This window comes from Ictidomys tridecemlineatus, chromosome 7, assembly GCF_052094955.1.
Source record: "Ictidomys tridecemlineatus isolate mIctTri1 chromosome 7, mIctTri1.hap1, whole genome shotgun sequence".
Taxonomy (NCBI): Eukaryota; Metazoa; Chordata; class Mammalia; order Rodentia; family Sciuridae; genus Ictidomys; species Ictidomys tridecemlineatus.
This window is the reverse complement of record NC_135483.1, coordinates 144,140,174-144,284,352: the sequence shown is the minus strand read 5'-3', so window position 1 is coordinate 144,284,352 and position 144,179 is coordinate 144,140,174. Positions and strand designations below refer to the sequence as shown.

The window sequence follows — 144,179 nt, the reverse complement described above, 5'->3', positions numbered from 1 at the left end:
CTTTCTAAGAGTCCTGACTGGCTACTGACCCAGAAGTTCAAGGGAAACTTGCCTTTCTGCCATGGCCACCTTCTCCAACATAAGAACCAGGTACCTACCCACAGGTCGCCAGGAGATGGAAATAGAATGCAAAATCATGGACCTGTAATTACGAGTGAGAGATAAGGCACGTTGACTCAAGGCAAATTGGCATATTGGCAGCACTTTCACTTTTAAGAAAACAGTCTGGAATGTGAACACATATTTCTAAAAACTCCCAAGTCCTTACCACTCAAGGTGTGCTCCTGAGCCAAGCAGCATCTGCACAACCAGGAGCTTCTGCAAAATGAGACTCTCTGGACCCACCTAGACCTGCCCAATCAGAATATGCATGTTTACCAAACCCCAGGTGGTTCCTGGGCTCTAAGTTTGGAGTAGTGTGACTCTAAGGAAAATGTAGCACATTTCTGTGAGTGGTGGCCCGGAGCTTCTGGCAAAGGAGTGACTATGAAGACAGTGACTGGGTCAGCTCCACAAACACTGCAAGACCTCACTGCAGAGGTAAGTCCAGGCCTCACCAATCAGGACAGTTGCTGAAACCTGTGCGCTTTTCCCTCATAAAGTGTTCATCAAGGCTAGAAAGTTCTAAGATAAATTCAGACCTCACATGCTCCCAGAGAAGCGCTAATTCAACCTCATTTATCATTTCCTAGTTGAATTTCTCACCTTCCAAATAACTGATAGCTTGGTAGTTTGCTGAGATTTATTGTTAGGGAAAGTTTAGAATAACTGAACAAATTACTAAGTCTAGTATTCTGGAAAAACTGAAAATTTATCAGAGAATCATTTTGATTGTTGCTTGTTCTTTCCTGGCTTTCAAACCTCTTGCTCTTAGTGATGAAACCATAGTACATTATTTATGCCTTTAGGTAAAAATAAAACTTTTGTACCAATCACAGTAATCAAAAATATTTTGGAGTAGCTAACATAATATGAATACTGAAATATATTTTGAATAACTAAATTTTAGGTGTTAGTTTCAGCATGTGGTTTAAAACATTATATTAATTGCACAAATATTTTTAAGTATACACCAAATGATATATTTTACATAATTGGGATAATCCTTCAATCTCTTTTTCTTTTGGAAAGTTATCTTTTGATAAGTAGATAAGTTATCAAGACGTATTTGCTTACAGCTGTGCAAGACAGGGTATTACATTCACACACACATGTACCCTGTCTTTCTAGCACTTACCATCAAGATGAGGAGGGATGCAGAACATAAGATATTTTAGAGGAAAAACTGAGAACTTTAAGTCAGAATATCAGAGGGCAGGTAAGAGAGTTACAGGCATCTGCCTTGGAGATTAGAAGTTATATCAACGAAAACTGGAATAAGTGAAGGAAAAAGAGATAGGTGGTAAATGGGCAGATGATGAACCTGGCTTTAGACCAGTGAGTTGGAGATGGCTATGAGACGTGGAATAATATGAGTCTGTGGAAAATTAAGTGTGAGATGGACAATTTGTACTAGAGGAATTGAAAGGCAGAAACTCAAACGGCTAGTCAGCACAGGAATGGATAATGAGTCAAAGCTTCATGAAGGTGTTGTGAATTGTACCAAACCTTAAAAGAAAGATGAATTTGTTCAAGGTGAAGCAAGCTCAGACAATGGAGGGTTTGGAAAGTTCAGTGGGCATTTTAGATTAGAATGGCTAGGAAATGGTCACTGAGGATTTTTTAGGAAAGAAGTGATGCAAACTGTGTGTAAGGAATTTTCGAGTTTTTGCTCAAGGCTTTCAGAGTTAAAATCCCTGTTGGGAGTGATTAGAACAAACATTAAAAGGATAGGAGAAGGCTGGGGATGTGGCTCAAGTGGTAGCACGCTTGCCTGGCATGCGTGAGGCACTGGGTTTGATCCTCAGCACCACATAAAAATAAAAGAAAGATGTTGTGTCCACCTAAAACTAAAAAATAAATATTCAAAAAAAGGATAGGAGAGATGAAAGGCATACTTTCAGGGAAAAATAGATAAAACTTTGAGCCAGAATATCAAGGAGCTGGAAAAAGTGAGAAATGAATCTGAAAGGAAAATTGGCAGTACTGTTGACAAGGACCAGAACTATAGGTGGGGAAAGAGAGAAGGACTGTGACAGAAAGATGGTCATCTTAGTTTGGGATGTTTTAAGTTAGAGGTGACACTGAGACAGCCCTGGTGACAAAGGGAAATGGATATATGCAGCAGGACTCTATACAGTGGGGGAGAGTAGGCAACTAGGGGGCCAAACTTAAGAAAGTACTGATGCTCAGGGTATCAGGTGGCACATCTGAGGAGGACTGCCTCCTGGAATTTTGCATTGTAGACCTTAATTACCTTTGGCTTCTCTCTGCCCTACGAAATATGGAATTTGAGTTTAGCTAAAAAAAAAAAACAAGATAAAGAGACACAGTCTTTGAGGTAAGAAGCATGAGAGCAATTTTTACATTCATGAAGTCTTCAAAGTAGACATCAAAGAGGAAGAAGAACATAGGGCTGAGCCTTAGGAACTCTCCTTAGAAAACCTGAGGAGAAAGAAGAGAAACCTAAGCTAAGGACAACCAGAGATAGAAATGTGGATATTTCCATCTAAATGTGTAGATCTAAAAGATCCTCTTACTCCCTTCCAAATTACCTCTTAAATAGAAATTAAATGGTTTTTGCAAAAGCATTCATAAACAAAAAGTAAGAAAACAGGTGAGGAGATGGTAGCAATAAAATTGTGGAAGCTGGGACACAGGTGGGCAAGTGATAACTGTCTAGGCAGTATCACAAAAGCAGAAACTGGAGTCAGCATAAGTGAAAGTTCAGGAGCAAATAGAGTTGGGCCATAGAACCCAAAAAGATATTCCCCAGCCAGCACAGTTAAGTGTTAACTATCCTGTGCCCAACCTAGGAGGGTTCTAGAAACATATTCTCTAGGAAGTTGAATTTGACTGGCTTTTGGACACAAGAATACAGGTCACAACCCAGAGTTTCCTTACTGGAAACAGAAGGCTAAAGTGAAAGTCTCCCCATGGGACATTACCCTTCCCCTACTGAATTCCAAGGATGCTGGGAGCCTGGCTTCTGGCTTCCAGGCAGCATTCCTCCCTCCGAAAGACCAACCACACTAAAGAAAAGACTAATAAATACAAACAGCTTTGAACTCCCTCAAATGAAATCATGCACTCAGGTCACCAAATAGGGAAGCCTTGTGGGGACTTGGGCATGCATGCATGTGTACACAGCTTCCAGATCACATGGTGGAGACTCACTCTTACAAATGGATAGTCAAGAGTTATAAATATAAAGAAAAAACAACAACATGAAAGATAGAAAAGGAAGGAAGCAGCTGGGTGCAGTGGGACATGCCTGTAATCCCAGCAGCTTTGGAGGCTGAGGAAGGAGAAGCACAAAAGCCAGCCTCAGCTACTCAGGGAGACACTTAGCAACTCAGTGAGAATCTGTCTCAAAATAAAAAATTAAAAAGGGTGCTGGGGATATGACTCAGTAGTTAAGTGTCTCTGGGTTCAATCCCCAGGACCAAAAAAAAAAAAAAAAGGAGGAAGGAAGAAAAGAATGAAGGGAGGATGAGTCAGTCACACATGGAAAAAATAAAAATAATGCATGAACAGAAAAAGCACATTAAAATGAACAAAATCTTCAAAAATATTTTTTTAAGAAAAGATGAAAACTTCAGAAAATCTGCATAGGATGTCCAAATATTTGACTAGGAGCAGCTGTACAAAGAAAGGGGCAAGAGGAGAGAGAAATCACCAAAGAAATAATGCCAATAAGAAATGAGCTCCCAGGCTGAGGTTGTAGCTCAATGGTAGAGTACTTGCCTCCCATGTGTGAAGCACTAGGTTCAATCCTCAGCACCACAAATAAATAAATAAAAGTATAAAAAATAAAAATATAAAAAAAATGTTTTAAAAAGAAAAAGAAATGAGATTCCATGTCAAGGGGACTCTTTAAAAACACAAGTATAATTGCTGGTGGGAATGCAAATTGGTGCAGCCAATTTGGAAAGCAGTATGGAAATTTCTTGGAAAGCTGGGAATGGAACCACCATTTGACCCAGCTATTCCCCTTCTCGGTCTATTCCCTAAAGACCTAAAAAGAGCATACTACAGGGACACTGCTACATCGATGTTCATAGCAGCACAATTCACAATAGCAAGTCTGTGGAACCAACCTAAATGCCCTTCAATAGACGAATGGATAAAAAAAATGTAGCATTTATACACAATGGAGTATTACTCTGCATTAAAAAATGACAAAATCAGAATTTGCAGGGAAATGGATGGCATTAGAGCAGATTATGTTAAGTGAAGCTAGCCAATCCCTAAAAAACAAATGCCAAATGTCTTCTTTGATATAAGGAGAGTAACTAAGAACAGAGTAGGGAGGAAGAGCATGAGAAGAAGATTAACATTAAACCGGGATGAGAGGTGGGAGGGAAAGGGAGAGAGAAGGGAAATTGCATGGAAATGGAAGGAGACCCTCAGGGGTATACAAAATTACATACAAGAGGAAGTGAGGGGAAAGGGAAAAAAATACAAGGGGGAGAAATGAATTACAGTACAGGGGGTAGAGAGAGAAGAGGGGAGGGGAGGGGGGATAGTAGAGGACAGGAAAGGCAGCAGAATACAACAGACACTAGTATGGCAATATGTAAATCAGTGGATGTGTAACCGATGTGATTCTGCAATCTGTATACGGGGTAAAAATGGGAGTTCATAACCTACTTGAATCAAAATGTGAAATATGATATATCAAGAACTATGTAATATTTTGAACAACCAACAATAAAAATTAAAAAAATAAATTAAATTTAAAAAAAAGAAAATGCAAAGGTTTAAAAAAAAAAAGCATCTCCTCTTCTTCTTTTATTAGAAAGCTGATTGAACAGAGGTTTCCTGTTGAGAGTCACAACCAAGTCAAGATGGCGCCTGGAACTTTGCCAGGGGGAGTGGTTTGTGAGATAACGCCAGCGAGCCATTAAGATGATGATAATTAAGTTAAGCTGTGCATAATTATTAAGATAATGATTGATTGCTGTAACTGGATGATGCTAAATTGAAACAAGCTGTGTATTCAGTTGTGTATATAAACCTCTGCTGTCCGGCAATAAGGCAGCTCCTGCTACCTCGCGTGCCCGCTACTTTTGAGTTCTCGCGGAGTTTCCGTTGAGTTCCGGTGGAGTTCTCTTTGGGTTCGGGCAATAAAGTAGTTCCTGTTTGAACCTACAAGTGGCTTGTGACCTCCTGGTTGTTTGTGCCCAGCCAGACTGCGGCAGTTTCCTACCCCAAAGGATTGTAAGACAAAAAAGAGGAAGATACAAGACCAAGAAAGCGAGGCTCCATGGAGAGAGGCAAAGGGGATCTTAGAGATGATGGTAAAGGGAGCTTCTAGGGTAGATCGAGCAGTCAGTCTAGAGCACAGCAGGTGCAAAAGGGCTCTGAGTGACATCACTGAGAAAAGGGGGGCTTGATGTGCTTGATTATAGTCCAAAGAAGATTTGCCCTTCTGTCCAAGATTTGGGAATAAACTAGAGAAAAACAGAAAAGGAAGCAAATGAAAAGAGTTATTACTTCCAGAGAAAAATGATGATGTGTGCAGTAAAGAAGTGGCATCATCCCATAGGGTTCAGCTTGTGAAAGCAGGAAGGGTGCAGAGGAACATTGACCATCACTAGAGGTAGGAAACCAATACAGGACACCTACAGCTATTTAATAGCATTGTGTGTGTGTTTTTCAGAAAAATGACCATGAGTACTGATGTTTTTGCCTTTGAAGTTCCAAGTTAAAAATAGTTGCCATTGAAGAGGACTCAGAGTAGGGGATAGGAAAGGTAGCAGAATACAACAGTTACTAATAGGGCATTATGTAAAAATGTGAATGTGTAACCGATGTGATTCTGCAATCTGCATTTGGGGTAAAAATTGGGAGTTCATAACCCACTTCAATCTAATGTATGAAATATGATATGTCAAGAGCTTTGTAATGTTGTGAACAACCAATAAAAAATAAATAAATAAATAAATAAATAAATTGCTCTCTAAAAAAAATAAAATTAAATTAAAAAAAAGAAGAGGACTCAGAAGAGAAGGAGGGATTATTTGTTTTTGGTGTTAAGTTTTTTGAGCTCTTCATATTTCTAGAGACTCATGCTTTATCAGAGGTGCATGTGGTAAAGATTTTCTCCCAATCTGTAGGCTCTCTCCTTGTTTCCTTTGCTGAAAAATTTTTTAATTTGAATCCATCCCATTTATTGTTTCTTGATTTTACTTCTTGCACTTTAGGAGTCTTGTTAAGTAAATCAGATCCTAGGCCAACGTGGTAAAGAATTGGGCCTACTTTTTCTTCTATAAGGCACAGGGTCTCTGTTCTAGTCTTTGATCCACTTTGAGTGGATTTTTGTACAGAATGAGAGAGAGAAGTTTAATTTCATTTTGCTACATATAGATTTCCAGTTTTTCCAGCACCATTTGTTAAATAGGCTATCTTTTCTCCAGTGAATGTTTTTGACACCTTTATCTAGTATGAAATAACCGTATTTATATGGGTTTGTCTCTGTATCCTCTATTCTGTACCATTGATTTACAAGTCTATTTTGGTGCCAATACCATGCCGTTTTTTGTTACTATTGCTCTGTAGTACAGTTTAAGGTCTGGTATTTTGATACCTCCTGCTCCACTTTTCTTGCTAAGGATTGCTTTAGTTATTCTGGATCTCTTATTTTTCCAAATAAATTTCATGATTTCACTGTGTATGTCGACACAGTGCTGAAAGTTCACTTTTTAAGATAGTTTCATCTGGGTGGGTGGCACACACCTGTAATCCCAGCAGCTCGGGGGGTTGAGGTAGGAAGATCATAAGTTCAAAGTCTGCCTCAGCAAAAAGCGAGATGCTAGGCAACTCAGTAAGACCCTGTCTCTAAATACAAAATAGGGCTGGAGATGTGACTCAGTGGTTGAGTGCCCCTGAATTCAATCCCTGGTGCCCCCCACAAAAAAAAAGACAGTTTCAACTGGGACTGGTACACTTTAAAGTCTTTAGTATTTTCTATCCTTTGTAACATATATCAAGCTCTTTCCTAAGTATGTGTTCATTCTTGTGTCCAAAACCAACAATGGGAAGGTGACATCTAAGTACAAGATCCCCAATGCTCAGAGGTTTAAAAAATTCATTTCTCATATTTTCCAGATGTCTATCTGGTAGAATCCTATAATGATTTTTTTTTCAATCCACAATTTGAATGGTTTTTCTCATGTGTAGTTGTATCTCCAAATAGTGGCTCCAAGCACATTTCAACTTAAACATAAACATTTTGGTGGGACAGGAAACTGCACTTTATTCAAACAATAGATTAGGGGTGAAAGAGTAGTTTTAAGGTTGTTTTTGACATTTAAAAAGGCTGGAGTATTTTTATCCTCTTGCTGCCTATTGTTTTGCTCATAGCTAATAACTTTGAAGAGACGATGTTAGCACATTATATGTGCTGAAACTCTGTCCGATGCACGGTGATATTTTCCTTTCTATTTTTCATTTCTGGATGCTGGCTCCAGTCAACAATATAATCATTTTCTTTTATTGATTTTCTTATAAAATGTATCCTTGTTAGATTCATTGATGACTATACATTACTGAGGCACCTGATAAAATTTCATTGTGCTATTACACTGCACAGGAAATACATTTTGCTGGATGAAAATAACTACTTCTCAAGGTGCTGGGTTTGAGGCAAAATATCAGAGAATGGCATTCTTATTTGAAAACTAATCATCAAGAACTTCCACCCTCCCCTCAAATCAATTCAATGTTATTCTCTGTTGAAGGGATGTAGTTTATCACCCCAGCATGACATCAATTTTCTCATTTAAAAACAAACAAAAAGAGTTTTCCCACTTTAGACATTTAACAATTAAAGCTTTAGGTCTTTAAAAAAAATTCAGATTCTCTCATGACAGCCCTGGGTAGTGCATCCCCTAAATCCCTCTAGATAGACTTTGGTGGTCTATCTTTGATAACTTGTATTAATTTGAGCCAAAAGTTTAATTTTAAGTCAAAGTTTTATTTTCTTAAACCACACAGAATAACTTACACAGTTACCAAGGCACTGCTAAACTTATTTAGGGATCTGGTTAACAAATAAACATGTCAAATTAGCATGTCAATTATACATGACTGGCTCCTTCCCCAGACTTATAATACACTTAACTTTTCTCCTTTGTGGATTACTAATTTGCTTGGCAAATTCTTTCTCCATTCGAGAGGCAAGAACCTGGTTCTTAGCTCACCTATCAAAGCTCTTTTCACTAAGAAGGTTTCACTATAGTTCATAGTCAGCACAGGATAGGTTTTTAAACGACCTGATATATTCCTAATAACCTGCTACCCTTGCCTTATACTGGAACAAGTTATTTATGTATCAGCAAGCCTTAATTTCTCCACCTGAAAACTGGGGTTGAAGGTTTATGCAAGTTCAAGTGAATCAATTGTTTTAAAAAGAACTTTAACCTAAAAAAGACAATCAAGCAGATAGGACTTTTCTTCATTCATCATTTTAAGGGATTTCTGACTGCCATAACATTCCCCTTGGCCATTGTAGTAAATGAGTGTAAACAAAGCTACTCTTTCAGCCATTCTAAGAAATATGCACTTAGGGACTTATAAACAGCATATTTTTACTCATTAAATCATTTTTAAAATAGGCTGTGAATGACAACTTAAAAGTGCTTAAGAAAATATTATTCATTCTGCAAAAGAGTTACTGTGGCCTAGAATGCAAACTGGTCATTTGGGACTATTTTAAAACTACAAGCAGGAAGAGGCAGGGTTCACTGCCCTCCTCCCTCTATGACAAGCCAAAGATCTGCAGACTTGGCCCGTCCATGCCTAAGTGGGATTGGGCTATCCACTGGGACTTCTGTAGCCAAGACATGAGTAAGAGTTTTGATTACAACAAGGCAGACAATCACAAAACGAAAAACAAATTTGCAGCAAGGAAAAAGAGCATACTTTGTATTCCAGCTTTTATTTTAAAACATTTATTCGGGTTTCTCTATGATTTCAAGCCCCACAGCCCAAAGGCATTAAACTGTATTGAAGCTTAATGGCCTGAAAAGTTTCCTTTTGAATTAAAGCACATTCAGTTACAAAAGTGGGGAGTTTGGGTGGGGGGTATCTGCAACTAATCTGAAAATTCCATTTCTGATCTTAGACTTTGAGGACATAAAAATTGCACGATACTTTCAAATCATATAGGAGAGAAATACATTTATGGGAGCTGTGTTTTTATATCAGCATTCAGTTAAGGAACTTTTCCATGGGTGAAGGATGGCCTACAGCACAGAGAGGTTTAAAGGGGTGTTGAGGAAGAAAAAAGATAACTTACATAAGTTCCTCCAGACCCTGTTATTCTCCACAAGTGCTTCACTTACTGTAGAGGTAAATTCTAGGTCATTTCATTTTATAGATAAAAAAGTTCTCCAGACCTGTGGATTTCAAAATAGGACTGATTCACATAAGTTCCTGTAGAAATTTCTAATTTTTTATTTACATGTACTGTTTTAGAACATCTTTAATTTCTGTTTGGCTTATGTAATATACATGTGACATAAAGCACATTAGCATAAGTGAATCCCCTAAATAAATATATGTACTTGTACTGGGGTTCTCAGTCATGAAAATCCAGAATAAACTTTTCTAAACTCTATACCTGAGGCACAGCCTAGACTGTTCATGAGCTGAAGGCAGACTGAAACTGGAAGTTGTTCTCTTGGTCCATAAAGGTGTCTCCTGAATACTGCAGGCACAGCCCTGCTGCCCGAGAACCTGAGCAGCAATAGGTCTACTCAGCTGGATTTTTCTGCTCTTACATCTTGTTCTTGTTCTTTCATTAAAAATTAAAAGTACTACTTTGCATTAGTAACAATAGGACTTTAACAAAAGTATAAACAGCTTGGACCTGCACAAATCTTTATTATCAATTCTCACTATAAAAGGTGTATTTGTGTTATTATGGAGGCAACCATTATCTCATGAAGAGAGATACAAAAGTTCTATCAATCAAAGTGGCCATTTGAAAAATCCACTTCAACCTGCTATTTTTAAACAGCTCTTTTTTGCCTCCAAGCAAACAGGATATCAAATACAAACTTTCTTTTGTTGATTAAGTGTCAGTATTTCCTCTCTTGATCTTTGTTGCCTGACTGGTGGTTTAGTAAAAGGAGGATGAGGCAGTCTCAGAAATACGGACTCTCTTCCTTCTTTTGAACCTCCCAAAATGTAGTAAGAGTAACACAAACTACTATTTAAGGATTTGGAAAATTCATTTTTAAATATCTGCATAACTTAACGTTTCAAAGCAAGGAAAATCTCCACCTTCCAAAAATATAACTTTGTGTTAAAGGATTCCAGTACTCATTGCCAACCCACATGGTATTTAAATAGTTTTTTTTTTCTCATAGGTTTAATGTATATTATTTTAAAGACAAAATGCCAGCAAAGCCCCTCAAGGCTCAAGGAAAACTAACACCAATATGATGAATTTGCATCATGGGTAACAATTCATGTACCTTTCTTCAGTCCCTGGCCTCCTTGCTCAGGTGGCCACATACTTGCAGGTTCCTGGATTGTAAACCCTCTTAGAATATCTTGTATAGACCCTTATCATATTGCCCTTATCTAGAAAATCATAATAAATGTTATATGAGTATATGATATGAAATATACTTAAATAATTGTACAAGTTTGAATTTATATGTGATGCATACTTAAATAACTAATCATCCTGATTTTGAATTATTAGACTGATTTGTTTTCCCCCAGTACTGTTTTTGAAAACCCTCCCATGAAACAACAGGAAAAACAAGAAATACAAGTTTCATTCTTGATGAAAGTGGGGTTATCTGACAGTCCCAGGCATGAATACAGAAAGCAGGCAGAAGGAGGAAGAGATTCAACTGAGTGGAAAGGGTAAAAATGAAGACCCTGCAGGAGTCATACTGAGGAGAAGCCAGCCAACAGAGTCCCCAAACCAGGAAAGCCTCAGAAATGGGATGCACCAGGTGCTCTGGAGGTGGGGAATAAATACCAGGTCAGCCTACACCTCCTCTCCAATCCTGGCTTGCCACCTCCAGCCTGCAATGCTAGGGATGGGAAGTATATTCCCTGAACAAACAGCAGCAGGCTCTGGGACACACGTCACAGCCAAGAGCAATGAAGAGATGGATGAACTGTTCAACTTCACATTAGACAATGGGATGCTCTTTTCTCACATTCTTTTTGAATGCAAAATTACAATTAACAAGAGATCATAGCCCCGTGTGCCCATCTGTTCTGTCCAGTGCACAGAACAGATACTTTTATCTAGAGGTTTGCCAGTGGAAAAGGCAGCTCACAGTCAGATTATTCTACGGTGACTCTCCATCAATTGACAGGCCCCTTACATACAAACAGCACCACCAATCATAAATTTGTACCTATTTTTCCTAACAATTTCCCTTTTAAGAATTTTTTCCTAAGGGAGCAATCAGACACATGGATAGAGATGTGTGTATACAATGATGCCTAGTGTGATAGTACTTTTTTGTCTCCTAGTACCAGGAATTGAATCCAGGGGTGTTTAAAAACTGTGCCACATTCCTAGCCCTTTTTGCTTTTTATTTTGAGATAGAGGTTCTCACTAAGTTGTTTAGGGCCTCACTTTTGCTGAAGTTGGCTTTGTTCTTGTGATCACTGTACTTGGGATTACAGGTGTGCAGCACCACACCCAGCTCCATATTGTTAGTTTTTTGGTTTTTGTTTTTCTGGTACAGGGAATTGAATCAGGGGCACTAGACCACTGAACCACATCCCTAAACCTATTTTGTATTTTTGTATTTTACTTAGAGACAGGGGTCTCACTGAGTTGCTTAGCGCCTCACTATTGCTGAGGCTGGCTTAGAGCTTGCAATCCTCCTACATCAGCCTCCAGAGCCACTGGGATTTACAGGTGTGCACCACCCCAAAAGGCATGTTGTTACTTTTAATAGTGACAAATCAGAAATGTGAATTTTCCAGAATTAGGTGATTGGTTAAATAAATATCACAGCGATTAAAAAGGATATGGCATATATAGTGACATGGAAAGATATTAATGCTGTAGTGATACAGGAAATGGAAGATGTCAAATAGTATATAATATATTCCAATTCCATTTATTTAAATGTACAAAAACTTTAGCACAAAAACGTTTTCTAGGATAAGAATTATTTTTTCTAAAAAAAAAATAATAGTGGTTATCATTAGGAAGTAGAATTCTGAAGGAACTTCAGTTCCTTCGTATTGTTTGAATATGTTATCAAACATCAAAACACTAAACAATTCCTGTTTAGAAAATAAAATCTTATAATGTATAATATGGCTCTTGCTCTTAATTGTAAACTTATAGCCAACAAGTACTAGACATATGAAGAAATTCTCAACATAAAGGACAGAAATCGAAACCAATAAATTTGATGGAAGAGGAAAGAATGTTAGCAGTAAGAGAAACAATGGAGAGAGAAGAAAACATCCAAACACTACAATTAATATCCTCAGGAGGATAAAAGAAAATATTACATCTGTGAAATTCAAAAGAAACTATAAAAAGGAAACAAGCCAAAGCTTGTAGAAAATGAAAAATAGAATAGCCAAAAGAAAAATTGCAATAGAAAAATATAAGAAAAATCTCTTAAGGAAATAAACAACCAAAGAATAATATAAGGAAATTAAGAGTATCAATCCAGAGTATTGATAGCTCATAAATAGAGCTGACAAAAAGGAAGAAAAGAGAAAATGGTTAGGAGAAAATTGTCAAATAAATAATATAAGAAAGATTCCCAGAACGGAAGTTTATAAATCTGAAGAATGAAAAGCCCCTCTGAGAGCCTAGCATAATTAATGAAAAATGTCCACATCAGGAAATTTTAGAATGCTGGAGATAAAGAAAAAATCCTAATAACTTTCAAACCAGAGGGTGGGAGACCAAGCGCATACAAATGATCAGGAATGAGAATGTGTTTGACTTCCCAAAAGCTACGTGTGAATCTAGAAGACAATAAAGCCATGAAGATCATCTACAGTTTAGGATCCCATAGCCAAGCTATCATTCCAATGTGAAGGTGAAATAAAGAGATTTTATGAGCTGCAGGATATTAAAATAACTACCCCCCACCCTTTTTTCTCAGAAATTCTTTTCTCTCCCCCTTACTAAACAAGATGGGAAAACAGGAAGGAGGAAAATAGGTGCTTCAAGAAAATGGGGATGGATAGAGGAAAGAGGCAAAGGAAAATTCCAGAACCATGGCCTTTAAAGCAACCCAGTCAGATTGGAACAAGAAAACACAGGATCCAAGACAGAGATTTTTCAGGGAGAAAATAACAGGGCAGGGGTAGGAGGGTGGGAAATTGGTGTAGGGAACCTAATGGAGTATCAGATAAGTGACCCTGAAAGAAATGGTACTGAAAGTGCATTAGAGTGTGGAAAGACATATTGGGTACAAAGGAAACAAATCCAATGAAAATGGAGGACAGTGAAAATTTCCACAATTAGAGGAAGGTGCTGTGGTGCACTGGTTGGCTCAGGCAACAATAAACTTTGAAATACTGACTTAAACAAAACCAGTGAGGAAAGGCTTGGGGAGAGGTAGAGGAGAACCACGTCCTTAGCCACAACAGACCTGTACTGGGCGGTGAGTAAAACTGATAACTCAAAATCTTGAGAGCAGTAAGCATTCATATAGAAAAATGGAAACCACATTAAGACACCGCCAACTAACAGAGCTAAGAGTAGCTGAAGGATAACGGCCAGAGCATTACCATGTAGTGAATGAGAGAACTCCTCTCCACGGAAGATTTTAGACAGCCTTTGCCAAAGATGAACAAGAGTTTTGATAATCTAACACCAAGGGCCTTAATTCTATACTTTTAAAGTAGATTACATCTTTGTTAAGCATGCAATCTCAAAAGGCAAAGAAATTCCTCCCACCCTACCCTGTTCATCTCAGGGCCTGAGAAGTCCTCTCTGCCAAGATGAATTGGATCTAATTAGACATTCTACTGGCCCAGATAAAATATGGACTGTCTCCAACTTGCAAGTAGATTTGTTTCAGAAATTTCTGAGCTAGTTGTTTGGAACATGGGCATGTTTTATCTTCCCCACCCCATCCCAAGAGAAGTGTCTTAGACGATTACTCAGCACAGGATTCTGGATGAAGCCTTCCTGGAGTAGTAGAGCCAGGGTCATGGGATGGGAGGAACCATAAGTGAGATATAGATGGTTCTTAAGTTCTGACCTTTTGTGTTGGATGGTGAGTTGGATACTGATTACTTCCTAAAATTATACTGGAGTAATAAGTAAACAATAAAAGCAGGACCTATTATAAGAATGCTTCATAAGCCAAACTAGGCACCTGAAGACCAATGGAGAAAAAAGTATCCTGTTGATCAGAAGATACAATAAATGAAAACATGCCCATATATTGGACAATTGCCTATGATAAGTTTTTATTAAGCCTCTCTTAAGGAAAAGACACTAAGCAGGTACTATGATTATGGTAATTAAGAGAAATAGAGCCCAAGGCCTGTGGATATTGGTCGTAGGTGAACACAATACCTTTATTTTCTTTTTATGTGGTGCTGAGGATCAAACCAGTGGCCCATGTATGCTAGGCGAGCCCTCTAATTCTGAGCCACAACCCCAGCCACCAGCCTCTGGTTATTGGGAGAATCATTTTGATATTTCAGAATTTGGAAATTATATGTACCACTTCAAAATATTTTTAAAACCCACACACACATAGTAGAATCAAATAAAAATGAAAGGCAACTATAAAATGAATACAAAAAAGTGTATTTTATCTCAAGTGTTGGGACTTATAAAAAGCAGATTTAGTTAGGAATATGGAGCATCCCAAGACATTCTGAGCAGATTCTGAAGGGCTGCTCAGAGCTCTATAGGGTTCATTGCTGGTCCTTGCCTCTCCCAGACACATACGTCCTTGAGGACTAGTTTACACCGGTTAGTTAAGATTAGGGACATTGTTAGATCACAAATACACTAACTGGGTGTTCTCAGTATGGAGAAAGGTGCTGAAGTCTGTAAATGTTCTCCAAAAACCAGTTTTTCCATTGTTTCTTGTCTTCCTCTCTTTCGCTGATGTTTTTCTAGAGTTTCTGTCCAGTTCTCAAATTGCTTTCTTTCTTTCTTTCTGAAAGTGTCTCTGATTGTCTATAATACAAAACACACTTTAACCCAGAGAGACTTGGATTTAACATTGTACCCCACACCTCACATACACGTTCATGTCATACACACCTGACAGCTCCCTTGGTCCGTTGGACCCTATGCTAGGAGGACCTGGACGTGTAGACATGAAGTTCATGGTCAGGCTTCAGAGCCAAGGTGGCGGAAACTTACTAATGCTGCAGTTGCACCTTTGCCAGGAGCTGGGAGCCACAGGCAGCTGATGTGTGGTTCCTGATGCCCAAACACACAGCTGCATCCCCCTTGCTTCCCAGAATAACAATGCCATGGCAAAAGGCAAGACACCTAGAGGGAAGGTTGAGGGGAAATAATTTCTCACTGACTAGCATTCACATAACACTTCTTCCCAGTCTGTTCTAAGTCCTATACAAATATTACCTGATTAAACCTCACTACAAACCTATGAGGTAGATACCATTATCCCCACTGAAAGACGAATAGGTGGAGGTCAGAGAGGTTAAGTAACTTATCTAACATCAAATGGCTAAAAGTGATGAAACTGGAATTGGATCCAAGCAGTCTTCTTCCAGAGTCTGTGTTCTTAATTATGAACAGGAAGCCCCTTAAAGCCTGAGCTAGAAAGCTACTCTCTACCCTTCTGATCTCTACAGTAATTAATAAGCTGCTTTTTCTATCCAAAGCTATGACGAACACAAGTAGGAAAAACTGCTTCAGATAAATCAGAAGCTTCTCTTCCAACCAAGCAGAAGGCAAAAATGAGAACTGAGGAGTCAGAGAGGAATGGGGTCCCCAGGAACAGGATCCTCAGACCCTGAGAATTATGAGAACTGGGCACTTCCTGGCAGGACATGAATAGGAATGGATACTGCTGGTAGCCATGGTAGGAACAGGTGACCCCAGGTCTGGAGGCCACTCAGAAACAGAAATGAGTCAGAGTGAGAGTTAGTGAGAGTCCACTCTGGTTATCTGTGGATAGAGTACATTGCAACATGATGCCAAACGACTCTAGTCAGAGAAGCACATAAATAGCATTTACATCTCCTTGATTTCTTTCCTATTCAACTCAGCAAACGTTCACAAAAGGCTTCCTTCAAGGAGAAATCAACATGCAGCCAAATGAAGTATGGAATATGGGAGAGGTGCTTGCGTCTCAGTGGATTCCTTCCATGTAACTGGGCTGTGGGCTTGGTCACAGGAAGTGTCTCATGGGGCCCACCAAGGAGCCCTGAAGAGACCTGATGGTACAGTCTTCAAGACCAACTGAGGGCAGCAAGGCTTCTCAGAAACACTACCGGTTGAAGCATAAATAAATAGGAAAAAAGCAGAGGAGCCAACATTAGCCTTGATAAAAGAAATCCACAAAACCAAGGTCAGCCACACTAAGAATAACTGTCCTGCAAAAACAAAACCAGGCCAAATATAACATCTTCCACCTCAGCCAAAATCATCTGCCTTTTGAAGTCAGTGTTATGATCCGGTATTTTTTTCTCCATTATTCCCTATAGGTTCTTCTAAGGTAGGTCATTCTCTGTGAGAAGATATATGTGAGAAAGCTTTTATTTGACATCTGTTTGGGGTCTATTAAATTTGAGGTGGTTATTTTTAGAACAAAATACAGTTTAAGACATAATTAGGTGCCATATGTGAGGTAAGCTAGACAGTAGCCAGTATTTTTATAATCATGTCTAAAATTTTCAAACTGAAAAGTAGGAAAAATCCTGTAGATTTGGAACTTATTTAAAAGATCAATTTTTAAAAATCAAGCAATATAATGTTTCTGTGCCTCGGTTTCCCAGTCTGCATATCACGCTATTGTTTGCATAAAGAGACTCCCTGTCTCCTTCTGTCCCTAGTCTGGGAGGCTGTCGTAATCAGTTGAGTTTCCAGTGCTGCTGATAGATTTGCTCTAATCCACCCTCACCCCTTCTCCTGTTTCCACCCATGATGAATGGACACCATTACAAAATGGCGACTGGGGTTAGGCAGGCAGCCTGGGGGAGCTCACCCCCACAGGGGAATCAAATGCTGGACCTTGGCCTCTCTTATGTGATGCTTTAACCTACTGAACTAATCAGACACAGAAAAATCAGGATGCTTGTCACCGACTTGCCAAATTGAAGTGCTGTTAGAATATATTAAAAAAAACGGAAGAGATAGAGATGTTAGAGGCTTTGTTCCACAGAAAAACAGCTATTTAAATACCAACTAATATTATTATAAGTCAGAAACAGAGGCAGTGGCAATAAAAGCTGTTTCTCTAAGTCAACAACTGGCTAGAGACTTCATGTGTCTACAAAATGAGTTTCTTAAGATTACACTTATTTTGGAAACATCAATACTAAAACAGCAGTAACAGTTTTTCCCCTTAGTTTAAGCATTGCCTATATATGCATTATATCCAACCAAGCAATAACAGAACAAATTCCTCTCTTAAATTTCCTGAAGTTCAAGTATATGGCTTTGAGCATGCCACAAGCTTTATAAAACAGCCTAGCTCTAAGTATACAATAATCGCTCATTTCCTGGCCATTAATTCAGACATCATGCAATCACTCAAAGGCATCCATTTTCCTTTGCTGCTATTTTGGGGACTGCTGCCCTATTGTCATCCCTGCCTTAGACCCCTGACTTAGTCGTCTTTTAATTAGAGCCAGCAAGAACGGCAGGCGGAGTCAGCCTGCTGTGGGTGATCCATCACATGGCTCACTTTGCTCCCTGGCCTCTTAGACGACTGTTTATAAACAGGACATCTTGGGTACCAAGATAGCTGCTTAAGGAAACAGAAGAACAAATGGTGACCAATTTGTAAACTGCTTCCCTGAAATTATAAACTCTGGTTCAGGCCTATGTTTACTGATACTATCAGGTTAAATATCCAAATAAGACTTTACCATGACCATTCTTTTATCTCAAAAACACTGATGCTATAATCTAAGAACTGCCCAACTTATTAACTAATAAACTTACAATTAAGGACTTAGGCCTATTCTTAAGGCATATGCTTTTTAGCTAAATCCTTTCCATATCATTCAATAGCAGCAGTCCCAATCTTAGAAATTATATATATATATATATATATATATTATATGCAATAATGGCTCATTTCCTGGCCATTAATTCAGACATCATGCAATCACTCAAAGACATCCATTTGCCTTTGCTGCTATTTTGGGGACTGCTGCCCTATTGTCATCCCTGCCTTAGACCCCTGACTTAGTCATCTTTTAATTAGAGCTAGCACTTAATACTGATTGGCTTTTTTCACTGTCATAACAGAAAGCACTACCAAGTATTAGTATTGAATAATATTTTCCTGGTAAAACTGATTTATGCCTGCTGAGATCTAAACCTATTATCCTGAGGAGAAGACACATAAGACCCAAAGTTATATAGACTGTAAGTCAAATCTACACCCACGTGGTAAACTGGTGCCCATGCTAGATGTTGCAGTTACAGATACTCAACCCTGTGTCACTGGAGAAGCTCTCCAAGCAGTGGCACTTCCGAGACTACTGAGGACAGCATGACACAGGCAGAAGCAGCAAGTATCATGCAGAAGGTGTTTCAGATAGAGCTCATCAGCCTAGACCCCACTCAGCTCCTCCACTGAGCAGCTGTGTGACCACGGGCAGTTTACTTAAACCATCTGCTTTTCAGTTTTGTTACTATTTTAATGTGTTTCATTCCAATTCCTCACAACAAAGTTGAAATCATATTTTTACATTTTTGTATTTTATTTTACATACTTATAAATATATCAGAAGCCTTTTCCCATGGTAATAGGCAACCCTCTGTATCATAAGTTACACATTAAAAATATTCAGGAAAAAAATAATGGTGTCTGTTCTGAACAAGCTAAGAATTTCCTTGTCATCATTCCCTAAACAATATAATATAACAACTATTTATACTGTGGTAGGTATCATAAGTAATCTAGAGATGATTTAAGTTATACGTGAGATGTACATAGGTTATAAGCAAATGCTACACTATTTAATGTAAGGGACCTGAGATCCCTGAATTTTGGTACCCAGGGAAAGTCCTGGAACCAATAACTAGGGAATATCAAGAGTTGACTATTTTTTTATGACTATTATTTTATGACTGTATAAGAATACAATGTATGGATATATAGTAACTTATTAAGCAACCCCTTATTGTTAGATATCTACATTGTTTCCACCTTTCATTATAAAAATGATATTTCCTAATCTTTTAAAATATTTTTATAGCACAATATTGAAATATTTCATGAAAGATTTTAAAAACTCAATACTAATCTGAAACTCAACAGTTTAGGAGGCAATGGTTCTGTAACATTTTTATTCTTATGTGGCTAAGTTCTATTCCATTATTTATAGTGATGTAGATTTTACAAATACGGAAGAATAGAAGTTTATTCATTATTGATCAATGAGTATTATTAATTGACCTTCTAGTCTGTTGCCAAACACTGGCCTAAGTGCTAAACACTGGCCTAAGTGCTAAAGCTACAGCAGGGAAAAAGACACAAGACTTCACCTTCATGGAGTTTACTTTCTGGCAGAGGAGACCGACAAAACACACAGATAAATGTAAAGAGCATCAGAAGGTGACCCGTGATGTCGAGAAAAATAAAGCCTGAGAGGGAGCCAAATAGTACCTGATAGAAAGAATATGGAGGTGATTAAAAAAAAAAAAAAAAAAAAAAACTAGGATAGCCAAGATGTAACTCACTAAGGTGATAAGTGAGCAGAGATTGAGGGAAAAGAGGTGGGAATGTGGATCAGGCTGAGTTAATAAGAAACTTCACAGAGGCCAGAACTGAATGAGTGAGGGGAGGAAGAAGGTTGGGGAGGAAGAAGTGAACAGAGAAATATCAGAGGTCAGACCAAATGGGCCCTATTTGTAAGGACTTTGAGTTAAGTTGGTAGACATGTGTTCTTATTTATTTTTCTTTTTAATGTAGTGCCTGGGATCGAACCCACTGCCTTACACATGCTAGGCAAGCACTCTACCACTGAGCCACACCACAGCCCCAACATGTGTTCTTAATAGATTCTTTCATGCACATTCTTAAAGTACTTTTCTTTCAAAGGTATGGTTCCTAAAATAATATAATCCCAGTCCTTACATTTCTATATTCTTTCTTCCCATTCCAACCTACCAAAATATATTCTATTGTAATCACTCATATCCAAATGCTATTATGAATTTAAGAACTCTGTTCTTAATAACATATTTGGTTTTTGTTTTGTTTTTATAATCAAGGAGGGAAACGTACAAAGGGTCAAAAATAAAAACCAATAGATTATTTTTCTGGGTCCAGAAATGGGTTTCCACAGAGATCAGAATTGGGACCATATAAGTTACCCATTGTGTAATGGCTCATAAGTGTCTTGCAAGAGAGCACAATAGCTGGACACAGTGGTGCATGCCAGTAATCCCAGTGGTTTGGGAGGCTGAGACAGGAAGATTAAGAGTTCAAAGCCAGCCTCAGCAATAACAAGGCACTTAAGTAACTCAGTGAGACTCTGTCTCCAAATAAAATATACTTGTCAAGTGCCCCTGAGTTTATTCCCCAGTACTACAGGAAAAAAAAAAAAAAAACAGAAAAGAGAGTACAAGGGAAAGCTCCCAAAGTATAGGTGAGGCCAAGAAATCCAGGATGTGAAATGCTGACAGGAACAGGATAGCAGAAGGATCTCTCATAATTGTGATTTGATATAAAGTTGAGATATGATTCTCAGCATTTAGGGGCAGTCATGCAAAGTGTACCTACAAGACTCCAGGATCTGGGCTTTCAGTTCTGTCAGAGTTCAAGGACTTTCTCTACAAGCTTGTCCCTGCAGTATTTCTGCAACCAAAGAAACACTTAAATGTTGGAAGACATTTAAAAATATGACAAAGAAACATTGTTTCTTTCAATAAATATACATAGAATACAGACCACAATGCCAAACACTGTGCTTGCTGTTGGAAATGCAAAGCTTATAATGTAACTAAATTCCATCCATAAATTGATGGAATTTAGTTACATATCTAATGAACTCTCTCCTATATATGAATTCCCTCTCCACATGATGCTTTTTGGAGAAAGAATACACACATTGGCTGGAAAGGCTCAAGTCTCTTTAAAAAAAAATGTTAGCTGGATATGATGGAATTAGAGGATTTGATGTCTAAAAAGGAAAAAAATAGAGGCTCAATAGGAGTCCATGGGTGTGAAGGAGGCCTTTGTGTGTGGTTAGAAAGCAAAGATGGAGACAGATAAAATCTGAAAGTGATAGGAGAGAAAGGTGAAGACATGGGCTTACACTCCTGTGCACAAAGATATCCATACCTGGAAAACAGCATTCTAATTCCAGTTCTGGTCCTCACACTCACTACCCACATACCAGAAGCTTAGACAGAAGGCAACTAAAATGATCACATAGGAGAATTCGTTTTCATAGGCAGAAAGACTAAAAAAGAGTTTGACTTCCTTGCCCAATCAGAGGTAAGAGGGAAAATGTACCAATGTCTACAAAATTAAGTAATAGAATAGAGAAACATGATATTCTTGTTCATCAAATTCTAGCAAATGGATTTTAGCTGAAATTCATCCAACTATAACGTTTATGCATTACCTCTTCTAAAGTAAAAGTATTTAAACTTGGCTAGCATAAGAATTTCCTGAGGTGCTTGTTATTAAATACATAGATCCCCAGCTCATCTACTTGATCACCATCCTGCCTCATTCTCCTATCAACCTCCTGAATCAGACTCTCTAAGAGACACCTGAGAATTTGTATTTTAACAAACATCTCCAATGTTTCTTATGCTTTGGTAAGTTTATGAAACACTAGTCTAAAAGCATAGACTGGAAGTTCCTAGGGCTGATAGTATTAATTGCTAAAGGGGTCTCACCTAGCCAGCAGTGTGTTTTGAGCATACCAAATAGCAGGACCCCAAAGGGCTTTGATCCCATTGAAGGGCAGCACTGATGTAAAGCACAGATGTTCACTGAAATGGGAGGTCCCATGGTAGCTGGGCTAATCCAGACCTCACAAGCTTCAATCAAGACTTGGGAGACCAAAAAAATTTAAGTAAGTTAACATTTGACTGTGGCCAGCTCCGCATTCCAAGGGTTTATGCAAAACCTTCATTCAAAGGTGTCCCCTGTTGTTTCCCCAGTCTCTTCTCCCAGGATCAAGTCCATTCAAGGTTTTCCTCTCAAAAATCATCAGGGAAGTTGTATAGCCATTCAAGGGAGTGACCACATGGTGATTACAGCTCCTGATGCCCTTGAATCTTCTTCCTGTCTCCTTCCAAATGCCTTCTCTACACTCTCTTCCTCTTCACCACCAGTAACAGCTGGAGGATGGACTTGGGACTGTGCTACACTCCCATTCCTGGCTTTAACTTATCCAGGACTTTACCGCTACAGGGGCACCCCCCAAAAAAGGCTTGGCTTTCACCTACTTATCAAATAATGAGTTTCACATCCAGGACTGTCATTATTTAGACAGCATTTTCAAGCACATAGAATAGAGAAAATTTTAAAACCTATCTAGAGTAGAAATTGTTTTGCCAAATTTTAGTTTGATCACATTTGAAATACTTAAAGTCAGAATCAATAAAATTATGGGACTTCAGCATCTTAGGAATCACTACAAGTTCTGGGAAGGAAAATGCCTTTTCCTGGGATTTACATAAGTCACCAGCATGTGGAAAACATATGCAGCTTAATGAATATGGTGCAGAGATGCCTCTAAAATGCTCTTGCATTTTAATAGTTTATAATAAGTGAATGTATTCTAAGTAAGAAACCAATTTACTCAAACCATAAACACCACTGTTTGACACACCCAATCCAAAACTCCAAAGGTTTAGGATGAGGATAAGATTTTTATTACTGTAAGTCAAATTATATCCCTTGCTTTTTGGTCATTTCACTGTTTGCTAAAACCTTCAGCAAAATACAGATCACAAATCAATGAATGACAGATGTTGATCACTGTATGGGGATATTTACAGTCTGAAATGTCGAGAAATGGAAGGACTCCTTTCTGGATGATACAGAAGACCAAAAGAAGTTTCTTTGACAGAAAAAACAATGTTTCATATACTAGACAAGGGCAACAATTATAGAAATCATGTTTACAACTTAGTAAAGGTTACCAGCAATTTGGTCAAAACCAAAATCAGCTAACTATACCCTTGTGACTTCTTAGAATAATTCTGTGACGTTCATACAGAGAAAGAAGCCATCACTAAATGAGAGACATTCCCACGAAAACACACATTGTCCTCATGTGATGGTGCACAGACTCCTATTCAGAGGCTTGTCCAGGGGTAGGCTATGTTCACTCCATCTCTTCTGTTTAGCCATGTGTTTAAGGGCTGGCCACTTGTAGATGGATCCCTCTTTAGAAAAGGGGGTAGTTCTTTAGAGAAGATGTCAGCCCAATTCATAGATATCAACCTCTTTTCGTTATTCAACATTTTGTATTACAAGACCCTTTTCAAAATAAATTATGAGACAACATATTTGTCCATCTGGCATATTTGTGGACCCTAGACACACATCAATGTTAGTTTTTTATTTCCCCTTCGATTTACTGAATAATAGATCTTAGTGCTGAAATGCTTCTTTCAATTAAACTTGCACTAGATCTAACAATTTGGATTGTATGCTCATTACAATGGGAGCAACATCGAACAATACCATTGCTGGTGGCCCTGACTACCCAGACCTAAGAGGGAGAACTCTTCATAACAAGTTTCAAATTGAATCTTTGTGTGAGTGGATTCAATTCCTATGAAGGAGACAGATGCAAACATCAAAATGCAATAAAAGAAACCTCTGAGCCTGAAAAATCAGGGGTTGTGAAATATTTAACAAAAGCCAAATATTAAACTTCAACTTGAATTTTTGTACTTATTGTAACCTGTTGGAGGTAAAATGGAATAACTAGTCTCATGTTGAGCCGACAATAGAAAGAAACCGTAAGATTAACTTCTTGTGACCTAGGGTGAAAGAAAGCAGGGAATCTGAGGGTGTATTCATTCCCTCAGAATATTTTGTCTTCTTTAATATTATAGATGTTCTAATGCTGAACAGGTAAGATGCACTAAGAACTCTAATCAAGACTTAGAGACTGAGAGCACATGGAATAGAGAAAATTTTAGCATTTGACTGTGGCCAGCTCAGCATTCCAAGGGCTTACACAAAACCTTCATTCAAAGCTGTCCTCTGTTGTTTCCCCAGTCTTTACTCCCAGGACCAAGTCCATTCAATTTCCTCTCAAAAATCATCAGGGAAGTTGCATAGCCATTCAAGGGAGTGAACATCCAGTGCATCTTAGAGACTGATGTCTGTAAAAAATAAATAAATAAACACATAGGTCTGGGCTTACTGTAGAAATACTTTTGTGCTAAATTTTATAGGTCTGTAAATATGAATAGTGTAAAAAAAGGTTCCATGAAGTCCAACAACTAGGGTTACCAGATCTAGCAAATAAAAATAAAGAACATCTTCAGTTAAACAGGAGGGATAAGCTTTTTTGAGACCTATTGCACAGCATGGTGATGCTTGTTAATAATAATGCATATTTCAAAATTGCAGTGAGAGAAAAGTTCAAGTGTTTTCAGCATATAAATAAGTATTTGAGGTTATAGTATATGTTAATTGCTTTGATCATTCTACTTTTTATATCATAACATCATTTCCTCCCATAAATTTATACAATAATAATTGGCCCATTCACTATAATAAAAATTTTTTTTAGTTGTAGATGGACACAATATTTTTATTTTATTTATTTTTATGTGGTGCTGAGGCTCAAACCCAGTGCCTCATGCGTGCAAGGCAAGTGCTCTACCACTGAGCCACAAATCTAGCCCCCATAATAAAATTTTTAAAAGAAAAAAATTATAATGAAACTGTACAGAACAACAGTAAAATTTGAATTTCAGATAAATGATAATTTTTTAATATTTACTTTTAGTTGTAGGTGGACACAATACCTTTATTTCATTTGTTTTTATTTTTTTAAATGTGATGCCGGGAATCGAACCCAGTACCTGACACATGCTAGGCAAGAGTTCTTACCACTGAGCCACAACCCCAGTCCCATGATAATTTTTTGATATCAGTACATCCCATGTAATAATATCTGGGACAAAAAAAATGTGAATTCTTTATTTGAAATTCAAATTTAACTAGGCATTTTATAATCTGGTAACTCTATTAGCTTACCACCACAAAAGAAGACTACACTTGAATTTACAGATCAGAACTAAATTTGAGCTAATTTTTCTGTTCACTGCCACTTTAGACCATGATTGCTTAGACTGAGAGGGACAGATCTGATACAAAGGAAAGGTCCCAGTTATAATCTTGTTCTTGCCTAAAGTAGGACACTGCATGTCCTGATTGTGCTTTTACCTTTGTTACATTCCCTGGAGTTACCAGAACAGGAAACCATAAGACTTAGCAATTTGTAGTAGCCTGTGTGAAACAGGAACAAAGTTACCTCTATTGCAATTCTAACAAGACTCCACTTACAGTGTAGCCTCCATTATTCTTAAAACAAGAGAAAAAGGAGATCACCAATGTGGCCCTTAGGCTTAGAAATGAGAAAATCTGGGTGGTCTTATTTGTTGTGTGGATTCTGGGGTTTGATGTATCTATTAAAATGCATTTGAGGGTTTCACTCCTTACCAAAGGGTAAATTTCAGAAAGGCGTTGAATATTGCCCTGATCTGAACAAATTATTTTTTAAAGTCAACAATAAAATTTTAACTATTTAGGGCTACTACAGAACACACACACACACACACACACACACACACACACATATGTGTATTTTCATAAATAGGTACCTGTAAAGGGCACAGAACATCAGTAAAATTTGAATTTCAGATAAATGATAACACCTCTGATTAAATATTCGTTTAAATTAAAAAATTAATTTATAGCAAAAAATATCAAGGTGACTCAAGATTAAAGATTCTCATGTATAATTCATTTCCAAATGTGTGGGATATCTGAAGATAAGGAAATTGTTTGATCAACTATAGTTCTTGAGTATGCTATGGGTTTTTAGTATATGCAAATTCTATTATTTCCCATTAGGCAAAAGGAAATCAAAAACTGATTCCAAATAAGAACTTGAAGCTTAATCTCTTTATTATACACATTAGACTCCCCATATTTATCTGGAAATCATAAAGCACAAGAACTTCACCTGCATTGCTTTTTATGTTTCTGCAGCCTGCCCGTGCTGACTTACAGTGAGTGCTCAGTAATAATCCCAATAGCGTTTGTTGTTTGGAAAAGGGGTCACATATGATCTATAGTAGTATAGTGTGTCAACTGTCTTTTATTTTGGGTTTCATCAGATCAGATTTGAAGGGGAAAAATTTTTTTTTAATCTCTATAATTTGAATCTGAGAAACTAAAGTCAATCTCTAGCTTGACTTTAGCCTTTAGCTCCAAGACCTCCAAAATTGTATACTGGTTTTCTCTGTACCCAGAAAGGATTCCAGTGCATCTGCAGGAGGAAAGCCACAGATATTCCTGAACCCATTCAAGGCTTTAAGGAGACTTACCCACAGAGGAGAAGACTGGGGGCTGTGTTTGTGGATGAGTGGTAGAACACTTGCCTAGCATGTGTGAGGCACTGGGTTTGATTCTCAGCACCGCATATAAATTAACAAAATAAAGATTCAAATAAAATAACACCAACTTTGTTTTTTAAAAAAACTCTACTTCCCCACATCTTGTTTCTAACACCATTCTATCAAAAATATAAACACATTCTTTTTTATATTCTATAATATTCTAACTCTAAGAAGAATGAGATATAAATTAGCAATGGAGTGATGATAAAGCCAGGATCACAGCAGTGACCCCTGGATATATTTGTTGGCATACTACAGAGAAAGACCAGAGAAAGATAACACTGATGTTTTCATAAGAGACGAGGCCAAGAAGGGAGAGAGTGCCATGCACTGCACTTTAACTATCTCAGCAACTATAATGTAAGCATTAGTATGCTCATTTTATAAATACGGAAATTGACTTCCCCAAGGGTCAAATGACTATGAAGCAATGACACTAAGACTTGAACCCAGATCCAATAAATCCCAAAGGTTGAACTTTTACTACAGTGTCATGATTCTCCCAGGGTCATCCCCCTCCTCCAGCTTCACCCTGAGCAGATGGCTACAGCAGGGCATCGCTGCTAGTGACTAGTCATTCAGTACACATACCTGACTAAGACCAGGCCAGGTGGGTCTTGTCTTGTATAAAAGGACAGAAGAAAATGTCGTTCTTTTATTTGACAAGAAATGCCAAAGTTAGGACAAATCAACTCTCACTAAAAATTGCAAGGGAGTACCTAAAATCAGATTACTACAAAAATAATAAGATTCATCGTTATTTCTTTGTTGTTGTTTTTGAATTTCCATTCTCTGCATTTTTCTTACTAGGTTGCTGAACCATCAAGGTTAATGTCTCAGTCAGGCTCCAACTTCCCAAATGACCTTTATCCCAATTACCCCTCCATGCAACACCTGCTTCAGAAAAATTAACCTTCAAAATGCTCCTGCAATGGGACTTTCTCTATAGATCTTTATCCTCTGAATAATAAATGCCTCCTACCCATTCTTCACTCATGTCTAGAGTTAAATAAGTTGATTATGAAGTTCATTTGAGAGAACACACAAACCAAAATAGCCAGAAAAACACAAAGCAATGTTAAGTGGCTAGTTCCACTAAATAACAAGCACTATAAAGCCTCAAATATCAAAACAGTGTAGTTGTAGTGCACAAACAAACAGGACAATTATCTAATATTAAAAATTCTGAAGTAGACTTAATTGCACATGTAAATTTAGTATAAAATGGAGGTAGTATTTCAAATCTGTGAGGGAAAAAATGAACCTCTTAATAAGGTAGTATTGAGATCACTGGACAGTTATATGTAAAAAATAAAACTGAATGTATTCTTCTTACCATACACCAGAATAAATTCTAAATACATAAAGAGATTTTATAATATCAAAAAAATGAAACTATACAAACACCAGAGGAAAACATGAATGTAATCCTCCATAATTTGGGTAGTGTGGTAAACTATATATATTTACCAAATCATATATATTTGAACAAGATTTCCCATGACAAACAATACCATCAGAAAATAAAGATACAAATAACAACATAGGGGAAAATTAGCAGCTTATCAATAAATTGTTAATAAAACTCGTTTTAAGCATATGTTTAAGCATGCAATGTGTGATTTTAAATTATAATCACGTGGGCTGGGGCAGTAGCTCAGTGGCAGAGTGCTTGCCTAGCATGCATGAGGCACTGGGTTCAATCTTCCACACCACATAAAAGTCAACAAAGGCATTCTGTCCATACATAACTACAAAAAATAAAATAAAAATAAATTATATACATGTGCATGTGAGTATAAATAGAGGGAGAGAAGTCCAACAACTTGATAGATGAATGGGCTACCAAAAGAAAAGCAAATTGCCCTGGTTATATGAAAAAGTATTCAAACTCACTCATACTAAGAGAAGTGAAAGTTAAAAGTAAATGAGAGAAGAACTTCCTGTTTCTGACCATAAGATGTAAACACTATAAATAACTAGAAAAGTGAATAAAATATATGAATCAACTGTTTTCAGATACTATCTCACTAGCAGCATGTGACTATGATCTTGGAGAGATGGGAAGCAGTGAGATTACCACTATCACCCATGTTTTGCTTGGAGGCACCTAGGGGACTGAATTACAGAGGAGACCCAAGTGCATCAGGTTTCACCAGGTTAAAAAGACAAAGACCAGAGGTCAGAGAAGTCAAAGAGGTAAGGTGGCAAAAATTGGTGGTACACAAGAGCTGTGCAGAAAAGGTTTCAAAAATTTCCCAGGAGTTCCCTTAAGTTTTTACTAAGTACACATGAGGAGAGTAGAAAAGGCAAAACCAAGCAAAGAACTAACAGGGAGTTGTAAGGATACTTTCAAAGCTTCTAGAGGACTAAGAGATTGAAATCTGACCATAGAATTTGAAACTGAATTAGGCTCTTAGGCAATTCAGTAAAAACCCCAAGGGTCACACTTTAATTTTTTTTTTTTTTTAGTTGTAGTTGAACACAATACCTTTATTTTTCACTTATTTATTTTTATGTTGTGCTGAGGATCGAACCCAGGGCCTTGCAAGTGCTAGGCAAGCACTCTACCACTGAGCCACAACCCCAGCCCATGGGTCACACTTTTTAGATCACACACAGCCCTAAGATTATCTCTAGAACTACCCTACACAACCTTAAAAATAAACCTCAAAAAAAATAAAAATATCAAACTGATCCTTTTTCACTTTCCTTCATGCCAAATCAAAATTTAAAACTCCTTAGAGGTAGGCAACAAAATCCAGACACTTAATAAAGCAACATTCAAAATGTTGAACATTCTGTCAAATTTTGCAAGAGATATAAAGAATCCAGAAAAAAATAGCCACTAGAGACAGACCACTAATGACAGAGATGATGAGATTATTAGAGAATAATTTTAAAGCAGGTCTTATAAAAATGTTCAAAAAAGATTTTTAAAACTATGAAAATGATGAGGAAGAATAGCAAAGCTATTTTTCAAAGGGACTAGGAAAACTTCTAGAACTTAATACCTATAATACCTGAAGTAAAAAAGTTAATTCACTGAATGAAATTAAAAGGGAAATAAGTGAAATCAAAGACACAGAAATAGAAGCTATGAAGGTATGAAAAGAAAACTGAGGAAAAAATTAACAGGATGTTGACATGTGGGACAATAAATATCAAAGAATCCAATCTACATGTATTTTGATTCTCAGGAAGAAAAAAGAAAAAACAGAAAACAGTATTGGAAAAACAACATATCTAACATTTTTTCCAAACTTGAGAAAATGATAAACCCAAAGATATTAGTTTAATAAACCCCAACAAAATTAAGAATGTGTGTGCATAACATACACACACCTTACAATTCATATCAACATGGGCCCTGACTGTCACACCTACACAAAAACAAGTGTAAAATCCAAGACTCAACAACTTCCAAAAGGAATCCATAGAAAAGTCTTTGTGAACTTAGGGTAGGAAAAGATTTTTAAATAAGACACAAAAAAACATGAACTTGGAAAAAATAAACTGAGTTTTATCAAAACATAATTTTTGCTATTCTGAAGACACTTTTTATAATATGAAAAGGTAAGCCATAGCCTTTCCATGTATTCAAAATACAGACAAAAACTTATGTCCATAATATCGACTTTAAAAAATAATCTCTTAGAATTCAACTGAACCTGAACAAAACATTTAAATAGATACTTCACAGAAGACATATAATTACCCAATAAGCCCATTAAAGATGCCCAGTATCACTGTCATCAGAAAATGCAAAATGAAAACACAGTGAGACTCCAAAACTCATGCACTAGAATAGCTACATTTTAAATGGCTGCCAAAATCATGTGATAGTATGGTGCAGCAATTGCAAAGTTCATATATTGTCCTAGGAATGTCATATGGTGCCACAACTTTGGATAATATTTTGTAGTTTAACCGATACATGAAACAAAATGGGTGGATCTCAAAACAATAATGTTAATTGAGAGAAGTCAGATAAAAAAGAGTTCATAAAGTATGATTCCATTTATATGAAATTCTACAAGAGGAGAATTAATCTATAATGATAGAAAGCAAATTAGTGGCTACTTGGAGTCAGAAGTGATGGGTAAGGACTGACTGCAAAGAGTCATGAAGGACTTTTTGGCATAATTGGAAGGCTGTGTTGATTTGGGTGATAGTCACAGTTATACACATTTTTGCAAATCTAAATACTATACACTTAAAATTTATATTTATATATCAATAAAGTTGATTTTAAAAACTAAAATGAGATACTATTTCTTACCTATTAAATTAGTAAAAATCAAAAAGTTAGAAAAAGTACTTTGTTGGTGAGACTTTGGGAGACAGGCAAAAACTCTCACATAATACTAGTAGCAATGCAGTATGGCACTATTCATAGGGAATTTGCTAGCAAAATGACATATGCATTTACCCTGCAACACATTTATCTTACTTCTAGGAACATAAGTCAAAGGTATGTATGCAAAAATATGGGGAAAATATGCATGCAGGTGCTGGGGGTGTAGCTTAGCACTTGCCTCGTGTGTGTAAGGTCCTGGGTTTGATTCTCATTGTTGAAATAAAAGCAAAGCTGGGCTCAGTGACACACAACTGTAGTCCCAAATTTCTTGGGAATCTGAGGCAGGAGAATTGCTTAAGCCCAGGAGTTCAAGAACAAATTTTTTTTTTTTTGCCTCCAAAATTTTACACACACACACACATGCACACATACACACAATTTTTCATTGAAGCACTGTATGTTCTGCAATGGGGTGCAGAAGAATGAGAAAATACCTAGACACCTAAGGAAATAGGGTATTCAAGATGGGAACACAAACTAGAGTTCTCTAAATGTGCCTGAATTTAACTTACATACACAAATACATTCGTGTGCCTAGAAACAATGATCAATTCTCAAACAATGAGAATCTGAACTGTGATCACTTTATAACATTTTCCAGAGCTTTTAAGAGCTTTTAAGATATATAGCTGATTCCAGTTCTAGGCAAATAGGTGTGTAAAACAGATCATAGTAAAAGCTACCAAATAGTACCCCAATGAAAAGCACTCAAAAGTCAAACTGAAGAAGCGCCCACTGGCCAAAGAGAGGACGATTTGGGCATCAACAAATATGATAAATACAAGGATCCAAATAACGTTTTTTAAAATCCATGCATTCATAACACTATTATGAAAAAATACACTCATAGTCACCTTTGAAGGGTGTCAAGGAACAAATTCATTTGAAAACTGGTAAATAAATGGAAAGAAGACACCATCGGTAAATTCAGATTGCAGAAGAGTCTACAAGACACACATCTGTTTTTTATCAATGACTAAATGCCGAGGGGGTGGGGGAAACAAATCTATCCAATAGTAGCATGTGGACCCTAATTTGGATCTTTATTTGAGCAAACATAATTTTAAAAAGACATTTTTATGAGACAACCTAGGAATCTTTTGACAGTTGACTGGTTATAAGAGGAGTAAAGTGTTTTGCTAAGTGTTATAATGATATTTAAAGTTTCTTATCACTTAGAAATACATATTATATTTGAAGTTGATGTATGTCATCCAGCATCTGATTCAAAACAATGAAGCACAGGGAAATGGGTGTTCAGATGAAATAAGACTGTCCACAGGTCGTGTTGGCTAAAGCAGGTAATGGGTACAGGGAGTTCAATATATATTTCCTCTATGTTTTTGTATGTTTAAATTTCTTCATAATAAAAAGTTTTTTAATTATTTAATATATGTAAATAGTTGGAGAGATAAGAGAAGTCTAGATCCGGACACATGAGCTAAAAATTGATGTCAAGTACACAAGACATCAGACAAGTTTATGAAAGCAACACCTCAACGTAAAGAATTACATCTTGGGTTGTAGCTCAGTGATAGAGTGCTTACCTCACATGTGGAAGACACTGGGTTCGATCTTCAGCACCACATAAAAATAAAAGTATTGTGTCCATCTATAGCTAAAAAAGAATTACATCTAAAATTCAATCAATCAAAAAGAAAAGCTCTACTGAGATTAGCAATATGATAATATTTAGTAAGTTATATTTAGTAATAAATAAATGAATAAGTAAATAGGAAAATATTTGAAGACCAGAAGTTCCCCAGAGTAGGAAAAAGAAAACAGCACATGAATCCAACTAGAGCAGAGGGCAGAAACAGGGACCTTTTATGGAAGGAATAGTTAACAATGAATAACAGAAGGAGGGTGAGAGTCTGAAACCAGGAAAAAGATAGGAAGAAAGATAAGGGAACACATTGTAGAGATGGCTCATAAGAATAATTATAGTACTTGATATTGAGATGCAGAAGGAAAGGGAACCAAAGATGATTCAATTCAATTCAACAAATATATATTGAGCATTTGAGTACCTGACATTATCTCAAAGACCCAGAACTCTAATTGTGTAGATAATAACTAAAATAATTTGTTACAATATATACATGTGCTTTATAACAAATTAGCATAAAAATTTGTAAGGAAACATCAACGAGCAGGGGACTACATGGTGATATAACTGAGTTGGGAGAAATGCTGTAAGAACAGCAGTTTTGAAAGGACATGCAGAATTTGAAGTATTTTGGGGACATATAATTGAACAGGCTCAATGGGAAGTTAATATGGAGATATAGTGCTCCTATCAGCATACAGGCAACAACCCTCCAAAATAGATAAAGTAGTTAAGTTTGTTGGAAGATAGTTTTAAAAAAAAAACCCATCTTTACAATGGTCCTATAAATATATTTTATTTTATTTGCATTTCCATAGTTTAAATTCCTATTTAATTTTTCCAGTTTTAAGTATATTCAAATTTAATGTTACTGTAAAGATCTTCTGAAGTCATCTGAACTGCATATCAAATCTCCTGCTGTACCTTTTAAGTGTATCATTTAAGATAGATTTAAACAACTTATTTGTAAATACTTGTTTCACTATTCTTATCATATAGATATAACATAATGATAATGGCTACCTTCAATAAGAACAAACACTATTTCAAAGATGGAACTGTAACAAATCTTTGTTTTAAGTGTCATATAATGAGAAGAGATAGATGCAGCTCTGCTGATATTACTGAATGAAAGTAACTTTTTCAAATGAAAACAAATCACACTTCTTTTCTGAAATTTTGTACTCAATTTATGAATGCCCTTTCTTAGAATTTACATTTTTCTTGGAAATGCTGGGAAATTGAGAAATGCTAAGGACCGTTTACCAATTGGTCCAAGTATATTTATTAGAGCAATGAGTTGTACAGATTTATAACATTTGCTACGTATGGTTAAACTGTAAAATACAGTTTTCAACATCAATTGGCATCAAGCACTTAATAAGTAAAACATGCCATATGGCATTAGGTTCATACAATAGAAACAGGGACAACACAGTTATTTAATCATAATTTACAGTCATTTTCTCATTCTGAGAAAGAAATTCAATAATACCATATATAAAATTTAAAGGTGGCTAAGATGTATCACTGAATATTTGCATACTAACTACAATTTATTAGAAAACATACTTAAGAAATATCCTCATGGTGGACCATTTTCAATCTTCTACACATTCTATATAGCACACTAGAAAGGAAAGTTAACATTTTCTGGAATAACCTCACTAACTTGAAAAATGAACTAAAGTTGACTGATGATATGGATGGAAAGTTTTATTTAACTACCGCCTCACAAAGATATGAAATGGAAGACTGCCTTGAGATCCCCATCCCATGGAACGCACGTTTTTATTTTTATCTAAGCAATGTGCATGATACAGTACATGACTAAACATAATCCAATATGATTTGTGTTGCAGTGGTTCTCCAAAGAACAAATCTGTAAAATTACAACATGTGAAAGCTTAACACAGTGATATAAAATGGCAGTGGCATGGTTCATATCTTAAACTGACAGACTGATGGTGATTATTGCAAGGACAATGCCCTGCATATGTCAAACGATTTGCAAATAATTTATGTCACCTTCCCCTCCATTATTGTTTTTGCAGAGGACATAAACTGTGTCACCAATATTAAACTGTCTGCAAAAAGAGCCGAGCTCAGCTTTCTCCTCTCTCAGAACGCAGAGCCATCTGCACCCAGACAAACATGCATATGGCCATCATTTGTCCAACATCTTACACAGTGTGAAGGTTTTTTACTTGAAATGCCAACCTGTGTGGCAGATGATGTATGTGTTTCCTCAGTCCTGTGATTACCAGGCCCGCGCCGCTGTGCTGCGCTCTCACCTCATCAGTTCCACAAGCCGCACTCCAAGGTGTGTGAAGCATTTGCAGCAATATGGCTTCTGACACACAGGGAGGTGGAGGCAATCCGGTGCGAATATCTGACTCCAGATTTTGTTCCAATCAGGGTCAAAGTCTGACCCACAGAAATTAGTGTGGGTAGAGATTTAGGACTCAAAAACAGCAATTTGAAAACTGGAATGAATATATTTTGATAAAGGGGGAAAGCAAAGGATACCCTTGTTGTCCCTGGTTAACTGGTGTACCAAATGCCTTAGAAATGACCTGTGTTTTGTTCCTTTGGAAGAGAACATACTGTAAGTTGTATTAGTTATCACCAGTTGTAAACAGAAAAGGTTACACCTGCAACTAGCAGGTGTAATTCATTTTAGGGATTGGCTATTACTATAGCAATAGGGAATGGTCATCCCTGCAAAATGACAAGACAGCCCTTCTACAGATCAATGTAAAGTTTTAGGAAGCCTTCAATAGGATTTTCTTTATACACACAACACACATAGAGAAGAGTGGAATAAACATGATCTCTCTAAATCCCCGAGATAGCAATATTTTGCTTTCCAGAGCTCCTCAAAATCCAGACATTCGATTCAGGTGGAGCACAATATTTTTCTTTTATATTGTGAGCCTATTTCACTGCAGAGGGAAAGTGAATGATAGAGGAGGATAACTATGAAGCTTGGAGTGTCTCAAAAGGATCTGTTTAGACATCAAATAGCTTTTACAAAAACCACAGATTGTTGATGAGTGAAGTGCAAATTCATCAGAAACATATGGATTCATTTTTCTATAAAATTTACACGAACACAAAAATATTCCTCCACCTTCCTTTTTCAGTGATAGAAGGATAGGATCTTTATTTTCCTATAAAATTACATAGACCAAAAATATCCCCTCACCTCCTTCATCAGGGATGGGAGGCTGTGAGGTTTAGTCCTTGTCCTTGACCTCAGATCATATTCAGACATAAACAAAAATGTTTCCAAACATGCACTTTGAACATTTGACCAAAAATATCTAACTTAATGAAAAAGTATAATTCCTTAAAATTAATTTATAATACAAAAAGCTATGTGTCCTAAAACAAAAACATATCCTACTCAGGACCAATCATGCTCACCGGAACAACAAAAAAACAAAGCCATGAAAGCCATCTTGGTAGTGACACATCATGACTTCTAGAAATTGAATACTTTCAATTGAAAATAATGGGCAGTTAAGTTTCCATCAATATTTGCCACTTCTGATTACCTGAAACTCTTTCAATTAATGACAAGATGGGAGAAAATGGAACATACATATGTTAATAATAAAATTAGAGAATAACAAGCATGATGGATTTTGTGAATTTACATTTGAGGAGTTTTTAAGATGTGGCTAGCAGCACCCCTGAGGATCTTATCCTGACAAGTTCAATTCATTTGTAGAATGTTGTAAAAACATTGGCAGAGTTTGCCCCTCCCCCATTTCCAAACTTTTTGTTTTTTTTTTTTAAACCTGAAAATACTAAGGACATGATTATTAAAAATCTCACATAACAGAAAATTCTTTGGGAGATTTATTGTTAGATTGTGAAAATTAATCCTGTTTTAAAACCGCCTACTGCACACCTGGCCTTCAAACTGTCAGCCTCTCATAAGTGTCCCTTTCTACCAACTATATCTTCTGCCATCGTGGCTCAAGATCTTGGACTCAACTTTTTCATTTAGCTGTCAGCCCTGTTTGCTTTTCTTTCCAAATTCTCAGATCTGCCCCTTTATTTCCTTTTTCTTGGTAACTTTCCTAATCCAGGTACTCATGACATGAATTTAATAAAATGCCCTTTCATTTTTGTCTCCTAGTTACAGATGCCTTGCTACACATCCCTTCTGGATCAATCTTGCTCAACGGCCAATTCAATCACACAGCATTCTTTTCCCCCACTAAAAATAACAGTTTGGATTTATGGAGTGCTTCATAATCTACAAAGCACTTTCCCATTAATTTGTTTGATTTTTCACACCAAGTCTGTGGGGTGGGCAGAAGAGGTACTAACATTTCATTTTGTAAATGAGGAAGCTGGAACTCATAGAGGGAATAAACCACTTGCACACAGTGGCCAACTGGAACTAGGAGTCTAAGCTCAGAGTGATTTACCATAACACCATTATATGGATGATGACTGTGTGTAGCCCAAATGTCAAAATTACTTAAATGCTCTCAAAGCCCTTTGTAATATAGTCCAAATTCATACTATAACTTCATCTTCTCCCGCCCACATCCCACACAGGTGGTGGAGATAGGGTTTCCCTGGTAGAAAGGAATGGCTGAGGAATAAAACCCAAGAAAAATAAAATGGAAGAAACTACAGAACACAGAAAGTAGTTTCAAAAGCAGGGGAAGGACGGGCAAGCTGATCAGACAAATGGAGCTTCTTGCAAAATGGCACGAGTGCTTGCTTTATTTATACCAGGAAACATCAAAGGCCTTCAACAGAATGTTCTCCAAAAAAGGTTGGGCTATTCAGTTCCTAACGTTAGGCCCATCTCCGAAGCTACTATGAAGAACTTTAGGAACCTTCCTAGCAGAGCAGAGGGATAGGTGATGTGCATTGGGCAATCTGTTGAGCCATGGAAGTTCCCAATGCTAGGCCTAACTCTCCCTGGCTACCATGCCAAAAGAAGGTCCTCCTGTATTTCCCATATAACTTCCTGTACTCTCCCATAGCTACTTTACAGAAACCTTCTGACATAAACACATTGATTTAATTACTGTCCAGGAATGTTCTAGACACTGTTTATTGTGACATTTTGAGTCTTTCCCTATTCAAAGTCAACCTGCTTTTTTTTTTTTTTTAAGAAGAGAAGAGAGAGAGGGAAAGAATTTTTTTGTAATATTTATTTTTTAGTTATTGGCAGACACAACATCTTTGTTTGTATGTGGTGCTGAGGATCGAGCCCAGGCCACACGTGTGCCAGGCGAGCGAGCTACCACTTGAGCCACATCCCCAGCCCTCAACCTGCTTTTTTAAGTATACCTTTATTTTATTTATTTATTATATGTGATGCTGAGGATCAAACCCAGGGCCTCACACATACTAGGTGAGCGCTTTCTCCCTGAGCCACAACCTCCACCCCAAAGTCAACCTACTTTTTAAAATGCAATTCAGTTTACTTTCTCCATGAACAAAGTACAGCCATTCATTCCATGAAATGTCAATCATTTCTCAGTTAAACTACATCTTTTAAATACTTAACTATGACCAAAGTCCCTTCTTAAACTGCTGCCTTTTGTAGTCTCCTTTAACTTTTTACACTTTGTTCTTATCTACCCATATAGATTGACACTTCTTGAAAGCAGGGGTTGCATCTATTTTCCTATGTCCTTCAACATCAAACAAATACAATCTAAGATGTCCAGTAAATATTTGTTTGCATTAGATTCTTTTTGACTTAGTTTTGTTAATGGATGGCTTATATAATTGGAATTTCCATTCTGGCCTTATAATAGGAGACCAAAACCAGATTTACCCTCTACTGAGTAATTTCAACCTAATTTGATATACTTTAAAATTTTTAGTTACTTTAAATACTATATATATTAACCAATCTCAAAGAAGGAGCTTAGAGTAACTTTTTTTCTTGAACTATTTCAGAGGTCATCTTTCATTTGACACATTATTTTCTGATTAGGTGCACAGAGATGGTGTTCATCAAATTCTATCAGAACAGAACACGACTTCAAGTAGAAATATGTCATTAACAATAATAATTATTAAATAGATTGTAAAGCTTTAATAACATACCAGATGAAAAGGACATATACCTATACTTCAATTTATACCCATATATATCACAAGATCACATGATGATGTCTACTATAACATAATATAAAGCTCAGCAGTAATTTGCCATTAAGGATAATTTTATTTTCCTATTATTTAAAGGTGCAAATGAAAATTTTTTTTGCAAGACCTTCTATACTTATTGAAATCGTCTTCTGAAAAACCAACCGTACTAGTCTTGGTTTAATTGTATTTATTCAGTCCTTTGGCATACTTTCAAAATCCTAATATCAATTGTACACTTAGAATAATCCTTGTTATTTTTGTTGTTGTTGTTATTGTTGTTTTTTAGTTAGAACTTTTTTAAATTTTAATTTGTTATGTATGACAGTGGAATGCACTACAATTCATATTACACATATAGAGCACAATTTTTCATATCTCAGGTTGTACACAAAGTAGAGTCAAATCATTCATGTCTTCATACATGTACTTAGGGTAATGATGTCCGTCTCATTCCATGGTCTTTCCTACCCCCATACCCTTCCTTCCCCTCCCTCCCCTTTGCCCTATCTAGAGTTAAGAATAATGCTTGTTTTAACTAGCATTCTCTTGTCTACTTTTCAAACAGATGGATTCATGATAACTTCTTTACATTCTTGTCTACTAGTTCTATCACATGCATCATTTCTGGGTCTACCAATTGATTTCTCCAAATTTCTCCTCATGATTCTTTGCACACCTGGCCATTTTGTTCTTTGATGCCAGACTTTGAGAATTTTATACTATTGGATGCCAGAGATTTTTGTGTTCTTTAATTTAGGGTTTGTTCTAGAATGTTGTTAAATTGCCCGGAATTAATCTGTTTGAGGCTTATTTAAGCTGGTATGTGGGTCCAGACAGCCACTATTTTAGTTCTAATTTGACCCTGATACTGAGGAATATCTTTCTAAAAACTCCATTTGATGCCATGTGTATTGACTAGGTGGTCTTTCCACTCTGACTAGTGAACAAACTATTTCCAGCCCTTGGTGAGCTCTAAAGATTGTTCTGCTAGCTTTTCCAACAATTCTTTCCTTAGTTCCTAGTAGCTTTTCCCTATGCATGTGGTGATCAATAATCAGCTGAAGACAAAAGTCTTCAACAGATTCCAGAATTCTTTCTATGCAGGTGTTTTCTCTCCAGGACTCTGGCTTTGGGAATTCGCAAATCAGGAAGACTGCTGAATTATCTCTTCCCTGGGCTGTAGCCTGGAAATGCTAAGCAGAAGCCCAGGTAGTTGGAGGGATCCATTTGTTTCCCTTCACACAGGGATCACTGTTCTGAACTGTTGTTCCATGTGTGAAATCATTGTTTCATATATATTGTCTGGTTTCTTTAGTTTAAAGCAAGTGGATCAATCCAGTCCTTGTTACTCCTATCATGACTGGAAATGAAAGTTCTTAGATAACACTATGAAAGACAAAACTTCTCTAGAAGTCAGAGTGAAAGTGAGCTTTTCTTTATTTGTTGTTGTCAAAGAATAAAAAGCAAACGAACAAACAAAAATAGACCCTTTCAAAAATAAGCCCTTCAGGGGCTGGTGCTGTGGCTCAGTGGTAGAGCACTTCCCTCGCATGTGTGACACTGGGTTTGATCCTCAGCACTACATAAAAATAAAGATATTTAAAAATACATATTATTTTTTTAAAAGCCCTTTAGCAATTATATTCAGTTCAAAGTAGAAAAAGTAAGATACACTGGCACTTTGGAGTAAAATATTACACACACACACGTAGGGGATTAAACTTTTTAAAGTAATTTACCTATCCTACTTCAAAAATCACTAAGGGTCACAAAAATCATTTTCTGTTGTAATACTAAAATACTTGGTTTCTTCATTTCTGTTCCTTGATAGCAACAGCAAAAAGTCTCCAAAATTATGTGATTAGCATAAATCTATACAGAGAATCAGAAAGGGAAGGACTGAAATAAACAGAAAAATTGGTCTGAGCAAGCTGTACTATTTTTTTCTTCCTTACATGCCCCACTTTGTATTGGTAAGACCAGATAATGAGTAGCACTTTTTCTTTGTAACAATTCATTAATCAGAGAAATGATCCTTGCTAGTGTTTAGATGTTTTACTTAATTTGGTACCTCTGGCCTGCTGCCCCACTCGTGCCAAAATTATTATTTCTCACCCAGCAGGTGATAAATAACAACTTCAGTCGTGATTAATACCATGAATCTTTCAACCTGACTAATGCAAAAAAACTTGAGACCTACAGAACAAGTGGGTGATAATTGTTGTGAGAACTGTTGAAGCTCTGCTCAGCTTGAGAGGGAAGAAATCCACAGGAAATGAGGCGTTAGCCAGCAGTCCAGCTGATCCTCCGAGGCTTCATTAAGCCCATCTCAGCGACATTCGCCATTTGAATACTAGTGCTAGGGTTTCTCACTCCCAACACTAAGTTTTAAGTATCTTCAGAGAAAAGAAACCACTAACTCACTTTTGCATACATTTAAATATTTATTAAATGGATGAATGAACAACTGAATAATAAATGAGAAAATAGACTTTTTGCCCAAGTACTAGACATTGTAATATGGGTCATTTGAGAGCTATATACAAGTTGTATCATCATTTCTCTAATAACACAATGGCACACAAATGTAGTTTTGCTAAAACCCAGCAAAATTAACATTTTCTGCTGGCAAAAAGAAAACTGTCAGCAATGGCCAGTAACTAACTTGATTATTATCATTTAGCACTAGATACAAAAGCAGAGTACCAGTGGTCCTCAATTAGGCAGATGGTAAAGGGACTGGGTATTGTTAAGAATTGCAGGATATTCCCCACCTCCTAACTGAAGAATGCTTTACATGGTACACAACACATTTTAAGTCAGAAGTCAATGGATTCATGTGGTCAACCAGTTGACTATGCCCCCAGTTTGTTTGGCAGGCAAGTTTTTTTGTTTGTTTTTGTTTTTATTTTAATGCCTTTAAATAGAGAAATACAATCTTCAGTAGGACACAGCCCCCACTAATTCCTTTGATACTTTGTCTCACTCTATTCACTGCATGCCTGGATTCTGCACTATTTGTGATTTGGGGCTAAATGTCATACTAAACAATAACAAAGAAGAAAAATGTATGAGAATAACTTGTATAGAGCATGTTTCTATATCCAGACATTTTCATAAATCACAAATGAAGCACCAATTTCTTCAGTTAAAAAATATTTACTTGTACCTTTATCTAAAGCAATGCCTGACATGGTGTCAAGATCACTTGAAAATTAAACAGAGACAGAAGCAATATGGAAACACAGAAGGGGGAGATGTAACCCAGCCTGAATTTCAGAACAATGCTTAAGAATTCTCTTAACCAAAATCCAAAGTGGGGGAGGGGGAGAATAAAACAGAACCATCTTTCCTTATTAACCAAATATCTCATAATTCTTAATAAAAAGTGAATAACCTTAAATCAAAATTCTAGGCTACTGATTTATCATTGATTTGCTCCTTAAATTAGGAGGAAATGGAGATTCTGAATAAATTCACAACCAAAAAATAAATAGAATTGGCAGTCAAAAACCTACTCCTCTCCCAAACTACTGCCTTTTGAAGGATAAGCCCTACCTTATATGTTTCAGAGACTAACAAAGAGGAGGTGTCACACAATTTATTTCTTTAAATTGACTTTATTAGGGTATAAGTCACACATAATAAAGTGTGGTTTGATGAGTTTGACAAATGTATACATTTAAAAAACAACATCAAAATCAAAATACAGAATGTTTTCATTATCCCAAAAAGTGCCCCTTTTTATTCAATCAAAAAAAAAAAAAAAAAAAAACCTGACCCCAGGCAACTATTGATTTGCTGTCACTATAGATTAACTTTGCCTGTTCTAAAATTTCACATACATGTAGAGTATATACTTTCATGTTTGGCCTCTTACCCTTACCATATGTAATGGTTTTGAGATTCACACAGCTTACTGCAAATAATAGTTCATTCTTTTTCCTCCTTCTTCTATTGTTTAAATTTACCATCACTTATCTATTCACTCATAGATTGACTTTTGAATTTGTTTTTTCAAATTTTGGGCTCTTATGAACTATGCTGCTACCAACATTCAGGTATAAATCTGTGCAGACACATGATTTCATTCCTTTAAGGCAAATACTTAAGAGTGGAATCTATTATGTAGTAAATGTGTACTTAAGAAACTGTCAGTTTTCCAATGTGCTTGCACCAATTTATGCTTCCACTAGCAGTATATGTGAACTTCAATTGTTCCATGTCCTTGTCAACACTTGATATTGCCAAACTTTTCAATTTTAGCCATTTTACCAAATGTGTGCTGGCATCTCATTGTGGTTCTATATTTCCCTGATAAATAATGACATTAATTTTCAAGTACTTATTGGCTATTCATATATTTTCTTTTGTATAATGTCTTGTCAGACTTTTGCTTACTTTTTAAACCTGGTTTGTCTTTTTATTAAGTTCTAAGACTTCTTTGTTGTTCTGTAGAAAGACCAATATATCAGATATACTACTGCAAAAATTTTATTCTTCTTTGTGGTCTCTTCATTTTATAGCATGTCTTTGGAAGAGCAGAAGTTTTTTAAGTTCAATTTTTCAATATTTTTTCATAAATGTTTTCTGTGTTCTAGCTAGAAAATCTTTGCCAACTCTAAGATCACAAAGTTTTAATCTTTATAATTAGATCTATAATATATTTTTAGTAAATTATTTTGTGTATGTTTGAGAAAAAGGTTGGAGTTTTTATTTTCTATAGTGCTAACAAGTTGTTCCAGAAACATCTTTATTTATCTCCCTCCTCTACAACTGCTCCTTGAATTGCATAGGTTATACTGATTCTCTCTAATGTGTGTTTTCTATGTTATTTGGGTTTCTCTATTGCTTGTACACTTACCATGTTTTTTATTTCCATTTTTTTACTACTTCCTTCATAGTACTTTAGAATTGTCCCTTTTCTAGATTCTAAAAATAGAAACTGAGATCTTGATGGTAGGCTTCTTGTTATTCTCTAATATGAACATGGAAAGCTATACTTTTCCCTCCAGGTACTCCCCTTTGGTTGAATTCCACAAACTTGAATATATATATTTTCATTATTACTAATATGAAATCCTTTGTCATCTCATCTTTGATCTTGGGCTATTTTTAAAGTGTGCTATTTAATTCTTGAATATTTAGGGATTTTCCATAACCTAAATCCACTTAGTAACCATTTATAGAATACCTACTGTATGCTCAGCAAGTAAGCTCCTAGAGATAAGAGACAGTGAATTAATCAGCATTACTTATCCAGAGTACTTACCTTGCACAATCCCTGACAAACTAACATTATTTATTGAATGAATGAATGAATGAATGAATGAATTAGAACTTTAAAAGATATAAACAGGAACTTGATTAGAATTTAACTCTCAAAAGTTATTAGTCTGGAGATGAAATAAGAAGGTGATATTGAGAAATAAAGATTACATGAATACTTGCGTTTGTTAAAGCAATTCTTCTTGTGCTGTCCAGTGAGAAATTCAGCATTTCTAATTCTTCAAAGGAACAGATAGGGAAGCATAATCAATTGGAAGTAACTTTTAATATTATAAAGTCTAATGATATAATGATAATGTATTGTTATGATTATACATGATAGTGTTATATCAAGGAATATTCCATAAACTAATTTCGTAAGACTAATTTTTTCAACTATTTATTATGATAAACACCTACACAGAGCATAAGCTTTCTCATTTAAAAGTCCAGACATTTTAGAAATTCACTAATTACCTTAATTTCATTATTAGCTTTTCCTTTTCACTTTGGGATTCCATGTACACTCAACAGATTCTTTTGTTTTTCTTTATAACATTTTCACCTTGCTTTCAGTTTCTCCATCTGTTGTACAGGTTTTTCAATAATATCTTAAATATCCTTATATAAATGTTTGTTCCAAAAGAAAAAAAAAAGTAAAGAAATCAAGAATTCAAATTAAATATGTAAAACAAACATCTAAAAATAGCAATATCCTTTAGTATTTTATTTTTAATTATCTTTGGTTTTACAGGGTCAAATCTTACACTTATGAAAGTGTACTGCACTAAACTTGGTAAGCCAACATTTCTGATTTAAAGAAAAAGATCATTACAATATTAGTAGTTTTTCTACTAATATTGTAATTAGCCTGAGTTATATATATATGCATATATATACATATATATATATATTTTTTTACATATTACTATTTTAAACTACTTATGTTAAATTTAATTTTAAACCCTAGACAGTAAAAAAGGAACCAATCCTCCAGAAACAACATTGTGCCTACCAGGAATGGTACTTATTTGAATATATGACTAAACCAAAATAAAATAATTACATGTTTAACATTAATAAAATACATTTTGGGGGGAACAGAGACTTAAGTATTCTACTGTCTTTCCTATGCCCGTACCTGCTCCCTTCCCTTCATTTCCCCTTGTATAATCCAATAAACTTCCATTCTTCTCTCCTCCTTCCTTCCTGTGTGTTAGCATCTACATATCAAAGAGAATATTTGGCCTTTGGTTTTTTTAGAATTGGCTTCTTTCACCAAGCATGATAGTCTCCAGTTCTATCCTTTTACTGGCACATGCCTCAGTTTCATTCTCTAGAATAGCTTTTGATTCACTGAGAAATTTTTTAAATTCTTGATGTAATTTCACTACTAATTATACTGTACTGCATTATAATGATTTGAAATGATAGTTCATATAACAAAAAATACTGTAACTTTGGGGAGTTGCTGGGAATTAAACCCAGAGGCACTTTATCCTGGGCTACATGCCTGATCTTTTAAGTTGCTTAAGGTCTCTCAACTTAGCAATTTAGTTAGGGTCTTGCTAAATTGCTGGCCTCAAATTTACATTCCTCCAGCCTCAGCCTCTTGAGTTACTGGGATTATAGTTGTGCATCTCCAGCTAAGAAGTATAAAAATTTTTCATAATATCTGAACTTACAGCAACATTTCTGAACAAAATTTCAACTTGGAATTTAGCATGACAAATATGTAATTTCTAACCAATGAATTCATAAAATAGTATTGGGATTAACTGGCAAATCACTACATATATAAGTAAACAAACATACAAATACAAATAATAAAGCAAAATCCTTAGCTTCCTCATTTTTTTTCCCTCAAAATAAGTGTCAGACCAAGACAAGCACACAAATCAGAAAGCCATATGGAAAAGACTGATTATGTTAGTCAGTTTTTCATCACTGTGACAAAATACCTGATATAATCAACTTAAATGAAGGAAAGATTTATTTTGACTTATGATTTCAGAGGATTTAGTCCATGGTCAGAAGGTTGTTGTTTTGGAAACTGTGGCAAGGAAGAACATTGTGTGTGTGGTGGGGGAGAAGAGGAGCACATGCTTACTTCATGGTGGCTGAGAAGGAAAAGAGAAGAGGAACTCAGGGTTTCCATATCCCCTTCAAGGGCATACTTCCAATGTTCCAACTTCCACTATGTCCCAAGTCCCAAAGGTTCCACCGCCCCCCCCCCTCAATAGTCCCATCAGCTATGGACCAAACCTTAACACAGATATAACTCAATTCATTAAAAACATTTATTTCTAGAAAAAATAAAGTGCATGTATGTGTATGAGGAGGGTGAGGCAGGGGAACACCTGAATGAATTAGAGAAAACAGTACTGATAGATCACACAGGGCAAGAAGAGTGTTCCCACCAGTGAGACTCAAAAACCTCATAATTGATAGAGTGTTAAAATATTTAGAAGGGTCTTGTCTTAGAAGATAATTAGCCCTAGACTAAACATGATTATATTACCACATGTAGATTTATTATTACAAATCTTAATAATAAGATACAAAAAGGTCAAAATAATTTCTAGAAATTTAACAATATCTGAAAACAAAGCTCAAGAATATTCTCAGAAATAGAAATATATATAGTCCATTAAAAGAAAAAAAATCACAGTATCTAGCATTAGATTTTTTTAAATACCAGATGTGCAAAGAAGCAGAAAAATACAACTTACAGTAAAGAAAAAAATCGTAAATAGAAACCAACTCCAAACCAACACAAATGTTACAAAATACAATCCAGAACAGACACAAAGAAATTATCATTGTAGTTCTAACTACATCTGAATATTTAAAACATAAGAGGAAAGATAAAGCAAGTTGGACTTAAGTTATTCGAAAAAAAAAAATCAAACTTCTGGATATAAAAAGTATAATAAATGAGATGAAGAATACAGTAAATGGGATCAATGACAGAAAGGTACTGCAGAAGATATGTGAATGTGGAGGCACAGAAAAGAAACTATGCAAAATGACAGAGAATCCTAAAAAAAAAAATTTAAAAGCTTATTCAAAATTTTACATGGAAGTACAAAAAGCCAACTTCAGTTTATACAGGTAAAGAATAAGATGGGGATTGTCTGATATCACAACTTGTTAGAAACTATAAGAATTAAGAGAATCTGATTTTGATGCAAAATAAGATAGCCAATGTGATAGGCCAAGGTAATCAGACAGCTAAGAAACAATCATCTAAATATGGCAACCTGACAAATACGAACTGGGATTGCACACCAGCAGAAAAAGGTCCAAACAGCTAATAAACAGTACTAGGGAAATTATCCATTTAAGAAAAGAATAAAATTAAGTAACTACCTCACATTAAATTAAAGAAAGGCATTCCATATCCAATAGACATGTGGATGAGCCCTTTGTCCCTCAACACATTTGCAATCTCCTTGAACATCCACTTCTCTGAGTTTGATCCTGTGGAATTACTTTTACATCTCAGTCTTTTAAGCTTACCCAGTGCTATTTCTTTATTATAAAAATTTTTCTAAGAATCAAAAATTTCAAATTTTTCTGTGACCAAGACTTTGTTAATAATCTCTCCCAGATTGTTTTCCAAGTACTCTAAGTTCACAACTTTTCAAAAACATGAATACATTACTCACATTGATAACTACTATACATGAAAGCAAAACTGCATTCAAAATGTACCTCTTAATGAGGTGAGTAAAGCTGTTTTTCCAACTAATTTGTTCTGTTATCTAACAATCAGGACTCTGCTCTAAGGATACAGGATTCAGCCTCAATTTCTATTTTTGTTTTTCTAGGCAAAAACATTATGAAATTTTGCATGAATATGTAGATAAAGAGGTACATTATAGCAAAGACCTTCAGTTATTTTTTAAACTTCTTCAAAGTAATATCTCCGAAATCAGGAGATCTGAAATAAAGATTGCAAAAATCTGGGCTGGGGGCTCAGTGGCAGAGTGCTTGCCTAGCATGGGTAGGGCACTGGGTTCGATCCTCAGCACGATAAAAAAACAAATAAATCAAAAATAAAGGTTAAATTATTAAAAAAAACAGCAAAAAATATTGCAAAATTTATTTTTAAAAACATATATTCCATGCAGATTAAGAACTTTAAGATGAAAGGCAAAACTTTCACAAAAAATATTGGGAGTAGCTTTATAACTCGGGGAGTGATGAATATAGTGGATTAAATGTCCAACATCCATTGTCTCAACATTTTAGGGCACCTTCTTCTCCTGCAAAAGCTGGAAAGTTAAAACCTGCATTTTTCAGACTTCTTTACAAAAAGGGTTCTGTACATTACTTAGGTTCAGTTCTCAATCAGATAAATGTGTAAAAGACGTGAAAAGCAAAAATGAAGTAGAGGGTATAATTCTACCACTTCTATGGAAAGCATTATCATACAGGCTTTGATGTTTGGTTTGGTGTTTTTCTCCTATAGCAGTATCAGCAGGATCACTAGCTTTGTTGCTGGTGATACGTTTCAGTGGTAAAGTTCCTGCCTGGTGTGCATGAGGTCTCAGACAGGACAATTAAAATAACGATGGGGGCGGGGAGATGAAGAGAGGAAGGAAGGAAGGAAGGAAGGAAGGGAAGGAAGGGAAGGAAGGGAAGGAAGGGAAGGAAGGGAAGGAAGGGAAGGAAGGGAAGGAAGGGAAGGAAGGGAAGGAAGGGAAGGAAGGGAAGGAAGGGAAGGAAGGGAAGGAAGGGAAGGAAGGGAAGGAAGGGAAGGAAGGGAAGGAAGGGAAGGAAGGGAAGGAAGGGAAGGAAGGAAGGAAGGAAGGAAGGAAGGAAGGAAGGAAGGAAGGAAGGAAGGAAGGAAGGAACGCACGCACGCACGCACATAGAAAGGCCTTTTCTAGTTCCACAAAAACCAAACTGGTTCCTAAGATTTTGTCTACCTGATAGGTTAAAGATGAATGAGCCATAGAGCTTTAGGGTCACTTCCAATGGAAGCCAATAAGGCCTTCTTCTTTAGAGTTCCATCAGTGACTTACACATGAGGATTGGGAAGAATGTCTTAAAACACAAAAAGCTCAAATCTTAAGGAAAAAGATCAATCACTACTTTGATTATATAAAAAATAAGAACTTCTGGACATCCAAAGACACCGTTAAAGGGAGTAAAAAGAGAAACCACAAACTAGGAGAAGATATCAATAACACTTACAACCAACTAGGAATATCTATAATACAAATGTGACTTCCAGAAACCACCAAGAATTGATAAATAATACAGCAGAAAAATAGGCAAGGCCATTATGAACAGCTACTGCCTCCATAACCTCCCCAACACACAGAAGGAAGGATGATATAGCCAATAAAAATATAATCATTTCAACAGTAGTATAGAAAACACAAATTAAAAACACATTCAAAAATTTTTATATCATTCCAAACGTTGGCAAAGGAGTGAATAAATTTAAGTATAGAAATTGGCAAACATACAAGAAAACAATTTGGAATTACCTACTAATGTGAAGTACACATACATTTTACAACCCAGTAATTACGTACAACCCTGGTACACTTGTACCAGGAGATGTGCACAGGATTATTCATAAGCAGCTATGTTTATATTAGCAAAACTCCAGACACAACCCAAAAGTTCACCAACAAAAGAACACAGAAACAAAGTATACATTTGCACATAAAAGATTACTAGATAACATGGAAAGTTAACCATCACTAAGTTCAGTAAAATGGATGAAATTCAAATCTCAAAACTGTGTGAAAAAATAAAAGCTAAACACAGAATATCTTTAGAGTAATCCCATTTACATAAAGATCAAACAAAAAAATTAAATCATGGGAATGATTAACAAAATTCAGGATAATATCAACTTCCAGGATGGAAGGTAGGAATTAGGTGAAATGATTAAGTATCAGATAAGTCTTGTAAGATACCAGTAATATTCTTTTTCCCCCCTTAGGTATGACTATGGTGTATGTAATAGCAAAATATTAGGGAAAAGGAACATGTTTGCATATTACATTTTCATAAGAAAACATATGAACTGACATGAAATACTTATTATTCAGTGAATAAAGAAGACAAAAGAGAATGGGGGTATAGATTGCCTTTGAGCTGGTAATTGCTGAAATAAGGTTGATAATGGAAGTTCTTTTGATTTCAACTTTTGTGCATGCTTAAAATTGGGCATAATAAAACCTATTTTAAAAATTTAGCACCTTTAATTCTAAGTGAGCCTTTTGTTAATCTCAAGAATAAAAAGCAATCTAGATTTCCAACTTCTCTTTAGACTTCAGAAAATCTAAAGAACATTGATTCTACCCTTAACAATGACCACAAACATCAGATGATATGCAAATTCATTCAGGTTCTTAAACCCATCAGAGAGCAGAAGTCACAGGGACAACTAATTAAAATCCAAGGGGAAAAGGGACACAAACACTTGTTTATGTGAAACAGATACTACAGGACAATGATAAGAAGAACAAAGCTAAAATTTTTAACTAAATACTAGAGGCTGACTGTGGGCTAACAAGAGACTATAAAAACTCTGGAGGCCCCAGACACCGAGAGAATCTATATTCATTCATAGGTTCTTCCAGGAACCTCACAAGAAGTTGACTCAAAAAAAGAAAAAAAATTAGAGACACAGTATGAAACCTGGGAAAGTATCCCTTGTGGTCCCTTGGATAATAGAACATTAATAGCTGCAGTTTTTCTCCTGTATCTTTCACATGGAATAAAAGGTGCCAAGGAAAATCAATGGGATAGCCATATGCAAGAAAAATACCTGAACTCTTACAACATACCATACATTGAAATTAACTCAAAATGAATCACAGATCTAAACATAAGAGCCAAAATAATAAATCTTCTAGTAGAACACATTTAAGAAAATCTTTGTGACACTGGATTAGGCAAAGATTTCTTAGATATGACAACAAAAACATAATCCAAAAAAGAAAAATTATAAACTGGACTTCATCAAAATGGAAAACCTCCGCTGCTCCCAAGACATCACTGAAAAAAATGTAAAATAAGAAAAAGAATAGGAATAAAGCAGTAGAGATACTCCTCAACTAACAATGGGTTACATCCTGATAAGCTCATTATAAACTGAAAACAGTATGAACTGAATATGTATTTATGCTCTACTATAGATTACAGTTTAACAACATAGCACAGCATAGAGTACTGGATTACCCTTATGACCACATGGCTAACTGAGAACTGCTACCGCCTAGTACCATAAGATTATCATACTATGTATCAACAGCCCAGGAAAAGATCAAAATTCAAAATTTGAAGTATGGTTTCTACTGAATGCATATCACTTTCTCAAACCATTATAAAGTCAAAAAAATCCTAAGCTGAGCCTATAAGTTGGGGACTTCTGTCTGTATATATTATTGGAACATAAGCTATAATTAAAAATACACATTGTAAATCTAGGCCACTATTAAAAAAATTTTTTTTTTAAAGATATAAATAGCCAGGTGTGGTGGTGGTATGCACCAATAGTACCAGTCATTCAAGAAGCTGGGGCAGGAAAACGGGAGTTTAAGATACACCTAAGCAATATAACAAGATCCTATCTCAAAAAAAAAAAAAAAAAAGGTTTTCAATAGCAAATAATGGAGACAAACTGGACAAAATGGCTCATCAAAAACACTCAATCCAAAATAAAAAAGGATTAAAAGAAACAAGGAATAAGAGAAACAAATAGGAAACATCTGGCAAGATGATGTATTTTAATCCCTCTAGATCAATAATTACATTAAATGTCAACACCCTTTGGATACAAATTAAAAGACAGATTGTCAGATAACCTAAGACTCAATTATAGGCTGTTTATAAAAAATATCCTTTTTAAATTAAAGAATTTAAGTAGGCTAAAAGGAAATTAGTAAAAATATATAAATCTTGCAACTATTAATCTAAAGAAACCTAAAGGAGCTATATCAAACAAATAACTAAATTAAGTGGTATAGATATTAGTATCAGAAAAATGACTCTAGAACAAGAAATACTGTAAGGTACAAAGAAGGACAGTACATATCAATAAAGGGATCAATTTTTCAAGAATAAAGAATAATCCTAATGTGTATGCATCTAACACAAGATTTTCAAAATGCATGAAACAAATTGATAGAAATGACAGGAGAAAAAGAAGGCACACACTAATACTCCCAGTAATGAAGAGCAGGAGAAAGAAAATCAATAAAAATATACAAGACCTACACAGCACTATCAACCAACTTGACCAACTTAACATTTATAATATATTCTACCTAACAATAGCAGAATGCACATTTCCTTTCAAATTGCACACGGAATATTCACCAAGAAATCACATTCTACACTATAATGAAAACCTTAACAAACTTAAAAGAAATGAAATTATAAAAACTTTATTTCCAGAACATAACAAAACTAAATTAGAAATCAATAACAGAACAATAAGTGGGAAATTCTTAAATATTTTCAAATTAAATACATTTAAAACTAATCCATGAATCAAAGAAGAAATTACGAGGAAAATTAGAAAACATTTTAATTGAATAAAGATAAAAGTACAATATATCAAGATTACCTACAAGTAGTTATTAGAGAGACAGTTACAATATTAAATGCCTATATTAGAAAAGAAAGTCTTAAATTAATCCACATTAATATACTACAAAACATAGTACAAGTTAAACCCAAAGCAGGTAGAAGGAAAGAAAGAATGAAACAAACCAAGAAGAAACTGAGAACAAGAAAACTACAGAGAAAAATTAATGAAACTAGAAACTGGGTTTTTGGAGCTAGACTGACAAAATTTACAAACATGAAGAAAGAAAGAAGGGACATCACCACAGATGACAGACACATTAAAAGGAATGCCAAGAACAACCATATGCCTATAAATCTGACAACTTCTCCGAAAGGCAAAAAGTCAAAGCTCACCCAAGAAGAAGTGATGATCTGAATAATCCTAAATCTATTAAAGAAATTAACATTTTAAGTTTAAAATCTTCCAACAAAGAAACCTCCAAGGCCAGATAGTTATATAGGTAAATTCTATCTAACATTTAAGAAAAAAATAATACTAAATCTGAATTCTTCCCAAGTATAGAAGCAACACTTCCCAATTTCATTCAAGAAGGTAATATTAATCTGGAAAAATGCATTATAACAGAACTAGAAACCAAGATCTCTCATACCCTAGGACATAAAAGTCCTTAACAGTAGGAAATCAAATCTAAGAATAGAAAATAGGATAATACATCATGATTAAATGGGATTTATCCTAGGAAACCAAAGCTGATTCAGCATTTGAAAAATCAACTAATTAACTTTTTACTTCAACAGACTAAATTTTTTTAAAAAATCTGAATAAATGAAGAAAAAGCCTTCATTAAAATATACCACCCATTCTTGACATTAAAAAACAAAGCAAAACTCTCAGCAAATCAGGAACAGAAGGAAATATTCTCAGCCTTATAAAGGGCATCTACCAAAACCTAACTTTGCACTTACATGGTGAAAGACTGAATATTTTCCCTCTAAGATCACTAAAAGAAGGATTTCCACTCTCATGAGTCTATTTAACCCAAGTAACAGTACAATAATGAAAAATAAAGATGAAATAATAAAAGTAATACAGATTGGAAAGGATGAAATAAATCTATTTTTATTCACAGAAAACAAAACTGTCCAAGTAAAAAATCCCAGAGAATTTATTCTAGTCATATCACAAATTCAATAACTAACTGGGCACTGTGGCACCTGCCTATAATCCCAGTGGCTCAAGAGGCTGAGGCTGGAGAATTGCAAGTTCAAAGCCTCAGCAACTTAGCGAGGTCCTAAGCAACTCAGTGAGACCTGTCTCTAAATAAAATATGTAAAAGGATAAAAGGGCTAGGGTGTAGATGAGTAGTTAAGCATACCTGGCTTCAATCGCTGGCACAATAAATAAATAAATAACTACCACACACAAAATAATTTTTTTAAAAGATACAAATTTTATCCCAATTCTTAGGAATTTAAAAATAGATTAGGAAAATATATAAGTCTACTTATAATCAAACGTTTTCATATTTTTCTTTTATTGAAGGGATTAATAAAATTTACAAATTACTTTACATTTGTAGACATCAATGGATATAACGTACCACAAAACAGTTGAACAAGAAGCAATGGTCAATACTTTTTTGTTTTTTGTTTTTGCCATACTGGAGATCAAACACAGGTCTTCATGAATGCTAGGCAAGGGCTCTACCACTAAGCTATACACTCTAGATCCATAATACTTCAAAACAAGAAATTATATTAAGTTCAAAAAATTTTTATTGTAAATTTTGTAGAATGTAGTATTTGATATGCCTTCCTAAAAAATAGTCACATCATTAAATGAGAATACATAAGAGTTAAAAAAAATACTTAGTATGTTCACCAAGAAAGCATTAACACAGTCAATTTCTCAGATTGACATCCTTTATCATTTACATTTTTATTGGATTTAGCATACCTAATGAAATAATATACAATAGCTACTCATCTAATAAACAATTAGAAAGTAACAAAGTAATAAGCTGACTTCCAAAGGATTTCATAGAAAATAAAATTATTTTCAGCTTAATAATACATACCATCATATAATCAAATGTGATACTGTACACCATCTGTATTAATTTCAAGTTTCTCATGTATAAAAGTATCATTCTGAAAAACTACTTATGATTTAAATTTTTATTTACATAGGATACATGCTACTTATTTTGAAATTTATAATATATATACAAGTACTGTGAGAGTAAAAAACATTTTAACTCTTGTCCCACAGTGGCTTTTCAATGATAATTTTTAGCTATTATGACTTGGCTTTATAGACTTAGATTTAAAAGATGAAGGATTTAAAGAATAAATGCAAGAAACCGAATTATCAAAATAGGACATAAAATTTTCTGCTTTCTAATGCATTTGATTTTGACAGTGATTCCTCAACACTAGGAAAAAATAAGCCCTCTCCGAGTGTGATCCACATATATTAAATATAAATACCTTATCTTAGAATAAGTAGCCAATGTTTACCAATGTTTCTCATATTACAATAAGAATACAGCCAAGTATAATCACTAAGATTAAAATATCACAACCCCTGGTGATGTGGTATCATTATGCAAAAAAACTCAAAAAGAAAAAAAATTAAACTCAGCAAACTAAGGTATAATATTTATCCAATTAAATAAATGTGATTGCAATAGTTAAAGAAATGTATTATATGCAAACCATCTAAACAAAGACCAGTTATAAAAATTGCAAAAACACAGGTAACAAGGGACTTTTTAATTTAATATTACACATTACAAAATTATTCCAGAAAAGCTAGTGATAGTACTATAGTTCACAGAGTACTCAAAGTTTAAGTGGGGTTTGGACGAGAAGAACCTAATATATCCTTTATATCATATAAATCTATAATCTTAAGAGGAAAAAAAAGGTAAAGGAAGCCAATTGATATCAGACTGCCTGGGTTTAAATTCCAACTCTACCATTTACAAACTATATCCTTGGGGCAAGATATTATCCTGTCTGTGTCTCTACTTCCTTATTTGTAAACTGGGGATAACCATGATAGCATTTTTGTAAGGATTAAATCAGACAAAAATCTCTGGTACATAAGGAAGAAAATATGAATGTACCACTATTTAGACATTTTAAACAAAATTTTTAAATCTTTATGGCATCACTGGTTTTATCAAAAACAAAATATTAGAAAAACTGAGACAAGCACAACATATAATTCTTAATGTCTAAATCCTCACCAATACTTCTGTGAAAACTATCCTTCCTTTTCCAAAAAAGAAATAAAAGAGCATTATTAAAATATTCTTGTCTCAAAAGAAATAAGGTCCTTCAACCCATTCTTTTATCAAATTAAGTCATAGCTGCTCTGATTAAATGTTCTTCAATTCAATTTAGATGTGAAGAACATTTTTCACATGACCAGTTTCATCATCATGTATCTAGTGAAGTAATCTCAAGAGTATGTAACACCAAATACTTGATGTAGAAAAGACACTGTTTATTCCATATATATAAAGCCTAGCGAACAACTTCAGAAAGATCAAAGGAAAGTAAATATAACAACCGTACAGTTGTTTAAGCTTTATTTTTATATGTTTATAAGGGAACAAAAACTTCAAGATGTAGAGTACAATATGTCAAATGAAATAGTTCAAAACTAATGTGCACACAAATAACAGTACAAAGAACATGTACAGGATACATTATATAATTTGTTTTGAGGTTTCAAAAAATTGGTTTTGGTTTAAAATTCTAATACCAATATCTATTATATCTATCAAGTAACACATATTTCAAAAATCAGATCTTTAAAGAAATAATAACTAACATATCTCTATGACAACCTGCCTTTACCACGATCTTCAAAATAATGCTGTTCAATTCTTCTACAGAAAGCCAGGAGGTTGCTATAGTTTTTGACCTTCTCAGACAGTTCATCATTGGTCAACTGTGTGGTTAGAATGGTATATAGATGACCAAATACCAGTGCATCGAGTTCAGTAGGCCTAAAACAAAGGTAAAAATGAGAGTAATATGAGTGACACTACCATATATTATTTCTAAAAACATTTTATTCATCAATTTAAAAGAAAAATGCAGTGGTGGTGCATGCCTATAATCCCAGTGGCTGGAGAGGCTGAGATAGGAGGATCACAAGTTCAAAGCCAGCTTCAGCAATTTGGCAATGCCCTAAGCAACTAAGCTAGACCCTGTCTCAAAATTAAAAAAAAATAATAAAAAGGATTGGGGATGTGGCTCAGTTGTTAAATACCCCTGGGTTCAATCCCTGATAACAAAAAAAAAAAAAAGAAGAAGAAATGTAAAGAATCCTATGAATTGATAGAATTTATTTCATTTTAACTTAAAGTTTCTATTAGACTTTAAACTATGATTTGTGAATTATATGATTTGCTTTTTCAAGTAGTATTACTTAAATGAGTTAAAAATATATAGATAATAGATCAATTTTATTCATTATGTTAGTCACCATATACATACAGTAGATCATATATTCAGAAAATGCCAGGTATTAATTGCTGGTGGAACTACAAATTGGTGCAACCAATCTGGAAAGCAGTATGGAGATTCCTTGAAACTAGGATGGAACCATCATTTGACCCAGTATCTTACTCTTAGGCTGATACCCAAGGGACTTAAACTCAGCATTTTACAGTGACACAGGCACATCAATGTTTATAGCAGCTCAAGTCACAATAGCTAAATTGAAGAACTAACCTAAATGCCCTTCTACAGATGAATGGATAAGAACAGTGGTATATATACACAATGGAATATTACTCAGCATTAAAAGAGAATAAAATTATGGCATTTTCAGGTAAATGGATGGAGTTGGAGAATATCATGCTAAGTGAAGTAAGCCAATCCCAAAAAACAAAAGGCTGAAAATTCTCTATGATATATGTATGGATGCTGATCCATAATGGGAGGATAGTAAAAATGGAAGAACTTTAGATAAGGCAAAGGGGAGGGAGAAGTGAGAAAGGGGTATAGGGGCAGGAAAGATGGTGGAATGAGATGGACATCGTTACCCTAGGTACATGTATGACTGCACATATGATGTGACACTACATCATGAACAACCAGAAAAATGAAAAGTTGTGCTGCAATTATGTACAATGAATCAAAATGCATTCTGTCATATATACCTAAGTAGAATAAATTTATTAATTAATTAAAAAAGAAAATGCAAGGTATTAGAGATTATTTTTAAAAGAGAGAGATACTCTAAAACATGGACAAAAAATATAAAATTATTACAACATAATTTTTAAATGTTTTAATAGATTTAAAGGCAAAAAGGCTATGGATATAGCTCAGTTAGTAGAGTGCTTGTCTTGCATGCACAAGGCCCTGAGTTCAATCCCAGCACTACCCCTCCCCCCCAAAAAAAAGGATTTATAAATATTTCCACTATGGTGATGAGGGAAAAAAATAGTGATACCTAATTACCCAACCAAGTATCAGCAACATGATATAACTTTAATTATACTGCTTTTAAAGCAATTTAGATTTTTGAAGGTAACAATCATAAGGTCTAAACATAAAATATTCTAGTTTTTTTCTCTTTAATCATACATTACAACAAAATAAAATTTACTCCAGAATAAATGCTATATAAATGGAGCATCACCAAGCTATACTATATTAAAATAATTACTAATGCAATATTATTAAAAGGAAAAAAATGCCATAATAAATATTCCATTTTTAATATACTTTCATTAAAATGGCAAACTACCTACTCTAAGTATACAAGGCTAGATGACCTGGCCCCTGCCACCTCTTTGGTGTCATCTACCATTATCAACAATGTAATCAAAACTGGCTTTTCCATTTTTATTTGATTATGAAACACTCATGCCAATCTTGGGGACTTGAAACAAACTATGCTTACTGCCTGGAATATTCTTCCTCTGACTTCACATTATTAGATCCTTGTTTTTCAGAATAACACTCAAATGTCCACTTCAAAGCCTCCCCTGACCACTCAAACTAAAGTAGATACACAGTTACTTGCTGTGATGTGATCATCTTCTAATTCTCCAAGTAGCATTTAATATACAATCCAATATTTATTGTGTATTGTACATCTCCTCTAACAGAATATAGGTTCTATGAGAGGAAGGACCTTGTCCACTTCTTTCCTGCTGTATTCCCAATACTCAGAACAATGCCTGGCACAAAGCAGGTTCTCAACATGGACTGATGAACTTCTCATACCACACTACAACTTCATTTGCTTAACTGCTTCCCTTACTACACTCCAAGTTCTTTAAAGAGAGACAACATTGCACATATTTTTATAGCCCAGCTTGTAGCACAATATCTAAGAATCTGAACCAGTATTTGTTAAGTAAAGAGACCATCCTACCTAAGGAGTGTGAGATAATTTATTTTTTGATAGTAGTCATTCACATCCTTTCAAAGCCTTCCCTCTTTTGATACATTCATGAAGAATTAATTAAAGATGTGCAGTATATGGTCATGCTGATGAGGCCAATCAATAGCAGAGCTTTTTAAAAATCACTAGTGTGCTTGGACTCAACAGCATCATAATATTTTCATCACAGATCAAGACTCAATAACAAAACAGATCCCTGCAAAGAACCAAGGATGGACAGTGAATAAATGTACAGCTGAGGCATGTTGTGAGAAGCAATATAAATACCAACTCTTCAACATCCCTAAACGTATTTCTTAAAATTTTTATCTATCTTACTAGTAGGGCATTTTTCCCCCAATAATGCCAAATACTCTTTGCTTCTTATACCAAAGGTTTAAAAAACATGAATGGATTCACTGATGCTACTTCCAGTGGTATAACTGCGCCTTCTTTATCAATAAATGAGTTCAAATATGAATGTTACGCTCAATTTGGACTGTTATCTCCCATTTTAGTTTCTATGATACACTAAATCAAGAGAAAATAAACTTTCCAACCTTATACTCACCAGTGGATTTGTTTGTTTTATAATCTGAATAGCAATAGCAATTTTCCTCCTAAGAGCGCTAAGATATTTCAAACACATCATCACATTTATCTATACAGGCTTTTTATTAGAAAGATAGTCTAAGATAACAAAAAAAAATTTTAAGTTCGAAGAAATTTGTTGCCTTCTTTTCTTACATTGTATCAGTTTTTCCACATTTCTTTTGGTTATCTACTGTCCTTTCATTTGAATATCAAAATAAAAACAGTACTATAAATGTGACCAATTTCCTGACCTTTTCCATTTTCAATTTTTTGTAGCATTCATATTTTTGTTTGCTTATTTGTTTATATTTCCTACTCTTGCTTTCTCTGATACCCTTTTTAGTATCATCTAGTCAAAAATATTTATTTTGAGTGTTTATTTTCATAATATACTATTAACTTCTCATCTCCTTACACTACTAGAAATAAGCTACATATCCTTTCTATATCTTTAAAATTATCACTTAAGTTTGTAAATCATGCCCATTGCTTCAATGTCCTCTTTTCCCAATTACTATTCTTGCTGTAAAATCTCCCTTAACAATCTAGTTTTTCTTTCTCTCATTAAGAAAGCCATTTGGTTTATTTCATGAGTCTTCTCTCAACATCCCCAGTAGGTAATCCAGGAAGAAACTTTATTTTAATTTTAGGGGGTAAAGGAAGAATAAATAAAGAAATTAAAAGAACCTGTCTAAACTCAACATATGTTAGAGCTAAGAATAAGAACTCAGGGCCTCTGAATTGGAGTGTAATTTTCATTTATATAATATATATATATATATTTTTTTAAATTTATATAATATATACTAACGTATAGCACTCCACCAACTAAGGTGGAGTACTCCATGACAAAGGAATGACTCCTGCTACAGATAAAGGGAAAGAGAAAAATTTTGCCACAGCAAATACAAGTTATAGCTTTCTCTTTTTAATAAATAAATTGATTTATTTTAATTAGGTATATATGATAGCAGAATGCATTTTGATTCATTGTACACAACTGTAGCACAACTTTTCATTTCTCTGATTGTACACGCACCATGTATGTATGTATGTAGCATGTATGTACATAGCATCACACTATATGTGTAGTCATACATGTACCTAGAGTAATGATGTCCATCTCATTCTACCATCTTTCCTGACCCCATGCCTTCTCCCCTTTGCCTCATCAAAGTTCCTCCATTTTTCTCATGCCTCTCCCCACTTTGTGGATCAGCATCCACTTATCAGAGAGAACATTCTGCCTTTTGTATTTTGGAATTGACTTACTTTGCTTAGCATGATATTCTCCAATTTTAAGATTGGTTAAATGATTGGGTAAAACTAAAATGTAAAATTTAAATTTATACTATTCTTCAGTCATTATTATTGGTTAGGGAAAAATGTTTATCTGTTCAAATATCATATAAGGTAAAATTTCAAACACCTACATCTTCAAACCCAGTGCCTCAACACATGCCAGGCAAGTGCACTACTGGGAGCCACAGCCCCAGTCCCTTGAATACCTATATCTTAACATCTATTAAACAGTTCCTAAATGCAAGGCTTTGGTTTATGTAACTGTTTTAAATTTGAATTTCTTAATATAAGTTTAAATATAATTATACTTTTATGAAGAAAAACAATATTTTGATAGTTCCTCTGAATCACATGCCAAATGATCTCTGGTAACAAACATTTTGACAGTGAATTTAATGAGAAGAAAAAGAGGTTAAATATATTCTCCAGGCTTCCTCTAAAGATAGCATGCATAACAAAACTAACTCATTACTAAAACAGAATAATGCACTTCAACAATAAAACACATCCCTTCTGAGCTTTTGAATACCTAAGATTTCTTTTTATCAGAAAGAAAAGGTACTACATAATATAAACATTTAAATACATATCTTTATTTTATGGATTAAATAAAGGAAATAGGAATATAGTTGAAGCTGGGCCTACCACAACTTCATGGTTTGAACTGTGTAACCTTTCTGCATCAGAAATCAAGAAGGCTTAGGTTTTATCTAAATATGTTATATATAAAATAAACATCACTTATATTATAAAATAATATAATTTAAATATTCACAAGCCGTCATTATAGTCATTTTTACAACAAATATAAATATCTTAACCAAAAGATATTTGACATGACTATAGATGAAACCCTATGAAGATATAAAGTAGCAAAAAAATGCCCTTAAAAAAATTAGTAATTGAAGGGGCTGAGGCTAGCGCTCTAGTGGTAGAGTGCTTGCCTAGTGTGAGGCACTGGGTTCAAACCTCAGTACCACATAAAAAAATAAATAAGGTATTGTGTCCATCTACATCTAAAAATATTTTTTAAAATTATCAATCTAAAAAGCAAGTCAATTAAAGGTCAGACTTTCTAAGCAAATCACTGGGATTAAAATGCTTGGTTAAGCTCATCTTACACTGAATCACTGAAGAGCCACCTTTGATATATTAAAACTATAATTTTTTTAATAAAGGAAAAGTCATTCTTTGCCTACATTAGTGATTTTTTTTCAAAATTACAAAAAAGTCAATAAACATGAATTACTCAATTTATGTGCATATATACATTTGATCTATATCCTTCAATATTAATATTTTATACTTTAAAATATTTTCATAGATTGTAAAAATAATTAATAGTGGTGTTTGTCTATCCAATAATATTCTTTATTGTTTAGTTTTGCCGACTCGTCTAGTCTCTGGGAACCCACATAGATAATGCTTGTGTGAAGAGCATCTTCATGTATTTTTTTTAGTAACAGAATTTTAAGATTTTACAGTTCTACACATAGCACTTGAATTCCCTCTATTAGAACCTTTATCATATCATACAATGACTGATTTACATGAGTACCCTTAAGAAAACTTCCTAATGAATAGGACCACCTTTAGAAATCTTAGTTCCCCAGAGCCTAGCAACTTACCAGAGTATTTTTATAATGAGTATAAAAAGTGAATTTTAAAAATAAGTCTTTTTACTAATATTTCTTGCAAAAGCAATTCCTTATGATACAAGAAATCTACAACCTAATAATATAAAAAAGAACCAATAGTAATAATAACAATAATGATAAATGTCTTACTGTTTATTGAAGAAATATGGTTGTGTTCCTAATCTTTGAGAAAGAGCCTGACAGCACTGGTCCACATCCTCTAAGACCTAACATACACAATGGAGCCCAAAGAAAAACATTTAAATTAACAAAACAGTTTGTATCACAGCTTATAATGAAAATATGCATTTAGTTTACTTTTTATACTTAAATAAGACAATAGACCACATATATCTTAGTAATGTTTTCTATATAAGAAATAGGAAAAAAAATTGGAGACTGAATTTTCTTTAAATACAAGTGCATTAAAGTTACTCAAAAGGATCACTATCAAGAAAGCTTTTTTCCCCCCTCAAAATTTTCTCCCTAAAAAAAGTTTTCCTGAATACATATATTCAAATTATTTTGCAAACATTAAAAAGTATGCCCCATAAAGATGATATCGCTGACCTACCATGAGTAAAACATTTTATTTTCCCACTAGTAGAGATGGATTTTATTTACTCCATCCCTATTCATTTGCTTAATCCCCTTTGTGAGATGGTTAGCTAGGACTGGGGGTACACTTGACAAAAAGAAACATTAATTAGCTTAAAATGATGCTCAAAATCACCATCTTGACAAGTTATTATATTTTTTAATTTTGCTACTTTAGTAAATTTAAGACCCCCCAAAACCAGATATATTGAGTACTGTATTTAAGAAGGTTTTTTTTTTAAAAAAAAAAGTCCTATTGCTGCAGATCTATATTTATTGACAGAAAGATGCCTACAATGTATTGTTCAACAACAATAACAAAAAATCATATTACAGAGTGGCAGGCAAAATATGATCCCATTGAAGGACAATATGACTAAAAGACATCAAGAAGAATGTTCTCCAAATAATTGTGTGTGACTATTTGTGGTGGTAGGATTTCAGATAATTTTTACTTCTCTTTTGCACTGTTCTGCATTACATAAATTTTTTGACAATAAACAAGTGTGATTTATAGAAAATAAACTACTTTGTGAGACAACTGTAGCAAATGTTTGCTAATATTTTATATTATTTTGCAATTCTCTTAAATGATTACCATTTTTAAAGCATAAGAGTTAAGCATTCTTTTCACCTTTAACTTGAACTGACCTGATCCAGAGTCTTGTTACCCCATCCAATTGCTTTCATCTTACGTTTGACTTCCCATTGTTTCTGATAGGCCAAAATATGATTCAGAGGCCAAGGGTAAGGAGATCCATACCTAGCATGAGTAATCTAAAGCAAAAAGATTTTGTAAGAAAGCATGATCCTTCCTAAAAACAATGCCTGTTTTTATAAACAGAATTCTTAAGAAATATATTTGAAAATATAAATAAAGCAATCTGAAAAAACCCCACATAGCTTGCAACTCAAAAAATTAAAATTTTAAACCATTCCCTTTAAAAATATATAAACTTTTATGTACTTTGCAACCAGTTATATCAAACAATGACACACAGCTTCCCTAAAATGTATGTGCAAGCAAAATTAAAGTAAGTGAAAAACTATATCACTAATGGTATAAACCACAATGTTTCATTTATGAGCAGGGACTTACGATTCTGAGCAAAAGTGTTTTCTCATTAAATTTTAATTAAGATAAATGCTGCAGAACCACTCACCTCCCCTACTGTAGCTTCATCACACCACTGAAGATACAACTAGGAACAAAAGAACAGTCACTAAAACTTCAGAATATCAAAGAGAAAAAAGATAAAGAAAGTTATTTCTTACTATAGTAAATTTTTATAAGCCAACTTTGTAAGTCACTTATTATGAGAGTTTTTTTTCCTTAGCTAATGCTGCTGTACAGAATTATTAAATTTAATGGTGGTACTTTATAAAAATATTTCTTATTCACATAATACATATCTAAGTACGATTAAAGTATTTTATAGGTAATTACTTAAATAAATTTAAATAAATTTTAAAAGGCCAAAATAAAATAATGAGTAAGCAAGAATCACCACTTCTTACATTTAGGAAAAACTAAAACTGAAAATATAAAGTAACTTATTCAAAAATAATGATCAAATAATTTAAGTACCCATCTTACCCCCAGAATCACTTGATTGTTTTCCCATTTCCTAACAACTTTAAAAGTAATACATAAAAGGTTTATATTTTATGAAAGAATAAAGATTATAAAATATTTTATTTCAAGTCCTATTATCTTATACCTCTGCAGTCAACAGCATATTGTTGACTAATTCCATGTAAGCTTTCATTTCTGCTTTTTGGACTTCATCCAACCCATCACTAAGAGAATGGCCCTAAAGGGAGTTTAAAAAAATTTGAAAGAGCATCATATTAAATATACAAAAACTTACAGTTATCATACTAACAAGTAATATAACATGCAAGTGTCCAACAGATTAATTTTAAGGGACCTCCTAAATAATTTTATATAAAAACATATCTTAAACTCTCTAAGTTGTATTTGTCATTATACAAATGTATCTTTCAATGAACAAAATTATATTATCAATTGTCACAAAAAAGGAAAACAGAATAGTTAGTAAATATTTTTTTAGGAGATTAACCATAATTTTTTTAAAATGCTAGATGATTGACATGTTGTTTATAAAGTGAGCAAGGACGAAAAAAATGTTAGAAAAGATATGGGGAAAAGACACTAATTTCAAAATTCTAATAAAGTACAGTAATAAATATATACTAAAATGATATAACCCTTAGTTCTATCTGGCAATGTCACAAAATTTTTAAAAAGCATACCCCAATTCCATCCAATATCGCTCGTAGGATTTATTCTAATAAGACAATTGTAAAAAAAATTGTATGTACAAGAACACCTATTCTGGCATTCGTAATAGCAAAAACCCTTGACTATAACCTAAATGCCAATCAATAAATACTTGGGTAAATAAAATTATAATACATTCAATTCAATAGAATACTATACAACAATTTAAAAGGATGATGTATATCTATATATCCACAGTCATTAACATGGAAGAATTTAAGAGAGATGTTGGTGATTTGAAAAGCTAGGTTGCAAACTATCATGATGCCCAAAATATTAATGGGTATCGTTTTTAGATAACTATTAAAATCTAAACTAAATAAATGAAAAGTACAATCATTAAAATGAATAAACTAATATTTTCAACTTATAAATACATCCTGCATCTACCTTCTCAAAGGTCAATGAGATACTTTATAATAACCTAAGTTTTCATTTATGACTAAAATTTTCACTAGCATATTAGAAAATTATATACCATTTTATTAAGATCAAATTACCTCTTTTGTCACTGATTTATACTACGAAAAAAATATCAATTTATACTTTAGAAATATTTTCTTGTAGTTTACTCATTTTATAAAACTAGTTTAAAATTAATGTAAATGTTAAGACATGCTGAAGAATGATGGATGATTTATTTAAAGTGGAACAAATATATTTAGTGTCTTATTTATTACCTTGGCTTTAACAAATTGGACTATTGGACCAAGTTCTGAGACTACTTGATTTCCCACATGAATAAAAGGTACTTTACCTGTCAAGGGAAAAAAAATGTGTAAAATACTTTCAATAAATTAAAGTTTGTGCTAATAAAAGAAACAATAAAAAATTCAAGCATGTTTTATGAACACGAAGATTTTATAGTTATACAAATATAACTTTTAAATATTATAGTCAGATACGTTTAAACTCTACAACTGTTTATACACTCATTACTAATCAATCTTAAAAACAAAAGAAAAAAGAACAAGTAGATTCATTTCTAGAGTTCTCACCTGGATATAATAACAGATCACAAAATTCTCTTTTCAGTAATCCTAACAAATCACTATATAGCAGTAAACACTAACCATCCAAATTAAGCCAGGACATAATTCATGAACATTTACAAAGTTCAAAGATATTTAACTTGGCTTTCTCTTTGGAGTACTGTACAATGAATCAATCTATATTGTGAACTACATATAAGAAGTCTTTTTACATTTTCGAAATTTAAATCTCTGGTATAAATTAAGGTCAATTTTGAGTACATAATGATGCATTACTAAATGTCTCTGACTTAAAATATCACGAATTAAAAGAATTAACAATCTTTGAAAGTATGCTAGTTTGTGAGCATACAAAGTATGTTCCTAATACACAAGGGCAAAAGGAATGGTATGCTTCTAAAAATTGACTACTTTTTTAAAAAAAGGCCACATTTAAAATGCAACAGTTCATTTTAATAAATACTAATATTTGATGATGTTATCAGAGATGAGGAGAACAAATAGTAAGGACTATTCCAAACACTAAAGGATGAAACCTGCTGTCAGATCTAGTTCAAATAGAGTTCACACTAACAGCAGGCTTCTTCCTGATCCCTTTCAATGGATTCACTTCTTGGCTCAGTCAGCCTGGGGGTAATGGATGAGGTGCACAGCACCAACAAAAGCTTCATCTGTATCCACAGGATAACATGCATTACAAAGGAAAGGCAGGCCTTTTGGAATACAACTCAATAGATGTATTTAGAAGACATTTCCCTGTTAACAACTGTGCATTCCTTTCTTCCAGAGAACATTTCCCTGTTACCAAGTGTACATTCCTTCCTTCTACTGCTTTATAAATCTTGTAAAAAAGTATTTCTTAGCAGGGCAAGTATTAGCCCGTCGTTTTTTAACTTGACTAAAATCTTTGTAACTACTGTACTATTACAAAGAGTACAGGTCATCTGAGATTAAAAAACAAAACAAAACAACAACAACTAAAAACTAGTGCCTAGACTAAAGGGTATTTGGGGTATGTCATTTTTAGATGAAAGTATATTTCTCCTTAATAAGTAGTTTCAAATTCTTGGAAAAAGTATATTTCTTTTCTTAAAAATATACTGAGCACTATAGATTCTGAAGGAGAAAAGAAGTCTGGATGCTCAAGTGAGTACTCATGTATCTAATCATAAAGAGATATATAAAAATCAAGGTGTAAGGAACAACTGCCATAGACAATGCCAGGACTCACTGAAGTTGCTGGCCATGAGGAAGAGCAGCCATTGAACTGTTTAGTCATGTCTGCTTGCTATTGATAATGACCTGTAACAGGCACTAGCCATAAGCATGCTTAGCAATAACTGGTTACAATTAATAGGGAGCAAATGTCCATGGACATGCGTGAAGAACATTCCCAGTTGCAATTACATCATTTTTTTAACTTGACTAAAATTTTGGTAAGATTTTAGTCATAACCAATGGACACTGACTTTTACTGGATGTAACCAATCACCAAGGTACACCACCAACTTCGAACTGTATTTAAAATGCTTGTCCTGCCACACTGAAGAGTTTTGCTTCAAGAACATTGGTGAGACTGGCTGCCTTGCTGTGCATCCCCGAACTGACCCATTCCCTGACGTCCAGCTATCAGCTGGAGAGAACCACCAGACAAGGACAATGTCTGCTCTTTAGCTAGGAGAAGTCACGTGGCATCAGAGGTATTTTGGGGCTTATGATTGCCCTAGGATTGTGCAATTTGCTTATAAAGTTTAATTAGTGTGCATGGAATGCCAGTTGAGGTGCTCCAGCACAGCCAACATTTGTTGTATTAATTGTTTATATATGATGATTGGTGTGATCGAATATACGCTTGCACTGAAAGACAATTTGCCTCCAAGTAATTATTAATAGCGCCACTCAACACACAAGGCAACAGATTACAAGTGAACAATGTTTTCTGTCACTACCTTGACTTAAAATAGAGCCAATGTTAAATGATTATTATTGCAGGTTATCAGGTAAAAGCACAGTGACAGTTATTCTCTGGCAGCAAAGGTCATAAAAGAAAACTGAGGGCTGTTTTTCATTTTAGGCAGAATAGTCACTTTTAGAACTTTATTTCTCTTTTTAATATTTATTTTTTAGTTGTGTTGGACACAATACCTTTATTTTTATTTATTTATTTTTATATGGTGCTGAGGGTCGAACGCAGGGTCTCGCACATGCGAGGCAAGCACTCTACCGCTGAGCCACATCCCCAGCCCTAGAACTTTATTTCTATGAAAAAGCAAGAACATATTGCCAAACAAGTTTGTAGATTCAGAGAGTGTCAGAAACAGAAAGAACCTTGGATGTCATCTAATTTGACCATCTCATATCACAGAGGAAGTTTACTGAAGAGAAGTTAAATTTCCCAAGGAATTGTTTTGTATTTGACAAAGTCATAAAGATTTAAGTCTTTAAGACAAATAGTCTTCTATTTTGCTCTCTGCTTTAAAAATCTATTACAACTCAATAAGAAAACAAATAATCATATTTTTTAAATGGGAAAAAATCTGAACAGTACTTTACCAAAGAAGATATATGAATGTCAAACATATGAAAAGATACTCAATATCATCAGTCACTAGGGAAAGACAAATTAAAACCACAATGGGAAATTACTATACACCTATCAGAATAGCTAAGATTTTTTTCCTTTTTTTTTAATTAGTGCATTATAGTTGTACATGATGGTGGGATTTGTTTTACATATTTGTACATGCATATAATATAACAGTATAATTTGGTCAGTATTATTCTTCAGTATTTCCCCTCTCTCTTTCCTTCTCCTTCCCCCTGGTCCATTTTCTCTACTCTACTGATCTCCCTTTGATTTTCATGTGATCACCCCTACCTTTCTTTTCCTTTTTCCTCTCTAGTTTCCACATATGAGAAAAAAAATAAAACCCTTGACATTCTGAGTTTGGCTTACTTATTTAAGTTCTTTCTGTTTTCCTGCAAATGACATAATTTCATTTTTCCATTATAGCTGAATAAAACTCCATTTTCTTGATCCATTCATCCATTGGTGGACACCTAGTATGGTTCCACAGTTCAGCTATTATAAATTTTAATATTGTATATGGTGTAATGTATTGATTGAAGTTCTTTTTTTCTCCTCTTTGCCTATGGGTAACTAATTGGGCCAACCCCATTTGTTGAAAAGACTATCCTTTCTCCAAGGACTTCCTAGGCAACTATCAAAGGTCAAACAAGCAAATAAACTTTTTAAACACTGCCCCTATCACCTCAACTCATGTGATGAAGGGGAATACTAATAAGAGATATGACTAAAAGTAAATATCTTAGTCGAAAGTGTCATTTTCAAATACTTACAAGAGACTCCACCTATGAATGAGAAATGTATCTTTCCCTGTTGTCTTTCATGGAGTATGAAAAGAAGACAAATTAACTAACTAAATGATACTAAACATAGTAACTTAAACATAGTAACTTATACATAGTAGAGGAACCATGACTTATTATTTACCAAAGTTTTTAATTTTGGTATTAGATTACTGATCTTTTCTTGTGTGTGTACATATATACAGATATATGTATACACTCTCAGTATGACTACAGAGGAAAAAAAGATGGAAAGAACACATATATTTCAACAGAATTCAGTAAAGTTTATAAAAAAAACTTTGCCCTATCACCTCAATTCATTTTTTATCTATAAAATCAGCTTAAAAATGAGTCAATGAATGACTTCCATGAATCTAAAATATATTTACATTCAGAAGTCTAAAAAATTATTTTGGAAATATTTTCTAAATGTATACTCATAAGTCTAATAAATGCATATGTATACATTCAGAATCTTCAGTGTGTATGGGATTGGTATCTTTATATCTTTTGACAATTACCACTACCCATAAAAACTTAAGGTGAAAAAAAAAAAAAGCTTAACAAGTCATTCCTAAGTTATCATCATATCACAATGAAAAGAACTAATATTTTCTCCCTAAAAAAGCAATATAGTTATATTCAACAATTTATCCATGAAGGAGTGGTCCCATGTGCTATTACTGCTCCAGTAAAACCACAATTAAAATAACTCATGTCAATTACATTTAACATTTATTTAATAGCTTTGTGATATATTTTTGTATTGAAAATAAATCATTTAAACACTACTTTAGTCAACTAGAATATGAAATACAGAAACAAAATACTGATCATAAAACATAGCAAAAGGTAACATTTTAATAAATAATATCTTAAAATCTGTTAAAATAAAACAGCCTTCCTTCCCTTCCCTTCCTCCCTCAATCCCTCCTGCCCCCTTCTCCCTTTCTTCTCCTCCCTCCCTCCCTCCTTCTTCCTCTCTCTCTCTCCTTCCCTCCTTCCTTCCCTCCCTCTTCCTGGCTACCACGTGAATGGTTCTGCTCTACAACATTCTTCCCACCACCATGTAAGTTTACAAAATAAATCTTAGGGTATCTCCTGCAAAAAAAATAATAAATAAATAATAAAGAGTTAGAAACTAAAAAATGTCGACAATGATTTTAACTAAGATCTAGTGACAAGTTAATTATTCCATGATATTCCTTCTTCTCCCTAATATTATACAACAAGATAATTTAGACAAGTGTGTTCAATAATAAAGGGATTCATTAATATTAGAATGTGTTTAATATTAGAATTTGTCCTGTGTAAAGTAAAACTAGGAAAATCTGAGATTATGTATTTTCTTAATATTTACTTATTTAAAATAATTTTCATAACATATCAGTAACCATCTCTGATCAGAGTTGAAATCTGTAGACAGACTGGCTCCAAGATTGTTAAGATTGCAATTACTACTTTACAAAACAATGTGACAATTCTTCAAAAGTAAACAACAAGAACAACAACAGCAAAAATTAAGCATTTTTAACATCGACACAAATTATAATTTTATCAATCCAGAATGTAAACAGAGAAGGAAAAAAATCATACTTACCAGATGGAGACATATATTCTGCATTTGCCCTATAAACCACTTTGACAGGCAGATTACACATCTGCAAAAAGGCCTATAAATAAGAAGAAATACAGTAAGTCTAGTGAAAGTTTATTTATATTTGAACAAAACTTTTTATTTATTTCATAAACTTAATAGTCCATACAGCAATACTCTACTGGAAAAGAATAAACCGTTTTAAAGTTAAGGATTTGTGGGCTGGGGATATGGCTCAAGCAGTAGCGCGCTCGCCTGGCGTGCAGCCCGGGTTCGATCCTCAGCACCACATACAAAGATGTTGTGTCCGCCCAAAAACTAAAAAATAAATATTAAAAAAAAATTCTCTCTCTCTCTCTCTTTAAAAAAAAAAAGTTAAGGATTTGTTTTCCAAACAAAAATAAGATATCATTTCACTAATAAAAAGTCAATATGACTTAGACATTAATAAACACATGAAACTGCTACATGTGGTGGTGCACACTTGTTATCCTAGGAGGCTTCAGCCAGCCTCAGCAACTAAGTGGAACCCTGTCTCAAAATAACAAATGTAAAAAGGACTGAGAATGTGGCTCAGTGGTAAAGCACCCATGGGTTCAATCACTGGTATAATAAATAGATAAAGTCTAACTAACTTAAAATATATATACTTAAGGAAGCACATAAATATCCCTACTTGTTTACTATATTAGTTTAGGTAAGTAAGCAATCTTAAACTTTGCTTTAATTTTAATAGATTATTGAAGTCCAAATTTTATAAGGTACTGATTGCTTAATTCCACTACTCTCTGCAGAATCATCATCTCTCTCATCTGCTACTTCAACATTCTCTCCAGTAATATTCAAAATCCTAACTAAGTAGTTCTGTGGTCACTAATTCACTTTTTAAAGGTTTAAACTGTTTATCTTCACTTGGTTTATAGGAACAAAAATTTTACAAGCAATTTAAATGTCTTTATAAAAGTATAGGTAAATCATTACAGTAATTCTAAACCACAGAGTATTGTACAGTCAATTTAAAAACTCATGCTTTTGAGAATATTTTATGATAAAGAATAAATGTACACATTATAATGTAATATAAAAAATACAAAATCACATTACTACAGAATACTGATTCATTTTTACCTGTTAAGACACCAGTGCACTCTACCAAATCCACTATTTTTTATAATAATCAAAGTTTACTCCCCTTGTTTTCTCTCCTGTGACTTTTTGGCTTCTTTATCTCCACACATAAAACTTATCTATGTTCTCTATGAAACAGTTTAATTATTCAACTGGAACATCATACATTATAATGGTTCTATTACCACATACAAGTTAAAAAACAAACCTTTCATCTTCTTTGAAACTGAGGAAACTATTATAAATAGCAGTCAAATGTAATTTAAGATAAATTAGGGCTGGGATGTGGCTCAAGTGGTAATGTGCTCGCCTAGCATGCGCAGGGCGCTGGGTTTGATCCTCAGCATCATATAAAAATAAAGATATTGTGTCCACTGAAAACTGAAAATAAATATTAAAAAAGATAAATTAATAAATTAACAAGGCTACTACTTATCACATATTAAGATTATGAACAGAACACCTTACTATCACCCAATAGAGATTTCTCATAAGAGTTAATATAATTCGTTAGTTCTGGATCAAAAATCAGTCTTTTTTGGAGGGGTTGGGGGTATGGGGGATTGAACTCAGGGGCATTAGACCATTGAGCCACATCCCCAATCCTATTTATTTAGAGACAGTGCCTCATTTTTGCTGAGACTGGCTTTGAACTCACAATCCTCCTGCCTCAGCCTCCCAAGCCACTGGGATTACAGGTGCGTGTTACCATGCTGGCAAAAATCAGTCTTAAGACTCAAAAAGTAGTTAAGAGTACTGAACAGTGATTACTGCCTTGTACAAAGAGCTCCATTTACCCCAAATTATGTCAATTCCCTTCTTCAAATACATCTTCCCAAAATTCTAGTCCTCTAAAGAATGTTTCCCTATAAAAATAAATCCTATTAGTCTCAATCTATTACCCTCACTACTTAGTTTGATTTGCTACATTTATCTATAACTTATATATGCATGTCTGATCTCCCTAAGTGTGTGACATTTCTTAGAAAGCCAAGTAGTAGGTTTTAATTTTTTGTATTTGTTACCCTCCCCACAGTCTCCACTTCCCACAACTAACCTAAGAGAGTGCAGTACTTGTAAATAAGCATTCAACACTGTTTACTGATGGGCCAAACATGCTCCCAAAAGTTTACTGTAGCCATCTGTCCATCAACCCCTCTACCCTTCACAGATGTTCTCCCCTTTCCCTATAGTGGATGAACCTGTGAATTATATCTGTACACAGATGGTGCCTGAAATTAAAAACCTGTATTCCCAGTCTACTTTATAATGAAATGTGGTCAATGTCTCAATTTTGGTCATTGGGACTAAAAGTTCTGCATAACCATTAGGAAGTTTCTTTAAAAGAAGGGGATATGTTTTCATTTTTCCCCCCTGCTGACTGAAATGTGAAAAGAATGATTATAGGTACCACAGTGAAACTGAACCATGAAATAGAAGCTGAGGATGAGGCAACAAGAGTAAAGGAGTCCCTAAACTTGGATTACCTGCTTTTATAAAAGAAAGACATAAGCTTCTTTTTACACTGCTACTATATTTTAGGTTTCTGTCACCTATAGTGTAATCCTAATTTATTCACCTACAATTACTAATCATAGGTTTAAACACCATCTCACCTGATCAAAAGTTTGATTCTTCTACCTCTAAGTGTAAACAAGTTGTCTTCTCAATCTATTACCTCTGATCCCAGATTACAGTAATAGCTTATTGTGACCCCTATTATAGGCTAGGACAATGATTCTCAAACCTCATCAAAATCATGTGGAAGGCGTACTAAAAAGGAAAGAATTAGAGTAAATGTGAACAATTCATTTTAAAAGCTAGATCAGCAGGAAGAGGGAGTAGAAAAATGGATTCCCTTCTATTACTTATGTATCTATACTGATGATGAAAAGCAGAGCTCTTCACTGAGAGGGGAAAAAAATGGCAGAGATGAGCTCAATGACAGAACACTTGCCTAGCATGTGCAAAGCCTGGGTTCAATCCCCAACACTACAAGAGGAGAAGACACACACACCCCACACACATACATACAAACACCAGTTGAGATAAGCCGAAATTATAAGAAACAAGATCCATTAGAAGATAAACAAGGATAGAATTAAGAACACAGCTAGAGTGATGAGTTTTTTTCAGGAAACAGATTTTTTTCCACTGCAATGCAAGGATGTTCAGAATCAATGATGTTGACTATATGTTGATAAGAGAGGACAAGAAAATGAGTACTTGCTCACATTCAGTGAAATGGGAAGAGGAATCATTTGCTGAGAACAAGAGGATAAGAGGGATTTAGGCCTTTTGGAGAGCAAAGGAATATGAAAGAACTGTTTAATATATCTTCTCAAATACTCAATTGCTAGTTGACAATTATAATGCTATATAAAATATTAAGTATGATATATTTTGCTAGACTATATGCACAGTGATAACTATACTAATCAATAATCTATAAATTTATATTTCACTAGAAAAAAGATTAAATAGTCAATCTACCCCTATATTTCTTAATCAGTCCCATAATTTTTCACTCCTGTATGAAATATAACTGACTTAATTTTGAACAATTTAACAACACTCAACTTACCACAGACCTCAAATGATGGTATAATTCTGGCCAGCCAGAAATTAATTTTAGAGCATTTACTTCAATTACTCTTCATCAAAAAATTTTCCACATTAATCTGTACATCACAAATAAGTTTGATGGCACAAAAACAGCATTTTTATACAAACATTAAAAATGCAAAACCAACACATCACCATGACTATTTTCAATAATATAAAAACTTTGAAACAAAGCAAACTTTGACTTAAATAGTATTTCTCTTTTCTCTCCAAGGATGGAAGATAAGTCTGAGAAGTTCCAAAACAGTACTTTCACCTTTCACTATTTTCTATTCTTTTATTTAATTTTTAAATATTCTTCACTGTTATTTGCAATCTTATCAACACACATTCTCTCTCACACACACACACACAAAAAAACTCCAAGTAATAGGCCTAATATACCAGCCTATAACACATTTTTTACTTTCAGTTTCAAGTAGCAACCTGCATATTTTTATTCTTATGTAAAGCCAAAGAAAAATGTCACTCTAATTATAACAAACTTAGGACAACTCACTTAACTCATTCTCTAGTTGGATAGTTTATTCCAAACCAATTCAAATGAATGACAACATAAAATAATTTGAATGAAAACAGCACATCCTATCAGAATAATGTTTTATAACTATGCTGCTCAATATGGTAACCACTAATTATATGTTGTTATTTAGATTAAATTTAAATTTATTAAAACTGAATAAAATTTTAAAGTCAGTTTCCCAAACTAGCCACATTTCAAGAGCTCAATGGAACCTTTGACAACTGGCTACTATATTAGCACACATACAAAACTCTTTCTTCATCACAGTGTGATGTGGTGATGACTTCTAGATGTCTATGGGACAGCATGGGTCTGTAACAATAATAATCAACACATAAAAGAGGTCCTGGTATGAAAGTCTGACATCACCTATAAGTAATTAAACTAAATATTATTTAAAACACAATCTTCATAACGGTACAGTGCATAAAAATAAGTAATCAACTTTAAAAAAAAATTTTTTTTAGTTGTAGATGGGTATAATATCTTTATTTATTTATTTATTTTTATGTGGTGCTGAGGATTGAACCCAGTACCTCACATGTGCAAGGCAGGTGCTCTACCACTGATCCACAACCCCAGCCCAGTAATCAACTTTTGATGCTGATGACACATTTAACATCATAATATTCCTAATTTCAGAGAGAATTAATATAGGGTTACTCATTTGTTGAATAACTGATAAAACGATCAAGCAAATTAAAATGTAAAAACTAAAACCTAAAAAATTAATTAAAATTCAGTCAATAAATATAGTTATATAGTTTGTATTTTTCAAATACAAATCTACTAAGTTCCTATGACACGGCAGGGAATGTTTTAAACACACACAAACACAAATAGACACATATGAATGTACACAGTATCTGACTTTTAAGACCCTGAAATTTAATAAGCTTTAACACATTTAATAAATTAATTAAATTCTTTTTTTAATTTTACTTTTTTTAGGTTTTTTTTTAAGGTGGACCCAATGTTATTTTTTTTTTTTTAATGTGGTGCTGAAGATCGAACCCAGTACCTCACACATGCCAGGAGAGCACACAACCACTTGAGCCACATCCCCAACCCCTAATTAAATTCTTTTTAAAAAAATATTTATTTTTTAGAAGTAGTTGGACACAATACTTAAGTCCATTGAGTGTCAGCCAAAGAGTGGGATATTATTTGTTTTTTATATGGTGCTAAGGATTGAACCCAGGGCCTCGCACCTGCTAGGAGAGTGCTCTACCACTGAGCCACAACCCCAGCCTATAGTTGAATTATATTAAGGAATCTTGGCAATCTTTAAAAAAAAAAAAAAAACTACTGAAATAACAGTGGAGGAGTAGAAATGGTATAAGTCCAGAAAGACACAAAGAATGGAAGAAAAAATCAAAGCAGACCAGACAAGTCAACCCATTTTTGTAAAATGGAAAGCTGATTTAGTGGAGCAAAGGAAACTGAAACCTAAGAGCTTACAGAGGAGAAAAATCAATACATTCACATAACAGAAACAAAGATTCCAAACTTGGAGGCACCAGGCAGCACAAAAAGCAAAGGAAAGGCATGGGACTACAAACATAAGGATGGATGAAGGTTTGTTTAAGTGACAGGTGATCAGCCCTCCCTTAATCTATGCAGGAGACAGAGGTTTATTCTTTGGAGAAATAATTAGAGATTCCTAATTCAAGGATCCAAGCACAGAATAAGGAACTGGGTAAGGTGTCACATGGAAAAGACAAAGGTTAAGCCTAAGTGTACATATTAACTGAAGAGATCCTAGTTACCAATCTCCCTTTTCAGCTCCCAAATACAGGATATCTCTCCGGAGGGGGAAAAAAAAGAAAGATACTCTAAATACTGACAATTTTAGTGCAGCTCAGGGTATGAGCAGACAATAAAAATGGCAGCTCAATATTTAAATAGAATAATTCTTGTAACCCAAGACACTAATACAATTATCAGGGGCATAGCTGGCACTCAAAGAACTGGAGATTAAAAGAAAAATTATTTTTCCCTAAGTTCTATAATGAATGTTTTAAAATTGTTCTTTATAGACTAAAACAATATTACCAACTAAGAAAAATGGCAGCAACAAAAAAATTTAATTCTTATGATAAGCTAAATAATAGATGGTAGGGACACAAAATTTAGTCATTTCATTTTGGTTAACAGAAACTCAATACTGAATCATTTATCAATAAGCAACACCAACTATCTTCTTTCCTCTCTTTTCTTTTCTTTTTGGTGCAGGGGAGGGAACCCAGGGCTTCAAGCATGCTAGGCAAGTGCTCTAATGAACTAAACACCCAGCCCCTTCTTTCTTCTTCTTTATTTCAAGAACAAATGAACAATTGTCTTACAAGTTAAATACAGAACAATTCTCTTCAATTGCATATAAGAAATAAAACCAGCACAATGTGCCAATAAAAGTGTTAAAATAATTCAACATGTTTGAAATTGTCCTTAATAAAATTTTAAAAGAGTGGAGGCTTTACTGACCAATCCTATGGAATTTAAGGTATGTAAGTCACATTAACAAAGTCACTCAAATTCTAGAAAGAACACAATCCATTTGCAGTCAACCAGGTAAAACTATACTTAAACTCGGGTTTTCTTCTTTTTGGAGAAAGCTTTTATTCATTTCATAATTTAATCTGAAATATTTTATGTAAAAATTCACTAAGGACAATTGTCAAGCATGCAATGCCATTCTTAGGGTAAAAAATGAAAACGATACTGAATTTTAATTCATGTCCTGTTTCACCAGACACAAAAGAAAATCTGTGACAACTGAAGAATTATTTTCCACCTTACTGAAGAAGCATGTTTTAAAATTAAAAACCATGAACAAATCTATCTACAAAATAATTCATTTTTATATCAAACAGCTGCAGACCCTATAATTGAAATAATGTATCTAAGGTTACAAATGAAAAGTGTTAGATATCATTCTTGAAGTGACAGATTAAGTTCCTAATCCAGTTACAGTAATAGCCATATTTGTAGTTTAACATAAATTAAAACCTTAATTATATTTGTGACTATTTTAAACAAAATAACAAATTCCTTTGTACCTGTGAATGTAATTTATAGCAAAGCCAGGTTCATTTTCCAAACCAATCTATTTCACACTGCAGAAGTACTCTGGTATAATGACATAATGTGATTCTTGTAGAATGTTGAAAGAGTAGATTCACTAAATGCACAGAAGAGGCTTGAAGATAAATGAAGATGCTATTCATTCAAGGGTAATTTCATCTTAGAACTATATGAAAGATGTTTCACTCACACAGGGTAGTGTATGGCCTCAAATTTAAGTATATTTTCAGCTCAAATATAATGCTGCTAGATGGATTATGTTCATACTATATATCTAATAATGAAGAATTCTAGGCTTTTTATGTTTAATAACAGAATTGTATTTTTTTCATCTTACCACTATGTCTTTATTGTTCTGTATAACAGCAACCAATTTTAAAATTCTGCTTGCTATTTACTTGTTAAAAAAGTATACAAGTTGTATACTAACTTATAATCTTTCAGAATTACAGGAATGTGTATTTTTGCTAAGTTAAATAAATATTTATATTAGCAGACTATTACCCTGTATAACTATTTTGCATTATTTCACTAATTAGTAAAATGACAACTCAACCACCTATTTCTTACATTATGATACTTACATTATTTTGAATACAAAATACTTCACTTCCTCAAATCCTATAAGACAAGTTTAAATGTTTTACATATACCATATTGTTAATGTGTTGAGAGACTAATACTGAGATTTTTTAACCTACTAAATTCTGATTTTAAGTTATTTTTTATAAACATCACTTTTCATATATTTAAATCATGCCAATTGCTAGAAGCATAACCATCAAAATGCTTTAATACTCCTGGTATAAAAACAATAATATAAAATAAGACAATTAATCAGATGAATTTAAATTGAGTGATAGCAGCCTCTACTTTGTTCATTTAGAATACTAAAAAGGATTTTAAAGTCCCCTATCTAAAAAATGTTCACTAAATTCTCTTTCCTTAGTTTCCCTTTCCTCCTCCCAACTCTGAACATAAACACAGATGTCTCATTTTACAGGATGATCAAAGTGAAAGAGTGAATAAACTTAAAAACCTAAAAATTTTACAGTTTATGAAATTTTAAGGAAGTTCTATCAATATTTTAAATAATTTCCACAAAACACTGTTCTGTTAATTCTCTATTAAAATATACCCATTGGCATCATCCTACCTGTATTTATATCAGGTTTAAACTGACCCTTCAAATGACATATAACCCTGAACAACTTTTTTTTTTAAAGAAAAATTGTACATAACTGAATTGAAAACTCAAAAATCTTTTCCTCTAAAATTTTCAGGTAGGCTGTCTATTGTGACCATCTGAATGACTTGACAAGTTGAGAGCAGCTTATTTTCATACTCAGTTATTTCTCCAATGCAACAACCGACCTGCAGGCCCAAAGGAAAGATACTCCTTCCTCTGCTCATCCCCAAACACTACATTAGAACACCATTTAACCACTAATTAACATGTCCACCTAAAAAGCATCACTTGCTAAAAGGGAAAAGCAAGGGTCAGCTAAATATTTATCAGCCAACCTGACATTTAAGTGTTATAGTACAGCATTAACGGTGCCTTCAAAAACGCTGACTTTTTAAAAATGATGTAACACATTCAACACCAAGTAGAGTTTTTCCCCCCTGTTGTCATGTTTCATTTTTAGAGATGGAGTATTTATTCAAAAAGGATAAGGGAAAATAAAAATATTAAATATAACAGGGATATTCACTTCATTCTGAGCTTAAATGTTATTCTTGAAGTAAAAATATTTTTCATGTAGCATTCTTATAATGATCATCAGTTTAAGACACTGTCTAAAAAATACACTGAAATTTTTATAATATTTGGATCAGCCAATCAAAAAGAAAAAGGTTTTAATTGGCTTCCTATACACTACATGATATTCTTTTTCAAATTTACTAGAAAGTAACATTTTATTAACGATGTTCACAAAATAAGTACATAAATCTTTAGTCAAAATAGGTACTAATTCACATCTTACATTGCTATAGCTTTCACTTCTTTCTACAGAATTTCTCCTTTATTACCCAACTTGAGCTTCATAATAACATAATATAGTTAAGACTACCTTTATCTCATTTCAAAAATATAAAAGCTAAGACATGTTATCTTTCATACTTTAATGTGATTAAATGTTCACTTATTATTGGGTAAAAATCCAAAGATCTTCACCACTGGACTAGTCTAATATGCATCAAAGTGTTCTGTGTGTGGGCTGTCAACTCAGACTCCCTAGCTTTGCATTTCAGTTCTGCCAAGTACAGCCCATATAACTTTGGGCAAATCATTTCACCTCTCCACCTTACTTTCCTAATGTGTGGGAAAATTGGAATAATAAAAATACCTAACTCATAAGATTGCTGTAAGAGAGGATTATCCATGATACTTATACTACATACCACCCTACTTCATACAGTTGTTGTAAGGATTAAATAAATTAACAAGAACTTTAGGTGCTCAACACAGTAATAAGTACATGTGGCATTCACCAATGCTGTTATTTTCTGTTTACCTCCACAATTTGTGGACTCTTCTGACCCTGGGCAGAGCACCTCTGAGTTTTAGTTTCCACATCTTTAAAATGAGATTAAGAATGCAACTCTACAGTAGGATGTTGGTAAGGATTAGATGCAATACTCTATATAAATGATCTCCATAGAGAGCATTTTACAATAAAAGCATTTAGTAAATATTAAATTTTAAAAACAAACCTTATTCAATATTATTAAAATAACATGCTATTTGAATTAAAGCATTCAATATTAACATCTTTAAGGTATGGCATAAAAAATTATTACAAAAATTTTAATGCTCATACAAATACAAATATGTCCCCCAGAAATCTTACATATGACATTTACTCTCAATTACTTTAGTGTTTTTTTAGGTATTACCAAGCCCACAAGTTCTATTCCTCTTGCTGAAATTCATTATGTGTTTTCTGTCGAAGAATCAGGAGAAAAGGAAATAATGACCTACATTCTTTTGTATTTACAATACACCAGGCATTTTTCTAAGTGTTTTACACATTACGTATTCAATCCTCATAACCCAATGGGACAGCATCTACTATATCTCCATTTTACAGATTAGGAAACTTCAAATAAACAGTCCTATTTAAGGTCTGCTGTATTTGGAAAAGAAATTAATTGCCTACATTCCATTTGTGGAATCTGCTATAAAAGCAAATACAGACTTCAAAAGTTCTTAAAAAGCCTTTTTTGTAGAAAACTTACAAAGTTCACCTGTATTTGCTCTTTACACTTGCACTCTTTAATACAAGAGTCATCGGCTACACAAGGCTACTAAGCACTTGCAATGTGCCTAAGGATGCACATGTGCCATAGCATAAAATAACATCAGATTTTGAACTTTATAAGAAAAAATGTAAAATATAAACATTGTATTGATTACATGATAAAATATTATTTTGATGAAATGGGTTAAATAAAATACATTATTAAAATTAATTATTTGATGTGTATAAAATAGTATTTTTAATGTTTATATTTTTGAAAAGCTTTTGGGAAGTGAATATTTTAGTTGAAGCACTGATTCTTAACCCTTTATCAGTTGTCATTTTGGGGATAACTCTTTCAGGATTTAACAAAAATTATAGAACATTTTCCCAGAAAACACCCCACTGCACACATAGAAATAAAAATACACCCAGGCTATTCTGCATGTGGTTTCACCTGTTTCTTTTATTTTTTTAAATAGGGATACTTTAAATATTTTTAAAATCTTCTGTTAAGAGACGGAGTAATAGAAAATTATTATCAAAGTTATTTTTCCAATCAATATAAACTTCAAAGTCAAATTATTATAGAAAACTTCTTGTTCTTTTTTTCTTGTATGCAATATTATACATACACATACATACACACATGCACATAGCTCACAGGAGCCATAGGAACATACTATATAATACTTCACTATATTCAGTATACAAGGTGACATGACCAAATAACATTTCAGATAAAATCAATACTTTGTAGATGAGGGAAGGAAAGCAAAACTAAGGGCAATAGTCACAGGGGAAGAGATTTTTTTTTCTTTTAGACTGAAAACATAAAGGTTCCTTTAACTAAAAAAAAGCTAAGCATTTAGCTTCAGGGATATAATAAATACCAAGTCTAGGAGGAAAATAAAATTTACATTCCCTGGCTTAACTTGCAGACTATTAAAATATCTGTTTGATATTTGGTATCTTATAGAAAATATTCAGTTTATGGATACCTGTCATATTGTGTTGATCAGCTTTATATATCAAGCAAGAAGCCTTTAAATGATTCTTCTAAACGGATGCTGATCCACTATATAGAAGAAAATTGCTCTATAAAGTTTACATCAGATATGTGGAAAAGTCACATTTATAGTCATGGCTACTATCAGCTGTCAAGCCAAAGAATATTGAAGAAAACTAAGAATTTTAATATATGCTGGTTAATTTATCATCTAAGTGACATATGTAGGATAAAAAAAAGAAATGGTTAAGCAAAATTCTGCATTTTAAAAGATCCTTTTTCTGTTTTATTTTTAATTCCAACAATTAGAGAAACTATAATAAGAAAACTAATTAATAAGAACTACAAAAATAGAATTGATGAAGTACATACTAGATGTCTTTTTTCCTCCCCTTCCCTAGATTATTAAAATGTTAATTTAAAAAAAATTTAATTGTACATAGCACACTTTATTTATTTATTTATTTATTTATTTGGTGCTAAGGATCAAACCCAGTATTGCACACATACAAGGCAAGCATTCTACTGCTGAGCCACAACCCCAGCCCCTAAAATGTTAATTTTTAAAAATGATAATATTTATATCTTGCTTTGTACTAGAAACTGGTTAAAATATCTATTCTAGGGCTCTTCAACCTTGACACTATTTACATTCGGGGTTGTGCACCGTAGGGCGGTTAGCAGCAACCTTTTGTGGGGGTTAAAAAGCTCCCCAGTTGAGAAACATTATTAGTCTATTCCTACCTAACATGCCTTCCTTTGGGTGAAAATTACTTTAGTTCTTCCTAAGTTACTATTAGTTTTAGGGCTCTTCATATAGACTCCCAGATAGCTTGAGGAGGGAGATCATAAACCTGTGAAACCACATGCAGAATAGCCTGGGTGTATTTTTATTTCTATGTGTGCAGTGGGGTGTTTTCTGGGAAAATGTTCTATAATTTTTGTTAAATCCTGAAAGAATTATCCCCAAAATGACAACTGATAAAGGGTTAAGAATCAGTGCTTCAACTAAAATATTCACTTCCCAAAAGCTTTTCAAAAATATAAATATTAAAAATACTATTTTATACACATCAAATAATTATTTGTGCTGTCACTTATTAAGCAAGACTGCTTTCACCACACTTAGAAACCATTCACACAACAAACATTCACTGAGTATATTTTATATGATAGGCAACTGTTATTGCACATGAGAGCTCAAATTGAAATTTCATCTCTCTTACAACAATAAAAAAGGGTGGGGGCAATAAGCAGCACTATAACATCTGTAATTCTGTAGATGAGGGAAGGAAAGCAAAACTAAGGGCAATAGTCACAGGGGAAAAGATTTTATCAAAATCAAAAGTTAACATAAGGGATGGGGCTGTAGCTCAGTGGCAGAGCATTTGCCTAGCATGCATGAGGCACTGGGTTCGATCCTTAGCACCTCTTTTCATCTACAACTACATTTTTTTTTAAAGTTAACATAAAAACTAGTTATAATATTAGTAACAAAAGACAATGCATATTCCTGGTAATATATATATAAAACAAATCAAAAAGAAAGTTAAAAGATACTTATACTGTCCAGCCACATTTCTCTCCATCTTTCCCTTCCTTCCCTGCCTTAAAATAAAGATGTACTGAATGCCATACTGTTATACTGTCATACTGAATGACATTGTTATTAAGCCTAAAGGATATAAAGTTGAATAAAAAATATAAAAGAGATAACCTAAAAATCAGTGCTTAGCATTATGTCTAGAACACAAGAAAAGCTTTGACAGTTACTTTCCTACCCTTTCTTTCTGTGCTCAAGGAGGCTCAGTCTCACTTCCAATAAATGTCACCTCTTAAGATTTTCCTTTGAGTTATCTTTTAGGTGTTACACAATAAAATTTTCTTTGTTATTCAAACTATATAAACCAAGTAGATAAAAGCTAAATGTGTAAAATGTTTTTACAACTATAATTCTATAATCTACACAGATAATTCTTTTTATTAAGTAAATAATCCCCCAAGTATCCTAATCTTCCTATAGTTCAAAGTTTACAGAGCCACTAATCTTTTTTGGATTACAAAACTGTGATTATACAACCTGAAGAGTTACTGAATTCAATAAGTGGTTTGGGGATAACAAACACACATGTAATCAAGAAATACATAAGGAGCAGCTACAAAAGAACATGTCTATTTTAAGATTACCAAACAGATTAAGGCTAGAATGAGTACAAAGAACAGAATGATGCTTAAAAATATGTAGTAAATAAATCTTTACAAATAAATTAGAAGATAATTCTGTTCCTAAATAAAATTTTATCCCCAAATAATCAATACAATCGTATCTAATCCAAAGCAAAACAACCGCTTAAGACACAGAATGTGACTAACACTTAACAATGACTTTGTGTAAAAGAACAAGTAATGAAGATTTTTATTTTATATCTGAACAACAATTAACTGATTAATATTATATAGTAAAATGACACTTCACAGGGAAGCAATGATATACTGATAAGAGTAAATAAACACAGAAAAATTTTAAGTATTTAATATTAGATTTTCTTGAGGAAAAAAAATAATTGCAACTCCAAATTACACAAATCATTTGGAGGGTAAAAAATACATATTATTTACATAATTACCTGCACAGCAAGAGAAGATGCATTGTCAGAAAGCAAAATTTGCTCCCCTGTGGAAATACAAGGAAAGACCTCATTCAAAATTAACTGCTAAACAAGCAAAGAATACTTATAATATTCTTATTTTTAAGAACTATTCCTATTTTAAAAAGAAAAGGTATAGTCTACATTGAAGTGAACATGAAATTCTACATCAATGTTGTGTAATCAAAATTTTGACTGTTATAATAAAATAGGACTATTTCCTCTGAAACTATATGATCACTTATCTCATTTTATCAGCAATATGTAATTAAAATAGCCCCTTTAAGAATAAATTCATTTCTAAGTATTCAAGAAATATCCCCCTTCTTTTCATTAAAATTAAATAAAATAGTATCTATTCAAATCTTTCTAGTTAAAAGTAAAAGCATTCACAATCATATAAAACCAGCTTGCAGTTAATATTGCACAGTGTGTCTAGGTCTGTCACACAAAAGAAAGATGACAAGTTCGCTGCAATAAAAATTCCATGCTTAGAAGACTAGGGCTGCTGCCTATTAGTCTTCATTACTTTGCAGTCTTCTGACAACTGTAGCAGGCTGCTGAGCCCCAAATGGGGTCCATAATGTGATCTGATGATATATGAAGAGCTGCTAAAGGGAGCCTGAACCATCCTAGCCTATACATTTTAACAGTTCCTTTTTACTGAGAGCCCACTTTACCACAGGACTTCAAAAAACTGCTGTCTCAGCTATTGGTGCAGTAAATCTGCCAACTGCTCCTGCAACCACATCATTTTACATTGCCTACAGCAGCCAATATAATGAGTCAATAATAAACCAAGGACCTTATAGGCCATGAATAGTTGGTTTACACTGGCAGATACAAGTTTAGGTAAAACCTCCTAGACAAATTATACAAGAGAATCCCTCCTTTACGTTTCATGTTCTCTTTGTATTGAATTACATTAGTGAGGATTTTTTTGGTAATAAATATATTTGGATTCAAAAATCACTCAATTGTGATTAAGAACCTACCTTTCAGTTGCTGATATAATGTAGCATTTTCTGGCCAAGGTTCTGTAGCTGAAGAAACAAAGCAATGATAATTAGACATATAGGGCAAACAAAATATCATTCATCTACCAAATTAGTAAGTATTTTCATTGGCCTATAGCATTAAAGTCAATTACTAAGACTACCTTATAATATGGCACCTAATCATATATCTTAGATTCTATGGTACCTGTCTAAGTAGGCGAGATCCTTTTAAATGCATGCTTACTTATTATTTGGTGATTGTTTGTTTGTTTGTTTTTATGGGGAGAAACAGACAGACATCATGCCCAATCAAAAATGAATCTGAAAAATAAATTCCTTTACCTTCCTTTAAACATTTACATCCAAAATGTTGCTCAAACATATAAAAAGATACTGATGTCTGACTCACTATAAAAAAAGATAGTGAAGGGGCTGGGGATGTGGCTCAAGCGGTAGCGCGCTCGCCTGGCATGCATGCGGCCCGGGTTCGATCCTCAGCACCACATACAAACAAAGATGTTGTGTCTGCCGAGAACTAAAAAATAAATAAATATTTTTTTTAAAAAAAAAAGATAGTGAAACAATATTTATGATAATTTACAAAGTGAATTTTCAAGCAACACTATATGAATCAAATACATCTGTATCAGGTTGTCTATCTCTTCCTTTAAGCTGGTAGATTTAAAAATACAAAGGAAGCCTATTATATCTAAAACATTTCACTGCTTTGACTCTGCCACCACTATCCCACAAAAACAATTAAAGGAGAGTTGTGTGATGAAGCAGGAAGCACCTACAATGTGAAATAAAGCCAATAAAGCTAATTTTAGGCCTGAAGTAAAGCCTGACCTTGACCCTTAGTCTCTCATTTAGAGAAGATTCCAAGATTCCAGCTACAAAGAAAATATCAGTAACCTACCAGTACTGGGGAAAAGCACTAGATTTGAATTTTATCTCATCAACTGCACTTAAGAAGCAGTGACTCCACTGATAGAATATACAAGATTATTACACAAGAACATCATTTGTTGAAATCTTCTTTGTAAAAAACACAAAATAACAAAACCATCGATTCTTTTTTCTTTTTTAATCACAGATTCTAATACAGTAACTACATTTGCCCTCAGCAAGAAAGTAAATTAAATATATGCAACTTGAGGTATCTTTTTATTGTATTTATATTAATCCAATCTGTGACATAGCAACAAATAATTTTTCATATATAATTATGGCTTTTTAAAAGAAATTTGTACATATAAAGCATTTTTTATTGTTCACTAAAGAGGAAACACAGGACAGAAATCCCTTAATTTGCTTTTATTATGTTTAAGAATAAAAAGAAAAACAGTAGTATTAGTAAATACTAAAAATCTAACTTTTGGCTTGATTTGAGCTATACAAAATTAAGTTCACACTTAACGACAATATCGTGAAATCGTCAAGCAAAAAATGGACCATACATAGTTCTATATGCTGTTACCTACAATATTACAAGTTACTGAACTTCAATACACAAACCAAAGGCAGTGAAACTAAATATTAATTTTACTGTAAACATTTTAACAAAGTAAAATTTAAATAAGAACCCAATTAACCTGTATAGCACAGTTTTTAAAATAAAAGTCACGGAAACAAAAACAAGCTGATATCAGCGAATTACTCAAAAGTAACCTTTTAGGATAAATTGTATGGTCAGCATACCTCTACCATTTACATCTATACTAGAAACAAAACAATGATATTAATTCTTTATAAGTTTCTAAATCATCAAAGATTCAATTATATGCATTATATTAATCTTATTAAATCAATAAAGCATAGAAATTTATAAAAATTTCAAAGAATAAATATTAAAACTAAGTTCCTAGATGCAATACATGTGTCTTATGTATCTGCGTAGGGCACAGTGTACCTGCTTTGCATACAGTTGGTATTCATTAATTGTGTGGGAAAAGAAAGAAAAGGAATATTTGACTATAGCTATCATTTCATTCCCTAAACATTTTGGCTATTCAAAGTTTTACCCAGTTTAATTTTATCATCTCTGTTAATAGGGCCAACTTTATATACTTTATATATTCTGGTAATTTTAACTTTTGTTTAGCTATTTTGTGTATATACAGAGAGGGATAAATATTTTCAAAACAATGGAATAAGATAAACTTAGCATCTTAGATATGATAAATAAGAAGCTACCCCACTACTTTGTAACAGAAGCTCTCATATGAACAGCAAAAAAAAAAAAGAAAATTCATCACTACCTCCATGAATTCTTCAAATCTAATCCAACAACATATATCAAAGTAATATAAATTTTGCAACATGAATGCAAATAAAACTAAAGAAGCTGCCTACAAATACCAAAAGCTATTTTCTAAGAACCTAAAGCTGGAAAATAGGGTAAAGGGGCTAAACATTTTGCTTGATCCAAGATATAAACATGTTTTCACCCATAAATAACTGAAAATAAATTTTCAGAAAGCAACTGTACCAAAAGTTTGGTGTTTTATTTATAAATGGAAACTATCATTTAAAGAGAGAAGGCAAGTAGACTGACACAAATCTATATAACCATGTTATTTTACTAGTTAGGAATTCTAGAGTATCATGGATCATAGATAATAAATGTTAAAGAACAAAATGGCCAGCTGCCCATCTCACCCATTAAGCTCTCAGAATATACAATATCACTGATTTTAGAGCACTGTCTATGTGTACAAGCTTAAATAATTACATTTAAAGCATGACATGGGAAAAGAAATCACTAGTAAGAGTGCCAAAAGTGAAAATCCCTAGTTGGGTGGCCTGGTAATGGATCTACAAATCACCTTATGAAGGTGTCATTCTAGAAAATAAACTTTATAACTGTCTTCAGAAGTATGAATCAAAAACATTTTATCCACACAAAACACAAAGCCTACTCTTGGTTTGGATAATACTAATTAAAGCCTTTTATTGTGAGCACCTATCAACAAAAGATAAAGTCTAAAATGACAACTTCTTTCCCTTCCTCTCTTTCCCAAGGTAAAGCAAGTAAATATCCCCACCCCTTGCTCTTGAGCATGTATAAAAGGGAGATTTAAACTTTTTAATCATGGTTCTGACAACAGATATTTAAAATATCTGTAGTATTTTTTAAAAGAAAAGTTGTTTTCAAACAATTAAAAAACATTTTCATCTTTTATTAATATTTCTTCAGTTGACCTAAAATGTTTTAGACTAAAAACTACTTTAATAGTAAATAAAATTTCATAATTCACCTACCCTATCCATTTTCAACTTCTACTACCAAAAGAACTCCCTGATGTGAAATGCTGTTTCAAATATGCCTTAGGGAAGTCACAGGCTTAGAATAATCACAGAAGATCAGGCTAAGAATTTCTAAAAAAGAGGTTGGTAAGAAGTAGAAGTGGGCTGGGCTGTGGCTCAGCAGTAGAGCACTTGCCTACCAAGCTTGAGGCACTAGGTTCAATCCCGGGCACCACATAAAAAAATAAACAAATAAAATAAAGGTACTGCGCCCATCTACAACTGAAAAATTATTTTAAAAAGAAAAGAAATGGAAGTTGGGGGAGAAAGTTGTCCAATACTATCAAGAATCAAGTTATTAGTATTATTAGGACACCACAAGTAAACTTTATGCTTAAGACCCACTGGTAATTATATGTGGTTCTTGAAATAAAGGCCAAAATCTTTGACACTGCCTATCAAGTTCTACTTGGCTTTACACATCACCCTTTCTAATTCACCTCACTCACACCCTCCTCAACCCTCCACTCCCTGCACTCCAGCCACACTGGCCTTCATCCAATATCTGAATACTCCACAATCCTTCCTGCCCTGAGACTCATTTATGTTATTTTCTTTGCCTAGAGCAATCTTCTTGTTTTATCATATCTCAGCTCAAACATTACTTCTTCAGGTAGAACCAGGTTCATGGATACATAACCTGCACAGTTCACAGAACCAACACTTAAAAGGGCCCCATGCTTGTAAAGTGTTCTGCTGTCCGCCTAGGAAGTCTTAATAATTTTTTTGAACAAGAGGTCTCAAATTTTCATCTTGCACTGGGCTCTAAAAATTATGTAGCTGGTCACATGCCCACAAAGTTTTCATTGACCTCCCTGAATGGTCCAAATACTCCCTTTACACAAACACATACACCATTTCATACCACTTATCTCAGTCAACATTTTTGCGATATGAGTGATGGTTTATCTCCACCACCAGAAAATAAGCACTGTGAATTCAGCTTTCATGTCTTGAGTTTTACTTACCATTTCATCCCCATAACCTAGCATTAGTAAATACTGACTGAATAAATGTTCATTTTTATTATTTTTCCCATTTAGGCTGGGAATGAAGAAGGGAAGAAAAAAATATTGCAAGGCAAAACATAAAAAGCAAAATAAACTTTAACCAGACAACTTTAATACTACAACCAACAATACAAGTTTAAAAATATTGAACAGCTGTCTAAAAACAGTTGGAACTTAAGATCTCAATTTATTTAACTTCCTATTTTATTTTTTGGTCTAATTTCTTGATATTATCTCTCTCTCTCTCTCTCTCTCTCTCTCTCTCTCACACACACACACACACACACACACACACACACACACACACACACATATATACTCAGGAATTAGCAATCATTTAATTTCTAAATGTATTTGGGCCCACAGGCGCAAATACTTTATTAATAGGGACATGAAATTTTTTAAAATGGTGAACCCTAGGTTAGAGTCATAGGATAAAGAAAAAAGTACATTGGGGTGGTTTGTCATGTTAAAAGGGTCTTAACATAAGGCTTAGGAGTGGTCCAACAAAAATATCTAATGAAAACTATACATTTGCTTCAAAACACCAGTTTTAGGGTTAGAAATGCATTACCAATTTATAGATAATTTCTTCCTGTACTTCAAAGGATTGTCTTGTATACTATAGGGTACACAAACTCCATACTAATTTGGAGAATACTGATCTAATTAAATAACGATTTATTCGGAGCAAGGAACCAGTCATTATATACTCAACAACAAGAAAAAAACTCCTCTCTCCTGATAAAACTTAGGGAAAAGTTGATCAAGGGAAAAACTGGGGGAAAAGAAAACACAAGAATTAGTGAGGAGGGGCTAGGGATCCCTGAGGACCTACCTCCCTAACAAAAAGATCTTTTTATCAACCAGAGTATAACAAATTTCACACACACACTTAATATTTTCTCAACTTTGTGATTTTGCTGAAATTATCCCCCCAGAATACTCCTTTACAGCCACATAACCAAATCCTACACCTTTTTAAGACCAAGTTTAAATGCCACTTCCATCCAGAAGTTTTTTATAATGAATCTAATTTCCCCTTTATCTATACTAGTCCATAGCAGTTTGTACTTGTCTTATGCCATATATTATTTTCTACTCCATCATATTGTTGTTGATTTCTTATCTCTTTTTCTAGGAGGTAAATTCCTAGAATGTGAAAATTTCTATACTCCTGAAGTTATTTATTAATATCTTTGCTTCTCAACTGCTCAAACTAAAGATGGAATTTAAATTATAATACATGCCAAAATGTGAAATCTGAATTAATCAACATTTAATGTTTTATCTAATCATCACTTAAGGCTAACATCTTTATTGCAAGAATTCCAAATTAAAATTGCTTACCTTTCAGAAATTAATTCATTTCGGATACAGAAAACTACCAATACTTTCTATGCCAAAACAGTAACTTACTCTAAGATACTTTCAGTGACCTATATTAATTCACTCTTTAAAAATCTTTTATCCAAGTAAGTAAATTCTTAAATTTTTCAAAGAAACTTGCTATATTCTTAAAAGTATTTATGTTAAGGAGACAAAGTAAAATTAAAAAGAGGGGACACATACTCTTTGACTTTTGAAAGTCATAAGACAAAATAAATAACACATAAATTATTGGAAATGCACACATGAAAAGGCAATACCCACAACCTAAAACACACATATTTCTCATTCCTTTTTTTTCCACATGAAAACATCTGCTTTATTTGAAAACTGTATCAGAAAAAAAGATTATCTTCAAAAATATGGGCAGATTCCCCAACACTAGCAATTACAAAACTGGGACTATGACTTACAAATGTTGTTTATTCCATGGTTTAAGTAATCTACAAGTAAGTACAAGTTGTTTTTATTACAAAAATAAGTTTAAATGTGTGCTAGTACAAATGCAAAGCAGTAAAAACTACATATTGATTTCAGGAAATACTGTCTCCTTCCTTTTAATTGTCTTTAGGCCTATTTTTTAAGCTTCAATAATAATACAATAAAGATATTACTACTATATTATTTTTAGTAAAATGACTGCTAGTTAATAAATTTATATATGTATACCCCCCAGCATGTCTGAAAGACTATATATATATTGCTTGCAATATACTCTTTTGTATCCAGTTAGAGGATAAGTCATTCTGATAGCAGATGATCAATCTATCCCATTCAATCCAGGGTATTCACAGTATGAAAGTGCTATGACCTAATATACAAGTCTAGATTCAAAGTCTATTTCTTGATGATCTAATCTAAGAGGATAAGAGAAGGGCCATGAAAAGAGGTGCCCTCTGTTGTTGGCTTTTTTTTAAGTTCTGCATTTTTAATGTACAACATGACTCCTCTGGCATATGAATGTAGGTGAAAACATAATTTGTAGAATAATAGGCACTAATATTACACGCTGCTTCAGTTCTGTCATTTTTCCAATCCATCAAATTGATTAATGCTATAATAACTCTACACAAACCTATCATTTGTGCACTAATGAAGTCAAACTCAGTTTATCCTTAGGCAACTAGATTCTAGAAGCTCATAGATGTCATCTCTTTAACCTAGCAAGACTATTTAGACATTGTTACATAAAAAGAATAAGAAACACGTGTAGCCTATCTCTAAATTTAGATGGCTTTCTGCCAAAGGTGTAAATGTAAATACTACTTTAATATAACAAAATGCTCAAAGAGCATTTGGCAGCTCTTAAACATGGAAAAGTTACTGCAAGACACATAAGAAAAGGAAATAAATTTGCTAATTTGACATAGTTACTATACTGATGATCTCGGGGATATCAACATAGACAATAACTCTAAAACCCATCAAGTTTTAGGCAATTATAATATGAAGGCACCATTTAAAATAAATTTTCAAGATGTTTAGGCTTAAAGTATGATATAGGACCATCAAAACTGGAATTTTAGGAACTATGTATTAGGTTCGACAATTCCACCTGCAAACTACAGTAGAAATCAAAGATAACATTATGTTCCAGATAATAATAATCATGAAATGATTAAATAATAATGCTAAAACTACTGTTTCGAAGCTACTGAGAGGTTTAAAGATATTATACAGGATGCTTAAGAAAAAGTGACTTTTCCCACAAAAGGAGTTCTCCCATCACCTCAACAATCAGAGATCAGTTTGTGTCAGAAATTGGTTCATGTTAAAGATTGGAGAAGTGCAAGGTCACACTTGTCATTTCCATAAACCTATAAAACAGGCAGGCAGTCTTAAGTAGCACAGTGGTAAGGCAACTTAATATACTGCAAGTAAGTGCAGATTCAAAGACAAAAAGATTATGACTACATTTGGTTAAAAGGCGGGTGGGGGGGGTGTTCCCCTCAAGCAAGAAGGTGACATTCTAAGACAGTCTAGAGAAGCGTAACTGAAAAGGATTCCTGCTTCTGAAAGAAGATTTTTCTGGAAGAAGATTTAGATTACACCTATTCCCTTGGCTACAAGTTATTCTAAGTCCTTAAGAAAAAGAAATTTGTTGGCTGACATCAGAGGCCACTGTAAAGCCATTATTGCTGGTTATATATAAATACATATATATAAATACATATAGTATATAATACATAGTTCTCATTTCAGAAAGTAAATTTAGCCATTCAATATATATTCACTGCATGCCATGTGCCACACACCATTCTGAGTGCCAAAGACACAATTTATAAAGAAAACCAACAACAACTGCCCTTAAGGAACTTACAATTTAGAGACCTATCTCCACATTACATTTATAAATGTAACATGGGGAGATAGGTTAAAAAGTCTTAACAGACACAGTAGTCTGTCTCATTAGGACAATAAATATTATCAGCATACCTATAAGAAGGCTTGATTCTGTTTGGAGTACACATTACATAAGAACAAAGAAAAATATATACAACAGAGCACAATCTCCAAAATATCAAATGAATGTCAATTTACTGGCAAGTAACTCAAATAATATTCCACAAATCACTCATCAATACCTCCAACCACCCATTCATTTAGAACAAATAATAAGCAAAAGATTAGAATGACCCAAAGCAAGTCACATTAACAAATGATGCAGCAGAATTAATAACCAGGAGAGGTGGGACCTAACACCCTGCCCCTCTGGAAGCAGAAGACACAAAGAATACAGACTGAAAATGTAGGAAACTATCAGAGGGCAGAACTTCCTCCTCACAATCCAAATTGGGGTCCAAATAAAACTAGATAAGAATGAGGATCCATCTCCTTATGATCAAACACTTCCTAGACTTCTACCTAGACAGGTCATAATGATGATGAGAAAAGCATTTAGGATTCCTCAAGACTCATTACAGCTTATTTACAGAATACATAAAGAACTATGACCCAATGAAAAAAAGACAATATAATCCAATTTTTTTAGTTGGGCAAAGAATATGAATAGACATTTCTCCAAAGAAGCTACCTGAATGCTAACAAGCACAGGAAAGATCTCCAACATCATTACTCATTAGGGAAATGGAAATGAAAATCAAAACCACAATGACATACCACTTCACACCCATAAGAAAGACTAAAATCAACCACACAAACAATAACAAATGTTTAGAGGATGTGGAGAAATCTGAACTCCATATTGCTGGTAGGACCATAAAAAGTTCTCAGAATGAAAAACAGAATTATTATACAACTCAGCAATTCCACTCTTGTGTGGAAACACATCCACACAAAGACATATATGAGTGTTCATAGCACTCTTAGCAACAATAGTCAAAAAGAAGAAGCAACCAAAATGTTAAGTCAACTGCTGAATGTATCAACAAAACATGACATCCATACAATGGAATACTACTTCACAAAGCAACTACATGCTACAAAAATGAACAAACTACAAGCATGATACATGTTACAACATAAAAGAAATTCAAAAACATTATGCCCATAAAAAAGCCAACAACAAAATATATATATATTGTATGATTTCATTTATATGACATATCCAGAATAGGCAAATTTACAGAAACAGAAAGGAAAGTACTAGTTGACCCAAGCTAGAAATGGAAATTGGGGGTGGTGGAGTTGGGTGATTATAAATGGCCAAGGGATTTCTTCTGGAGGTGTTGGAAATCTAAAATCAGATTGTGGAAACAGATAACAATGTAAATAAACTAAAAGAAAACATTAAATAATACAATGAAGGTTAAATAAATTACACCTGGATAAAGTCAAGATAAACAGAACATTCTGTAATTATAATAGTGAAGTGCTGGACACACAGGAACTACAACAACTTCATAATGTAGACCCTATTATTATCTCTATTTTATAATGAGAAAACTGAGATACAAGTTATTCAACAGAAGTCAGTGGTAACAAATGACAGGACTTAAATTTAAGTAGTCTACCTCCAGGATCAGTAAACATACACCTAATCCCAACAAACAGATTCTTGGGTCATCATTATTACAATTAAAGCAATTAAAATCACCTTCCAACAGTAGTTTTCAGTCCTCGCTGTATAAGAATCACCTGAGGAACTTAGTAAAGTTATATATTCCCACTAAACCCAAAACTCAGAGACTCTGATACTGTAGAGATCAGGACAGAGAATCATACTACAACAAGCACTCCTAGTAAATTTGATACAGATGGTCTTTGAACCACATACGTTGGTGCGGGTATGAGGGTTACAGATAGCACTTGAAATAAGATTTAACTTCTTTTCATTTCTTTCATTCATTTGGCTCAAAGAAAGTAGTAGTGAGTATCTGTATAGATTAATTTTATTCAAAAGGTTTTTGACTCTTATTTGTGAATATGGCTTAAAGGTGTGTTTAAAACATACTTCAGATATAGGTTGCAATTTTGTAATCTTCAAGATTAAACTTTTAAGATTAATGAACTGTGGCCACAAAGATTTTAGAACCAAAGTGGTTAAATGACAGTTTTTTAATATTAAATATAATCAATAAGCAAGGTAAAAATAATTAAATAATTATGAGATTTGAACATGAGCCATCTAAACCTATTTAAGTGTAACTAGAAATCAATTTCAACATGATATTCAAGGATCAATTTAATAATACTGACAAACTTTGGAGGTTAACAGGATCAGGAAAACAAATTCATAGTATTAATAAGCCAATAACTCAGGCCAAAGCTAAATTTAAAATCTTCCATTCTTTTTTTTTAAAAAAAAAAAAAAGTATGAATGTCATGTCCTCAAATGGTTATGTTTAGATTTTACTTCAGTATAAAAAGGACCTAGATTGGTCAGTGCAGTGGTACACACCCATAATCCCAGAGCCTTGGGACACTGAGGCAGAAATATCACAGGTGTAAGGTCAGCCTGATCAAATTATTGAAACCCTGTCTCAATCATGAAATTCATATGGAAGAATAAAAGACCCAGAATTGCAAAAACAATACTAAGCAGGAAAGGTGAATCAGGTGGTATAACGATTCCAGATTTCAAACTATACTACAGAGCAATAGTAACAAAAACAGCATGGTACTGGTACCAAAACAGGCGGGTGGACCAATGGTACAGAATAGAGGACACAGAAACCAACCCACAAAACTACAACTTTCTTATATTTGATAAAGGGGCTAAAAGCATGCAATGGAGGAAGGATAGCATCTTCAACAAATGGTGCTGGGAAAATTGGAAATCCATATGCAACAAAATGAAATTGAATCCCTTTCTCTCGCCATGCACAAAAGTTAACTCAAAATGGATCAAGGAGCTTGATATCAAATCAGAGACACGGCATCTGATAGAAGAGAAAGTTGGCTACGACCTACATGCTGTGGGGTCGGGCTCCAAATTCCTCAATAGGACACCCATAGCACAAGAGTTAACATCTAGAATCAACAAATGGGACTTACTCAAACTAAAAAGTTTTTTCTCAGCAAAAGAAACAATAAGAGAGGTAAATAGGGAGCCTACATCATGGGAACAAATCTTTACTCCTCACACTTCAGATAGAGCCCTAATATCCAGAGTATATAAAGAACTCAGAAAATTAGACAATAAGATAACAAATAATCCCATCAACAAATGGGCCAAGGACTTGAACAGACACTTCTCAGAGGAGGACATACAATCAATCAACAAGTACATGAAAAAATGCTCACCATCTCTAGCAGTCAGAGAAATGCAAATCAAAACCACCCTAAGATACCATCTCACTCCAGTAAGATTGGCAGCCATCACGAAGTCAAACAACAATAAGTGCTGGCGAGGATGTGGGGAAAAGGGTACACTTGTACATTGTTGGTGGGACTGCAAATTGGTGCAGCCAATTTGGAAAGCAGTATGGAGATTTCTTGGAAAGCTGGGAATGGAACCACCATTTGACCCAGCTATCCCCCTTCTGGGTCTATTCCCTAAAGACCTAAAAAGAGCATGCTACAGGGACACTGCTACATCGATGTTCATAGCAGCACAATTCACAATAGGAAGACTGTGGAACCAACCTAGATGCCCTTCAATAGACGAATGGATAAAAAAAATGTGGCATTTATACACAATGGAGTATTACTCTGCATTAAGAAATGACAAAATCATAGAATTTGGAGGGAAATGGATGGCATTAGAGCAGATTATGCTCAGTGAAGCTAGCCAAGCCCTAAAAAACAAATGCCAAATGTCTTCTTTGATATAAGGAGAGTAATTAAGAACAGACTAGGGAAGAACAGCACAAGAAGAAGACCATCATTAAACAGGGTTGAGAGGTGGGAGGGAAAGGGAGAGAGAAGGGAAATAGCATGGAAATGGAACGAGACCCTCAGGTTTATACAAAATTACATACAAGAGGAAGTGAGGGGAAAGGGAAAAATAATACAAGGGGGAGGAATGAATTGCAGTAGTGGGGGTAGAGAGAGAAGAGGGGAGGGGAGGGGAGGGGAGGGGGGATAGTAGAGGATAGGAAAGGCAGCAGAATACAACAGACACTAGGATGGCAATATGTAAAGCAATGGAAGTGAAACTGATGTGAATCTGCAATCTGTATAAGGGGCAATATGGGAGTGCATAACCCACTTGAATCAAAATGTGAAATATGATATATCAAGAAATATGTAATGGAGGGGTAAGACAAGATAATACAAATGGAAGAAATGATTTACAGTAGAAGGGGTAGAGAGAAAAGGGGAGGGGAGGGGAGGGGAGGGGGGATAGTAGAGAATAGGACTGACAGCAGAATACATCAGACACTAGAAAGGCAATATGTGAATCAATGGAAGGGTAACTGATGTGATACAGCAATCTGTATACGGGGTAAAGTTGGGAGTTCATAACCCGCTTGAATCAAACTGTGAAATATGATGTATTAAGAACTGTGTAAGGTTTTGAACGACCAACAATAAAAAAAAAAAAAAAAAAAAAAAAAAAAAAATCAATAATTTGGTAGAAAAAAAAAAAAAAAAAAAAAAAAAAAAAAAAAAAGAAACCCTGTCTCAAAACAAAAAATAAAAAAGACTGGGGAAAGCTGGGATTTTGGCTCAGTGGTAGAGTGCTTGATTGGCATGTATGAGGCACTGGGTTCAATCCTCAGTGCCACATAAAAATAAAAGATATTGGGTCCCTATAAAACTAAAAAATAATTTTTTTAAAAAATGCTGGGGATGTAGCTCATCAACTGATTATCTCAGTTAATAGGTAAGAACCTTGAAGCTAGGTCTTAAAATCGGAATTCTCTTTTTTTAAATGGAAACCTGTAATTCAAAAAAGAAGTAGTTCAGACACCATGTCTGAGCTCTCTCAGAAGTCAAAAATAGTATGAAATCAATAGCGGAACTATACAAATACAGCTGGTTAAGATTAAAAGTACAACATCCAGTCAAAAAGAGATTAAAAGAAAACCAACCCGACACAACTACAATACTCTTAACCTTCAAGGTGCAACAGTTCTATGGTTCTCTGAATCTAATCCTAGAGAATAGAAAACAGATATCTCTCAAATTAAGAAGCAGTTCTCCCCACTACTCAAAACCAAATACAATAATTGTAATAACAGCCATTGTTAAGTATCTACTATCTCAGTGTTCCAAATACTTTACATACATACTTGTTATCTAACCTCAAGCTAGGTAACAAAAAACTATTCCTCTTCCCTTACCTCTCAGGCTAGTATGAAAGAAATGATCCCCTATAGAGAATCTGACTTGTTATTTATGATTTGACTTGTCATTTATTCCTTCATAAATACATAGACAGGAGTGGAAAATTCTCAAAGATCCCCCCTAAAAATTTTAAAGACATTTAACTGAACAAACAGGTTATTAAATGTACAAAATGTACTGTGACTATAATGATACAGACAAAGATGAATGTCAAACTGTCATTATACTCTAGGAGCTAATTATGTTGGGTGGGTGAGAGGAAAGAAAAAGAGGTGGGAAGAAAGGATGACAACCATTTACAACACAAATCAGTTAATACAGGTAGTACAGGGGACATTTTAGGTCTTGGAGACAGATATACATGAGTTCTTCCAATTCTAAACTTATTATCTGAATGACCTTGGCAAAGTTGCTTAACCTCTTCTTACCTCAATCACCTCACTATGAAGGAAGGAAATATTTTCTAAGGTTATTGAAAGAATAAAATCAGATAAACTATGTAAGTGACCCATATAGTCTCTAGCTCACAGAAATTAACATAAACAATGGACCTATAGGGCTTGAAGAAATAACTATGTCCACCTGAAGATGACAGGAATGCATTCCTATAAGGATATGAAATCTGAATTGGGTCCAAAAAATAATTGGAATAATCAGATAGGAGGTAATGGGTAGGGACAAGAGTTAAGATGTTTACCAAAATCCTAACACCCCTAATTCATTTTTAGGAATTAAATGCTCAGCAGAGGGTTCCTGAATTAGTTGTCTCTAGAGATTTCTACAAAACATACCACTTTATACTGAAATTATCTATTTCAATAGATATATCCTACACAAGAATCTATGTTCATCAAAGGCAAGAATTGTGATACTTGTTTTTGTAGACCAAACACCTGGCCAACTACCTACCACAAATCAGGTATTCAATAAATATATTTTCTAGAAAATACAAGCAGCTTTTTGCTCTCTAAAGCCTAAAACAATCTTAACCTTCAAAAAAAACTGCTCTAACTCTGAAGATAAAAACAGTGGAACAAATTAGGAAACAACAGTATCTCAACAACTAAATTCAACAGTATAAACTCAAGGATTCAATTTCTTCATCTTTGGAGCGTTGAGCGTTTAAAAAATATACCTGCTTTAGCACCTCATACCCAACCTTTCCATATAATAATCCTTTGATGAGCTAGGGATGTTAACTCAATGATAGAGCGTTTGCCTAGCATACAAGAGACCCTGGAATCAATCCTCAGCACAAGAACACAACAAAAAAAGAGGGAGGGGGAGGCTTTGGTGAGAACAAAGGTGAATATATGTGCATGCATATATGTTGGGGCAGGGGTACCACATAAGGCAGACATTTTTACTTTCATAGAGTTTCAAAGATAGTTGATTTTAATGGACAATACTACATACTCCATTCTTTCCCACCTCCCATCCACCCCCACCCCATTTTAGAACTTCTACTGAGTGGTGAATGGAACTAATCAGTTCCTACCTCTAATTAAGCAGGTTTAGCTAGACCCTCTATACCAGTAATATTATCTCCTTAGTTACCGTAGCAGCTTATATTTCTTAAAAATGGCCTATAAGCCTTAGAACCTTACCACTTCCACATCAAGAAATGAAATCTAATTCTCCCCTTGAATCTGAACAACCTTGTAACTACTGTCACCAACAATTTGATAGCAGTAACGCTACATGACATCCAAGACCAGGTCATAAAATGTGATGTAACTTTTATCTTTCTAGCTTGGACACTTGCCTCTAGAGAACTGAATCACCACATAAAAAGTCTGACTATTCTGAGGCCACCAAGATATGAGGAATCAAGACCAGGTAAAGAGAGAAGACTTGTATAGGCATTCTACAGCCTCAGCTGAAGTCCTACCCAGAATCAACTGTCAGACATGTATCCAGTCCTCACTGGATCATTTCTTTGGATCTTCCAGCTGAGGACCCAGACATCCTAAAGTAGACATAAACTTCTTTCCTGTGCTTCATCTGAATTACTGACCTATGGGATCCCTGAATATAATAAAATGGCTGTTCTGCACCCTTAAATTTGGAGTGGTTTGTTAAACTCCAGTGGTAACTTAACAATTAAGAGTTTTGATAGTACTGTTAGTCACACACTTATCATAAAGATAAAATTAAATGCTGATTCATCTAAAGCCATAGAATTCCCTGTTCATCTAAATCAATTACCAAACTCTTGACCATATTATGTTTATAAATTCCATTTTGATGATTTAGACATGATTTAGACATTTCTATTTTCCCTCCAGTTTCATTTTACTAATCCATTACCTTTAAACATTACTTTCCTGAAATCTTTTATCTATCTCCAACTTCTTTCCCAAATCACTATAATTCCTTGGCCTCTAGTCTTCAGAATTTGGTATAGAGCAACTATAATGCCTTACTTATAGCATTAAAATCTGGTCTGAATGGTAGTTGCCACATTACTCAGGGAGTAAAGAAAAAAAATAGAATCCATTAGAAAAATATGATTTAATGACTATCTTAATTCAAATCTTACCACATCTTTTCATAAAAGGCAGACCAATAAAGCCAATTACCTATGATACAAAGATAATCCAAAACAGTAAATAAAATACAAATATTTGTCTTTAATATGTATTCCATGGCTTTTAAAACAGATCTCCCTTTTTAAATATTTGTTAATACTAAAATAAAATAACTTTATATTTTCCTAACAGTCACCAAATAACAGTGTGGGAAAATAAGTATAAAATACATGGCAAGAAGAAAATCTCTCTGGGGAGTATACAGGTTAATTTTAGTGGTCAATTTGACTGGATCAAGAATATTGAGAATTGGTAAATCATTATTTCTGGATGTGCCTGCGAGGGTGTTTCCAGAGAAGACTGGTGTTTGAGTCTAAGCACTGAGTAAGAAGGATCTGCCTTCAATGTAGGCAGGCACCATCCAATCAGCTGGAGGGCCAGATAAAATAAAAAGGCAGGAGAAAGTCAGTTCATCTCCTCCCCCACCCCCACCAACTCTAATACCCACACTGCCCCTCTTTCTCCTGGAGCTGGGTCCTGTTTCCTTCACCTTCAGACTGAAGTTGTGTTACAACATGGGCTACCGTGGTTCTGAGGCCTTGAGACTGAGCCACACAATCAGCACTCCAGGGTCTATACCTTGCAGACAGACTACTACAAGACAACTCAACCTCCAAAATCACATGAGCCTGAGATAGGAGATCACAAGTTCAAGTCCAGCCTCAGCAACTCAGCAAGGTCCTAAGCTACTTAGCAAGACCCTGTATTGAAATTAAAAGGGCTGGGGATGTAGTTCAGTAGTAAAGCACTCCTGGGTTCAATCCCCAGTGCCAAAAGAGAGAGAGAAAATAGTTAAAGACTAATTCAAAAACTCAAGAAGAAAGACCAATTACCAGTTAATCTAATGTAACTAGTTCTCATCACTAGCCAAATTAGAATCTTAACTGATGAATAGTAACAACAATGATAACAATATATAATTGCAAGCACAGCAACTTTTATTTTTGTTGTTTCTTACTGACATAATATTATTTTTCTAAATTCATAAAATAAACAAGTTAGAAACATTACTTATAATTCACAAGGCCAAAATTTTTCTGATAAAGACTAATGATCAAAAACAAAGGAGGTTAACAAAAGTTCTGATCATTAGCTGCCAATATTACTTTACAGAAACAAATACTTAGGTAATGATGTCCTCTTCATGTTAAACAAATGACACAACTTATTATAAAGTTCTAATCAGTGCTCTAGGTTGACCAAGTAAAGAAATATAATACGTGAGGGGAAATTCCATTGTATCTAAGAATAATGTATCCACTCAGATAAACATAACCACCAAAAGTCCTATTTTTAAATCCAAAATTTCTTTGGCTTATACAATTTCTTAGGATAAAAATATATAATCAGCACAAAAACACTGCTAAGTAAACAAGTACAATGAAATGCATTTTATGGTTTCTATTTTGCTAACACGGTCAGAGTTAATGGGAATTGTCGTGATAAAATGATTGTTTTTATGAAAAGAACCTTCTTTATTACTAACCAATCAAATTTCATTTTTATTACTGATGTAAAAAAGTTCAAACCCATGATTCATTTAGAGCATACAAAAATAAGAAAAGTGTTCAAGAACAGAGTAGAGGATCATTTGCAAAGCAATAAAAAATTAAAGTGCACATTTCTCTTACTGGTAAGGCAAATGCTTCTCTTCTACATATAAATGTCTATAACTAAATTGCTGATATTGTAACTTTTGTCTTTAAACAAAAATGACTGCCTAAATTTTCAAGATCTCATCATCTCTATTTGCAATCTTCAGTCTATCTAATAACTAACTGCTGATAAGATTTTTTTAAATGTTTGAAAATGTTAAGTACTTTGACATTTTCTTTCAAATATTCGAGACTTGAAATAACATTAATAACTCAAAAGTCTACACAGAAGTAAAACTGACAAATTTTCCAGGGGATTGTCATCAAAATCTTTTAAGTTTAAATCTAAAACTCATGAATTTGGGGTATAGCTCAGTGGTAGAACACTTGCCTAGTATGCATGAGACCCTGGGTTTGAGCCTCGGCACCAGAAAGGGGGAGGGACTAAAAACAAACACAAAACACAGTAACAAATATTTGCCCAAATTTCAAAAGATTAGTAAATTACAGTGTGATGAATTAACTGATATGTTTAAAACACAGCAAAGCTAGCCAGGGACAATGGTGCATGCCTCTAGTTATAGTGACCACAAGGCTGAGGCAGGAGAATGCCAAGTTCAAGACCAGCCTGGCAACTTAGTGAGAACCTATTTCAAAATAAAAACAAAAAGGACTTGGGATATATCTCACTGGTGGAACATCCCTGGATTCAATCCCCAGTACTATAAAATAATAATAAGTATCTAGATACATAGATAACACTTGCAAGGTTCTGGTTAAGTACTAATTCAGAAAAGATGATATAGGAATACATAAAAATATGAATACTCTGCATATTTCCTGCTATGCAAAATAGTAATGGAATCTCAGACACTGGAAAGTAATATCTTCAAAAGACTCCTTTACTACAATGTAAAAAAGCTTTGGGGCAATAATGGAAAGTTTTATGTATTAAGCATTTATTATGTATCACCTTATACAAGGTGATTAATATGCAAGATATTCCTTATACAAATGAGGAAACTGAGGACTAGAAAGGCCTACCCAACATCATAGAACAAGAAGTAAAGCTGAGCTTAGAACTGTTTCCTCCCAAAACTTTGTTACCTAACCTTTACACTCCAGTATCTAACTGAACTTCAATTTTCTTAACTATAATAACACTTATCTAATAATATTAAATTGCTAATATTAGCAATCATGAAAATAAATCATTTGGCACTGTATCTTTTAAAAAAAGAAAGATTACTCTTATTATTAGTAACCAGCTATGTCTAATTAGTTGCCTCTATTACAACCTATACCAAGATTCAATTTTATAATAAAGATAAATATGGCTGAAGCACATCAAATACAAAATCATGAAATAAATATCCTATAGTAATTTATTATCAGAGGATAAATTATTAAGATCAACTTTAGTAACTGCAATAACTGTAGATGTTTCATGTTATTGAAATGAATTATTTCCTATTTACAAATAACTTCTAAAAGCTTTACAGAAATTTCGTCTATACACAGGAAGTTAGAGGCAAAACCAAGAAGAAAAACAATGATAGGAAAGCAGCTAAAAATATTCATGAACACTTATTAGGTACTTCCTATGTGCCACACACAGTGCCTAGTATTTTAGATATTTCTTCACCTTATCTTAAAAAAAAAAAAAAACATATACTATTTACAATTTTACAAGAGAAAACTAGGCTTAAAAAGGAAAGTACTTTGCCCAAGGTCATAGAGCAAGTAGCTGCATAAGAACCCAGGTCTTTGACGGTGTAATACCAGAGGCTCAGGAGGTGAAGGCAGGAGGAGTTCAAAGTCAGCCTCAGCAAAAGCGAGGCACTAGGCAACTCAGTGAGACCCTGTCTCTAAATAAAATACAAAAAATAGGGTTGGGGATGTTGCTCAGTGATTGAGTGTCCCTGAGTTCAATCCCCGGTATGCCCCCAAAAATTAAAAAAAAATTAAATTTAAAAATAAAGCTCCATCAACAACAACAACAAAAAAAAAAACAGGCATGACTCTCACTGTATGATCCATTCAGATTTGTGGGAAGGGAATGAGGCACAGCTCAGCAACTAAGGCTCACTGAGATGTGGGTTCCTTGAGTCACTCTCCCTTAGCTGGTTCCCTTCTACTTTATGGAGGGTACTTTGATTTTCAATAAATCTACTCTGCCTGTTGCTTCTGTGTGTCTTGCTCAATTTGTTGTTCAGGATGCCAAGAACTTGGATCCCATGTGGAAACACACACACACTGCTATCATACAGTTGCAAAAAATATGTATATGCAAGCACTGTTTACAACAGAGAAAAATCATATTCACAGGTAATGGCTTTGGCACACATCAAGTTGGCCATTTGCCAAAATTCCTTTTCTATTAAGTCCCTAGTTAAGGTACCCACAAGGGATATTTTACAGCAGGTGTCAGGAGGACAAACAAGAGGAGACAGCTATTCTTTACAATATAAACACTTTCTTCCACTTATTTTAACACAAATGTAGGGATTTTGTAGATTTTGTAGATATAATTAAGGACCTTAATTAATTGACTTTAATCAAAAGGAAGATTATGCTAGGTGGCCTGATTATCAAATGAAAGCCTTTAAAATAGGGCTATCTTGACTGCCTGCGTTGTGTACTTTGAACTTACTTGGCCAGCATGACCCAATTTCTTGTATGTGTGTATGTGCCACAGTCCGGCTGCAGCAAAATAACGGGGGGGGGGGGGCAACTAGTGTACATTGATACAGCAGGAGTGGGAGCCCTTTATTATAGGACAACAGAGGTATTTATACATTCCACACAGCTTATCTTAATTAACATAAAGTAGATACAACAGTCAACCAATAAGGAATCTCCACACTTAATGGCTCGCTGGAGTTACTTCACAAACCACTCCCTCTGGCAAAATGCCAGGCACCATCCAGACTTGTTCACAGACTCTAATATTTGCCAGGCTCCATCCTGAATTGTTTACAGACTCTAACATGTATGTGTGAGGGGGTGGGGGAAAGTAGAGATGGAGAGCCTACTGCTTCTGCTTCTCAGGTTTAATTAATTAATACAACACCCTAAAAACCCACCTTAATATCACCTCATTAAGTAAATTATGGTTCCATCACTACAATTAAATACTATATAACCATTCAATATGATGAGGTATAATTCCATTCATAGCCATGAAAAAGAGATCCCAATATGTAATATGACAAATAGGTAAATAGGTTATAAAAAAAGTATTCACATTATATATAATTTATGTCAGTATATTTAAACTGAGGAATGATACAGCTTTGTTCATCCAAGTTTTAAAGACAATGGGATTTTAAAGTCTCAATCTACAGGTTAGGGCTATAACTCAGTGGTAGGGTATTTGCCATTTGCCTAGTGTATGCTAGGCCCTGAATTCAATCACCAGAACTGGAAAAAAAGAAAAAAGAAAGAAAAAAAAAGAGTTAATCTGGGCAACATGACTCCAGGTAATTTTTACTTTATTCCTTATATTGCTGATATGATACTACAAATCTTTCTTATATACAGAGGAAAAAAATGTCACTTATTCAAATGGTGTCCAGAATCTTAAGAAACAGAAATTGTCTAAATAAAGTGAACATTTTGGACAAAGAACAACATGTGCTAAGGTTTAACACTACAAATAGTTTAGAAGGTTGGAATTCAGAGAAAGGAATGACAAGAGATGAAGCTAGAGAGAGAGACCTGGACTTAGTCATGGAACATCTTATATGCCGCTTAACTCTACTGACACTGGTAAATCAATGAAAGTATTAAAACAAGAGAAGTCACCCCAATATTTTAGGAAAATGGAAATAAAACAAATAAGCAAACAAAAATACCCACTGAGGCTTGCAATACAGAGACTCTTTAAGAAGAAGGCAAGGCCTAAAGCAATGAAATCAATGCAGATACTAATACAGAAATCCAAGTGAGAAATAACAAAAGCTTGAAATAAAGTAATAGCAATAAGTTAAAGATAGAGCAAGGAAGTCAGACTAATGAGTAATAGACAGAGTAGTCGATCTCACAGTTCCATTTGAGGGCATGACCAGAAGACCTCCCACTTGGTCCTACCTCTTAAAAGTTTCCACCCCTTCCCAATACACACACTCTGAGGATCAACCAAGCCTTTAATATGTGGACCTTTGGGGGAACATATTAGATACAGGCTATGACAGCTTCCAAAATGATGTTGTTAAGAATAAGGCTCTCAAGGAAGACACTAAGAAAATATCACAGACAGATGGCAGATGCCTTTAAATGTTTCCAAAAGAAATATCAAAAGCACGTTATCTCATGTCCATCCAAAGAATAATAAAGTGAATGTCAGATACACTAAAAATTAGTGCTCTCAAAACAAAACCAATTCCTAATGACTCTTTTAGTTACAATAAGACTATATATATATATACATAGTCTTATATATATATACATACACACACACACACACACATATATATATATATATATCCCTTCTTGAGATTGACTCCTTGAAGAAAACCATATGACTACCAGAAACAGAATACTGTAAATAGTTGTTGCATCTAAGTCATATTTATAAGTCACTGAAAAATCAAATCTTAAGATTTTTGATGAATGATTATTTTAGTTTGCCTTTCCTTTTTCACTTATTAAAAAATCTTTTTGATTTAAAAAATTAGAATCATTTAACTTACAAAAGTAAAATATGCTATTAAAGAAATTTAAATAATTCAGAAACAAAGTTTCTACACTCTCCATCAACACCCTATCTTCATTACCTTGAAATTCCTAGTGAAAATTAATTAAATACTATCCTGCAAGTTTTTCTGTTTAAATAAACATAAACATGTCACCCAGCATGGTGGCATATGCCTTTAATCCCAGCAGCTCAGGAGGCTGAGATAGGAGAAACTTGAGTTCAAAACCAGCCTCAGAAAAAGCAAGGCGCTAAGCAACTCAGTGAGACCCTGTCTCTAAACAAAATACAAAGTAGAGTTGGGGATGTGGCTCAGTGGCCAAGCGCCCCTGAGTTCAATCCCTGGTACCCCAAAAAATAAAAAAAATAAACATGTCTATGTACATAAGCTTTATTAGACTTACAATGATATATACCACTGTATAACTTTTACTTAATATGATTCATACTTTGAAGTCAATATATTTAACAGGGTCTACCTTTTCATTTTTAGTATCTGACAAATACGACGTTTTGATCTACGTATACATTGCAGAAAGATTACATCAAATGAATTAATATAGCCATCACTTCATGAACTTTTTGTGTGCAATGAGCACATTTTAAAAATCTATTCTTTTAGCAATTTTGAAATACACATTAACTGTGGTCATCATGCAATACAATAGAGCTCTAAAACTTATCCTTCCAGTCTAAATATAGTCTTTGATCAACATCTCTTCTTTCACTATCCCATACCCCACCCCTTCCCCACTTCTTTTCTACTGTTTCTACAAGAACGGTAATTGTCTTTCTGTGCTTATCTGATTTCACTTAGCATAAGATCCTACAGTTCCATTCATGTTATCACAAATGGTGGAAGCACTTCCTTTATTAACGCTGTATAGTATTCCATTGTATATATAAATTGAGTATTTGGATTGAACCCAGGGCCTCACACATTAATAGGCAAGCACAGTACCACTGAGCTACATTCCCAGTCTCAACAAATCACATTTTCTTTATCCAGTCATCTGATAAAGGACATTCGGGTTGCTTCCATATCTTGGCTATTATAATGGCTTTACAATGATCATGAGAGTAAATATATCTCTTCATCATACCAATTTCAATTCCTCTGGATAGACACTCAGAAGTGTGAATGCTAGATCAGTACCATAATTTCATATATATTTATGACATTTCTAGTTTTTGCTATTATCAATAGTGCTACAATTAGTACTAGTATATATTTCTTTATGTACTGGTCCTCATTTTTCCATTATATAAATCCCTATAAGGGGATTTCTGGGTAAGAGGATGGCATTTTAATAAATACTGCTATATTAAGTTCCTAAACAGTAATAATTTAGACTCACCAATAATTTCAGGGTAACTGTTTTTTCCATGCTCTTGTCAAGATTAGAAATTATCATACTCATTTCTGTTCATCCAACTAGGTGAGAATATTATCTATTAATGATGGTTAATCTATTCATTATCTACTTGCAATTCCCCTTTTGTGAAATGCCTGTTCATGTCCCTTGCCTTAATTCTATTTTTCCCCTCCAATTAATTGCTTTTTTCTTAATTTGTATGATTATGTCTTAAACTTATGATGTCTTTCATTATGCAAAGCTCTTAATACTTTTCCACAACCAACTCTGCCAATTTTCTCTCTTATGGAATCTGGATTCTGTATCCTGCTTAGGTCTCTTCCATTATCCAATATTTTCTAAATAATCTCCTGTATTTTCTCCTACTATTTTCTTCCAATTATTTTACAATTTGATTTGTGTTGCTATTTTACATTTAAATCTCTAATCCATCTGAAATTTATTCATGTGGTGCTATCACTTAGGAGCTGTTCCAACATCATTTATTGAACTATCCATCTTTACATGCTTCCTCCTAGAGTAATAAATCCCTATAAACAGCTTAAAATGGCAGGCAAAATTCCTAGCAATTCTTAAACTTCACTAATTGAGGCAGAATTTCAAACTTACTAAAAATTTATTCAAAAGCATTAATCATTTTCTCTTTAAAATAAAATCACACAGATGGAATGATGTCACATGCCTGTAATCTCAGCTACTTGGGAGGCTGAGTCAGGAGAATTACAAATTCAAGGTCAGCCTGAGCAACTGAGGGAAACCAGGTCTCCAAGTAAAAGGGAATGTAGCTCAGTGATGGAGTGCCCCTGGATTTGATCCTTAATAGCAGGGGGTGGTCACATATTGGGTACATACACACAGTATATCAATATAAGCGTACACTATAAAATGATTTAATGTAATAGCAATCCAAGTCACTGATCTAACTATATGAGCCAGATTTTATATTTTTAAACCTAAGTGGCAAAAATAAAATAATTATGGCTTGAAATCTCAAGATTGACCATTGATTCATGCCATAGATATTTTAACAGGGGTTTGGGATACAATGGAGATCAAAGTAAGTCTGATCCCTGCTTTCATGAAATTCACCATGGCTACTTCTCTCTTCTTCTAGAAAAAAAAATGTATTCATTTTAACTGGAAAAGGAAAAAAGAAATAGATATTCACACAAATGCAGTGAAAAACATTTTGGCAAAGTATAACGCATTCTTACTTTCCATTTCCAAAATATTACTTTTTTCTTCCAAATGTATTATTTATCCTGGTGACTGTCTCATTTATTATTCTTAAGTGGAAAACACTGAAGCTTACTCCATTAACCTACACCTAGATACACATATGTCTAGTCTCCTTACTAGTCTCTCTCTTAATATTTAATTTCTTTCAACACAATAAATAAAAATCCTCCGTAAGAAAACAAATATTATAAACTTATTGACAGCAGTCAAGATCGGTCCAACAAATCAAAGGTATTGCTTTAAAGTACATGTAGATTTAAAGATATTTCAATGAACCTCAGACTTAATAAACGGTAGCATTGTGTCGGTGGAAGAGCAAGCAAGAACCTGGGGGCACCTCAATGACAAGAGGTAACAAGGACAACTCACTGACAGTCACTTAAAATTTGTGGTCCCACGACCTAAGAGACCGCCCCCACTCTTAAACTGAAGCCCTGGGGCAACCAGGCCTGTGGCCACGCCCCCCAACTCAACAGCAGCCCAGGGCCTCCTCCACACACCCCAGCCGCTCCCAAAGGACTGGGGAGCGGGACAAAGCACCGCCCTGGGAAAGCAGACGGACTCCTGCCCCGGCGGAGTGACCTTGGCCTCAGTGCCCTCCTCAGTTTTCTCACCGGTAAAGGGAGACTAGTATTCGGTGGATGCCTCCATTCCCGGACCGAGGTTCGGCATCCAACTCCACAAGGATGGAGCTTTTCCAGTCCGATATCCCACGTAACTCCCCGCACCTGCCCCGCGCCGCCCCCGCCTCGGTCCCGGGCCACGCGTGCTACCTGCGATCTGGGAGGCGAAAGCTTCCGCCACTAGAGACATGTCGGCTGGGCAGCTCCGCGAGCGGGTGCCCGCTCCCCGCGTACGTCAGCGAACTCCGGTACAACCCCGGCGGCTCCGGCAGCTAACGAGCCTAACCTGGCTGAGGCGCAGACTCGTTAAGCCCACCCAGCAACTGCAGCCGCGGCAGCCAGGCCCCCCCAAGGTTACCGCCAGGCCGGGCCAGGAACTTCCGGTGCAGCTGACAGCGGCGCGCTAGCACTTCCGCCCGCCCCGCCCCCGTGCCCTTCTAGCCCGCGCGCGCGGGCCATGCTGCCCCACATTCCAAGCCTCTGCCGGGTGGGTGCAAAGCGGGCCCAGCGTCTGACTCGCCTGCTAGCTGGGGGGTCGGACGGAGGACCCCGGAGGCTCATCAGTGTCCTTTCTTTAAGCAACGATTTTGTTAAGCAAGTAATAACATTTGTAGGCTCCCACTAGACAGCAGGCTCTTCAAAAAGTGTATATTTATATTTATTTCGTCCTCTCAACAACCCATCAAGATGATATTGTTATCGCCGTGTTAAGGATAAGGAAATAAGCTTAGAGAGTTTAAACTGCCTGCTCAGGGACTGCCCAGAAACCAAATGAATTCCCTCTATTCCACTCAACTGCCGGGTTGATTGATCCATGGACAGAAATTAGTGTTAATTATTTCTTTATTCAAATATGCTTGCCTGAAAGAAAGATGTTTAAGCAGCTCTTAATCTGAAAATGTGGTGCTTCGACTCAACACACCCGAGACGAGTCTCAGCTTGGAGAGTAAGGTGCTTTGGTTTCACAGGTTTCTCACCTCTTAAAGAGTGAGGTGGGCAGGAGAAGGAGGGAACACTAAATCCCATAAGTGAATTCTTCCCCGTAGCCTAACCACTTCTTAAATTATACATACACTATTGGCAAAAAAATCATACATGCTACAGATTTAGAAACATAAGATTACAAGTGGAGCAGACTTCAGAAATCATCTGTTGAGCCAAAGCCCCCTTTCACTGATGAAAAACAGGTTCAGAGAGGTGAGGTGACTCATTTTAAAACACACACTAAATCAAAGAGTCAGATAGGTTACTAAGTTTGTACAAAGGAAACCTGGTGTTCTAAGAATTAGAATTACTGTCCATGACTTTGAGAAAGCTATCTCCTTCCTTTGTATCCATATATCTCTGAACCTCTATTACAGCTTATTCTTCATATTTCTGTTTTATTGACTAGTATATTAGTTTTCCAAAATTGCCATACAGATTACCACAAACTGGATGGCTTAAAACTACAGATATTTATTCCCCCAGTTCTAGAAGTCTGCAATCAAGCTATTAGTAGGACCATCCTTTCTCTCAAGGTTCTAAGGAGGAATCCTTCTCTGATTCTTAATTGTTTCTGGGGATTGCCAGCACTTCTTAACTTACAAACTCATTTCTCTGTCTCTGGACTCCATCATCACATAGCATTCTCCCTATGTGTCTATGTGCCCAAATTTCCCCTTCTTATAAATGCACAAGACGTTATTTTAAGGGAGACTCTAATAAATTAGAGTGTGACTTCATTTAACATTGATTAAAACAAAGAACCTATTTTCAGGAAAGGCCGCATTCACAAGCGTTTTCCGCTCCTGAGACTAAAAGACCCAACCAGAACAATTTCAAAGGAGGAAAGATGTATTTAAGGGTTCATGATTTCAGAGGTCTTAGTTCATAGATGGCCAGCTCAAAATGAGACAGAACATCATGGCAGAAGGGTGTAGCAGAAGGAAGCAGCTCACATGGCCACCAGGAAGCAGAGAGGAATAAACTCCACTCTCCAGATACAATATGTATACCCCAAAGCCAAGCCCTCAATGAACTACTTCCTCCAGCCACACCCAACCTACCTTTGGTTACCACTCAGTTAATCCCATCTGGGACTAATTCACTAATTAGGTTAAGGTTGTAAACCAATCATTTCTGCTCCAAAACTTCTTGCATTGTCTCACATAAGAGCTTTTCAGAGACACCTAACGTCCAAACCACAACACACAGACACCAGGGGTTAGGATATAAACATATCTTAAAGGAGGACAATTCTACCCACTACGTTGGATAATAAAATTTTTAAGAATAAGTCATCAATATTTGTATCCCCTCAGCAATAAATATACTTATTAAACTAAATTTGCATTTACCCAATAAACACAAAAGTGTCTTAAAAAGCAGTGTCTTGAGCTAGGGGTATAACTCAATGCAAGAGCACTTGGCTAGCATGTGTGAGACAATGGGCTCAACCCCCAACACTTCTCTCTGGCTGAAATTCAGAATTAACAAGGAGCTATAGATGGATAGAAACACAAGATAGTGGGTTGTTGTGTTGAAGGAGGTAACACTAATAGTAAAGAGTATGTGATACCCAGTTTCCGCCTCATCCTGTTGGTGATGTTGACCAGGAGAAATGAGCTCCCAGTGTTTTGATGTCAATCAAAAGAAAAAAATTTAGTTTCTGTCTAATCTGTGCACTGTGAAGAATTATGTATAACTGTGAAAATATAGATCTGTCATCACTTCAAGTTCTACTAGCAATTATTTGTCACCTTTATAAAGCTGAAAATACAATGTTTTGACCACTTTTTGACATGCTCCATGTCATAAAGGCTGAGTGAAAACTTAAGCCAAAGTAAAGAGCCCTGAAGATTGGACTATGGAAACCAAGACCAAACAAGTCCAAGGAGTAGAAGTGACCCCCAAAGTGGAAGACTGGCAAGATCCAGGAACTGAGCAAACATGCAAAAGAAACAAAACAAGATTGAGGCAAAATAGAATGTGTCCTCATGATTCAGGTGAAGCATTCATGGCTTGATGCATGGTACATGAATGAACCAGGCTGGCTCAACAGTAGTGGGTTAGGGCTAATACCAACCTTTGTTATTATAGCAAGTGACTTTGTCTGTTAGAGGTCTAAAACAGAATACCTTAGACTGAGTCGTTTATAAACAACAAATTTATTGCTTCTGAAACCTGGAAAGTCCAAGATCAAGGTACCAACTGATTTAGTGTCTGGTGAAGGGTGCATTCCACATATATGGTTCCTACTACATATCCTTGTACAGCACAAGGGCAAAAAGGAAAGTAGCTCCCTCTTGCCACTTTAAATGGCACCATCCTATACACAAGGGTAGAGCCTTCCTGACCTAATCACTTCCCAAATGCCCCACCTCTTAATACTGGCATATTGTTCATTACACTTCAGCATATGGATTTGGAGAGAAACACCAATATTTGACCACAGCAGTAAGCTTTTTAGCAAAAAAAACAAACAGATCTGCTGGGGGCATTGTCTATACTCAACTCTTTCTTCATTGCAGCCAGGAAAGCAGATCATCAGCACCATATGGATTTACTTTTTTTCCCTGACTGACAGGTTCTTTTGCTTCCCACACAGGCAAATTCAGACTGGAAAAAATCTGTTATGTGGGAGGTCTTTATTACTAAAAATTAAGTCCAATAAAATGCAGATGTCCTGACGGTGCCCACAAACAAGCTGTCTTTGTAATAAAGAGCCAACTGGAGAAAATATATTTATACATCTATATTAGAACAATTGGCAGATTTCAAACTGAAGATCTGTTTAAGATCACTACAATTAAGGGAAATGCAAAAAAACCAGCCGCTGGAATTTTTTAAGAATGAGGTTGTAAAACAAAAGTGCTAGGGAATCCACATAATACTAAAAGAATAATCACACAATTAATTAAAATAAAATATTAATTCATAACATTAACAATCTTATTGTTTGCCCTAATAAAACCACTTTTCTTACAAAACTGTCATAAGATATTTTCATGTCCCTAGTCTAGATTTTAATGTTACTGTATTAAATAGTAAAAAAAAAAGTCCTTATGAATATATACTTTACTAAATTAAAATAGCATGGCATTTTATCTGCATTTCAATTTTTGTCTGACACAATGTTAATATTTTAATGTAAATACTGTAATTTTTAAAAGATCTCTGTAAGAGAAAATTTTGCCTAGGACTCCTTCAAAATTATATTTTTTATTTGACAATAATATAGTAAGGTCAGGCACTGGGGATTGAAACCCAGGTCTGCTTTACCACTGAGCTACATCTTCAGTTCTTTTTATTTATTTTTTTTTTTTGTTGTTGTTGTTGTTGTTGTTGTTGTTGTGAGACAGCATCTCTCAAGGTTTCTGAGGCTGTCCTCCAACTTGTCATCCTCCTGCCTCAGCCTTCTCGATCCCTGGGGTTACAGGCATGTGCCACCATATTCAGTCAAAAATATTTTTTAGAGGATACAGAAATTTGGCAGTTATTTATCCTTATATCTCTCAACTCCTTTCCTCCCTTTTCAAATTTCTAAGAAATCACAATCAAGGACTATTACATTCTTGCCCTGTTTTTCACTTTCTGATCATATCCCCTTGTATTTTAGGTTAATACACTATCACATAAACTACAGCATATTTAACTGCACTTTGAGAAATATCCACATTAATGATTATTGTGAACTAAGAATTTTCAAATATTCTGATTTTTCAAAAGATATTAAAATACTAATTTCCAAAATATTTTTCCAAATGGGCCTATCTGTTGCTCACTTTCAAAACTTATTATTAGGGGCTGGGTTTGTTTACCATATCTACTGACTGTGCTCTTCCCTGGGAGAGATAATGTCTTATCTACAGTCACAACAACTGTATTAGTGTACTTTCGTGGTTACAAGTTATAAAAACACCTAGCTGAAGCGAGTATAAGTATACTGTATCACTGTGGTAGAAAAGATATTGGGGTAATTCTCAGATCTAAATGAAGAGCTCTGGGAACCAGCTTGGCGCACCAGCTCTCTCTCTACCTCTCATCTCTATTCAGCTTTGTTCTTTTTAACTGAAGACATACGTTCTCCCAAGTGGCAGGAAAAAGGTTGCCAGCAACACCAACTTGACATCTGCCCAGCTTGGCAAGCCCAAGAGTAAAGAGGATTTCTCTTCTGATTTCCACATATTAATCCCAGGGAAGAAATTATAATTGTCATGTTTGGATGTTGGATGTTCTCATCCCTAAATTCAATACTCAGTCCTAGCAAATGGATCAGAGTGACCAGGACCAGGGGGCAGTGGTGAAAGGATGGACCCTGTCACAAGAAGGAAACTAGGAGAAAATTCTCCAAGCAGTCAAAATCATGGTATCATTGTGCACAGTAAGAATAAAGAGTGCTATACCACACTTACCACTTCTTTTAAAACTTAGACAAGTCTCTTAAGCTATTTAATATTTTTCATTTCCATAAAGGGAGTAATAAGATGAAATGATGCCTTAATTACAGCTTCTTGGGCTGGGGAGAGGAAGAGGAATTCAGATATTGTGCTAACTTAAAACAGAGCTGAGGACCCCTCCATTAAAATTACTATATAAAACTACTCTACAATTGCATTGAGCTAACTCAATTCTAAATCACTACAGCAGTGAACTTACAGGTTTTCACACAAAACAAACACACGTCACACAATTGTCTCATCCTTCTAGACCTGGCTAACAAGAACATATTTATTCTAAAGCTATAATTAACATGTTTGAAGTCTATATATCAGCATGGAAATGTGAATGATGAAATGGTATATTAAAACTTCAGAATACAAATGTATTTTATTGAGAATGCAACTATGTTAAAATATGTATAAGAAAAAAAGTTGGGTGAGATTTCTTAAGTGTGATGAAATTGTTGTTATCCAGGGGAAGTGAGATTTCAATTTTCTTTTTTCTATCTTCTGAGCTTTCTGTAATATTTTTTAATTCCACTTTCACCAATTTGGAAAAAAAATGTACATCTTAAGTAGAACTTTTTAAAAGGTGAATAATATGGAGACAGCTCTTCATCCAGGTCTTGTATCATATAGGTCTCATTAATTATATTGCTGAGAGCTATCTTAAACCAGCTTCTCATTCCATGGAAGAGCTTTACTACTACAGTAATAATGAGAGAAGAACATGTGCAGACAAAACAACCTACAAAATACATTACCTTTTGGTTACCCGGTCCTTAGTTAAGAATGTCTACAGATGGGCAAGACTCATCTTGATGTATAACTTCTATTGTTGAATACTGAGTCATGTGTCCAAGAGAGAGAAACTGACAAACTTTGTGAGCCAGTTAATTTTAAATCTTATCTGAGTGTCATATTTTACTGTATCAACCTTAAAAAAAAAAGCTGAAGGAATAGCTTACAATGATTAAGGAATCTTAAATTAGTTTACACATGTGTGTCACAAACAACTGGTAAAGAGGCCTAAAACACCAGAAATTGGAAAATATTCCTGAGCACTTTGAGACACTTTGAGGATGAAGATCATATGATGAAGAAATGATCACCTCTGAGGTAAAGCCAGCACTTTGAAGGTAATGCTGAACAATGTGACCGTCATCATTTTTCTTTACCTCCTTTTCAAATCAGAATCTATATAAGAACACGGAATTCATTCACTCATTGGTTCATTCACTCATTAGGTAACTACTGGATCCCACTTTGGAATTCTGGGCCCTCAAGTAGACCCTGGATATACTATAGTGAACAAAATTCAATGTATGTTCTCCAGGAGCTTATAATCCAATCAATAAGATGGACAAGCAAATGGGCCATTTCAATACAGTGCAATAAGTGCTAATGACATTGTTCCCAAGCCCATTCAATGTCATAGGCAATGTTACTGAAGAAATGGTTTAAGTTGCTGTGTTGTGACAGTTCTTTGGGTTAAGCAAAATGCCTTTACCAGGATACCAAATGTGTTTCTGAAAATTGCATATCTGAAAAATAATTGCTTGAGCTGACAGGAAGTACCACTTTCAGTGACCCCAAAACTCTTCAGATTTCTTAGCCTTAAACAGGGTTTCTGAAAAACCTTGTTTTGGCACATGCTTGAAAATCAGAATCTCTCAGAAGCACAACATACAACATGCTTCTGGTCATAGCAACTCTTACTTTGCCCTTTCTAGATAAAATGAGAACATCAAACCATTTAACTCTTCAAAATTATCCAAAATAGTCATTTTAAGATGTTGGTCAATATGAAATATTTTGCTAGCTTCTTTTTTTTTTTTTTTTTGTATTAGGGATTGAACCCATGAGCGTTCAACCACCACTAAGTCACATGGCAGCCCTTTTCAATTTTTTATTTTGATACAAGGCCTCCCTAAGTTTCTGAGGCTAGTTTTGAACTTGCCAATCCTCCTGCCTCAGCCACCTGAACCACTGGGATTACAAGCAAGCACCACTGTGACTGGCTTCTTCTTCTTCTTCTTCTTCTTTTCATTTTCTTTTTTTCTGACACTAGAAAATGTTCTATTTTCCCTTTTTTTTCTTTTCTTTCTTTTTTTCTTTTTTTAAGTGAAGAATGATATTCAGAAATCAAGATCTGGTTGCTAGGTATGCCCAATTCTATTGGATTCTCATTGCTTCTGGGCCTTCTTAGCAGACAAAGACAGGAAATACATATTTGTGCACAAACACACAAACACACACATCTACATTTATTTTTTAAACTGTGTCTATATGTATGTATATAAAACCATGTGTTTGGGATGGGGCTGTAAGTGATAAAGCACTTGCCTAGGATATGCAAAGTACTGGGTTAGGTCCCCAATGAAGCAAACAACAAAACAAAGCAAGACAGGAGTTCATGCTGATACCCTCAATTTTAATCCAATACCATGAAGTTCATTCTAACCCTTTACTCATTTGTAACTTCTTTTCCTGACAGTGAGACACCTGGCTCTCATTACCCACAATGTATTTTCTTATTTGTTCAATCATAGTACATACACAAAATAGTTCCAGAATTGCAAACCATCTCCCCATGAGAAACAAATTACCAACTAAAGTACAATATTTATGTGCAGTGTTGTTTTTGGTTTTTTTTTTTTTTTGGTCTTATAGTTTATATAGTCCCAATAATATTTTCCAAGTTACTCAGGTTAGTTCTTTCCTTTCACACACACCTCAGTGTTATTATGTTGTTCATTTAATACACTTAGGTTCATTCCTCACTCTTCATATTCCATTTGGGGTTTTCCCCACATCCTGGCTGTTGTTGATTATACTTATTGGGGAGCAGGTGTGCGTGTCATCACCATGTTCAAGAATCAGAGGTATACAAAAGATCTGCAGAGAGAAGAGTCACTTTCTTGCTATACATTCTCTCCATGCCATTCCCATTCACTCCCTGTAGAAACCAATCTCTTTATTTCTGTTTTATCCTTCCTGTATTTCTTTGACACAAATGAGTAGATAAATGTTTATTTTTTTTAAATCCCCTTATTTTCTACATGAAGTATTTTATCTTCTTCAATGTCTTCTTTTCTTGCCATTTTTGTTTTTCAGTGTTAACCTGACTAATCTTACATGTTTATTTTTCCACATGAACTTTGTATCAACTTATATAGCTCCATTTTTAGAAAGCTTCTTGGTATTTTTATTGGAATTACATTAAATCTATAAATTGACTTAAAGAAAACTGGCATCTTTATAATGTTGACTCACTCTGTGCAAGAATAGAAGATGTCTTTCTGTTTACTTGAGTCTTCTTTTCTGCCTTTGAGGAGTGTTTTAATTCTTTCACTTCTAGGTTATGCACATTTTTTACTCTGTTTATTCCTGAGTATTTAATCTTCTTTATTGCTATTAAAATGGAGTTTTCCCTAAATTTACAGACTGTAACTGGTTATTGTGTGAGTATATAAAGGTTATTTGCTTTTGGCAAGTCACTTAACATTTTAAATGTTAAATAATAACCTTGATGACTAAATCGTGGTGACTGTGATTAAAAAGGGACATTTAGAGTGGCATTCTGTCTACCACCATAGTTTCTCCTAATCTAGATATATAGTGCATTATACAGATTTGACTCCTAGGTTTTCAGGGACTCTTTCCCCAAATGTCTATGACAATGAAAATAAAGCCCAAAGACACAGTTTTATTAGGGTGAAGCCCATAATATTTATAAAAGTATATTTTTTCCATCAAAAATCAAAATCATAACTTAAATAATCAGTCCTTGGGGAAGTGAGAAAGGAGTGCATTCTGTGGAAAGAGAAATATAGACATGTTGAATTTGAGATGGCAGCACAATACAAGTGAAACATTCTGGAGGCATTTTGCCATGCAGAACTTGAGCCAGGAGAGAGATTAGGAAGTGAGAGATGGTTGAAACCAACAGCTAGATATGATTTCTAAGAAAGAGAATATAAGAAAGAACCACAAGCAGAGGCCTGAACCTTGGAAAACACACAGTTTTAGGACATGAAGGAGGTAGGAGAAGCATTCAAAAAAGGGAAGTCACAAAAGCCAAAAATGAAGAAAGAAAGTTCTAGAGAACTTTTTCTATGAAAAAGAACTTAGAAACTACAAAGAAAACATTTTAACCAATCCTTTTTACCAACAAGATTTCTCAGAATTAGCTGTAGTTCGGAACACACTTTGGAAATTTTTTTTTTGTTGGGGGGGCAGGGACAGGGAAGTAGCGGAGGTTGAACTCACTTAGCTACTGAGCCACATCCCCAGCCCTATTTTGTATTTTATTCAGAGACAGGGTCTCACTGAGTTGCTTATCGCCTTGCTTTTGCTGAGGCTGGCTTTGAACTCACAATCCTCAGCCTCTGGAGCCGCTGGGATTACAGATGTGTGCCACCGCACCCAGCACTTTGGAAATTTTAGAACACTCTAAAACTTAATTTTCCTTAGCCTCTTCTTTGCCTTAAAAGTCAAACATAGCAGCTGAGGGTTTTTGTTGTTGTTGTTGCTTGTTTGTTTGTTTTTGTGTTTTTGTTTTTTTTAACAGGAAATAGCATTTTCCAACTCTGGATAATCTCATCAGAATATTCCCAGTGTTTCCACAGCACAGCTCCAGCAGGGACAGATAGAGGGGACCATAAGGAAGAGTGAGGTCCCTGCTGCAGGCAAGGGAGAAAAACAAGCAGCCATTTGAGTCAAAATATGCAGGAGCTTTTGGAATCTCAATGCAATCAAAAGCATCAGTTCCCAAAAGGTATGACATTGGTGGGTGGAAAAGACCCTGCATCTCTCAGAAGCAACCTCGCAACCCTTGGTATGGGGCAGCTGCAGCCTCTTTCCAGAAGGGAGCAGCTTATTGAGACTGAACCTGAAAATGAGCAACAACATGGCAGGCAGTTAGGGTAGGGACAGGGCTAACTAGGATTCCATCTCTCAAACAGAAAACATCTAAACCTGGGGGGAAAATTCTAGAATCGACCTATAGCTTGTTCTAAGAAATCCTGTTGTTTTTCATTTTCCTAAAATGAAAAATCACTTTTCTTTATCAGCATAGGAAAATGTGCTTTTCTTCATATACATCTTTAAAAAAATTATAATGACAGTGGAAGCCAGATAGCCAAGAGAGTTAGATGGATTTATCATGAATGTGTTCCCCAAGATACAGTATTCATTTAACAGGAAGTCATAGTATGTGCAAAAAATAAATATTTTGAATATTTTGTAGTAAATTAGGGGGGATGACCATTGTTTTATTATTCAAAACTGATTAAGGTTTTTCATTTTTTAAGTCTTCAAGGCAATGCACAGTCCAGAGATAAGTGAATATACAAATACTGTGAGTAGTATCTGTGCCTACCTTAGGGAACTCCACCCAAATTTAGTCCCCATGTTTGCTCAAATTCTGAACAAATCCTAACCAACCCTGATGGCATGGTGAAAACCTAATTCCTATCAGTATCTGGGGTGCAGAGTTAGTCTTATTATTTTATGTCTGTTGTATGGGGCCCCATAGTCCCAACCTTGAACTTTTTTCTTTCCTGCTGCCTCTTTCTCATGCATACCCAATCTGAATAACAGGACTTGTTTCCTAATTTATTTGTCACCTATTTCTCTCTGAAGATATCCATCTGCCCTATACTCAAGCCCTCTTGACTAGATCTTGCTTCCAACTGCACAGAATCTCACAAGTACTGTTCTTGGGTCATTGGCTTACATTATCACCACTTAATGGGGATCCCCACCACCGTGCCTCACCCCAGAAAATCTGACATTTTTAATGTAAGCACTAACTGAACAGGACGGAAGTGGACTAAAATAAACCCTTAGACACTATGCTTTGAGAGCTGAAAACTCTCAACTATTAGTCTTAGCCCTACTTCTGCCCAACTCACTCTGCTTTCTTAACAACTTGCCCAAAATGATGTCCCAAAATACCTTTTTAAAAATGTTAATGACTTGTTGTTCTCTTATATTTTAAATTTCTTCCTTGAAGTCTAAATTTGTATAAATCAGATATTTTATAATCTCTAATGCTTCATTAATTGGACTTCTTGAGATCTAATCACAACAATGGATAAATCTGCTAAATCTTGCTCATTGTAGATTATTCCCTTGGGTATTTCATAAATTTTAATCTGCACAACTTGCTGTGTGGAATTTATATGCAACTAAGGTTAAGTTTATACCCCTCTAGAAAATCACCCTGTGGCGGTCGTCATTAGTCTAGGTTTCACTACTTTTCTTTAGATTGATTTTTCAGTGTAGAGAATTCCTGGGTCCCTACAGTTGATATAGGTTCAAATGACAAATTCATTCGAGGATTCATGGTTAAGAACTTTAAAGTATACTGTTTCATTTCACTCAGAGCACAAGTTAAAATCAAACTCCCTATTACCTCCCTATGTTGTTAGGCACATTTTGCTAGCTTGCTCTTTCCCTAGAAAAGAGTACAAACCTTTCCAGAGTTTCAGCATTATGAGGGGGAACCTAACATGTCCCTGGATGAAGGCCTCTTGTGCTCCTACATGGCATAATGAAACCAAGGTTCTAAGTTAACAAGACCAACAAACTCTCCAGGGCAGACATAATATCCTCTTCCACCACACCATTTTGGTTTTAAATTCCTTCTTCATTTTTGATGCGTGGGAATGTTTTTATTTTATCCTAAATTTCCAAGTGTTTTTTAATAAAACAGTTTTTCGGGTTATCTAAACCACAGCTTTGCAGGAAATAAAAGTGTCAGTGTGCCTTTTTAATAACAAAAAGTTCAACTAATTATATCAGTATAATTACATATCATTTAATATGTTTTTAATAAATAAAAAGTGCCCTCAAGAAAAACAATACAAGATATCATTCATGAATATTTCAGAAAACATCCCATTGTAGTAAACATATTTGTTGTAAATGAAAATGCCTAGATACAATTTCTGCTGTGAAATAATAAAATATCATTCATTTTCTATATTTTCATTTTCTTTATATATTCACTACCATTCTAACTCAGGCCATTACTTTGTGTTAGGATTTGAAGATACATTCTTTTTTATTCTCCCAGTACAAGGGATTGGGCCTAGGACCTCACACATATTAGACAAGTACTCTACCACTGAGCTAAACCTGAGCTCTTTTTAAATTTTATTTTGAGACAGGATTTTGCTAAATTTCCCAGGCTGGTCTCAAACTTGTGATCCTCCTGCGTCTGTCTCCCAAGTATTACAAGCATATGCCACCATGCCCTGTGAGATTGCCGCAGTCTGGCTGCAGCAAAATAACCCAGGGATGACGAGAAACTTGTGTACATTGATACAGCAGGAGTGGGAGCCGTTTATTGTAGGACAGGAGGGGTATTTATACATTCCACACAACTTATCTAATTAACATAAACTCGATACAGCAGTCAACCAATAAGGAATCTCCACACTTAATGGCTCGCTGGTGTTACTTCACAAACCACTCCCTCTGGCAAAATGCCAGGCGCCATCCAGACTTGTTTATAGATTCTAACATTTGCCAGGCGCCATCCTGACTTGTTTACAGACTCTAACAAGATCAACTTAATCTTCCTGTTGCCAATGTCTCCCAAATTTGTATCATTCCACAGAGGACCACCAGGCTCATCTTGCCAAAATGCTCCTTCTGCTCTCATGCTGTCTGCATATCTGATAGTTCTCTACGCATCTCAAACCTTCCTTACTGTGTTCCCTTTCTGTTGCTATGATAATATACTCAGGAAAATCAACTTAAAAAGAGGGAAGTTTTACTTTGATTCACCATTTCAGAGGTTCCAGTCTACAGTCTCTTGGTTCCATCATTTTGGGGCTTGTGGTGGGTTAAAACATCATGGCAGAGAGCTTGAGGAAGAGCAAAGTTGTTTACCTCCTGCTGGCCAGGAAGCAAAAAGAGAGGGGCTAGAATCCCTACATCCCCCCAAAGAAAACCACCCAATTACCTAACTTTCTTCCACTAGGTCCCACCTCCTAAATGTTTCACGACTTCCCAATAGTGCCACAGCCTACTGACCAAGTCTTCAACACATGGGCCTTAACATTTCAGACCCAAACTATAGCACTATCCCTCTGTATTCCTTGTTAGTTCTTGCTTTTCTTCTTAAATTTTCACTCATTTTGGACCCCCTTTCTCTTTCTCTCTGCCTTTCCAACTCCTTCCCATAGCTATACCAATTAAATAAATAAATAAAGAGCTAGTTCAAGAATGTGCAGATGAGGGTTAGGGATATAGCTCAGTGGAAGAGCGTTTTACAGTATGTGTGTGGCCCTGGGTTCCATTCCCAGTGTGAACAGGGTTGTGGAAGTGGGATCTGCAAATCAAAGTTCATGCTATCCAAGAAAGAACAAAAGTATGAATATTAATATACCCCCTCTCCTTTTGACAAAACAATAATTTCCATACTAGGGCAAATTTCTACTTAATTTAACAAGTATTTACTGAACAATCACTAAGTGCTGGGTAGTGTGGTAGGTCCTGTAGAAACACAGTGAACAAGACAAACAAGCTTCTTGCCAGACCTTTATCTCTACCCAATTCCTGTTCACAGACTTCCCTCATCTCATCATGCTCCTCTCTCAGGGCTCAAATTGTCTAAGCTAGTGGTGACTGGGCTGTTGGAAGTAGTAACCATCCACCAAGAAAGGATGGTTTGGTTTACTTCATTTTGGTTTGGCTTGTTAGAGTCTTTTCATTTGGAGTTTTGGATTTGGGGGTTGGTTTGTGGTGGTGTGTGTGCATGTATGTGAGATGGAAATGGCAATAGAAGTGGTTTCTGCATTCCCTGAATTTGCTGGTGGAGGGTAGAGAGGAGGAAGATCATGTATTCTACTTGGAACTTAAAGTTTGACGTGTTTGGTGTGTTTGTTTCATCCACTGTGTGAAGAAAAGAAAGGATTATTGTCCCAGAGCTTGTGAGAAGTGGCCTGGACCAGGGTTCGAGCTTTAGGGGTTGTAAGTGTAACACGTGATCTTTCTCATCATGGGTATGGATAAGATCACCTTTTAAAGTATGGGCTGCTGGCAGATTTACTTTTTAAAGTGCTAATGATACTATATTTTATTCTGGTTTTTGTCCTTGAGGCCATATTGTAACAGCAACTACTTCAGTCCCTTAGAGCAAGAACCTTTCTAATGCAGCTTTATGTGCCATAAAGAGTTGCACACTATATAGATTCAATAAATATTTGTCAATTGTTCTACTGTGTCAATGTTACTTTCTGAGACACATCAATAATTTCCCTAGGGTTAATAAAAGTAATTGTAAACAGTTGGATAGTCTGATGTACCACAGACTGGCTAAATATAGCAATAATAGCTACCATATTCACTAAAATAACAGCTAAGCTGCTGTGCACAATTTGGGATTACAGGCTCATTAAATAATAAAACAATTCTTTCCCAGCCAAACTGCCCTACTCATTATTCCAAGACAAGCATTGCATATTTCAGCCCCCATGTGTCCAGTGACTACATTTATCCCATCTATTAAGAACTTATTCCCTCTTCTACCTTGTTCACCTCTCTCAAGCAAAGACCTTCCCAAACACCCTGTTTCTACTCATCATTCCCACCCAGGATGCATTACTCTGTTTACTTAATTTTATCTGCCTGACCCACCTGCTCAGCCAGATTGGACAAGAATCATCAAAATATTTTAGTATTTCCCTTGCCTTAACTCAATATGGTAAAATAATTGGCACCCCTGTAAGTCACTGTTGATGATAGAAGGATGGCACCAACAAGTCATATGGTCATGGACTGTTAAAGGTGAAAGGAAAGTTTGGGAATTCCATGATCTTAGCCTAACTCCAATAGACAGTGTACATTTGTCCTTAGATTGACCCCAGAGGTTAAGCAGTAGTTCCCCAACTAGGAGTTCCCAGAAAAAAAAAATGTTGAAAGAAAATTCTCCAGAGATGAAGCAAGTCAGAAAAACTAATCTGACCCAACCTGCTCATTTTTTGAAAAATGACTTTATTGTGCTTATTTATTTTTATGTGGTGCTGAGGATCGACCCTACGTCTCACACATGTGAGGCAGGTGCTCAGCCACTAAGCTACAACCCCAGACCCCAACCTGCTCTTTTTTAAAGTTAAGAACAATAACTCCAAAGAGCTGAAAGTATTTCCCAAGGTTGCACAACTGGTCAGCAACAGGTTTTCTGACCCCTACCTTGAAAATTTTGCAAAATGCCAGAGTATTTAGAGGTTTCTTGGTTATATTACCTATGTAAAAGACACACAAACTTGACAACTTTGGAGATGAGGTTGTAGCTCAGTGGTAGAGCACTTGCCTAGCATGTGTGAGGCACTGGGTTTGATCCTCAGCACCACACAAAAATAAATTTAAAGAAAGGTATTGTGTTTATCTACAACTTAAAAAATAATTTTAAACTTAACAACTTTCTACTTTCAATAATAATGTTTTGAGTTCAAAAATCTTTTTATATTTGAACTAGACAGTAACTACATAGAAATTGTTCTTTGGATTAACCTAAATAACTTTGCACTTAAAAATGTTCTTTGTGAATCACCAGTGAAGCTCTATTTCAAATGAAATGAAATAGGAGAAAGCTTCCAGAATAAAACTGTTTCCACTACTATATCCTTGCTACCAACTTCCACCAGGGAAAGGGTGCTGTGAATCACTAAATTCTCCACAATATTTCTTTAATGTAGTTGTAGCTTCTTTAGAATTGTGAAATTATCATGCTTCATTTTGCCACGAATATTATACATGGAATTCATTGAATTGTCTTAAAATATAGGATGCTTTTAAAATGGTATATGCTATCACTGTCCCTCAAAAATAGTTATTAAGTAATTGAGCATAGCTAGACTCTTTTGTGTGTCCATAAATGTCTGGGAACAGAAATAATCAGTGATAAAATGAAAAGCTGTTCATTTCAGATCCATTTATGCTTTTTAACATTTCAGAGGTACTCTCAATTTTTAAAAAGCCATTTGATAGAGGAATTAGCTTTCTTACTCTCCTTTCCCCACTTTTAAAATTAACAATAAAAAAAGAAATATGAATTTTATTTTTCAGACAATTTATTCAGCCTTGCTATTGTTATATCTCCAGGGGTTAAATTTACATTTTGAAAAAATACTGTGATGTACAAATGTGCATTCCCTACTCAGCCAACATATCATAGATACTATATAATAACATCTGGGAATATTAAACTTTGCCTTTACTGGCAACCCGATTGGCATCTTTAATTTACAGTGCAGATGTTTTATGCTGATGTGTTTTGAAAATATTTGAAGTATTCTCAAGACAATATTCTGAGGTTTCTCCAGTGGTCCACTTTAGTCTTTTGAAGTTCTCTATACAATAGGATACATACATAGATTTTCCAAAACATGCTTCAGTGAGAAAAGAAGAGAAGTTCAATTTGGAGGTTTACAAAACTTCCTTGAGTCGTCTGTACCTAATTCCCTTTTGGCACTGTTGTTTTGGCAGTCTGTAAGCTTTATGAGACCAGTCTGATAAAACTGTTCCTCTTTCCAATCTGCTTTGTAAAACCTAAATCATTTTAATGCTTTGTATTTATAAAGCACTCGTATTTCTAAAGTATAAATATACATTTTTAATTTTATTTCTAAAATGATATTCTGATGTGCATTACCCAGAGGATGATACCCCATGTCAGTAGCTATTGCCTCTGTGTGCAGGAATGGTGGGTGAGGTGGGCGAGTAAAGCAGAGTCTTTCACAGTGCACAAACTGAGCATGGTTCTTTCAATCCAAGCCTCAGTTACCTATTTCCACCACTGGTTCCTTCACTGGCTTCTTTGTTTTTGTTGTTTTGGTTTTGTTGTTGTTGTTGTTGTTGTTATTGTTTTGGGGGGATTTTTTTGTGTGTATGTTTGGGTTTTTTTGTTGTTGTTGTTTTTTTGTTTTGTTTTGTTTTGGTACTGGGGATTGGACCTAGGGGCACTCAACCACTGAGCCACATCCCCAACCCTATTTTGTATTTTATTTAGAAATAGGGTCTCACTGAGTTGCTTAGCACCTCGCTTTTGCTGAGGCTGGCTTTGAACTCAAGTTTCTCCTGTCTCCGTCTTCTGAGCCCCTGGGATTACAGGCGTGTGCCACCATGCCCGGCAAGCTTCAAACATCTTTAAAGAGTTTACGTCTCCCCTTTTCCACGTGATATAGTTAGCACATAGACTTTGAAGAAACACTTGGCTATAATTGCCAGCTCCATTACTTATTAACCATATCATTTTGAATAAGTCTCTAACTTTCAGCTTTCCTTCCCTTAAAATGGAGACAGTATAGTTGGTAGAGTGCTTGTCTCGCATGCACAAGGTCCTGGATTCCATCCCCTGCACCACAAGAAAAAAGAGAGAGAGAAGGAGACAGTAATACTTTCCTGATTAGGTTGTGTGAGAATTAAATAAGGAGGTTTAATGAGCACTTTCCCCAGTGCTGGACTCTGTTAGGGCATACACTTACCATTCTCTGAACTCATTTGTGTTAGCCACTATTAAAATGTATGCTATGTCAATTCTTTTTTATGTAAAATATGCATGCCATAACGTTTACATTTTAACCATTTTTAAGTACTGTAGTTCATTAAATACAGTCACATTGTTGTGCTGCCATCTCAAATGTTCATCTCCAGAACTTTCTCATCTTCCTAAACTGAAACACTAGACCCATAAAGCATGAACTTTCCATTTTCCCCTCATTCCAGCCCAGTAACCACCACTCTACTTTCTGTCTCAATGAATGTGATTACCAAGTACTGCACATATGGAATGGTAAAATATTTGTTCATTTTCTTCAATTTATATAAACTAGCTACAATTCAGGACTTAATTATTGATTACCTTGGTTTGGGATTAAATTATTGTTAACATTGCCATATGTATTAGTGCATTCACGAATGCACTTGTGTCTTCCTATTTTCTGTTGAGATATTAAGCAAGGTGATGATGATGATGATGATGTATCATTCTTGTTTCTCCCCAGCCTTCTCCCATGTATCCTCTGAAACAATAATTCCATTGTTAGTAAGTCCTCTCCCCCTTTTCCTCTTCACAAAGTCGCCTCACCTCTTGTCTATGTAGCACTTGAGAATTCACATTCTAGCAATCTCCTGCAACCATTCAGTGTAGAGGTTGCTCACTTTCCACCTTTCGTATTTCATAGGTGTAATGATAGTATTAGCATTCTAATATTTCTATTTTGAACCTTTATGCAAAAAAAGAAAAAACCTCATCCTTGAGATCTCCCTAAATTAAGATTGGTGAATAAGATTTGCTAAGGGATTGAATGTAGGATGTGAAAAAGAGATATCAATGATGATGTCCATGTTTTAGGATTTGGAAGGGTGAAGTTGCTTTTAACTAAAACAAGAGAGCTGTAAAGGTGGTTGGGAATAGAAGGAAATAACCTGGGAATATGCTTGGACCTGTTAGGATTTGAGGTGCTCAGCCAAGTTATGGAACCAGAATAGATGTCCATCAACAAATGAATGCATAAAGAAAATATGGTATATATGCACAAAGGAGTTTTACTCAGTCATAAAGAAGAATGAAATTATGGAATTTGCTCATAAATGGAGGCAATTGGAGAACATTTTGCTAAGTGAAACAAGCCAGTCCCAGAAAGTCAAGTGTTGAACATTTTCTCTCATATGTGAAAGTTAGACCCAAATAAAGAAAAAGAGGGGGGGCGAGGGATGTGGCTCAAGCGGTAGCGCGCTCACCTGGCATGCGTGCGGCCCGGGTTCGATCCTCAGCACCGCATACCAACAAGGATGTTGTGTCCACCGAGAACTAGAAAATAAATATTAAAAAATTCTCTCTCTCTCTCTCTCTCTCTCTCTCTCTCTCTCTCTCTCTCTCTCTCTCCCTCCTCTCTCACTCTCTCTTTAAAAAAAAAAAAAAAAAAAAAAGAAAAAGAGGGTGGGAGGAATCCCATAAAAATAGGAGATCAGTGGAGTAGAGGGGAAGGGATTGAAAGGAAGGTGAGAGGAATGGGAAAAGGGAGGAACAATTGAATGAAACAGACCAAATTTTCCTAAGTATGTATATGAATATACTACAGTGAATTTTACCTTTAGGTGTATCTATAATGCATTAATTTTTAAAAACGATAAATAAATAGAAGAAAGATCAGTAGAATAAAGGAAAAGGAACAGGAACCCAGGCAGAGAGGAGGGGAAGGGAAAGGAGAAGTATTGCGGACTGAACTGGAGCAAATTATATTCCATGATTGTACAATTACATCAAAATGAACCCCAATATTATGTATAACTATAATTCACTAATAAAAATTTTCTGAAAAAGAAAAAAAGAGTTGAGGTGTTCAGAAGCTCATGAGACTTTCAATGTGAGATGGCAGTAGGCAGTCTGGGCACCAGGAGAGAAGTCAAAGAATTTGAAATGCATCAACCTATACATGATATTTAAAGTGATGAGATTGAATGAGATCCTGTAGAAACAGAACACTCCAATATTTTCAGCTCAACCAAGGAAAAATGAAAGGGAAAGGCCAGGGAAGTAGGAGGAAAGAAAACTGGAATGGCGTCCTGGCCCACAGGAGAAGAAAGTGTTTCAAGGAAGAGGGGCATCACCTGTCAAATGTTGCTGATGGGCCAAGAAAAATAAGAACCATGAAATGACCACTGCATTTGGAAATCTGGAAACTACTGGTGACCTTAAAGAGAGCAGTTTCAGTGCAGAGTTGGGAATGGAAAAATCTGCCTAAAGCAGATCCAAGACATAATTAGGGAAAGAAAATGAGGGTGGCTAGTCTAAACAAAGTTTTGTAGGAAGGGGACAGAGAGATAAGGTGATAGCTGGCATAAGAGAACAAGCAGATCAAGAGAGGTTATCTAAGGTAGAATAACAGCATGATTGTATGCTGGCAATGAGCAGCATCCTGGGTTAAAAGGCTTCACACTAGGGTACAGGCACAGGGATTGCCCTTGCTAGAGGCAGAGCAATTTGTTCATTAAGTGGCATGAGAAAAAGTAGTGTGTATGAGCACAGATTCTGGTAGATAAGTAGAAATTTTAGAAAGATCTTGTGAAATCTCTCTTCTTTTCTTTCAGTGTTTCCAAAGCCTTCAGCTGAGACTGAGGAAGGGTAAAGAGGTGAAGTTTTAAGGAGAGAAAAGATACAAAATATTCTATGCATTTACAGTGGCATTACTCAAAGAGTAGCCTGCAGACCAGTCCAAGCTCATTATTATCTTCTTATGTAACAATGAGTTCAGAAATTAAGAGTAAGCATTTAGAAACCTTTCTAGCGCCCTGACAGAGTAATTTTAGGACTATTAAATATAGTAATAAAAACTTGGACTTGTGTGGTTTTCTTTAATTTCATGTTTTGTATTCAAATTAAACTCCTATCTCTCACCCTGTACAAAACTCAACTCAAAGTGTATCGAGGACCTGGGTATTAGACCAGAGACTTTGAGCCTATAAGAAGAAAAAGTAGGCCCAAATCTCCATCATGTCAGATTTCTCAACAGGACTCCTAAAAGTGAAAGAAGTAAAATCAAGGATCAATAAGTGGGATGGTATCAAACTAACTTTTTCACAACAAAAGGAACAATCAAGAACATGAATAGAGAACATACAGAATAGGAGAAATCTTTGCCACCTGCACCTCCTATAGAGCATTAATCTCCAGGATATATGAATAACTCAAAAAACTTAACACACACACACCAAAAAACAACAACAACAACAACAAAAAATAAACCAAATAACCCAATCAATAAGTGGACAAAAGAACTGAACAGACACTTCACAGAAGAAGAAATATGATTGGTCAATAAATGTATGAAAAAAAAGTTCTTCATCTCTAGCAATTAGAGAAATGCAAATTAAAACTACACCGAGATTTCATCTCAGTCAGAATGAGGTTTATCAAGACTACAGATAACAATAAACAGTGGTGAGGATGTGTAGAAAAATGTACACTCATACATTGCTGGTAGAACTGCAAATTGGTGCAACCACTATGGAAAGCAGTAGTGAGATTCCTCAGAAAATTTTGAATGAAACCACCATTTGACCCTGTTATCCCACTCCTCAGTTTACACCCAAAGGACTTAAAATCAGCATACTATGATGATGCAGCCACATCAATGTTTATAGCAGCTCAATTCACAATAGCTAAGCTATGGAACCAACCTAGGTGCCTTTCAACAGATGAATGGATAAAGAAAATGTGGTACATATACACAATGGAATCTTATTCAGCTATAAAGAAGAATGAAATTTTCCAGTAAATGGATGGAACTGGAGACTATCATGCTAAATGAAATCAGTCAATCCCAAAAAACCAAAGGCCGAATGTTCTCTCTGATATGCAGATGTTAATTCCCAATAAGTGGTGGTGGGGAGAATAAAAATTCACTGGATTAAGCAAAGGGAAATGAAAAGAAAGGCTGGGGGATGGGAGCAGGAAAGATTAGTAGACTGAATCAGACATAGCTTTTCTATGTTCATGTATGAATGCACATCCAGTGTAACTCCATATCATGTACAATCACAAAAATGGGAAGTTATGCTCCATATATGTTTGATATGCCAAAATACATTCTACTGCCATGTATAACTAAAAAGAACAAATAAAAAATTTTAAAAGAAAAGAAAAGCAAGAAGTTCAAAGTATGTATCACCAAAACGTGTGCTGATACTATATGTCATTTATGGAAATAGAGAAACATGGATTACAGTAAAAGAAAGACCACAGTGGGTAATATTAAATGACAAAAGTTGAAAGAAGTTTACTAACTTTAAAATAATAGTTGACTATTGTCATTTATAACTTATGAGATCAAATAAAAATAAAATAATAGTTGACTTTGGAGAGAAAGATGGAGCAAAAGATTGCTTGTGTTTTAGTTGAATCTCTAAATTTTTTATTGTTTTAAAAACATACATATGTGTGTGGATATATATGAAGTCAATATATAAATATAAATAAATATGTAAACATTTGTAAATTGTGGCAGCAAGTGCAGTTTTAATTATTCTGTCACTCTCTATATTTGCATGTTTGAAATGTTTGAGAATTTTCAAAAATATGCAAACCAAAACATAATGATTGGGAACAATGAAGGAGTCTTGTATAGTGTCTACAAATCAACACCTTTTGATTTATTAATTTGTATCTTTACAGAGAAACGGTATGGTTAAATTATAGTGAAAAACAAATAAAACCAATTATTCCAAAGTTTTAGAAATTAAAAGAAAAAAGACTGGGGATGTGACTCATTGGAAAATGCTTCTGGGCTCAATCTCCAGTACTGAAAAAGGCAGGAGTTGGGGAGCATTTTTTAAATGATGAATTGATGGATGGATAGAGAAATTGTTAGATAAGTATGTAACAATGACAGAATTTAAGTGGTAGATATATAAGTGGTCACTGTAAAACTTTTTATATTAAACTGTTGAAAATTATTTCATAAAAAAATTGGAAGATTTGTTCCTTTGAATTTTTTTGTGATCATTCATTTTCCATTCCCAGCCAGTTTGTTAGCTCCAGAAGGACAGAAATAATTATATCTGGAAAATTATCTAGTCCATATTTCCTGTTTCACAGATGAGAAAACTGAGTCCTAAAGAAGCTAAGTGACTTCATCACAAGCAGATGACCAACCAGGGTAATATTTGACTCCATACTTAGTTTTTTCCTATTCCACTAGAGGCAACTTACCACTAGAGAATTCATGGAAGGGCATCTGAAAAGACCATAAACCCCAAAAATTCAATATAAAATTTTGAGTATATGTTCAAATGTGCGTTATCTTTTCTTTGGTACTAGGGGTTAAACCCAGGGAAGCTTTACCACCAAGCTACATTTACTTTGAGACAGGATCTTGCTAAGTTGCCCCAGGCTGGCCTTGGACCTGTGATCCTCCTGTCTCAGTCTCCTATATAACTGAGATCACAGGCATGCTTCACCATGCCTGTATTAGTGTTTTCATTTTTAATTTCCAAGCAAAACATTTTATTATGTAACATCCTTTAGGTTCAGGATATGAGCCATGCTGCCTTTGAGGACAGGGTAAGCATACAGGTTGCCTATGAGGATAGAGTAAGGCTTGTATGCCCTGGCCTCGTCCTCTGATCTATCACTAGTTGGAGGAAAAACAGGCTCTTGACCTCAGATTTTTTTTTAATCTATAAATTAAATACCTCCTAAGGCATCCCACAAGTTTTCATTAGTATTAAGTAAATCAGTATTTTAAATAATTTACAGAATATGATACATTTAAATATTTGTTCAAGTCAAGGAAAACATATACGCACACACAAATGTATAGTTTGTATAATTTGTGACCAAGGATATTCTAAATGATCAAAATGAGTAATTTTTCAGGTCTTTTCTAACACTGGGGAAAATACTCTGTGTCTCATAGCACTTTACAGAGCGACACTTCCATGTACCTGTGCTTGAGTTTAACATCCCTCTTTTTTCTTATTTCCCAACTTAGTCAGTGACTACCTTGGTGCTCTCCATTTCCTCCTCCTCTTAAAAGTGGAACACTTCATGAATTTGTCACCCTTGCACAAGAATCATGTTAAACTTCCCTGCATCTTTCCAATTTTAATAATATGTGCTGGTAAAGCAAGCACGACTTTGGTCTTTTAAAGGCCACATTTGTTGAGAAAATAACACAAAAGCTAAACACTAACTCCCCATGTTTCTCCTGAACCCCCGCCCCCAAATATATACTAAAGCAAGACTGTCTGTAAATCCACTTGGGCTGTCAAAAGAAAAAAGAAGAAAAGAAGAATTATGCAGGAAGTAGAAAAGTCAATGAGACAAATTAGAGGAAATAAAGAATTCTGGTGTGGATTGAACTGACAAGCACAAGAACAAAATGATAAAGACCTTTAATCACATCAGAAAGTATAAAACCATGTAAGTACAAGGACTAGAAAATGTTAATAATAAACTTTGTCCTATTACATAAGAGACAAAATGAACTGCCAAGACTTGAGAAAGGTCAGATCTATCACATATTGTGTCTGTATTGAATGTTCATATTGAAACTAATTGGAAGTCTAATGAAGAGTTTGTTTTACTAAAAAAGAACAATCTCATGAAGAGTCAGATATTTTAAAATATGGGAGACTCTTCACCCACGGTGATTGCCACAAGATTATACTTGGGTTAGTCTTCTATAGCATGAGACACAAGCAGCAGATGAGCTATTCCATTGAAGGTCATCCAACATCAAACAACCACACATCAACTAGTGTGTGAGTCCTAGCTGAGACCAGAGAAACCAGATAGCCAAGATCAGCCAAGATCAGCAAAACTGCCCAATTAATGCACAGCTCAGTCCCTCCTTAAAGGATATCTTATATGGGCTAGGATCAAGAGCAAACTGGGGAGACCACTGAGGAGGCTACTGGAGTATACTGTGCTGATATCCCCTAACTACTGATCAAGACTAACATCACAAAAAGTGAGACCACAAGCATGATGTGCCTTCTAATGTGCTGCATAGGGGGGACACATCACCAAGGGAATCTTCTTTCCCCCACATAGAACCTGCTTTGATTAACTACCAATTTATAAGAAACACAGGGACAGAAAACAGGTTAAACAATAACAGGAGGCAGCAATCATCAAAATGCAGACTGGAAAACCCTACAAGGCTGGGGCCCAGTTCAGTAGTAAAGCATGAACGCATGAGGCCCTGGGTTCAATCCCTAGCACTGAAAAATAAATACATAAACAAAAAAGGAAAACCCTACAGCACAAATTGCCTGGTTCTTAAACAAATAAAGGATGGAGGACAGTGAGTGGAGGGGGAGGGCTGTGGGATGGGAAGGATGGTAGAATGAGACAGACATTATTACCCTATGTATACATGTATGATTATACCACTGAAGTGACTCTGCACCCCACACAGGCAGAGGAATGAGAAGTTGTGTTCCATTTGTATACAAGGTGTCCAAATGTGTTCTACTGTCATGTATAACTAAGTAGAACAAATAAGGAAAAAATAGAGGGGAGACCAGTAGAATAGAAAAGGGGATCAGGGGAGGGAAGAGAGAGAAAGGGGAGGTATTGGGGAATCAAATTGATCAAATCATACTGTTTTATTGTGTGCACATATGAATATACAAATCCCATTGTTATGTATAATTATAATGTGTCAATTAAAAGGAAAAAATAAATAATTTTTTCATATTAAATTGTTAAAAAAAGCGGGCTGGGGATGTGGCTCAAGCGGTAGCGCACTCGCCTGGCATGCGTTTGGCCCAGGTTCCATCCTCAGCACCACATACAAATAGAAATGTTGTGTCCTCTGAAACCTGAAAAATAAATATTAAAAAATCTCTCTCTCTCTCTCTCTCTTTAAAAAAATTGTTAAAAAATTAATGAAACATAGAAGATTTAATATAAAAGAGATGACTATGAATGGCATGACCAATATATGCATTCCCTTATTCTAATGCAGAGGTTAGCAAACGGTGCTTTTTTAATTTTATCTATTTATTTTTTAAATAATTATTCTTCATTGATGCATTGTAATTATACATAATAGTGAGACTAAGTTATGTGCATGTACAAATATGGCATAAGGAATTCTGACTCTTTTTAAACAAATGTTAATATGTAAAAAAACAGAAGACTTTCTCCGAGATCTTTATTTTGGAGTTGGGAGGCTACAAAGTTCTTCTGAAAAGTAGTGTCCTGGGAAACACAAAGGGTATTTTCATATATATATGCCAGAGAAATCAAAGAGTTATGTGTATCTGAACTTTAAACACAATAAAGGAGTGCTCTATTAAAATAATGAAAATTGTATTTCCCCAAATGAAAAGAAATGAAAATGGTACATTTATAATACGTATCATTGAATCAACTATGTTAACACCTTGCTTAGATCTATTTGGAATCAAATGTTGAAAAATAAATAAATAAATAAATACATAAGGAACCCAAATAGGAAGCAGGTAATCTAAAGATTAAAAGGCAATCTATAGTCAGGTGCAGTGGTGAACGCCTATAATTTGAGCTACTCCAGAGGCAGAAATAGGAAGATTGCAAGTTCAAGGCCAGACTAGACAACTTAAAGAGACCCTGTCTCAAAATTTAAATTAAAAGAAAGCAAAACCAAGACTAGGGATGTAGCTCAGAATAGAGCACCCTTGGGTTCAATTTCCAGTACTACAAAAAAAATAAATAAAGTCTGTAGAAAACTTAGCTTTAAAAAACACATTTATGAAACAATCAGGGAAATTCAGATTGTAACTTTATATTTGATAATATTAAGGAATTACTGGGTTTTTAAATATGTAACAATTATATTGCTATTGCTTTTTTTCAGTCCTTACAGAAATGCATAGTAAAATATTTATGGATGAAAAGATATACTTGGATATGTTCCAAACTAATTTACTTGGGAGGGAGATGTGGGTGGGAGTATAAACAAAACAAGATTAGACATGAAATGATAATAATTTGAAGCTGATTGATGAGTGTGTGAGGGTTCATTATATTATTCTCACTACCTTTGAGTATGTTTGAATTTTTCTGTTTAAAAAAAAGTTTTAAGAGTATTAGAGAATATCATTTATACATAATGCATCACAGGCAAAGGTGCATAGACACTACTCTTTTTCACGGTTGACAATTAAACCCTGTCATTGCCAAAAGTCTTCCTCTTTTGCAAGTCTTTGCTCCTCTGAAGAGGACTCTCGGACTAGAGAGTGGCCTGAACCTATTTAAGAATAAAATAAGATACAGCAATCTCACTTCTAGGTATTTACACAAAGGATTTGAAATCAATATGTTGAAGAGATATTTGCACTCCCATTATCATTCACAATAACCAAGATATGGAATCAACTTAAGTGTCTATCAGCTGATGATTAGATAAAGAAAATTTGGTGTGTATAAACACAGTGGAATAGTATTTGACCTTTAAAAGGATAGAGTCCTATAAATAACATGGATGAACCTGGAGGACAATTGCTAAGTGAAACAGCCAGGCACAGAAAAACAAATATTTCATGTTCTCTCTCCCATGGGGAATTTAAAAAAATCCATCAAAAGTTCCCCAAACAAGACTTGGTGCAGTGGCACATGCCTGTAATACTAGTGGTTCTGGAGGCTGAGGCAGGAGGATCACTAGTTCAAAAGCCAGTCCTCGCAACTTATTGAGGTCCTAAGCAACTCAGTGAGACCCTATCTCTAAATAAAATACAAAAAAAAAAAAAAAGGCTAGGGATGTGGCTCAGTGGTTGAATGCCCTTAAGTTCAATCCCCTGTACCAAAAAAAAAAAAAAGAAAAGAAAAGAAAAAAAAATCTCAACACAAAGAAGTGATAAATCTTTAATGAGATGGAAATGCTAATTATCTTGATTTGATTATTATGTGTTATATACATGTGTCCAATTATTGCACTATACCCCATAAATATGTGCAACTATTAGATGTCAATAATAAAAAAATTTTTCTACCTCCACATTTTTATCGATGTATTATAGTTGTACATAATGATGGCATTTTGTTATATATATATATACACACAATATAACAACATAATTTAGCCAATATCATTCCTCAACACTTCTCCCTTTCCTCTACTTAACTCCTTTTTTATTTTCATAAGATCCACCTCCACCTTTCTTTTCCTTTTTAATAACTTCCACATATGAGAGAAAACACACAACCCTTGACCTTTTGAGTCTGACTTATTTTGCTTAACATAATGGTCTCAAATTCCCTCCATTTTCCTGCAAATGACAACATTTCATTTTTCTTTATACTATGTTTTCTTTATACTGTTACTGGATACCCAAGCTGGTTCCATAATTGGGCTATTATGAATTGTGCTGCTATACACACGGGTTTGCATGTATCAATATAGCATGATAACTTCGTTTCTTCAGGATGAATACTGAGGGGTAGTACAGCTGGGTCATTGGTGGTTCCATGCCTAGTCCTTTGAGCAAGCTCCATATTAATTTCCACAGTGGTTGTACTAATTTACACCACCGATAGTGTAAAAGTGTTGCTTTTTCTCCACATTCTCTCCACCATTTATTATTGTTTATTCTTGATGGCTGCCATTCTGACTCAGGTTGGTTCTCAGTGTAGTTTTGATTTGCATTTCCCTTATTGCTATAATGTTGAACATTTTTTCATATGTTAATAAGAAAAAATTTTAGTGAGTAAAAATTTAAAATGATTGAACTCATGGAAGCAGAGAGGCTGGGACAGGGGAATAGGGAGATAATGATTAAAAGGTACAAAGACTGGATTAGACAAGAGGGAAAGGTGGGATATTTTTATATTTATTGTACAGCATGGTAAATATAGCAACTAATAATGTATTTCACATTTCAAAATTGCTTAAAGAACAAATTTCAATTTTTCCTCACCAAAAAAAATTTATTTGAGGTGATCAACATAATTAGCTTTCTTTAATTATCCCACATTTTATTCATAAATCACATCATATTTACCTGAATATTTACAACTGGAAGTGGTCAATTTGCAATAACATTTTTCAGAGAATGAAAGAAAAGCATGGTAGAGACATATTCAGTGGGTCCTATAGACTGCAATGTGTTATTGTACACTCCCTGAATGACTTCTGTTTTTAATTAGCCAGATTTTTCAAATTATTAAAATAAAATCACATTTATGGCAAAAACAATCCAAATGGCACAGAGCGTGGGAGAAAGGAGAAAACCAAAAGTCTTCCCTCTGAAGACTCAGTCTCACTCCCAGAGATGTGAAACCACTTAATTTACATATTCCTGAGTATATGTTCAGAAATGTTTAATGCATAATTGCAACCTCTGTGTGCTTGTATGTGTGTGCATGCAAAAGTTATTTTTAAAGAATATTTCACTAAGCACAAGGGTGTTCTGGCCTTTGGTCAATTGTATTATAAACAATTATTCATGAATATATATTTTGCAGCAACACTTATATTCACAAGAAGGCCCGCAGCTTAATCATAGCCCTTTTGTCATATAATTTTCCATTCTAATATATTTATATTTTCAATTGATTATTTGAAAATATAGCTGAAATTTTCACCATAAATAAAAAGATACATTAAAATGAAAACAAATTAATGGCTTATTTATCATTGTTTCTTTAAACCTTTCAAATTGAAATTGTTTAGATAGATTTTCCTCTGGGATTGATTATGATGCTGTCTCACATCAACAAAATAATGCAAAATCTGAGGGTATGAAAAGAAAAAACAAGATTGATGTCTTTGCTTACTCTTGTATCATCTGCCTGATTTAGAAGTAGAAATAGTTATGTTATAGATAAATGCAACAAAGTTTTCAAAGTATATTAAAATTACCAGAATGAGTTTTTAGTAATACCTGTCTGCAATTATTCACCTTTATATTTTTTAAAGTTCTAAGGTTTTGTAGCAATAAACAAAAGTGTCTCATTCTCTAAAAATTCAATCCACTAATTTTCCATAAAACATAAGTGCTGCACTTCTTTAAGATGGCTCTCAATTAAACATTGCCTACAGATTTCTTTTTTTCCTATTATTTATTTTACAGCATTTTAAGATTCATCTGAGGCTTGAGTTAACTATTATCATATATTTTTTTAAATACTCTATTGACATATGCCTATTTTGTTTGTGTACTTCCAATGATTACTGGTTTTTCAAATTACTGAAAAAGAGTAAGAAAGGTAGCACTGTAGTTCTATGCAAGACTGGCTTCGTGAGCGTATGAATTGCACATTACATAGCACCCCATGTTTCAAAGAGCCGCATGCATGGTTTACTGGTCTGCAGTCCTCATCTTGAAACTCCTAATAATTTAATCTTAAACTTGTGTTTTGTAGGTGAAAGTCTGAAGGAACAATGGTGTGCATGCATAAACAGAAACACACAATATATGTACCCATCATTCCTTCTAAATACTCTATTTGTATATAGTATGATGGATGTTACATGATGGAAGTATCCCAGTAGACCCAGCCTCGGTGACCAACAGGACTCAAGGCAAATCCAAAATAAGCATTTTATGGGAGCTGTGGGCTTCCACAGAGTGTTGGTAGAAGGTGCATGTATCAAGAAGTAAAATAAAAGCCAGTTGTTAGGGCTTGGGGATGTGGCTCAATGGTGCAGGGCTTGCCTGGCATGTGTGAGACTCTGGGTTTGATCATCAGCTCTTGGGGGAAAAAAACAAACAGACACAGTTGTTAGTTTTTTGTAGCTATTCCAATATTGCAATAAAAATGAAATACATATGTATAGACAAAATGCAAATTGTGAAATTTCAGTGATTCTGCAATACAAATTAAATATTGTATTTACATTGAAAAAAATGTATTTACATTTAATATTGGCATCCCATGATATAAAAATGAATGGTTAAATAAAAGCACTTCAATAATTAAATTTTTAATTGTTCTTTACTTAGATCAGCATTATACAACAACAACAAAAACAACAAAATGACTGTGGAAGAGAGAAAAAAGCTTTATGTTTTAGAAACTTTAATAACATTCCCCTGATTTTTAAACAAGGGGCCCCATGTTTTCCTTTTGCACTGGGTCTCACATTTTCTGTAACTAGTTCTGGTTACATATCCTTTGTCTGCCCTGGAATCCTCCTGCAGGAAGCATCTGTCTCCCATTCTGAAGTCATTAGTTTACTCTCACAGCTGAGGTTTGACCTGAGAAAGAACGTCTTTATTTTGGCAAATGGGCAGAACTGGCAAACAGAAGCAACAAAAGGAATAATCATGTGTCCTACAGTCCAGCCTGGTAAAATGCTTAGGCTCCGATAGATGAGGTTTTCTTTGCTTCGTTGTGGTTTACACCTGTGGATTTTTCACACTGAAGAACAGTTGTCAAATACAGTAAATATTTACCCCTCATCACTTCTTGTATAAAAACTTAAAAGCCTTCTCAGCACTACCTTACTCTGAACTTTCTTTTCTCTTAGAGCTATTAGAAATGATCTAGAACTAACCCTAAGCTATGCTATTAATTTTTGTTATGTGTTTTGTTGTTGTTGTTTTTATCTCTGATGCACCATCTTGAGATTTCAACAAATAGTTTTGAGAGCCAATTTTATGAGAAACAACAGGCTGGGCACTTGGGATACCATGAAATAGAGTTCCACCTTCAAGGGGTTCAGGTGTCATGGTCCTTCAGAGGGAATAGTGAGGCCAGCATATGATGAAGAGTCATCTGGTGGTTCACAGGCAAAGTTCTTTTGGATTTTTTTCACACCGACCAGCAGACTATTTTTCGAGGTACATAAATCACTCC

General features: G+C 34.7%; 1 protein-coding gene, 1 long non-coding RNA gene and 1 other non-coding gene across 4 annotated transcripts; 1 reads left to right on the top strand and 2 right to left on the bottom strand.

Annotated features, from left to right (window-relative positions):
* The first annotated feature begins 230 nt into the window (after positions 1–230).
* Positions 231–5,256, top strand: LOC144365571 (uncharacterized). Its single transcript, XR_013424161.1, has 2 exons — positions 231–540; positions 4,901–5,256. It is a non-coding gene; the product is annotated as an uncharacterized LOC144365571 (long non-coding RNA).
* A 49,106-nt stretch (positions 5,257–54,362) lies between these two features.
* On the bottom strand, positions 54,363–112,847 carry Mtx2 (metaxin 2). 2 transcript variants are annotated; one of them, XM_005324635.4, is made up of 10 exons: positions 112,596–112,847; positions 86,920–86,967; positions 85,904–85,950; positions 71,666–71,738; positions 66,382–66,458; positions 65,118–65,210; positions 64,560–64,598; positions 64,048–64,173; positions 62,950–63,026; positions 54,363–56,870 (listed from the first exon to the last, which is right to left on the bottom strand). In XM_005324635.4, exons 1-10 carry the CDS (start codon positions 112,633–112,635, stop codon positions 56,699–56,701), a joined length of 792 nt encoding a protein of 263 aa, XP_005324692.2. In that variant the 5' UTR covers positions 112,636–112,847; the 3' UTR covers positions 54,363–56,698. The 2 variants fall into 2 exon arrangements, with proteins under 2 accessions (XP_005324692.2, XP_077873763.1); XM_078017637.1 differs by lacking the exons at positions 85,904–85,950; positions 86,920–86,967.
* A 23,571-nt stretch (positions 112,848–136,418) lies between these two features.
* LOC120883803 (U6 spliceosomal RNA) lies at positions 136,419–136,522 on the bottom strand. The gene has a single exon (XR_013424514.1). It is a non-coding gene; the product is annotated as a U6 spliceosomal RNA (small nuclear RNA).
* Positions 136,523–144,179: the final 7,657 nt, after the last annotated feature.

Bases quoted from the DNA above. Each gene is read 5' to 3' on its own strand.
- Mtx2 (XM_005324635.4), bottom strand. From the start codon at position 112,635: ATGTCTCTAGTGGCGGAAGCTTTCGCCTCCCAGATCGCAG. The intron at 85,951-86,919 runs GTAGGTTCTTAA...GTATTTCCACAG, and splicing joins ATTATATCAGCAACTGAAAG to GGGAGCAAATTTTGCTTTCT. The intron at 64,174-64,559 runs GTGAGTGGTTCT...TTTTTGCTTTAG, and splicing joins ATGAAGCTACAGTAGGGGAG to ATTACTCATGCTAGGTATGG.